The sequence below is a fragment of the Paramacrobiotus metropolitanus genome, unplaced genomic scaffold (genome assembly GCF_019649055.1).
Source record: "Paramacrobiotus metropolitanus isolate TYO unplaced genomic scaffold, Prichtersi_v1.0 Parri_scaffold0000071, whole genome shotgun sequence".
NCBI lineage: Eukaryota > Metazoa > Tardigrada > Eutardigrada > Parachela > Macrobiotidae > Paramacrobiotus > Paramacrobiotus metropolitanus.
Window position 1 is genome coordinate 5,506 of NW_026570291.1, and position 144,179 is coordinate 149,684.

The 144,179-nt window shown below is 45.3% G+C and overlaps 2 protein-coding genes and 1 long non-coding RNA gene across 5 annotated transcripts; 1 reads left to right on the top strand and 2 right to left on the bottom strand.

The window, feature by feature from the left end:
* Nucleotides 1-31,739: 31,739 nt before the first annotated feature.
* On the bottom strand, nt 31,740-74,687 carry LOC129594820 (uncharacterized). Of its 3 annotated transcripts, XM_055491641.1 has the most exons (6): nt 61,290-61,501; nt 61,047-61,164; nt 58,468-59,149; nt 53,117-53,219; nt 52,302-53,060; nt 31,740-31,988 (listed from the first exon to the last, which is right to left on the bottom strand). In XM_055491641.1, the coding sequence occupies exons 3-6, from the start codon at nt 59,084-59,086 to the stop codon at nt 31,865-31,867; spliced, it is 1,605 nt and encodes a 534-aa protein (XP_055347616.1). In that variant the 5' UTR covers nt 59,087-59,149; nt 61,047-61,164; nt 61,290-61,501; the 3' UTR covers nt 31,740-31,864. The 3 variants fall into 3 exon arrangements, with proteins under 3 accessions (XP_055347616.1, XP_055347618.1, XP_055347617.1); XM_055491643.1 differs by lacking the exons at nt 61,047-61,164; nt 61,290-61,501 and adding an exon at nt 74,614-74,687; XM_055491642.1 differs by lacking the exon at nt 61,047-61,164.
* Nucleotides 74,439-76,129, top strand: LOC129594821 (uncharacterized). The gene is made up of 2 exons (XM_055491645.1): nt 74,439-74,695; nt 74,775-76,129. Exons 1-2 carry the CDS (start codon nt 74,568-74,570, stop codon nt 75,880-75,882), a joined length of 1,236 nt encoding a protein of 411 aa, XP_055347620.1. The 5' UTR covers nt 74,439-74,567; the 3' UTR covers nt 75,883-76,129.
* Nucleotides 76,130-77,356: 1,227 nt separating this feature from the next.
* LOC129594822 (uncharacterized) lies at nt 77,357-84,693 on the bottom strand. The gene is made up of 3 exons (XR_008691237.1): nt 84,005-84,693; nt 82,981-83,391; nt 77,357-78,029 (listed from the first exon to the last, which is right to left on the bottom strand). It is a non-coding gene; the product is annotated as an uncharacterized LOC129594822 (long non-coding RNA).
* Between the last annotated feature and the right edge of the window lie 59,486 nt (nt 84,694-144,179).

The window sequence follows — 144,179 nt, forward strand, 5'->3', positions numbered from 1 at the left end:
GGATGGACCGTCGACTACTGGCTGCAGCAATTTGCGGCCCGGTTCATGGACCCAGACAAACAGGTCACGGCAGTCGCGGACATCACTACCAGAAAGTACATGCTGGGGCAAGAGACCCCCGAGCAGTACTATGACGCCATCATAAACCTCAAGCAACGAGGCAACCTCACCGACGAACTGGCAGTCTTCTACCTGCGGACGAATGTCACGGAGCCAATCCTTCGGGCAGCTCTGGACGTCCGGATGCCGAAGACGACGCGTGAGTTCCGGGACTACGCACGGGACTTCACCCGGGGCAAGCCGATGTATCAGGTAGTTAAAGGTGGCAATTCCACCAACTACATCACCGTCAGGACGGCGACTCCCGTTCCTGTGACCCAACCGGCTCCCGGATACATCCAACCTAACTCGCCAGGTTACCAGAATGTGCAACCGGGGCTTCACCGACAGAGCCCTCCGGCGACACCACCTCCTCAGGCCCGTGGTCAGATCGAACAGACTTGGGCGGCAATGGCGGCGATGAACCTGAATGGTGCCCCAACAGGGACCATGGTCACGCCGCCTGCCTATGGGAACAGTGGCCAACCGAGCTAGCCTCGGAGCCCTGGCTACGGCCAACCCCAGGGCCAGGGTTACTTCGGCTATGGCCAGCCCCAACAGGGCTACAGCCAGCCTCGGAGCCCCGGCTACGGCCAGCCCCAACAGGGCTACGGCCAGAACTCCGGCTACGGCCAACCTCAGAACCAGGGGTATGGCTTCGGAAGTGGATATGGACGCGGTGGAGCCCCACAATATGGTGGCTCCGGCGGAAGACGTGGCGGCGGGAATCGCGGCCGCGGAATCTTCGGCAACCGCGCGTTTGGAGGCGGCCAGCCTCAGAACGTGCAACGGCAGCCTCGGACACCACAGCAAGAGGCTTGCCAGCAGGCAACCTACGTTGATCGGATGGAAGCTAAGTTCTTCCAGTGGACCCAGGACGGAATATTTTCCTGCGGTCACTGCCTATGGGGCAACCACAACCAAGCGAGTTGTGGCTATGCCAACCTCCGGCTGGAAGACAACCCGAACCGGAGATGGTACCTGGACTGGAGGTACCGGTACGATAATGGATGGCCATTAGGTTCGGCGAATCAGAACTACCCGAACATCGTACCACCCCCGCGCCCCCGTCAGCAGAATGCCGGCGGATTCGGCGGCCAAGGCAGCCCTAACCGGCAGCCTGGCCAAGGAAATGGAGGGAACCCACAGAATGGTGGTCGACCCCCATTGGCAACCCCGCCATCAGCCCAACCGCCGCAACTGCCGCCGTCCCCGGCCCCCAATAGGGGCTCGGGCGGATACCAACCGGTAGTTGGCGGGCCTGTCCCGGGTACATCCCAGGGAAACGCCTAAGGTCGATGAGTTCCGGTGACTCATTCGACCTTTGTCATCCAAGAGAACCACCGGATAAGGATAACCCCACTAACCGGAACAACCCTTTGGACACAACTCGGAACCTCAACGAGGACTTGGCCTCCGCAACGGTCAGCGAGTCCGCTAGATTCTTAGCGGCGGGGACGGTAGCCCAACTAGGCATCGAACATCCCCGGTTCGGATACTCGGAGAATCGACCCAAACCTCGCCACGCCGATAATGCGGCTCCCGGACCAGAACCGGTACCTGGGAGGATCGGCCAAGGAACTTGGATCCGATCGGCAACCGGGACACAGAACGTGCCCGGACCCCCAGGCCCAGAAGGTGAAGCCGGGGACGTCGGCCGGAGAAACCGGACCCGACCAGCCGGGACGAGAAACGTCACCAGGCTGCCCGGAAGGCTCATTGCCCAACTAGGCATTACGAGCCACGGGCTAAGCGGAGAATCGGGACGCCGACCCGCAACCTCACAGGACGCCAGAATGACGCCTGAACCGTCCTTGGTAGGCCAACCAGGTAGACGGCCGGAGGCTCCGACCGACGAAGTAACGGAGTACTTCGAAGACTGGGAAGCAGTACCTCTGGAGGCACAGGTACCCGCCTACTGTCTGCAGCAGGAAGCGGACCTCTTCCAGCGACAACCGGCACGAACTGTAACCGGATCGCGTACGTTCTTCAACATGCGATATAACCTCTCAACCATATGAGAAGGTCAACCATCCATGGAAGAACGGATAACAAGCCGGATATACCCGGTGGAAACCGCCGAATCGTTGATGGACGGAGTAGCTAACCGGCCAGAGGCGAGTCACTCGGTTATGGAAGTTCCATCCGGGCTACCAGGCTCATTAGCCCCGGCAAAACGACTAAGTCCACACCGACCCTCGGAAGTCAACCCACAAGATGGAGTAGACCTACCGAAGCTGGACAGGACCTCATTACCACCGCGTGTAGACACCAACGGTGTCCCCGGCGGATCAACGACGACCTTAATCCCAGTCGAAGTGACTATTCGGGAAGTAACGATTCAACCGTTACAATCCACCGGACGACCGAAAGTGGTCCGGGAATGGACACATGAAGTTCAAATTGGACCGGTCACAACCGCGGCCATGCTGGACACCGGAGCCGAAACATCCCTAATAGAGGAGCGTTTCTGCCGGACCAACAACCTTAAACTTGAATCCCTGGGGTACTTCACCAAAATACTCGGTGTTGGCGGACAAGTCGCCTTCATGGTAACCCATTGTTGCACCGTACCGGCGACCTTGCAAGGGTCCACCAGTCCCCATACCTTCCACGTCCAACCTAATAACTCGGACGTTCCTGTACTTCTTGGATGCGACTAACTGCATTCCAAGTTTGTCTTCACCCGGGCGCCAACGACCCCCAATGAGGGTCAGCGGAACACATCTTCGGGTGTAGTGCAGCCTATCCCGATACCAGAGGCACCGGGCACGGCAGCGAATGAGGCTCGGATAAATCGGCTTGATCACCTGATGAACCCCGGACCCCCGACCTGCCCGCAATGCTCGAACACCGAACGAAGCCTCGTAACGGAGCTGCAAATTCATAACGCCATCGAACAATACTTGGCGAAAGTACGGGCGACCCGATTGGAACCAGTCCGAGGGATACTAAAGGCTATCCCGATACCAGAGGCATCGGCCTCTGGTATACTCAACCAAAGGTACCGAACCTGGTTTTCCGGCATCCGACACCTCCTTGAAACCCGGACGGTCGGAATAAGACTCGCACTCGACCGAGTCGGCGCAAGGACGGATGATCAGATCCGAGCCGCAAGGGAGGAATGCCAAGAGGTAATCAACCTAACCGAAGCCTTAGAAGAAGAGATTATCGAATGGGAAGAAGAGAGGATTGCACTCCACGCACAATTTGTGGAACACAAGCTTCCCATACCGGCAATACTGGAAATCCAGTCCCATGAATTGGGCCGACGCCTTAAGTGGCACTTTTGGGATCCTTACCACTTCGGTACCCTGGATACTGCCTCATTCTGGAGTCGATACGGCGAAGACACCCGTATAACTAGGGTCGTGCCGGACTCTGAACCTCCGATCGAGCCTTGTAACTGGCACCAGGCCAAGAAAGTAAGGCTAGCCGAGACCGTGCACCCACAAAATGGGGGCCGCCTAGCTAACATACGGGAACATGCCCCGGATCAACAGTACATGGCCTTGGAATGCCCGATCTGCCACGAAAACAACAGAGCGATCGTCCAAGCCCTCAGAACTCGGAATGAAGAAGTCTGGGAGCATGGTAGGCCATTATATCCCGGACCTCCCGAACCGGGAAGGTGGGAAGGACCGACTCAGCAGACCCCAATTAGGGTTACTGACGGTCTACTTTGACCATCCGCCGGAACAGCGGAGGAAGGCGAAGCCGACGAGTTTGGAGATTGAGACTCGGAAGCCTCGGATGTACAGAGCACAAGTGATTCACCGGACACTGACTTCGATAATGAGCCATCTGACCCTCCAGACAACAACTCATCGGATACCTGCGATGACGACGACGATAACGATATCGGCTTCGACCCTTCGGTTCTATGGGTAGGAATTGACACACCCCCGGACGAACCCCCAAAAGGTGGATCGTCCGGCAACGAACCTTCAAAGGAAGCCCAGCAACCCCAGAACGGAGGCTCGGGCCAACGACGGGCTGAGTTAACCGCAATTACGGTTTCTCACCCGGCTGACAGCCCAGCAACCTCGGCTACGTCCAGTGACGCGGCCCTAGAACAGGACCCTAATACCTCCGAAGCTGAATCCTCGGAAGCCAGCCCCACGTACGACGTCCGTGCGGCGGGACCACGGGTATCTCAGACCGACGACGAACAGATTGCCCAACAGGCGACACTCGTCGGAGGTAACCCCGTTGAACCCGATAAAAATACAAGTCCAGACGGAGCCTCGGCTAAACCGAAGGCAGCCTCGGTACGACAGACTAAGTCCGAGAGGACCGTCTATAACCCATGGAAACGGGTACGGAGGCCGAAGCCAATAGCCATAGGCCCAACCGTCAACCGTCTTCAGCTCTATACCGAGGATAAAGACGAAGACCGACCGCCCGTATTCGTTGAGAACAAGTGTACCCTACCACCCTTCTCAACCTGTGCCGTACTGGTGCGGACCCTCAACAGCATGGCCCCTCACCGGGATATCCATTTCGAATCTTTCCGGCGGAAGCATTCCGGAGTTCGGCCGATCGAAGACACTATTGAGATCCGACCAACTTGCGATACCGCATGGATCAAGGTCCAGAACGCGACCGAGTACAATCAGGTACTACGAAGAGGTGCGAAGATCGGATACATGCACTACAGCGACACTTATGGATTTGAACCCGACAATGAAGGGATTGAATGGGAAATCCCAATGGGAGTAGCCCGAGTCTCACAACATGGAGACCGGCCATACAGCTTACCAAGGACGACACAATATGATGCCACTACGGTACGGACTTAACAGAAGGTCCAGCTGCTTCCCAGGGCTATCGTCGAAGTCACGGTAACCCTCGACATAGAAGTTGACCCCGCTAAGAAGAAGTATCTAATGTACCTCGGCTCGGAGGAAGCCTTAGCGGAAGGTATCGAGATGAAGGATGGTCCCGTAGCATTCGCCAGCCGAGTTCTCCACGGAGCCGAGAAAAACTACGGAGTCACCTAATGGGAATGCCTAGCCGTAGTTTGGGCCGTCCAGAAGTTCAAACACTTTATTTATCATGGACCCTTCACCGTCATAACGGACCATCGAGCCTTACAGAACCTGATGCGCTGTGAGTCCACTAGACCCGGCATCAACCCCCGGTTAACTCGGTGGGCTTTGGCTCTGCAAGGCAAGGACATCACCATCGAGTACAAACCTGGAGTCTTCTGCGACAACGCGGATGCTCTGTCTCGGTAGCCCCTTGAACGACCCGACGATAACGACCCTCACAAAGAGTTGGACCAGGTACCCAACTTTGAAGACTTCAAGGATGAGATCCGAATAAGGTCTCTCCGGGTACAAAGACATGAAATCAAGGAGAAGAGCCGAAAACATCCGGACCTCATACTCGAGCCCGGAGGCTGGACGGATGAGGCTAAAATTAAGTCTCTTCGAGTGGCAGCTGAATGGAAGCAGACCACAAATATGCGTCGCCCCGTTCCAAAAGCAACTCCGCTGTCCGGATGCAAGGTCATCTCGGACTGGAATGACCTGTCTACCCCATATGTACGGGTAATCAACGTAGTCGTACCGGACGACCCGGGCTCACAAGGCGAGTCGAGGGTCGGAACCGCAAAGGTACGGACTACCGAGGTTATCGGACCGGAGGCTCCGGGTTCACAAAGCGAACCCGAGGACGAAGAAGAGAAGCCGATGGAGTCCAACAAGGAGTTACGCAGACTGCAACTCCGGGACCCTCACCTCCGGAATTAGATTGATGAACTGGAAAACCAGGACCAGCTCGACCATAAATCCCCACTGTTGGAACATTACCAGATGAGCGGAGGTCTATTGTACCGGTTGACCACCCACAACACTAAGTTGGAACGACGGTTCGTGGTCCCGCTCTTCATGCGAAAAGGCATCATCCGAGCACTTCACGACGGAAAAACCGGTAATCACTTCGGCCGCGTGAAGACGTTGGAGGCAGCGAAGCTTCGGTACTACTGGGACCGGATGCTATCCGACGTCCATGACTATGTGGATAACTGCCCCCGGTGTACCTTGGTGAACAAGCCCCGGACTAAACCACCCGGTAAACTCCAGAAGATGGAAGTAGGTGAGCCATGGTTCCGAGTCTACGCGGACTTTAAAGAACCTTTACCTCGGACTGAGTCGAAAGGCTACCAGTACATCGCGGTCGTCACCGACCAGTTCACCATAGCCCGAGCAACGAAGACTAACTCGGCAAAGGTGTTCGAAAAGTTCTTTGTAGAGGATGTCGTCCTGAAATACGGCATACCGACCCACATTCACACCGACCAAGGATCTCACTTCACGGCTAAGACCTTCGCCAAAGTAGCTAGAATCTTCGGGATCAAGCATACTTTCGGAACGGCCTACCACCCAGAGGGTCAAGGCCAAGTCGAGCGTTCCATGCAGACGATCTGGGACGGAATTCGGAAGGAATGCGACGCCAAGGATGGTCACCGATGGCACCGGAACCTACAGTACGTAGTGTGCGGAATCAACTGAGCGAAACATGCGACCACCGGGTTCTCACCCTACTACATGCTGTACGGACGTGAGATGACCATACCCCAGGACGTCATCACCGGAACCAACGCACCGGAACATTACACCGACAAGGAGCAATACATCAGAAGGATGAAGGAACGGCTCCATAGGGCTCTAGACATTGAGAAGACGAACATCGATGAAGCCTTCGAAAAAGCTGCCGAACTCTACAACAAGAAGAAGTCGACACCGGACTTCCAGAAGAGAGACTTAGTCTTGGTAGAGTATCCCAATAAGGATCCTACCAGGAAGGAACGGTACGACGGAGTATGGACGGTGCTCAACTATAAAGGACCCAACAACCTTTGGCTCCGCAACGTCGAAACCGGAAAGGAAGATGTTGTCGCCGTGGATAGATGTAAACATCATCCAAGCAACAAGCGTCGGCGGATTACCCGATCTTATGGCCAGAAGAAAGCCGAGGTAACCCCGGGTAACAGCCTTGCAACGGTGCCGTACCCCCATGAGGGTCAGCCCGCTCGCAATACCCGGGCCCGAAAGGCTAACTTAGCCGAAGAAGAGCCGAAGGGACCGGCAAAGGAGCCTCAGAAACCGGACTTAACGTCGGTTCAGGACCCCAATAAGGGTCCGTCCGACAAACCAGGTCCGGAGGAACTTCCTAAACCGAAACCAAAACGTGGCCGACCGAGGAAAAAGCCCCCGTCGGACTTCGAGACACCAGCCCTGCAGGAATTGCAGAAGCAGGCTGTGAGAGAGGATGAACCTGAGGCTGTCCCGGAGAAGCCTGTGGACTTAGCCGGATCATCCGAGGCTAACCCGAAGAAGTCAGTGGACTTAGCCGCAAAACCCGAGGCCGACCCAATTAAGCCTAAGGAGCCTAAGGCACCGAAAGAGAAGCCGGCAAAACCGAAGAAACCGGTGAAGAAGCGACCCGACACGCCGGTCCCGGCTGTATCAACCAGTATTGCGGTTGAACCTCCGGCTCCGAAACGGAAGTACGGGACGGTCAAGAAGCCTAAGTTAACGAGGTACTTGAAGAAGCTCAAGTGGCCGAAGATGAAGCACACAAGGATATCCTCGACAGGATCACTGAAGGACGGGCAGAACCGGTCAAATCGACCAAACCCGCAAAGAAGCCCAAAACACCAAAACCCACCACACCACAAACATAGGCCATAGTTAACTTAGAATAAGTTAGGGCTTAGCTAGGACATAGTTCAGAATGGACCTTTGGTGTCGGAATGGGACCTCTTCAGTTGTGCATGGAATCTTCAGTTGAACTTATTTGGCCTTATCAGAATGCTAACGAGCCGTATCTCCTTTATCCCAACAGCCTCTCATAACGATGTCTGACCGACGACGAGACCCTCCATCGAGCGGATTGAACAGCAGCCGACGCGACACCCGACGAACTCAGCCGTACCCGCACGACCGATCGGGCTCCCGAGCTGAAACGCGTTCGGCCACCCAAACCCCCATCCCACAGGTAACGAACCCGCATGCGAACATAGCGGCAGATTCTTTGGCAGGTTTAACGGTCGGGTCACGGATGGTCACTCAACCCCGGACGATCCCCCTCCAGACCTTGCCACCGGGCACTATGCTCGATGAAACCGGACTTTTGGTGAATGTGAGCGCGGCCACCGGTCAGAACGTACCGGCAGTACCGATCGACCCAATAGGTCAGATCCGCCCGCCACTTCTACCGGGACCATTCATCCCCGGACCAGTTATGCCACCGACGCTACCCTACATTCCAAATACGGTAACGAGCATCCAGCCGGCCCCAATAGGGCCGCTGATGACTCAAGCCGGGATGAATCCCATGCCGAACCAAATGTTCGCCATGTTCACCCAATGGTGCAACCAGATGGGTATGAACCAGCCACAAGGCGGCGCGGTCAACCCTCTGATGGGATACCCCATAGTCACTGGACCAATTGGAGCCTCGCAGCAGCCGACTTTACCGGCGGCGCCACGTCAGGACGGCACAAATATGCCTCCGGTGGTATCAGCGACGGCTCAGCCGGAACGTCAACGGACGCCATCCCCGTCCACTCGATACTACGAGGACGGAATGAAGGCTTTTTCAGTCCACATGCTGAAACGACCGAAGCCTCCGACATCATCGGCGGAGGCAGCCCCGGCACAATCAACGTCCGGACCCTCGATGGCCGGACCTTCCACAGCCAGACCTTCGGCAGCCGCAATCACGGTTGAACCGATCTCGGCCACATCCTCGGTCGGATCGCGAAGACAGATCCGACCCTCGGAAGAACTCACACTGGGTCTTATGGAAGCTGAAAGCGAATGGACCCTCGTCCAGCGCAAGATAGAAGCTCTCAAGTTGAGCGACCCTAACATTGCGCAATAATTGACCCGATTGAACTCGGAAATGAAAGTGCTGGAGCAATACATCCAGGATACCCGGGCCGTACTCAAAGCCCGGAAGTCAACCTCCGAGACCCCAGCTTCGGAGAGAGGGCAAGACCCCAACAACCGCAACTACGGGGGCTTCGGCTGGATCGACTAACCCTCCTCCCCACCCTTCACAGACCGAAATAAACGCCCTAATCGGACATACCGAAGCCTTAATCGAACAAATGCAGGATCGGAGACTACTCCAGGTTGAAGCCTCGGGCGATAAACCGAGACGCGACCTAAAGAATTGGACCGATGTTTTGACCATGGGAATTGAAGTACTTCGGAAGTTGGCGGCTCAAACCCCATTAATAGGGGACCAACTCCAGCTACTCCGAGCCTATTACAGGACCTTAGACTCCCAGATGTGGGAGGCCTCCGATTACTATTGGACCTTGAAAGCCCGACAGTTAACCCCCGGGACTTCAGCCTCGGAAAGAGGGCCAGCCTTAGCAACCGCAACTACGGGGGCTTCGGCTGGATCGACCAACCCTCCCCCCAACCCCTCGATGACCGAAGTACATGCGTTGCTCGAACACACCGAAGCTCTCGTGAAACGAATGCGAGAGCAGATACGAGCCGAAGGATTGGAAAACCCGGCGTCCGACCGGACGTGGGTCAGCTCTTTGAACCTCGGAGCCGAAGTACTCCGGAAACGGTTATCACGGACCCCTCTAACAGAAGAGCAACTGGATCTAATCCACGGTCAATACTGGGTCCTCAAAGCTCTGACCGAAGAGGCTCGAAACGAACACCCCCTGGCACCCCCGAGAACGGTGGACAACGTGCCTGGATTGACGAGCCGAGGGACAGAACGGGGATCAGCCGTCGCAACCACAAGTATGGGGGCCTCGGCTGGAACAACAAGAACCCCGGACACCCGAGAAGCAAGCCCAACACGGCTACAGGTTCACGCAACCTTGAGGGAGGCGGACGACTTAGCGGTGCGACTCAACCGTGAGCACCAGGAAACCTTACCGACCGACCCTCGGCACTTGGACCAGGAATTGGCCATCAACCGTATCATCCATGATTCCTACATGCTCCGACGGTCAATCGAAGTTACTAACTTCACCCCGCAGCAGATTCAGCAGTCCCGGCAAGCATTCCGGAACCTGCGTAGGATCATTGATGATAACCAAAACCCGGCATCACCGACCCCACGTGACGTAGCCAAGTCAGATGTGTTCGTGGCTATCCGTAGAACTCGGCAGCAAGGACTTGTGCTTTTAGCGGAACTGCGTCGGCGCCGAGACCGGTACCCTTTCGAGTCTGCACAGTGGGCAGAGGCAGGAGCACTCATCATTGAGACCCAATTGAAGCTCGGAGAAATCGAACGCCCTACCCACGACAGAATCCCAGCAGACGTCCGCGACAGATGGACCCTGGAGGGTGCAGTGGCATACGTGGAGCAACAGATAGCGGCTTTCAACCTAACTGAGGGAGCCGGACCAGAAGGGCAACAACCAAGCCCCGCTACCCGCCAGGCGTACGACCGAGCCGGAGACAGAAGGGCACTCTGGGAAAGAGTCAACCGAGTGACGAGGCTCAGCGACAACGTCATAACGATGTTGATAAGACGCCGTGAACAGGCCTACAGCCTCAACGGACAAGAGGCTGCCCGACGAGTTTCCGACCTAATTACCGAGGTCAACCGGGAGTCTGCGGACATTGCAGGTCTCATCTGGGAAGGGATCCCAACAGGACCCTGGGAAACTCGCGAGCTCCCGAGACTCTTATCCTCCATCGAGCGACGTGCCGACAGCTACGGCATAGTCCTCTCCGACGACTCATCAAACCGGCCTGATGAAGCTGAAGCCAGACTCTGGAAGTGGCAAGAGATCAGAAAGACCTTAGAAAAGGGTCACACGCTCCTCTCCACCTTAGAACAAAGAAACAAGTGGGAGGGCAAGCCCTACCTTGACACGGACCGTGAACAAGCCAAGTTCCTGAACGACGGGAACAATTTGACGTGTAACCTCCGTCAAGTGGCCAGACTCACCGAGGCTGGAATGCCAACAGCACCGGCCGACATCCGTGAGTTGGATGCGCTACTTGGATACCTCGGTAGACGCATCGCCGAAGAAGGCGACCTGGACTCGGATGAATACTCGGAATACAGTCCGAGTCGGAGCCGTAGCCGAGATGGGGAACCAACAGTGACCCCCGGCCCTGGCTCACACCGAAGCGTATCACCAATGTCAGAACCTCCGTCACCGATACCCTCACCGGACATCGAGATGTTCGATGACCCACCGGAAATGGACTTCGGTATCACTATAACTACCGAAGAATTGAGGAGGGACTTAGCTGAAACCGAGCTAACAGCGGACCTTCTGACCCAGCGGATTGCTACGCTGCAACACGGCGATGCGACTCTGCAGACCATCACCGAACAGCGCGACATGGCTCGTGGACATGCCGAGAAACTCCGGAAGAAGTTAGAGGAAAGAAGCCACAAGGAGGCTCAACCTCGGACCCCCGGGCCTCAACAGGCTAAACCATCGGGGCTTCCTCAACCTCGGACCCCCGGACCCTTGAGGGTCAACCCATCTGAGCCACCTCAACTCCAACCAGCCCCGACGGAACAGGAGATCCAAGCTCTCCGCGACGACATAGCCCTTAACGAAGGCTATGTCCGGGACTTAGCCGCTCAGGCTAACCAACTGGAGGATCGGCCCAGAGGAAGCTGAAGGAGCGGATCCAAGACCAACACCGGGTAGCCACAATGGACCTGGAGAGCCTGAAAGCTGACTTAGATGTGGCACTTGCAAAAAGGAAGCATGAGGAAGAGAGCCGCAAAACGGTTCCACCTCAGCCTCCGGCCACCCAGCCGACCCAAGCCTCTGCAACCCAGGCAACTCAGCCTCCGGCTACTCCGCCGACTCAAACCCCCGCAAATCTACCGCAACAACCGGAACGGCCGGTAGCGCCCCAACAGGTCGCACCGACTCAGCGTCTTTCACCCCGCTCAATGGTGAGGGCGATGGAAAACATATCGGACCCGGGAGTCCTGCCGCCCGATGCTCAACCCTACATAGTTGAAGCCGTGACTCGGGCCAATAATATCTTGACTGAGATGCGGACTCGCCGAGGTTTCTGTGACCGTCATAGCGCGGAATTCTTTAAACTGGATGGTGACATCACCGGAGTTGAAAACCATACCCGGGCAACTCGGATACTTCTACACCCGGAAACCCCGAAACACCAGTACAGCCAGGCTCAGCTGCAATCATGCGTGCTCTGGTTATCGGGCTTCATCCGGGATTACGAAGAAGAAAGACGAGCCAGAGAACGGCGAGAGGCAGACCGAGCCTCCAAGGATCAGTCTCGGATTCGGCAGATCGAACCCCCAGAGCAGGGTACATGTGACCAATCAACCCGGAGACCGACCATTAAGCCACCTTCGACGGCTACTACACCGTCAGGAAATTGGCCACTGGCAGTACCCGGAATGAAGGAAACCATTCGGCGAGCACTTCAGCGAGCCGAGGATGCCAGCCACGAGATGCATGCTTAACTGCATGCCATGAACGCCTGGGACCCTAGGGCGGCAAGGCTCGACGTTGACACCAACACTTTGGATACGAGCCGGAAGACCATTGCTACCATACTTACCCTATCGGCAGCGAGATCTTCGGACACTGAGGAGACCCTAATACAGGCGCTGCAAGACATTAAGCGGATCACCGAGGGTTACTATCGTAACAAGCGACGTGAAGCTGCGGAGCGTAAGGCCCAAAAGGCTAAGCCACCTGCTGGACCAGTCACGCCGCCCGGTGAACCCATGGATGTTCCACCCTTAGAAGGCGAAGAACAGAACCTCGAACCCTCCACAGCGGAACGGGAAGCTTATGCTCGGACACGGGACTTAACCCCGGACCCACCGAGTACGAGTAAGGCACCGAGGCCAACGACGTTGCCGGTACCCCCAATAGGCGGTTCGGTTCGGCCAAAACGAACGGAACAGGTGCTCGTCATCCGACGTCCGACAGAACAGTCCGATGACCCGGAGAGAACCCCGGATGGTAGGGCTATTCATCAGCCTGGGGGCCCAGATTCGCCTAAGTTCGCGAGGAAGCCTCGGTCTAAGGACAGGGATGAGGACAGAGGCCCGAAACGGAAGCTGTTCTCATCACCACCGAGACAAGTCCGGACCCTCGAACAGGTCCGAGAGATTGTGATGCGGGAAACAACTTCAGACCCATCGAAGCCCCGTCAAAAGGTACGACCGACGCCGGGTGAGAGCCACAAGACGGCCCCCCAGCCTTATTTAGTACTGCGGGCGATCCAACCGGACTTAACCGCAACGGAACGGGAAGCCTTAGCCTACCACAACCAACTGGTGGACCAGGTGAAGCAGGCTGAATTCTACCGGATCATCCAAGAAGGTGAACTCACCGGTGGACAACTTGAAATGAAAATGTCGTCAAGAGATCGGAACCGCATAACCCAGAAGATCCTAGACTTCGCGGCCGATCGTGACACCATCATACGAAGACTTATGGCCGTCCGGAGCGGCATGCAGGTACTTCGGACACAGAAGTTACCGAGGGTGGTTTTGGACTATGTCCAGCTGTTACGGAACCCGAGGATCAACCCGGCCGTATACATCCCCGAACCACCCCTGGAGGAAGGCCAACCTAGAATCGACCTCATTCCGGAAATCGACCCCGACAACTCGGGAGGTAACGATGATGACCCTAACGTCTACGGCGCGGAGGATAGCGAAGAGGAGCGACAGTGGCAACAAGCCCTGTTAAACGACCTTCGGTCAACATCAAGGCTCTCGACCGAGCCTCGGTCAACTAGTGGAAGAAGCAGGTCTCCGGTGAAGCAGGTGTCTCCAACTAGGGCTCTGTCTCAACCGAACCGGTTACCCAGTATGACCCCTATTCAGCCTCCGCCACCGAGGTTTTCTCCGAAACGGACCCCTCGGCAAGCCTCCCAAGAACGGATGGACACTTCTTCTCCGGCAAAACTGGAGATAGCGGTAAAAGAGCCGGGCATCACAGCATCGATGTCAACCTCGGTGCCAGACATAGCCGCCGAAGTGACGGTCGAAAGTCAGGTACAACCGGCTGTGCAGCCCCAATTAGGGCCCGCGGTTAGTAACCAGACCCACCGTCAGTACCATGACGACCCGGCCATGGACTCCATAAAGGACCTGACCATAACCGAAAGGGACGATTGCATCAATCGGGCCGCGAGCGCGGAGCGTAATTACTATAACGCCCTCAAGAGTCGCCGCGACAACTTGCTCGACAACGACTCTAACGAGACTATTCGTGAGTACCATAACCTGACCGAACGGACGAAGGAAATTGTGCAGCAGATGGGCGATGACTATCGGAAGAAGCGAGCCTCCGGAGAAATTCCGGCACCGCACCCCATCGCACCTTCCCCAATTAGCGGACAAATAGCCTCGAAGGCCACGGTACCCCAAAAGGCGTCCGTGGTCCCGTCAAAGAGGATGGTTGACCCTAAACGGCAGCCATCAGTAGAGATCGAGGACGAGGAGATGCCGGCATTTAGCGGCTCCGTGGTCCATTCGGTCAATTCCACTACTGTACGCAAAAAGCGTGAGGCTAATAAGTCGACTTCAAAGAAGGAATCTCCGAACCGACTGCCTAAGAAACCTCGCGGCGGCGGAGACACCGATGTCTCGGATGTAGAAGTTCGCCGTAACAAGGGCCGAAGAAAGGTCCAACCCGAGCTACCATCCTCGGATAGCGAACCTGACACAACATCGAGCCGACAGGAACCCGACAAGAATCGGGGGCCTAGGCCTGAGTTGAAACCCGGCCAAAGTGTCGAAGGTTGGATCAACGAAATCCGGAACTGGGCCGAAGGGAAGCCTCCAAAAGAGGCACCCAAGGTCAAGAAGGAGAAGAAGGAGTCACAAGGAGACTCCTCGCTTCCACCATTTCTCCAGCGGATGGTTGACAACATCCAGCAAAGGGACCGGGACTCAGAACGCTCAGTATCCCCGGAGATTGAAATGGAAGAAACTCCAATCAAGCGAAAGCTCAATGAATCGGACCAGCTGGAACCAGGCTCGGCCAAACATCTAGCCGAGGGTCCCCATGAAGAAATGTGGGACTACCATGCTGACACCGACGAGTCTGATCTGCCAGCCCCGGATAACATCCGTAACAGGCTGACAGATAGACAACCTGGAGAGCCGGAACCGACCTTCTCCAAGGCGATCTTTAAGGAGGACGTCCGGCGGATTATCACCACAGCTGACACGGAACGCAGAGACGTCTACCAGGCCCTAGTGGAGAAGCTCACCGAAGAATACCGGGTAGAGCGAGGCAATTTCCTGACCGCACAATTCATGCGGAAGATAGTCAGCTGGATCCAGGACGAATGTATGGCTTTCATACTCCACCGATCCTGGGACCGAATGGGCGAACTGGTGCTTCCGAAACCACCATCAAAGCTAAGTCAGAAGGAAACACCGGAACAGCGGATAGTCAGGGCCATCGGTTATTATCGGAACCCAAGAGGTACCACTCGCCTCCAGATTGCCCGGTTCCTTAATAAGATGTACACCTACGGCGATAAACCGAAAGGCGAGGCCGAGATCGAAGACATCATGAGGGAAGTAAACCCCACCCTCGAGGCCATGGTACTACGGAGGGAACTGCAAACTACTAACGCACAGCGCAGAGTCCACCTTCGGTATACCGTACCAAACTTCATCCCCGAAAAGAACCGGAGGGAGCAGAAGCTTCGGATGTCGTACCTCCACACGAAGAAGTACGACCCAGAAGGAGCTGAAGTCCAAGTCAGACCGGACGAAGACCCCGCACCTCAGGCCAAAGTATGGCTGGATCTGGCCAGATCAACGGCAGCCTCCTCAGGCAGCAGATTCCCTATTGAACGACCAAGAGCCCCGGGCGACTTGCAAAGGTCTGCTTCGGCCGACCATGATCTCAGCGAGGAAGACAACCTGCAGATCGTACCTAACCACGACTTTGTTACGACCAAACAACCTGTCTTTCGATCCGAGCAGATTGCTCGATAACTCACCGGACCCTAAAGGCTCCGGGGTATGAGGCCCAATAGGCCTCCACCTGCAGAAGGATCCAAACCTTGTCATCACATAGGAACTTCCGTTCCTATATCTTACATAGCTCCAATCCATTGCCGAACAACGGCAGCTGAAGTAAAGTGGGAACCTTCTTCGATCCGAGCAGATTGTCGGATACCTTACCGGACCCTAAAGGCTCCGGGGTTCGAGGTCCAATAGGCCTCCACCTGCGGCATGAAAAATTCTAAGTTCCGTCCCTCCGACGTGGGGAGCGATATCACCTACATCGCGGGAACGGAAATACCTCGGATCGAAAGACAGAGTCCAAAGAAGTGGACCTGACTGGACTTCACCTCATGAAAGGCTCAACAACTACCTTGCGAACCCAATAGGTTCCGAGGCAAGTGCCCAGTTAGGCCTGAAGAACCTTTAGGCCCTGGCCAGAGTGGGTTTGGCCGACAGGGAACCTGACCACTCTTGCCAGGACCACCAAAAGATGGATCTCACCTCACCCTCCGGAAATGGACGGTTTGAAGCGGAGACGCACATGGCACATGAATCCTCGATAGCTTCCCCGTGAACCCAATAGGTTCCAGGGAAGGTGCCCAATAGGCCGCCAGAAAGTTAGCGGAGCCTGATCCCCCCCCGGACGACTAAGGCAGAACTTAGACCTCGTCGTCAGTAGAGGATAACCGAACCGGCAACCCTCGGACTACCGTAGTTCCGGAAGAGAAGCCTCCTAAACCACGCTAGTCCGGACCTTCGCACGAAAGGCGGTTTCTCCGCGCAGATCAGGATGACCTGCTGCTCTGCACGGATAACCCACCCCGGCAGAAGAGCGTGGAATCGACCCTTAGATGGATCCCTCGGACAGACCCGATAAGTACGAGTTCAATCTGAACCGTACCGGACGTCTCCCCAGGCTTCCCCTGGATGAACACGGACGGAATGTTCCGGTCTCCGGCGACAATGACAGGAGGCGAACCGAGCCAAATACCGAGGGGATGCAACCGAACTAGAGGGTTAGCCGACCCCCGACGGTTAGCTGGCTCCAGCTGGATCAGCGACTCCGCCGACCTGCTATCCCCGGAGCAAAAAGGGAACATCATAGGGCGTGGTAGAATCCCGACCCGCCATCGACTTAGGGAGAAGACCCCAATAGGGATACCCCGACGTCCAACCCTCCAACCCTCTGACCCTCGGACCCGAAGGGTCAAACCTGAAGGAAACCATAGTTCACTGGGATAACTCGCACGAATAGCGGCTGGTTAATGGCGAACTGTGCAAACACTGGTCGTCGGTGATCAGCCCCTCCGGCAGAAGGATCCTGGAGGCTAACCCTGGATGGAATGTGAACCATGGAACGTCATATCGGGACGAATCGTACGAATAGCGACTGGACAGGCACAACTGCGCAAAACACAGTTGTCCCTGTTCAGGTCCCTCCGACAGAGGACTCCCAGCTGATTAGTTCCGTAACTTGGACCGTAGAGCCCAATAGGCTCTTACCCCTGAATCTTACTAGCCCTGACCTCGTGGACATAGGCAGCGAAAACGTCCTATATCAGCAAGGCCCTGGTGACAGCCTCATCATCGGACCCTTCGCACGTAAGAAGGTTATCCAGGGGCTCCCAGCATGACTTGCTGGGCACTCCTGTATAAACCCAGCCGGCTGAAGGACCCGGTGGTTACCCCGGACACGGAGGCTGCCCCGGATAGCGACTTCATCTTATCGGTGAGACCCTCGGTAGAGTTGCCCAATAGGCGATCTACACCGCGAATAAGGGTTTTGCCGAGATGGAGCGACCATCAGACCGAGGCCAACCCACCCTCGGACTTCAACCCTCGAAGTCCGGAACCCACCCTTTCCGAGTTACCCAATGGGTAACCACGAATGGACTTGGGATTTTAACCGGACGGAACACCCAGCAAATCGCAGAATTGCGATTTATCAGCACAGCCGAGGGTTGAACTCCCGACCCCCGGGCTCGGACCCTCGGACCCTTTGAATCCCGGCGATCATCCTCTCCGAGTCACCCAATAGGTGACGGGAGACGAATTTAGGATTTTCAGCCGAGCGGAACGTCATTATACCCACTTAACAGCGCAGCCGAGGGTACGACCCGGAATCTAACTCGAGTACCGAGGCCCGAGTGCCAATGGACTTAGACTCAGCAACCGAGGCTGAGCTTGGACTCTGATTTCGCAACCGGAGCTGACCCTCGGTTACCGAGGCTACCATCGGACTTCAGGATCTTGAAGCCAACCGGATACAGGGTCGGACTCGCGCACAGAGACCATGCCATCGACCATTCAACCCTATGGAAACCAGGCATTAACCGGTCCTTGTTGCCCAATAGGCGACAGGACATAACATAACGGTTTTGCCCGGATCAAACCTCGGATCACTGGACTTCCCGGAGGATCCACCGATCAATGGGCCCAAAAGGTCTTATACTGCACCCAGAGGGGGTACCTTATGGTATTCGCGAATGCGACAGTGCCTCTCCATCCACTTTACCCGATGAACCCCGGCTAGACGTAAGTACGACCCGTCTTACCCGGCTGAGAAGGTTCCGGTTGACCTTTTACCGGAGGATCCCGGTCGGAAAGTGTGTTTCACGCCCGTTTCACACCCGACAATGGAGATCCATACCTTTTACCCGAAGTCAAAAGGGTCGATCCTTTGACCCTCGAGGGTCGAACCCCCGACCCTCGGTGAATCGAACCGGTACCATTGGGTATCCCAAGAACCGATGCCTCGGACCTAGATGACCGGACTTCTAGTTGACTGGAGCCCCCGTGAGCGAACGAGCTCTAGTCGGAATGAGTACCCGGACCAAAGCCCCGGACCAAAGACTTTGAGTTTACTTTTTCTAATCTCGAAATGATGTTCTCAATTTTATTGATCTTTTCATTAACCTGCTCACCAGGAATTGTGATGTTATTTTTACTAGAGAGAGAGAGACAGATGGAATAATACTTTATTTTTTTGCTTTTTCGCCGTTACGGACACGACCAACAGACGCCTACACCGGTCCAACAACACCACCGACCGACCTTCGGATTTCGGCCGTGAGTTGTATCGCCACCACGGATCCGGAGGAGAACGCGGCAGCGAGACACCTTCGTCATCGGACACCACCGAGGCGCAGCCACCGACCCCAATAGGGTCGTGTGCGGAGCGGGCACTGGAGCGGTATGAGGCCGGTCCTTCGCAGGGGCTCGGACCAGAGGCATGTTGGGCCAGTCGCTATGGCAGCCTACGAGCAGGCAGCCAGCGACAGTCCCGCTTCCGGTGTGCTGACTCACACCGAGTCGCACTCGCTGTCGAGCGCTAGATCGGCCTTGACTCAGGCAGCTTTCCGCCCAGCCTTACGTCTCGGCCAATCATCGGCCTCGATGTAGGCGGAGCCACTCCCCACTTCCACATCTCGGCCTACCAGCGTTCGTTCGCTCGTGTTGGATCAGCCCAGTGCCGCATTAGGCTTTTTCCCATGCTTTCGGCTCGATGTGCCGTTCACTTTGTTCACTAGCAGATCATTCAATGTACTTTCACGATCCTGCTCGCACTGAGCCTTTGTGTTTTGGTTCTGTACTTTATTGCTATCCACAATAAAGCCTTCTCTCACTATCGTGAGCCTTTGTTCGCCAGCTGTCACATTGATTGAAACATAACAATATGAAAATAACATAAATACAGAGATAACAAAATTACAAAAATAGCCTTATCAAAACAAATACTTCGAATGCTGCCTTATATGGGCTCCCCTTATATTACTCTCCCTTATCTGGGCTCCCGGCTAGTTGGCAATACCCGTCAAATTAAATTTATCGGATTTATAGCAGAACCCTTTTCTACTTCTTTCAACCGGATTTACAAGTGAGCACACCAAAGAATTCCGAAATTTCACATCCGAATTATATTTATATATGTTATCTGTATAATAATATTTTTCATTAGTTTCAACCGGATTTGCCAATGAACAAACTGAAAAATGCCGAAATTTTATATCACATTATTTTTTCAAGGGGTTTTTAGTGCATTTAAGCGGGCGACGTTTAGAAAGATTTTGACAAATTTTGAATTTTAAAAGATTTTGAATCTGTCGTTGATGCAACCTGATGCACTTTGAAACAAACTAAATGCTACAAAAGTACTGGCAAAATAAGTATTTTTAATAAATCAAAATTTTCAGTCAGGCATAACACTGATAACAGCTGCGAAAGTGTGAGTAATAACGTAACCGCCCATGTAGGGGGTTGCTCATATTGCCCGGGAGCCCAGATAAGGGAAAGTAATATAAGGGGAGCCCATATAAGGCAGCATTCGAAGTATACCTTTTCTCAAAACCACTAACTTCTGTTATTAGTCCAAACTTCCGCCATCTGTTCCTAACTTGAGCAATTTTTATTCCCCCACTAACCAGTAATATCATAATAGTATGATTACTGGAACTTACTATTAAACTATCATTTCCTGACAACCAATACAACTAACAAGATTACTAGCTTTACACGCCTTTAAAACAGCTCCAAACCTCACAATCATATCTCACAACAAGAGATTTTATAAACTAACTTCCAAACAACCAACTCACCAACTAATTTCCAACCGCACTCCAAATTCCTTTATATACCCAAAACACACTATGCTCGACAAAACCACCAATACAAGAAAAATGTCAACCCACTGCATTCTAATTCTCCCAATCAAAAACCATTACGTCAGAAAACCGCAAAAGCGGGCCCATTTATAATAGCGAACCCAACTCGACGATATACCTTACGGTAGTACTATATCTGAGTATATGCTAAGACTAGACAAGAAGTAAAATTACATATTGAGCCAGAGAACCCATGACTCATATAGTACTAACGACTGCATAGCAGTCTTCCGTACACTCGTGCAGCAAGCAGCTCGCCTGGCGGAAAAGATGGAAATGAGCAAAGTGTTGGACTGATTGTACTGGGCTGCAGCTGTGACATCAACAGTACTGTTGATTGTCGTGCTCCATCATACTAATACAAATTGGATGAATTAATCAGGGTCTGATTGACTGAAAAAACGCAGCATTAAGGTAATGTTGTGATTTGTATTCAAAATTAATATACCATGTCATGGCGTATTTATTTTTTCCGTTGACTGTGCTGTGGAAACTGTGCTTGTTTTGTTTTCCGGTAGAACGCACTGGAGGGCAGCTAGGTGAACCAATGAGGCAGTGCAGTTCATTTAGCTAAGGCCTCGTCCCCAATCTGTAGCGTATCTCGTTACGATACAGCACCGTAGCTAATTTCGCTGCAGTACAGAAATGGGACACTCCTTGGTGCGCGCCACCAAGGTACATACAGTAGAGGCTTTGCATATCGAAACTGGGCTCGCTATCGAAACTGGGTTTCCTGTATCGAATCCTCAGCTTTGGCCCCATATCGCTGTATTTGCGTCCCATCGCTCCGATCGCATATCGCACTGTTTACCAGTTTTTATGTGTGGTGAAAAATTCCAAGTTTGTTTGAGGATTTTTGATTCTTGGGTTGATTTCGTATGTGCATTTAACTGAGATTTTAAAATGAAATGAAAATAGAAACGATATGGAGCGTATGCATCTTTAATGTTCATTAAAAATAAATAACTCTCGAGAAAAAAATATCGCCACATTAACATAATATCCAAAAACTCACTCATCTGCAAAAAGATCCCAGGGAAAGCCACTTCTGGAGGTGGCTTCGCGTACTGTATCGTTTTTCTTTGTATTTCAGGGTATGCGTAAAAAACGCGCGTAAAATTTTTGGCTGATATGGGACGCGGGGTTGGTACGGGATTTGAGATACGGTTCGCAGGATACCGTATCAGAGAGTTATGAATACGGGACGCATTAGGATACGGGGCATACCCCGTCCCTTATCTTTTCACGGGTAATGAGGTACGCGAAGCGATTCGCTACAGATTGGGGGCGAGGCCTAAGTGTTTTGACAGTGTGCTAGTGGCAAATTTGTTTTAATTTAAAATTGCAGCAGTGTTGCAATTTGTGCAAGAGATTCAGGAGTCCTGAGTTTCTGAAGATCTGGTGAGCTTGAGTCTGGAAGTTTACACTTGTAGTGGGGGTAAGTTGCCCTGGGAGAATGAATTTGGTGATTGTGCGTGTTGAAGGCATTCAGTTCTGATGCTTTCGTGTGGCCTATCTGGAGTTCTTGGATGGACTGTCTGATGGATGATGCGTGTCGATGACTGTATGACTGGAGGAAGGTTGGATAGATTCGTGGATCGGGACGTACGCTAGGGGACGTGCGGTGGACTGACATTCTCGCTCTGGAACGCACCAACGATGGAGTTCCTCGCGTTGGCGTCTGGATTCTGCTTGGAATGCGTGAAGGATCCACGGAGCGATGATAGTTTTGCTTTTGATTTCGTTTACTTGGTGTTTAGTTTAATTAGTGCTAATTATTGTTTTTTATGCTTTTGATTAACGCTGTCGTTAATTCGTATGCAGGGGGGGGGTGACATAATTGGTATTATGTTGTGCGAGTTACGGTGAGCATGTACGTGTGTTCCATGGTGTACTACAGTACTAGCGATGATGTATTGTATTATTTTGTATCCGTGTTCTTATCGGTAGCCTCCGATCAGAAGCTGCGCTTCGTCGTCGGCTAGCATTCGTCGGCGTCGTTACGGTGTGACTGAGTTGGAGTGAACATCAATAAGATTAAAGTAACTAACATCATTGTGGTCCTGTTGGTGTTTGTGTTGTGAGTGACCTTCGTTGGGGGAAAGGCCACTGCGACATTTCGCCGCGGACAATTAGTCGGAAGACTTTTGGTCGCAGACATTTCACGGCAAGACAATCTCGCCGCGCGACGTTTCGTCGCAGGACATCTCGTCGGTAGGACTTTACGCCGCAAGACTTTTGGTCGTATGGCCGTTTCGATGCAAGGAAATTTCGCCGCAAGGATATCTAGCCGAAGCGACATTTCGCCTGCCAGATAAATGATCTATTAAGCTCTATAAAAGAGTTTAAAAACCTAACAAACCTAAGAAGCCTAAGAAGCCTAAGAAACCTAAGAACAAGTTTAAAAAACCTAAGAAACCTAAGAACAAATTTAAGAAACCTGAGAAACCAGAGAAAATCTAAGAAAGCATAATAAGACCTAAGAAAGTTTAAGAGAGACTAAGAGAACCTAAGAGAAACTGAGAACAAGCCTAAGAAAACTGAAAAGCTATTGAGAATTAAGCGCGGTAAATTTATTTTGCGGCGATTAGTCGCATCGTTCGAAAAGTCCCAAGACGAATTGTCCGCGACCAGACGCCTTGCGTCGAAATGACGCAAAGGTAAAATGTCTCAAAGCATAGTGTCCCAAATCGAAGTGTCCCAGCGTCCGAATGTCCGGCGGCCAAATTTCTTCGCGGCGAGAAGTCGCGCGTCGAGTATGATTGCGGCGAAATGTCACACTCCCAAATGTACGGGTGCGGGGGGAAAGCAGTAGTGTGTACCTAGGCGGAAGTTACTGTGTTGGTATTCCTGTAGTGTCTGTGGTGAGAGAGTGTGTTTGTGACATCTGTTGTCTACGGAAGTAGGCAACAGAACAACACCAATCTCCAGAGTTTCTTCTCTGCTGACTGCGGTCAGGTTGCTCGTAGTACACGCGGTTGGTTCGTGTATTAAGTCAACCGCCTCAGGTGGCTCGATTAACATTACGGGTCAATTGGACTTAGCTCAAGCTACATTTTTGCTAACTAGCGGCTGTGGCTTTGTTTGAACCGCATTAAAAAAATTGTTTAAAGATATTCCAATGAAATTATTGGATGAAATGTACACGAAAAAACTGATATTATGCGAAACAGAAACAGTAACATATAGAAATATCTGTATGCCGAAATGTCCCTATGCCGAAATAGTCGGACACGCACAGGACAAACACAATTGGTCATCGGTGTCTGCTAAACATCATAGCATGGCGTGAAAGTTTAGGTTCCTCACTCCTCAGTAATCCGATTGTTCCGATCTCCTCTCGACATCCATCGTTAAGTTTCAAGATTGAAAACGGCAAGACATGCGCACAATAGTTTAGGCAGAAGGTCATTTAGTTCCCAACATCACAGGCGCTTCAGATAATTACTGGGTTACATCCCATGTTTTTGAAATTTTTATTGTGAAATAGCCCAAACCCAGTATTCGGGACCTTTCGGGTATTAATGTAGTGAATTAAATTTGTGCGTGATTGAGTCGTGCTCTGACTCATACTGACTGCCACCGAGAGCGGCCATTACCTCGGCCATTGCCTACTATTACAGTTATGAATGCTCTATTTTTTAAAAATTTCATATTTTTAGTTTCATAACTTATATGGGAACGACAGAACATTCCTACCAACCCTTCACTTCGCTTTTGAGCAGCTCGAGTACGGATCTAACTTTTCTGATCTTTCATTGCGTGCACAAAACCTATGTTAAACCGCTCATTCAAGGCGGTAGACACCTCTTGTGGCTTGCTCTGTCGCCCGCACGCAGGTGGCTAAGCCACTTGTGCCGCGCTATTACGCTGCTTACTACGTTATTACTACTGCTTACTTCGTTTTGCGCTATTACTACTGCTTACTTCGTTTTGTAGCCAATTATCTCCTCTAAAAATGTAAGTGATTGGATTTTGGCGACCTGTTTCTGGATTTTGTAACAGTGTGATGTTAGGTTGGTGAAGTGAGGAAATTGGTATCGTCGAACGCTTTAAAATTCATTTTAAAATCATCTGTTTGTGGTCGCCGAAATTCGCTGCTTACGTTTGTGGAGGACAGTATGCTACACCAGCTGAGGCCAGTTTTGGCATGATTAGGTATTGTTTGTAACAGAAGTGTATTAAAATGTGTGTTTTTCTACTTTTTTAAATTTTAAAGTTTAAAATGCACCATTACGAATCTCACTATCGTGAATGCGGTAAAGAAAAAATATCCTATTTAATAGCACTTTCACTTATGGCGTTACTATCATTCTACGATCACCAGTTTAACTGAAAGTGAAGAACTTTTACGTATTTATTATAAATCAGTCCCCCTTAAAATTGACTGACTGTATTTAATTTTTAATAACAGTTACAGATTTAGAAGCACATTTGAGTATTTCTAGACTATTACCCGAAGGCGGAGCCGCAGGCGACGCCGAGCTGCAGCGCGAGCGGAGCTAGCGGAGCAGCAAGCGAGACTCCCAGTTTCGGGATATAAAAAGTATGAATAAAACAGTTCCCAGTGTGGCAGTGTCCGAAATGGTTCAAAATTTGCTCCGGATGCGGGTACCTGTAATCTATGTGTGCGCAAAAAAGAAATAAAAATCTGAAAATATGATCTGAATACCACTTAAATTAGTGTTTACCACTTATTATGAATTGAAAACTTAAAATAAATTTTAACTTAATTTGATAGCAGAAAAGTTAGTACACCGATTACCATAATTTTACGTTGTTCGGTAAGTGACCGTCAATAACTGTTACGGAGCGATCAATTTAAAATTCAAACTCTGTGCTCTGTGCGTCTGTGGTAAAGTTATCGAAAAATAGTATTTCTTCTGCGCTTTTATCAAAGGCATTCAAAACGCATGTCCTTTGAGGCCTAACCAAAAAACGTTGCTATACGGGCAGCTTTGAATATAACGTGCAATTTGGCAACGAGAATACAATTTACGGAAAACAGGAATTGATGCTGTTTCCGGTAAGTGCGATTCAAACATCCGTGACAAGAAGTGGGGGAGGTGATGGTTGGACGTTTTGCAACTTTTTGTAACAAGGGATGGGGGTCCGAAGGGTTTTCATACGCTGCAGACCGACAACATAGAAAACAATGAAAAAATTTAAATCATTTTATGTATGATAGATTTGAACATTTAAAATGTAAACATGCAGTTTAAACAAAATATCATTTAATCCGAATTAAGCGTAACATTTATTGTAAAAATCAAGCACGGAAGTATAAGAATACGTTAAGAAATAACCTAAAAATGGTCTTTAAATCACGTCAGTAAGGTAAATTATTTGTACAATAAGTAGTTCATTCATTCTTCCGCGCAATTTGCGCGGGGTCTGCTAGTTATCATAATATTATCATAATATTATACATGGCAAATGCGCCATCCTTGCTCTCGATTCAACGTGGAGCCGTACTGAACTCCGGTCCAGTGGCGGTATTGGCACTGGCTGGTCCGTAGAGACTATGGATAGCCATGATGGTCAGTGGACCGAGATGCATCTCCGGCAATGCCGACTCCATGGCCACATGCGCTTCGTCATTCTCGTCAGCGTCGTCGTCGCCCAACTCCACAGGCAGATGCCATGCAGGATTGCTTGGCTCAGTTCTGCAAGTGCAGTACAGTCGTGCTTGTAAATTAGTAGTCTGCGATTTACGTGTAAGTTGAAAGTATGGACTCTGGAGGCGCAAGTCAATCGAACGCATTGAACTGCGGTTAATGAGAAAAATGCGCAAACGCGATCCGCCACACAGTGGCAGAAAAAACAAATTACCAACCAGTTAGAGGGTATGTGGCGTGCGGTACAGTTACTGATTTTTGACTTCTGCTGCACTTCGATAAGCCTGTCATTCCGGAATCCCTTTGACTTCTGTACTACAAAGTATTATATTCCGGCAGCCAGCTAGTTGAAAATGCAGCATGGGCAACCGCCCGCGTTGGCGACTGCACGATTATCATCTGCTCGCGATTTAACTGATTTTCGAATTTTTATTGGCCGGCGCAGCATCTCTACGTACAGATGCACGCTCCATTATCAACTATGCAGATGCTATGCAGATGCTATACTGCATTATACCCCTGGACCACCCGCACTAGGCGTCGGCTTTATTGATGTCAAAGGAACCTGCTCGCTGTTCAGCGCAGCGCGTGCAATGCCCAGCAGGAATTTGACACTATCGCTGCCTTTTCAAACGCTCATCATGTTATCGGGCTGGAGAGATCTGGAGAAGGCAGATTCTCGGCTTTTTTAAAGCAGCGTATTAGTATGGCAATTATTAACGGCAATGCAGCAGCAGTTTTAGGAACTTTACCGGGAAAGAATAAAACTGTTGATAGTAGTGATTCTGGTTGTCTTTTTTTAATTCTTGATTGTGCAATGCCGGTAGTAGTGATATGACTAATTATGAGTGAGAGTAATTATGAGTAATTATATTCAGATAGTTTTAAAATAAAACGAAAACTAGCAGCCGAGGCACAAACGAAAGAAACTTTAATGGCGAAAGGTCAACATTTGAAAAACCGGGCACCAGATATTGGCCTGATCGACCTCAACTCATAAAAAAATGCAAACTGCTAACGTAATATTATATAATGCCGGCTTGATGCCCGCTTGATGACTAGTCACCAAACTGAATGCATAAACAGGTAAATCTCAACAGACACAAACGCAAGTTGACTGCAGAGGCGATCTATTGTCTTATACTGAAGGCGATCTATTGTCTTATATTCCTATAAAACTAACTCTTTTCAAACAAATTCCTAACTGCTAGTGAAGTACTGCTACCTCAAAATATACAGTCATAACTGCTAACTATGAAATCATAACTACTTCCTCCTTGAATACACTGCAACATCTGAATTTTAAACTAGTCTATTTGCCCAGTCGTAATCCAATATTCATCCGTGCTCAGCTTGTTATATGAATACTATACATCTCTTGCAGGTTTTCTGCCTCTTCTCTTTGTTCGCTATGATCTCAGCTCCCACTCATCCAATTTTCTCGCTTTAAAATGTTCTGGGAACCGCTCGGCCTGGCGGGTGATCTAAGATTAATCGTTGTTTGCTATATGCAGAAGCTCAAGCCCAGTGGTCACTTGAAAGCTTGTTACCATGGATGCCATAGGGCTAACATGGGCTAGTCTGTTACCACGGTCATTACACTCTATGCTCAATTAGCTCAAACATGAAACAGCTTTGGATTCGCCTCTGCGTTTTCTTATACTTGTAGTACAGATACTTCGCTTGATCACTGTCGCACCTTGCGGCACAGTGCACTGAGCTGTATCAACAGTTTGCTCAATCTATCACATACAGCAGCCCAGTTCACTAAACAGTATTACTACGACGTAATTCTACGACTTCTAGTAACAAAAAATCTTTACTCACGTATTTACAGTACCTAGTCGTAAGCCAATATTCATCCGTGCTCAGCTTGTTATCTACATCCGTAACCACGTATACACGATTGATAATGTAACCAATGTTTTGGCGAACGGCTGAACCGATTTCGACGCGGCCAAGTGCGTTAAATTCGTCTCAACGGCGCGAATGTTCTTACGCTATTGCGCCACCGATACGCCCCAAGAGGGAAGGAGTAGCCCCAAAAAACAAATTGTTGCCATGGGCCCCATAGACATACATGGTAAACGCATTGTCTGTTTGCGGACCGTTCGGAAAAACCGAGACAGACCGCGGCCTTCGGCATCGGCACGTTACAAGGGATTGAAAATTTAAGAAACATGTGCGAAAATTAATCGCAGTCAATCCCACCAGCGTGATCGGTATACCTCGTATTCTTTCATATACGATATTTTTTAGGTTTCTTAGGTTTCTTAGCTTTTCTTAGGTATTCTCAGGTTTCTTAGGTATTCTTAGGTGTTCTTAGGTTTCTCAGGTGTTCTTAGGTTTCTTAGGTTTCTTAGGTTTTTTAGATTTCTTTGGTTTCTTAGGCTTTCTTAGATTTTCTCTTTCTTAAATTTCGTAGTTTTCTTAGCGGCTTGGACAAATGCAATCAACCGTTGCGAAGTGTGCATTTCGTAACAAACTTGCACCGCAAAACTTTGTGTACGGATGTAGATCCCGTAAACTGGTTATATGAATACTATACATCTCTTGCAGGTTTTCTGCCTCTCCTCTTTGTTCGCTATGATCTCAGCTCCCACTCATCCGATTTTCTCGCTTTAAAATGTTTTGGGAACCGCTCGATCTGGCGGGTGATCTACGACTAATCGTTGTTTGCTACATGCACAACCTCAAGCCCAGTGGTCACTCGAAAGCTTGTTACCATGGAGGCCATAGGGCTAACATGGGCTAGTCTGTTACCACGGTCACATTACACTGTACTGAGTGTACTTACTCAATTAGCTCAAACATAAAACAGCTTTGGCTGCGGCTCTGCGGTTCCTGTGTTCCATGGCCTGACTGAATGACACTTCGTTGGCTACAGTTGCTATTACAGTTTCGCAAGTTTAGCAGAATATACAGAAAAACAGCAGCCGAGCCACAAAACGACACAAACCCTTTCAACAAAGGTTAACAATCTAAGAACTGAACACTAGTAGATACTGGACTGATAGACTCCGTTTGCAAAAGTAATAACCGACAATGACAGCAAGCGTCCACAGGTTAGCTAATCACTAAGCCAAAAGACAGGAAAAGGAAAAATTCAGCTGATACAACCGCAAGTTGACCGCAGAGCATTCCCTGTCATTCGTTAAATCCGATAAACTGAACAAAATCTGCTTTCTTATACAAAAACCAACTGTTTTCAAACAAAAAAAATAACTGTTACTGCTTGCTCGAATACGCTGCAACGTATGAATTTCAAACTACTTTATTTGCCCAGTCGTAAGCCAATATTCATCCGTGCTCAGCTTGTTAACTACATCCGTAACAACCGTGACAGAGTAAGGTTAAAAAACCTATGTTTGGGAGAACGGGTAGGCCGATTTCAACGCGGTCAAGTGCGCCAGAACCGCTGCAACGACGCGGTGGATGTTACGCTATTACCGAGGCGATGCGCCCCTAGGGGCAAAAAGGGGACCGGAAAGGAAAGTTGTTACCATGAGCCTCCATCGACATACATGGACAAGTTGTTCCCATGTGCGTAAATGACACGACACGCCTCGACCAGCGGCCTCGATGCGAACAAAAACAAAATTTATTAATCACCAAAAGCCGACGCCGATAAATTGGTTACGGATGTAGTCCTCCGTAAACTGGTTATCTACATCCGTAACCACGTATACACGATTGATAATGTAGCCAATGTTTGGGCGAACGGCTGAACCGATTTCGACGCGGCCAAGTGCGTTAAATTCGTCTTAACGGCGCGAATGTTCTTACGCTATTGCGCCATCGATACGCCCCAAAAGGAAGGAGTAGCAACAAAAACAAATTGTTGCCATGGGCCCCATAGACATACATGGTAAATGCATTGTCTGTTCGCGGACCGTTCGGAAAAACGAGACAGACCGCGGCCTTCGGCATCGGCACGTTACAAAGTATCGAAAATTTAAGAAACATGTGCAAAGTTGATCGCAGTCAATCCCACCAGCGTGATCGGTATACCTTGTATTCTTTCCTATGTGATATTTCTTAGATATCTTAGGTTTCTTAGGTTTTCTTAGGTTTCTTAGATTTTCTTAGGTATTCTCAGGTTTCTTAGGTATTCTGAGGTTTCTCAGGTTTCTTAGGTTTCTTAGGTTTCTTGGGTTTCTTATGTAGTTTTCACAAGTAGGATAAGCCCAGTGGTCACTCAATGGCTTGTTGCCATGGATGCCATAGGGCTGACATACGCTTGTCTGTCACCACGGAAAATTAGGGTTTAACAAGAAACAGCTCTGTCCGCCTCTGCGTTTTTGTGGACCAAATACCGAGTGAACGAATGATTCAGTTAGTTTTAGAATAAATGCAAAATAGCAGCCGAGGCACAAACGAAAAAAATTTAATGGCGAAAGGTCAACATTTGAAGAACCGGGCATCAGATATCGGCCTGATCGACCTCAACTCATAAGAAAAAGTGCAGACTGCTAACGTACTCGTAATAATTATGTAATGCCAGTAAGCGTCCGCCTGTTGACTAGTCACCGAACTAAATGCAGGAACACGAAAAATTTGAGCTGATACAAACGCAAGTTGACCACAGATCATTCCCCGTCACCAGTTAAATCTAATAATGCGATCTGTTGTCTTATACTCGTACTAAAATTAACTCGTTTCAAACAAATTCATAACTGCTATTGAATGACTACTGCTTCCTCGAGGCACGAATACAGCCATAACTGCTAACTATGAAATCATAACTACTGTCTTCTCGAACACACTGCAACTTTTGAAATTTAAACTAGTCTATTTGCCCAGTCGTAAGCCAATATTCATCCGTGCTCATCTTGTTAACTACATCCGTAACAACCGTGACAGAGTAAGGTTAAAAAACCTATGTTTGGGAGAACGGGTAGGCCGATTTCAACGCGGTCAAGTGTTAAATTCGTCTCAACGGCGCGAATGTTCTTACGCTATTGCCACCGATACGCCCCAAGAGGGAAGGAGTAAAAAAACAAATTGCCCAAAAAAACAAATTGTTGCCATGGCCCGCGGTCAAGTGTTAAACCGTCTCAACGGCGCGAATGTTCTTACGCTTACGCCACCGATACGCCCCAAGAGGGAAGGAGTAGCCCAAAAAACAAATTGTTGCCATGGTATGATAGATTTGAACATTTAAAATGTAAACATGCAGTTTAAACAAAATATCATTTAATCCGAATTAAGCGTAACATTTATTGTAAAATCAAGCACGGAAGTATAAGAATACGTTAAGAAATAACCTAAAATGGTCTTTAAATCACGTCAATGGGTAAATTATTTGTACAATAAGTAGTTCATTCATTCTTCCGCGCAATTTGCGCGGGTCTGCTAGTTATCATAATATTATCATAATATTATACATGGCAAATGCGCCATCCTTGCTCTCGATTCAACGTGGAGCCGTACTGAACTCCGGTCCAGTGGCGGTATTGGCACTGGCTGGTCCGTAGAGACTATGGATAGCCATGATGGTCAGTGGACCGAGATGCATCTCCGGCAATGCCGACTTATGGCCACATGCGCTTCGTCATTCTCGTCAGCGTCGTCGTCGCCCAACTCCACAGGCAGATGCCATGCAGGATTGCTTGGCTCAGTTCTGCAAGTGCAGTACAGTCGTGCTTGTAAATTAGTAGTCTGCGATTTACGTGTAAGTTGAAAGTATGGACTCTGGAGGCGCAAGTCAATCGAACGCATTGAACTGCGGTTAATGAGAAAAATGCGCAACGCGATCCGCCACAGTGCAGAAAAACAAATTACCAACCAGTTAGAGGGTATGTGGCGTGCGGCAGTTACTGATTTTTGACTTCTGCTGCACTTCGATAAGCCTGTCATTCCGGAATCCCGACTTCTGTACTACAGTATTATATTCCGGCAGCCAGCTAGTTGAAAATGCAGCATGGGCAACCGCCCGCGTTGGCGACTGCACGATTATCATCTGCTCGCGATTTAACTGATTTTCGAATTTTTATTGGCCGGCGCAGCATCTCTACGTACAGATGCACGCTCCATTATCAACTATGCAGATGCTATGCAGATGCTATACTGCATTATACCCTGGACCACCCGCACTAGGCGTCGGCTTTATTGATGTCAGCGAACCTGCTCGCTGTTCATAGCGCGTGCAATACCCAGCAGGAATTTGACACTATCGCTGCCTTTTCAAACGCTCATCATGTTATCGGGCTGAGAGATCTGGAGAAGGCAGATTCTCGGCTTTTAAAGCAGCGTATTAGTATGGCAATTATTAACGGCAATGCAGCAGCAGTTTTAGGAACTTTACCGGGAAAGAATAAAACTGTTGATAGTAGTGATTCTGGTTGTCTTTTAATTAATTTGATTGTGCAATGCCGGTAGTAGTGATATGACTAATTATGAGTGAGAGTAATTATGAGTAATTATATTCAGATAGTTTTAAAATAAAACGAAAACTAGCAGCCGAGGCACAAACGAAAGAAACTTTAATGGCGAAAGGTCAACATTTGAAAAACCGGGCACCAGATATTGGCCTGATCGACCTCAACTCATAAAGAAAAAAATGCAAACTAACGTAATATTATATAATGCCGGCTTGATGCCCGCTTGATGACTAGTCACCAAACTGAATGCATAAACAGGTAAATCTCAACAGACACAAACGCAAGTTGACTGCAGAGGCGATCTATTGTCTTATACTGAAGGCGATCTATTGTCTTATATTCCTATAAAACTAACTCTTTTCAAACAAATTCCTAACTGCTAGTGAAGTACTGCTACCTCAAAATATACAGTCATAACTGCTAACTATGAAATCATAACTACTTCCTCCTTGAATACACTGCAACATCTGAATTTTAAACTAGTCTATTTGCCCAGTCGTAATCCAATATTCATCCGTGCTCAGCTTGTTATCTACATCCGTAACCACGTATACACGATTGATAATGTAACCAATGTTTTGGCGAACGGCTGAACCGATTTCGACGCGGCCAAGTGCGTTAAATTCGTCTCAACGGCGCGAATGTTCTTACGCTATTGCGCCACCGATACGCCCCAAGAGGGAAGGAGTAGCCCCAAAAAACAAATTGTTGCCATGGGCCCCCATAGACATACATGGTAAACGCATTGTCTGTTTGCGGACCGTTCGGAAAAACCGAGACAGACCGCGGCCTTCGGCATCGGCACGTTACAAGGGATTGAAAATTTAAGAAACATGTGCGAAAATTAATCGCAGTCAATCCCACCAGCGTGATCGGTATACCTCGTATTCTTTCATATACGATATTTTTTAGGTTTCTTAGGTTTCTTAGCTTTTCTTAGGTATTCTCAGGTTTCTTAGGTATTCTTAGGTGTTCTTAGGTTTCTCAGGTGTTCTTAGGTTTCTTAGGTTTCTTAGGTTTTTTAGATTTCTTTGGTTTCTTAGGCTTTCTTAGATTTTCTCTTTCTTAAATTTCGTAGTTTTCTTAGCGGCTTGGACAAATGCAATCAACCGTTGCGAAGTGTGCATTTCGTAACAAACTTGCACCGCAAAACTTTGTGTACGGATGTAGATCCCGTAAACTGGTTATATGAATACTATACATCTCTTGCAGGTTTTCTGCCTCTCCTCTTTGTTCGCTATGATCTCAGCTCCCACTCATCCGATTTTCTCGCTTTAAAATGTTTTGGGAACCGCTCGATCTGGCGGGTGATCTACGACTAATCGTTGTTTGCTACATGCACAACCTCAAGCCCAGTGGTCACTGAAAGCTTGTTACCATGGAGGCCATAGGGCTAACATGGGCTAGTCTGTTACCACGGTCACATTACACTGTACTGAGTGTACTTACTCAATTAGCTCAAACATAAAACAGCTTTGGCTGCGGCTCTGCGGTTCCTGTGTTCCATGGCCTGACTGAATGACACTTCGTTGGCTACAGTTGCTATTACAGTTTCGCAAGTTTAGCAGAATATACAGAAAAACAGCAGCCGAGCCACAAAACGACACAAACCCTTTCAACAAAGGTTAACAATCTAAGAACTGAACACTAGTAGATACTGGACTGATAGACTCCGTTTGCAAAAGTAATAACCGACAATGACAGCAAGCGTCCACAGGTTAGCTAATCACTAAGCCAAAAGACAGGAAAAGGAAAATTCAGCTGATACAACCGCAAGTTGACCGCAGAGCATTCCTGTCATTCGTTAAATCCGATAAACTGAACAAAATCTGCTTTCTTATACAAAACCAACTGTTTTCAAACAAAAAAATAACTGTTACTGCTTGCTCGAATACGCTGCAACGTATGAATTTCAAACTACTTTATTTGCCCAGTCGTAAGCCAATATTCATCCGTGCTCAGCTTGTTAACTACATCCGTAACAACCGTGACAGAGTAAGGTTAAAAAACCTATGTTTGGGAGAACGGGTAGGCCGATTTCAACGCGGTCAAGTGCGCCAGAACCGCTGCAACGACGCGGTGGATGTTGCTATTACCGAGGGCGATGCGCCCCTAGGGGCAAAAGGGGACCGGAAAGGAAAGTTGTTACCATGGGCCTCCATCGACATACATGGACAAGTTGTTCCCATGTGCGTAAATGACACGACACGCCTCGACCAGCGGCCTCGATGCGAACAAAAACAAAATTTATTAATCACCAAAAGCCGACGCCGATAAATTGGTTACGGATGTAGTCCTCCGTAAACTGGTTATCTACATCCGTAACCACGTATACACGATTGATAATGTAGCCAATGTTTGGGCGAACGGCTGAACCGATTTCGACGCGGCCAAGTGCGTTAAATTCGTCTTAACGGCGCGAATGTTCTTACGCTATTGCGCCATCGATACGCCCCAAAAGGGAAGGAGTAGCAACAAAAAACAAATTGTTGCCATGGGCCCCCATAGACATACATGGTAAATGCATTGTCTGTTCGCGGACCGTTCGGAAAAACCGAGACAGACCGCGGCCTTCGGCATCGGCACGTTACAAAGTATCGAAAATTTAAGAAACATGTGCAAAAGTTGATCGCAGTCAATCCCACCAGCGTGATCGGTATACCTTGTATTCTTTCCTATACGATATTTCTTAGATATCTTAGGTTTCTTAGGTTTTCTTAGGTTTCTTAGATTTTCTTAGGTATTCTCAGGTTTCTTAGGTATTCTGAGGTTTCTCAGGTTTCTTAGGTTTCTTAGGTTTCTTGGGTTTCTTATGTAGTTTTCACAAGTAGGATAAGCCCAGTGGTCACTCAATGGCTTGTTGCCATGGATGCCATAGGGCTGACATACGCTTGTCTGTCACCACGGGAAAATTAGGGTTTAACAAGAAACAGCTCTGGCTTCGCCTCTGCGTTTTTTGTGGACCAAATACCGAGTGAACGAATGATTCAGTTAGTTTTAGAATAAATGCAAAATAGCAGCCGAGGCACAAACGAAAAAAATTTAATGGCGAAAGGTCAACATTTGAAGAACTGGCATCAGATATCGGCCTGATCGACCTCAACTCATAAGAAAAAGTGCAGACTGCTAACGTACTCGTAATAATTATGTAATGCCAGTAAGCGTCCGCCTGTTGACTAGTCACCGAACTAAATGCAGGAACACGAAAAATTTGAGCTGATACAAACGCAAGTTGACCACAGATCATTCCCCGTCACCAGTTAAATCTAATAATGCGATCTGTTGTCTTATACTCGTACTAAAATTAACTCGTTTCAAACAAATTCATAACTGCTATTGAATGACTACTGCTTCCTCGAGGCTCGAATACAGCCATAACTGCTAACTATGAAATCATAACTACTGTCTTCTCGAACACACTGCAACTTTTGAAATTTAAACTAGTCTATTTGCCCAGTCGTAAGCCAATATTCATCCGTGCTCATCTTGTTAACTACATCCGTAACAACCGTGACAGAGTAAGGTTAAAAAACCTATGTTTGGGAGAACGGGTAGGCCGATTTCAACGCGGTCAAGTGCGCCAGAACCGCTGCAACGACGCGGTGGATGTTACGCTATTACCGAGACGATGCGCCTCGAGGGGAAAAAAGGGGACCGGAAAGGAAAGTTGTTACCATGGGCCTCCATAGACATACATGGACAAGTTGTTCCCATGTGCATAAATGACACGACACCCCTCGGCCAGCGGCCTCGATGCGAACAAAAACAAAATTAATTAATCACCAAAAGCCGACGCCGATAAATTGGTTACGGATGTAGTCCTTCGTAAACTGGTTATCTACATCCGTAACCACGTATACACGATTGATAATGTAGCCAATGTTTGGGCGAACGGCTGGACCGATTTCGACGCGGCCAAGTGCGTTAGATTCATCTCAACAGCGCAAAAGTTCTTACGCTATTGCGCCATCGATACGCCCCAAGGAGAAAGTCGGGGCCCCCAAAAACAAACTGTTGCCATGGGCCCCCATAGACTAACATAAGCTAATGCAGAACGACAGAGACAGACCGCGCTCTTCGCCATCGCTTCACTAATAATTCGTGGAAAACTGTGAAAAACGCTACAAAGTATTATAGGTTTTCTTAGATTTCTATGGATTTTTGGTTTTTTTAGGTTTCTTAGTTTTCTTAGACTAACAATTTATGAAAAATTGTAGAATCGCAACAAAATAAACATAAAAATACGATTTCTTAGCTTTTTTAGACTTCTTAGACTTCTGAGGTTTCTTAGCTTTCTTAGACTGCTTAGTTTTCTTAGGTTTTCTTAGGTTTCTTAGGTTTCTTAGGTTTCTTAGGTTTCCCAGGTTATCTCAGATTTCTTAAATTTACTTATTTTTTTTTGCGGTCGGATCATCTGATCCGAAGTGTGCACTGCGTAAGAATCGTCCGCCACAACTTTATGTACGGATGTAGATTCCGCAAACTGGTTATCTACATCCGTAACCACTTATACACGATTGATAAAGTAGCCAATGTTTGGGCGAACGGCTGAACCGATTTCGACGCGGCCAAGTGCGTTAAATTCGTCTCAACGGCGCGAATGTTCTACGCTATTGCGACATCGATACGCCCTAAAAGGAAGGAGTAGCCCCAAAAACAACCATTATAACCCCATAGACATAAATGGTAAATGCATTGTCTTTTCGCGGACCGTTCGGAAAACCAAGACAGACCGCGGCCTCGGCATTGGCACGTTACAAAGTATTGAAAATTTAAGAAACATGTGCAAAATTAATCGCAGTCAATCCCACCAGCGTGATCGGTATACCTCGTATTCTTTCGTATACGATATTTCTTAGGTTTCTTAGGTTTCTTAGGTTTCTTAGGTTTCTTAGGTTTCTTAGGTTTCTTAGGTTTTCTTAGGTTTCTTAGGTTTCTTAGGTTTTCTTAGGTTTTCTTAGGTATTCTCAGGTTTTCTTAGGTATTCTTAGGTATTCTTAGGTTTCTCAGGTTTCTTAAGTTTCTTAGATTTCTTGGGTTTCTTTGTTTTCTTAGGTTTCTTAGGCTTTCTTAGGGTTTCTCAAGTTTTCTTAGATTTTCTGTTTCATGGTTTTCGTAGTTTTCTTAGCGGCTGGGACCAATGCAATCAACCGTTGCGAAGTGTGCATCGCGTAACAAACTTGCGCCGCAAAAGTTTGTGTACGGATGTAGATCCCGTAAACTGGTTATATGAATACTAAACATCTCTTGCAGGTGTTCGGCCTCTTTTCGTTGTCCCGAGTGATCTCAGCTCCCACTGAACCAATTTTCTTACTTTAAAATATTCTAGAATCTATTCAGGGCGGTGGGTGTTGTGCGGCTAATGACCTTTTGCTGTTGTGAAATTCCTAAGGACAGTGGTCACTCAAAAGCTTGTTACCATGGATGCCATAGGGTTAATATGAGCTGGTCTGTTACCACGGGCATGTTATACTTTACTTCATCGTGCATATTGTACAGATACTTATGTAAGTACTGCAATTGCACAAGAAACAACTTTGGCTTCGCCTCTGCGCTTCTTGTGGTTAACTGACGGAAAACCTGCATTAATAATTATTTCAGTCAGTTCATAATTTGATATAGTGTCCTTTTAGATTTTGATGAGATCTGAAATAAGTCGAAAACACATCACGCTTTTCTAGTATTTCACTTTGTCACTGTCGCACCTTGGGGCCCAGTGCCCTTTGCTGTAGCAACAGTTCGGTAAATCTCTCACCTAAAGCAACCCAGTTCACTAAACAGTGCTGTACTGTTACCCTGCACTTGCCGAAATTTCGTACAGTGTGCGCAGTTAAATGCTCTAAGCCGTCTGTGTGAAACGTGATAGGAATCGTACAATGTACGCCTGGCTGCACTAGTGAAACTTTCGGCAAGTGCAGGGTAACACAGTAATACTACGACCTACCAAAAATCCTAACTCACTTATTTTCAGTACGCAGTACCGAGTCGTAAGCCAATATTCATCCGTGCTCAGCTTGTTATATGAATACTAAACATCTCTTGCAGACCTTCGGGCTCTCATGATTGTAACGCGTGATCTCCGCTTCTACTCAATCGATTTTTCTGCTTTAAATTGCAGAAGAATCCTCCCAGTGCGGGGAGTGTTCTTAGACCCTTGACCTTTCTCCTTCGCGATCGCGGTAGGCCCAGTGGTCACTTAAAAGCTTGTTACCATGGATGCCATAGGGCTAAGATGGGCAGCTCTCTTGCCACGGGCATGATAAATTTGAACAAGAAAAATTTTTGGCTTAGCCTCTGCGTTTCTTGTGCTCCCCTGGCTGAGTGAACACTTAACAAATCGCTTCACCCACTGGCCACTGATAAGCCACTACCGTAGCTTTTCAAATTCAGTAGAATTCAGTAGAAAAAGCAGAAGCTTAGCAGCTAAGCCATGAACCAAAAAACTTTATGGGCAAAAGGTCAATACTCCACGATTCTGACCACAGCCATCTTGAATAAGTAGCTTTCTGGCCTTGCCATTCTGACTTTGCAACACAATCCAACACATGAAGATACGACGTAATTTTAAAATTTAATAGTCGTAAGCCAATATTCATCCATGCTCATCTTGTTATCTACATCCGTAACCACGTATACACGATTGACAATGTAGCCAGTGTTTGGGCGAACGGCTGAACCGATTTGGACGCGGCCAAGTGCGTGAAATTCGTCTCAACGGCGCGAATGTTCTTACGCTATTGCGCCATCGATACGCCCCAAAAGGGAAGGAGTAGCCCCAGAAAACAAATTGTTGCCATGGCCCCCCATAGACATACATGGTAAATACATTGTCTGTTTGCGGACCGTTCGGAAAAACCGAGACAGACCGCGGCCTTCGGCATCGGCACGTTACAAAGTATTGAAAATTTAAGAAACACAAGCAAAAATTAATCGCAGTCAATCCCACCAGCGTGATCGGTATACCTCGTATTCTTTCATTTACGATATTTCTTAGGTTTCTTAGGTTTCTTAGGTTTCTTAGATTTCTTAGGTTTCTTAGGTTTCTTAGGTTTCTTAGGTTTTCTTAGGTTTCTTAGGTTTCTTAGGTTTTCTTAGGTTTTCTTAGGTATTCTCAGGTTTCTTAGGTTTCTTAGGTTTCTTAGATTTCTTGGATTTCTTTGTTTTCTTTGTTTTCTTAGGATTCTTAGGCTTCCTTATGGTTTCTGAAGTTTTCTTAGATTTTCTCTTTCTTAGTTTTCGTAGTTTTCTTGGCGGCTGGGACAAATGCAATCAACCGTTGCGAAGTGTGCATTGCGTAACAAACGTGCGCCGCAAAAGTTGTGTACGGATGTAGATCCCGAAAACTGGTTATATGAATACTAAACATCTCTTGCAGAGGTTCGGCCTCTCTTCATTGTCCCGGGTGATCTCAGCTCCTGATAAACCGATTTTCATGCTTTAACATATTCTAGAATCCTTTCAGGGCGGTGGGTGTTGTGAGACTAATGACCTTTTACTATTTTAAGAATTCTCAGGCCGGTGGTCACTCAAAAGCTTGTTACCATGGTTGCCATAGGGCTAACATGAGCTGACCTGTTACCACGGGCACGTTATACTGCACTTGCACAAGAAACAGTTTGGCTTCGCCTGTTTTTCTTGTGGTTAACCGACGGAAACCGTGCTTATGTCAATCAATTCATAATTTGATATTGGATCTTTTTAGATTTTGATAAGATCTGAAATGAAGTCGAAAAGCACATTACCGTTTTCTAGTATTTCACTTGATTCACTGTCGCACCTTGCGGCCCAATGCACTGAGCTGTATCAACAGCTCGGTCAATCTTTCACATAATTATAGCAGCCCTGTTCACTAAACAGTAATACTACGACGTAATTCTACGACTTCGAGTAACAAAAAATCCTAACTCACTTATTTACGGTACCTAGTCGTAAGCCAATATTCATCCGTGCTCAGCTAGTTATATGAATACTATACATCTCTTGCAGGTTTTCTGCCTCTCCTCTTTGTTCGCTATGATCTCAGCTCCCACTCATCCAATTTTCTCGCTTTAAAATGTTCTGGAAACCGCTCGGTCTGGCGGGTGATCTAAGACTAATCATTGTTTGCTATATGCAAAACCTCAAGCCCAGTGGTCACTCGAAAGCTTGTTACCATGGAGGCCATAGGGCTAACATGGGCTAGTCTGTTACCACGATCACATTACACTGTACTTACTCAATCAGCTAAAACATGAAACAGCTTTGGCTGCGCCTCTGCGTTTCCTATGTTCCGTGGGCTGTCTGAACGACACTTCGTTGGCTACACTTCGTTGGCTACAGTTGCTATTACAGTTTCATGAGTTTAGCAGAATAAACAGAAAAACAGCGGCCGAGCCACAAAACGACACAAACTCTATCAACAAAGGTCATCAATCTAAGAACTGAACATTAGTAGATACTGGACTGATAGACCCCGTTTGCTAAAGTAATAACCGACAATGACAGTAAGCGTCCACAGGTTGGCTAATCACTAAGCCAAACGATAAGAAAAGGAAAAATTTAGCTGATACAACCGCAGACCGCAAAGCATTCCCTGTCATTTGTTAAATCCGATAAACTGAACAAAATCTGTTTTCTTATACAAAAACCAACTGTTTTCAAACAAAAAAAATAATTGTTACTGCTTTCTCGAAAACGCTTCAACGTATGAATTTTAAACTAATTTATTTGCCCAGTCGTAAGCCAATATTCATCCGTGCTCATCTTGTTATCTACATCCGTAACCTCTTATACATGCTTAGCACATGTTCGCGATGATCGGGCAAACGGCTGGGCCGATTTCGACGCGGCCAAGTGCGTTAAATTCGTCTCAACGGCGAGAATGTTCTTACGCTACTGCGTAATCGATATGCCCCAAAAGTGAAGGAGTAGCCCCAAAAAACAAATTGTTGCCATGGGCCCCAATAGACATATGTACATGGTAAATGCATTGTCTGTTCGCGGACAGTTCAGAAAAACCGAGGCAGACCGCGGCCTTCGGCATCGGCACGTTACAAAGTATTGAAAATTTAAGAAACATGTGCAAAAATTAATCGCAGTCAATCCCACCAGCGTGATTGCTATACCTCGTATTCTGTCATTCTGTCATATACGATATTTCTTAGATATCTTAGGTTTCTTAGGTTTCTTAGATTTCTTAGGCTTCTTAGGTTTCTTAGGAAGTCTTAGGTATTCTTAGGTTTCTCAGGCTTCTTAGGTTTTCTTAGGTTATTCTTAGGTTATTCTTTCTTACGTTTCGTAGATTTCTTAAATTTCTTAGATTTCTTAGGTTTCTTAGGTTTCTTTGATTCTTAGGTTTCTTAGGTTATTCTTTCTTACGTTTTTAAGCTTTTTACAATTCTTACGCTTATAAAAGTTTTTGAGTACAGAAGATTGTTATGTTTCTTTAAATAAAAATTTTCGAAACTAATGTACGCCACAACAATTCGTACGGATGTAGATCCCGTAAACTGGTTATATGAATACTAAACATCTCTTGCAGGTGTTCGGCCTCTCCTCATTGTCACGCATGATCTCAGCTCCTGCTGAACCGTTTTTCTTGTTTTAAAATGTTCTAGAATCCTCTCATGGCGGTGGGTGTTTCGAGACTAATGGCTTTTTGCTGTTATAAGAAACCAAAGGACAGTGGTCTCCCAAAAGCTTGTTACCATGGATGACATAGGGCTAACATGAGCTGGTCTGTTGCCAGGGGCACGTTATACTGCACTTGCACAAGAAACAGCTTTGGCCTATGCGTTTCTTGTGGCTAACTGACGGTAAACCTGGACTATTTCAAACAATTTTAATTTAATTTGTTTGATATGATATCTTTTCAGATTTTTATGTGACCGAAATGAAGTCAAAAAGCACATTATCGTTTTCTGGTATTTCACTTGGTCATTGGCGCACCTTGCGGCCAATGCACCGAACTGTAGCAACAGTTCAGTCTCTCACCTCTAGCATCCCAGTTCACTAAACAGTAATGCTACGACTAACCAAAAATCCTAATTCACTTATTTACAGTACGTAGTCGTAAGCCAATATTCATCCGTGCTCAGCTTGTTATATGAATACTAAACATCTCTTGCAGACCTCTCCTGATTGTAACGCGTGATCTCCGCTTCTACTCAGTCGATTTTTCTGCTTCAAATTGCACAAGAATCCCCCCAGTGTGGGGAGTGTTCTTAGACTCTTGACCTTTCGCCATCGCGATCGCGGTAGGCCCACTGGTCACTTAAAAGCTTGTTACCATGGATGCCATAGGGCTAAGATGGGCAGCTCTGTTGCCACGGGCATGACAAATTTGAACAAGAAAAATTTTCGGCTTCGCCTCTGCGTTTCTTGTGCTCCCCTGGCTGAGTAAACACTTAACAAATTATTTCGCCTACTGATAAACCACTACAATAGCTTCTCAGATTCAGTAGAATTCAGCAGAATAAGCAGAAACTTAGCAGCCGAGCCACGAACCAAAACACTTTAGGGCAGAAGGTCAATACTCCACGATTCTCACCGCCGGCAACCATCCTGAATAAGTAGCTGTCTGGCTTTGCCATTCTGACTTTGCAACACAATCCAACACATGAAGATACGACGTAATTTTAATAAATAGTCGTAAGCCAATATTCATCCATGCTCATCTTGTTATATGAATACTATACATCTCTTGCAGGTTTTCTGCCTCTCCTCTTTGTTCGCTATGATCTCAGCTCCCACTCATCCAATTTTCTCGCTTTAAAATGTTCTGGACACCGCTCGGTCTGGCGGGTGATCTAAGACTAATCGTTGTTTGCTATATGCAAAACCTCAAGCCCAGTGGTCACTCGAAAGCTTGTTACCATGGAGGCCATAGAGCTAACATGGGCTAGTCTGTTAGCACGGTCACATTACACTGTACTCAATCAGCTCAAATAGCTCTTACTCAATCAGCTCAAACATGAAACAGCTTTGGCTGCGCCTCTGCGTTTCCTATGTTCCGTGGGCTGACTGAACGACACTTCGTTGGCTACACTTCGTTGGCTACAGTTGCTATTACAGTTTCGCGAGTTTAGCAGAATAAACAGAAAAACAGCAGCCGAGCCACAAAACGACAAACTCTATCAACAAAGGTCAACAATCTAAGAACTGAACATTAGTAGATACTGGACTGATAGACCCCGTTTGCTTAAGTAATACCCGACAATGACAGCAGGCGTCCACAGGTTGGCTAATCACTAAGCCAAACGATAAGAAAAGAAAAAATTCAGCTGATACAACCGCAGCTAGTTGACCGCAAAGCATTCCCTGTCCTTTGTTAAATCCGATAAACTGAACAAAATCTGTTTTCTTATACAAAAACCAACTGTTTTCAAACAAAAAATAATAATTGTTATTGCTTTCTCGAAAACGCTGCAACGTATGAATTTTAAACTAATTTATTTGCCCAGTCGTAAGCCAATATTCATCCGTGCTCATCTTGTTATCTACATCCGTAACCACGTATACACGATTGATAATGTCGCTAATGTTTGGGCGAACGGCTGAACCGATTTCGACGCGGCCAAGTGCGTTAAATTCGTCTCAACGGCGCGAATGTTCTTACGCTATTGCGGCATCGATACGCTCCAAAAGGGAAGGAGTAGCCCCAAAAAACAAATTGTTGCTATGGGCCCCCATAGACATACGTGGTAAATGCATTGTCTGTTCGCGGACCGTTCGGAAAAACCGAGACAGACCGCGGCCTTCGGCATCGGCACGTTACAAAGTATTGAAAATTTAAGAAACATGTGCAAAAATTATTCGCAGTCAATCCCACCAGCGTGATCGGTACATCCTCGTATTCTTTGATATACGATATTTCTTAGATATCTTAGGTTTCTTAGGTTTCTTAGGCTTCTTAGGTTTCTTAAGTTTCTTAGGTTTTCTTAGGTTTCGTAGGTTTCTTAGGTATTCTTAGGTTTCTCAGGTTTCTTAGGCTTTCTTAGGGTTTCTCAAGTTTTCTTAGATTTTCTCTTTCTTAGATTTCGTAGTTTTCTTAACGGCTGGGACCAATGCGATCAACCGTCGCGAAGTGTCCATTCCGTAACGAACGTGCGCCGCAAAAGTTTGTGTACGGATGTAGATCCCGTAAACTGGTTATATGAATACTATACATCTCTTGCAGGTTTTCTGCCTCTCCTCTTTGTTCGCTATGATCTCAGCTCCCACTCATCCGATTTTCTCGCTTTAAAATGTTTTGGGAACCGCTCGATCTGGCGGGTAATCTACGACTAATCGTTGTTTGCTACATGCACAACCTCAAGCCCAGTGGTCACTCGAAAGCTTGTTACCATGGAGGCCATAGGGCTAACATGGGCTAGTCTGTTACCACGGTCACATTACACTGTACTGAGTGTACTTACTCAATTAGCTCAAACATAAAACAGCTTTGGCTGCGGCTCTGCGGTTCCTGTGTTCCATGGCCTGACTGAATGACACTTCGTTGGCTACAGTTGCTATTACAGTTTCGCAAGTTTAGCAGAATATACAGAAAAACAGCAGCCGAGCCACAAAACGACACAAACCCTTTCAACAAAGGTTAACAATCTAAGAACTGAACACTAGTAGATACTGGACTGATAGACTCCGTTTGCAAAAGTAATAACCGACAATGACAGCAAGCGTCCACAGGTTAGCTAATCACTAAGCCAAAAGACAGGAAAAGGAAAAATTCAGCTGATACAACCGCAAGTTGACCGCAGAGCATTCCCTGTCATTCGTTAAATCCGATAAACTGAACAAAATCTGCTTTCTTATACAAAAACCAACTGTTTTCAAACAAAAAAAATAACTGTTACTGCTTGCTCGAATACGCTGCAACGTATGAATTTCAAACTACTTTATTTGCCCAGTCGTAAGCCAATATTCATCCGTGCTCAGCTTGTTAACTACATCCGTAACAGCCATGACGGCCTTTGCTAAGAAAATTATGTTTGGACGAACGGGTAAGCCGATTTTGACGCGGTAAAGTGCGCCAGAATCGTCGCAACGAAGCGGGTGATGTTGCGCTATTGCCGACCCGATGCGCTTCAAGGGGGGAGCACGGCCCTCAAAAAACAATTTGTTGCCATGGGCCTGCAAGTCTCGCCTTCCGACCTCGCTCCAAACCGGTTAACATAAAGTATAGGCACACGGGTTGCATCAGCATTATTTGCACGGCAGATCGGCCCTCTCGGCCTCGGCTCGAAAAATATTAGGAAAAATACCTCAGAACTGTACCGTAACAACCGTGACGTTCAAACCTAAAAAAGCAATGTTTGGCTGAACGGGTAGGCAGATTTTGACGCGGTCAAAAATGGCAGAATCGCCGCAACGACGTTATGTTTGTTATATTTTCTTACGTTTTCTTTCCACAATATTTTCGAAACAAATGCACCCCAAAACTGGGTACGGATGTAGTCCTCCGTAAACTGGTTATCTACATCCGTAACCTCTTATACATGCTAAGCAGACGACCACGATGATCGGGCGAACGGATGGTCCGGTTTTGACGCGGTAACGTGCGCCGGAATCGTCGCAACGTTGCGAGTGACATAGGGACACTGCGAATATTGTGCGCCTCAAGAGGGCAAAACAGCCCCCAAAAAACGACTTGTTGCTATGGGCCACCATAGACATACATGAGCTAACGCAGAGCGACAAAGACAAATCGCGCCTTTCGGCCTCGCTTTGCTAACAATTCATGCAACAATTGTAAATGCGCAACAAAATACCATTATGAGCCTGGCGTTTCAAAATACCTAATCCTCTTAGGTTCTGTTTACTAAGCTTTCTTAGATGTCTTCGAATTCCTTGATTGCTTGGGTTTCTTAGGTTTCTTAGGTTTCTTAGGTTTCTTAGGTTTCTTAGGTTTCTTAGGTTTCTTAGGTTTCTTAGGTTTCTTAGATTTCTTAGGTTTCTTAGGTTTCTTTGGTTCTTAGGCTTATTAGGTCTCTTAGGTTCCTTATGTTTCTGAGGATTCTTAGAGTTTCTTAGGTTTCCTCAGATTTAATATATTTTCAGTTTTCTTGAGCGGCCGGAATTAAGCTGGGGCGAAAGTTCGAAACTAATATGCGGCACGAAAGTCATGTACGGATGTAGATCCCGTAAACTGGTTATATGAATACTATACATCTCTTGCAGGTTTTCTGCCTCTCCTCTTTGTTCGCTATGATCTCAGCTCCCACTTATCCAATTTTCTCGCTTTAAAATGTTCTGGAAACCGCTCGGCCTGGTGGGTGATCTAAGACTAATCGTTGTTTGCTATATGCAGAACCTCAAGCCCAGTGGTCACTTGAAAGCTTGTTACCATGGATGCCATAGGGCTAACATGGGCTAGTCTGTTACCACGGTCACAGTACACAGTATGTAGTATGTACTCAATTAGCACAAACATGAAACAGCTTTGGCTTCGCCTCTGCGTTTCTTGCAGTATTTCACTTGATCACTGTGACACTGTCGCACCTTGCGGCCCAATGCACTGAGCTGTATCAACAGTTCGGTCAATCTCGCAGCCCAGTTCACAATACTACGACCAAGGTGGATAGTAACTATCCGGTCACAGTCGCATCACAATTAACTGTTAATTGCCAGTCGCATCACAATTAACTGTTAATTGTGATGCGACTGGCTAAAACTTGCTGCATGAAAATTCAGTACTTTTCGGCATGTTTGCGTCAAAGGCATCAAGTTGTAATTATTAAGAGCCCAAACGTATGGCACGGCCTACAGCCTCAACCGCTCCGAATTCTTCAAAACGGATTGCACATTCTCTTATTAGTTTTTCATTCTCTCCATGCTCGTTAGCGATTTGATTTGAAAATATGATTTTTGCATAAGTCGATTTATGAATATGAGTGAGCCTCATATAAGTCGTTGCAGCAGTCGGAGTGAGTGAAACTGCAGGGCGCAGACAGACTGCCGCTAGCCCGCTGCCTGCCTGGCCTCTATGTATACATGTCCGATTCAAACCACTTTCATACTACTGTACTCGACTCAGATGTTTTTTGGAATTTCAAAAAACAAATTGCAGATTCAGAATCAGCGAAAAATTTTACTGTGACTTTCAGTGTGCGAAAAGTTTATAGCCCTTATGGATCGTCCGCAAATCACTGCCATACGTTTACAACTTCATGGCCGTTTCGGCCAATTGTATTTCTTTTGTCTTTCAAGAAACTTTAACGAGGTGTGACGGCAAAAAAAGTACTGAATTTTGCCACGTTTAGTCACATCACCAGTACACACCTATTCACTTTGTTCCGACGTAATTCTGCGACAACTAGCAACAACAAATCCTAACTCACTTATTAACAGTACCTAGTCGTAAGCCAATATTCATCCGTGCTCAGCTTGTTATATGAATACTGTACATCTCTTGCAGGTTTTCGGCCTCTCCTCTTTGTTACCTATGTTCTTAGCTTCGATTTAATCTTAAATTAAATCTTAAATTTAAAGCTGAGCCGATTTTGCAGCTTTAAATTTTCACTGAATCCTTTCAAAACGTAGAGTAAAACAGAGCTAGTGGTTTTTTGACTCTCACAAGTAGGGTAAGCCCAGTGGTCACTAAAAGGCTTGTTGCCATGGATGCCATAGGGCTAACATGCGCTTGTCTGTCACCACGGGCAAATTTGGGTTTAACAAGAAACAGCTTCGGCTTCGCCTCTGCGTTTCTTGTGGACTACATACCGAGTGAACGAATGATTCGGTTAGTTATAGAATAAAATGAAAACTAGCAGCCGAGGAAAAAACGAAACAAACTTTAAGGGCGAAAGGTCAACATTTGAAGAACCAGGCATCAGGTATTGGCCTGATCAACCTCAGCTCATAAAAAAGTGCAAACTGCTAACGTAATATATAATGCCAGTAAACGTCCGCTTGTTGACTGGTCACCAATCTAAATGCAGAAACAGGAAAAACTTCAGCTGATACAAACGCTAGTTGACCGCAGAGCATACCCTGTCACCAGTTATACCTAATAAACCGAAGGCGATCTGTTGTCTTATAATCGTAATAAAACTAACTGGCTTCAAACAAATTCATAACTGCTATTAAAAAATTAGCTACTGCTTCCTCGAATACAGGAATAACTGCTAACTATGAAATCATAACTACTGTCTCCTCGAACACAATGCAACTTTTGAATTTTAAACTAGTGTATTTGCCCAGTCGTAAGCCAATATTCATCCGTGCTCATCTTGTTATATGAATACTATACATCTCTTGCAGGTTTTCTGCCTCTCCTCTTTGTTCGCTATGATCTCAGCTCCCACTCATCCAATTTTCTCGCTTTAAAATGTTCTGGAAACCGCTCGGTCTGGCGGGTGATCTAAGACTAATCATTGTTTGCTATATGCAAAACCTCAAGCCCAGTGGTCACTCGAAAGCTTGTTACCATGGAGGCCATAGGGCTAACATGGGCTAGTCTGTTACCACGATCACATTACACTGTACTTACTCAATCAGCTAAAACATGAAACAGCTTTGGCTGCGCCTCTGCGTTTCCTATGTTCCGTGGGCTGTCTGAACGACACTTCGTTGGCTACACTTCGTTGGCTACAGTTGCTATTACAGTTTCGCGAGTTTAGCAGAATAAACAGAAAAACAGCGGCCGAGCCACAAAACGACACAAACTCTATCAACAAAGGTCATCAATCTAAGAACTGAACATTAGTAGATACTGGACTGATAGACCCCGTTTGCTAAAGTAATAACCGACAATGACAGCAAGCGTCCACAGGTTGGCTAATCACTAAGCCAAACGATAAGAAAAGGAAAAATTTAGCTGATACAACCGCAGACCGCAAAGCATTCCCTGTCATTTGTTAAATCCGATAAACTGAACAAAATCTGTTTTCTTATACAAAAACCAACTGTTTTCAAACAAAAAAAATAATTGTTACTGCTTTCTCGAAAACGCTTCAACGTATGAATTTTAAACTAATTTATTTGCCCAGTCGTAAGCCAATATTCATCCGTGCTCATCTTGTTATCTACATCCCTAACCTTTTATACATGCTTAGCACATGTTCGCGATGATCGGGCGAATGGCTGAACCGATTTCGACGCGGCCAAGTGCGTTAAATTCGTCTCAACGGCGCGAATGTTCTTACGCTATTGCGCCATCGATACGCCCCAAAAGGGAAGGAGTAGCCCCAAAAAACAAATTGTTGCCATGGGCCCCCATAGATATACATGGTAAATACATTGTCTGTTTGCGGACCGTTCGGAAAAACCGAGACAGACCGCGGTCTTCGGCATCGGCACGTTACAAAGTATTGAAAATTTAAGAAACATATGCAAAAATTAATCGCAGTCAATCCCACCAGCGTGATCGGTATACCTCGTATTCTTTCATGTACGATATTTCTTAGATATCTTAGGTTTCTTAGGTTTTCTTAGGTATTCTCAGGTTTCTTAGGTGTTTTTAGGTATTCTTAGGGTTTCTCAAGTTTTCTTAGATTTTCTCTTTCCTAAATTTCGTAGTTTTCTTAGCGGCTGAGACCAATGCGATCAACCGTTGCGAAGTGTGCATTTCGTCACAAACTTGTGCCGCAAAAGTTTGTGTACGGATGTAGATCCCGTAAACTGGTTATATGAATACTAAACATCTCTTGCAGACCTTCGGCCTCTCCTGATTGTAACGCATGATCTCACGCTTCTACTCAATCGATTTTTCTGCTTCAAATTGCACAAGAATCCTCCCAGTGCGGGGAGTGTTCTTAGACTACTGACCTTTCGCCATCGCGATAGCGGTAGGCCCAGTGGTCACTGAAGATCTTGTTACCATGGATGCCATAGGGCTAAGATGGGCAGCTCTGTTGCCACGGGCATGATAAATTTGAAGAAGAAAAATTTTTGGCTTCGCCTCTGCGTTTCTTGTGCTCCCCTGGCTGAGTGAACACTTAACTAATCACTTCGCCCACTGATAAGCCACCACAATAAGATTCAGTAGAATTCAGTAGAATAAGCAGAAACTTAGCAGCTGAGCCATGAACCAAAAAAAACTTTAGGGGCAAAATGGCAATACGATCCTTCACGATTCTCACCGCAGGCAACCATCCTGAATAAGTAGCTGTCTGTGTCTGCCATTATGACTTTGCACCGCAATCCAACACATGAAGATACGACGTAATTTTAAATAGTCGTAAGCCACTATTCATCCGTGCTCAGCTTGTTATATGAATACTAAACATCTCTAGCAGGTGTTCGGCCTCTCTTCATTGTCCCGGGTGATCTCAGCTCCTGATAAACCGATTTTCATGCTTTAAAATATTCTAGAATCCTTTCAGGGCGGTGGGTGTTGTGAGACTAACGACCTTTTGCTGTTTTAAGAATTCTCAGGCCGGTGGTCACTCAAAAGCTTGTTACCATGGATGCCATAGGGCTAACATGAGCTGGCCTGTTACCACGGGCACGTCATACCGCACTTGCACAAAAAAAGTTTGGCTTCGCCTCTGTGTTGCTTGTGGTTAACCGACGGAAACCGCTTATTTCAATCAGTCCATAATTTGATATTGAATCTTTTTAGATTTTGGTAAGATCTGAAATGAAGTCGAAAAGCACATTACCGTTTTCTAGTATTTCACTTGATTCACTATCGCACCTTGCGGCCCAGTGCACTGAGCTGCATCAGCAGTTCGGTCAATCTCTCACATAATTTTAGCAGCCCAGTTCACTAAACAGTACGCATTACTACGACGTAATTTTACGACTTCGAGTAACAAAAAATCCTAACTCACTTATTTTACAGTACCTAGTCGTAAGCCAATATTCATCCGTGCTCAGCTTGTTATCTACATCCGTAACCACGTATACACGATTGATAATGTAGCCAAAGTTTGGGCGAACGGCTGAACCGATTTCGACGCGGCAAAGTGCGTCAAGTTCGTCTCAACGGCGCGAATGTTCTTACGCTATTGCGGTTTTTCCGAACGGTCCGCAAACATTGTCTGTTTGCGGACCGTTCGGAAAAACCGAGACAGACCGCGTCCTTCGGCATCGGCACGGTACAAAGTATTGAAAATTTAAGTAACATGTGCAAAAATCAATCGCAGTCAATCCCACCGGCGTGATCGATATATCTCGTATTCATTCATATACAATATTTCGTAGATTTTTTAGGTTTATTAGATTCCTTAGCTTTCTTAGGTTTCTTAGATTTTGTTAGGGTTTCTGAGGTTTTTTTAGGTTTTCTTCTTTCTTAAATTTCGTAATTTCCTTAACGGCTGGGATCGATGCGATCAACCGTTGCGAAGTGTGCATTGCGTAACAAACTGGCGTCCACAAAAGGTTGTGTACGGATGTAGATCCCGTAAACTGGTTATATGAATACTGTACAGCTCTTGCAGGTTTTCGGCCTCTCCTCTTTGTTACCTATGTTCTCAGCTTCCAATGAGCCGATATTGCAGCTTTAAATTTGACAGACTAACTCAGTACTCGGGAAAGGCATTGGCGACGTGACCAGATTGCATTAGGTTGCAGTAGATGACTCCTAGAATCCTAGTTAGTATTGGTCAATGGAATTTGTAAAGTGTCAGACTTACAGGGCTAGTATCATTTTGACCACTGCCCAGTAGCGGTGGGCTTCCCCCATCGGCAACGAGCGCCAGTACTCCAGCATGACCTTTACGTTATCTCCCATGTCGGCGGACACTGCTGGCGCCACGGCAGCTTCCACCGCCTGCATGACCGCGCCTAGGTTAGTGTCAGTGTCACGGGAAGCGTCCAGGCGGACCTCGGGAACCGTGATATCCACTGCACGCGCTCTCTCCAGCCAAGCGTACGTGTGGGGCAAGCGCGGCTCCAGCAGGTTCCTTCCAATGAACCGGCCGAAAACATCCCGCATGACGTAGTCGCGGACAATCAACCGGCGACACATAACCAGCAACGGGCTCAGCCAGTGCAGCGGACTAATTAACGCGATGCCGACGGGGTCGTCAGCGCGCGGATCCAACAAGGGCCTGGCACGCGTGAAGCGCCAGTTGGCGTTAATCTCGCCTTGGACGACACACTGCTGCAGGACGAGGCACAGCCCCGACCTGGCAACGAACATGGGCAGCATGTAGCTCAGAATAATAAGATCCGCGTTAGCGCTGCTAACAGGCACCGGTGCCATACCCGGCATCCAGTGGCGCAGCGCTAGTGTCTGAAGGTCGTCGGTCAAGCAGCGGAAGAGCGCGTTACCCAGGCGGAACATATCATCTGCCAAGCTGGCGCTGGTTGGACGCAGCGAGAAATCATAGGTCACGTGCTGGCGCAGTGCCGGCCGCGTGGTCAACAGAGCGTTCCATGCTGGACAGACCCTACACAAGGTTCGGATGAACTGCAGTGCCAAGTGTGGACTGTACTCGTACTGTACCTTCGTAGTCTGGCCATGGTCAGCATGTCTACGTGCTCCAGAATGGCCTCGATGATGTCCAGCGGCAAGGCGACAAAACCAACATCTTCCTCCGCATTTAAATCTATCAGATCCAGGTCAAATAAGTTATTATACCATTAACACTTCGTTGACTGCCAGTTTTGAGCAAGGTCTACTTTCATGTTCTAAGACACCACAAGCACACGATTGGTCAGCAAGTTTTTCTGCCCAATGGTTCGTTTTGTTTTAATAGTGTTTAAACAATGCCATGAAGTGAGAAAACAAAAGGAACCGAGCAATAAAATGTGCGCGATTTGCTTGTGATGAAAGAGAAGGCACACAGATACAGCCTGGCCACGCCAAATTCGTACAGTTGCATAAATTAAATTCAAATACGAGTAATTTTGTTCGTCATTATGTTTTTCTTTTAACACTTTTCCAGTGCAACTTTTTACTGCGGATCCAGGCTGAGCTCGGGTTGAAATCATGATTTCATGCATTTCATATTTCATGTTTCATTTCATGATCATGCGGACTCTCCCGTGAAATATGAATAGGAAATGAAATGAAACGTGAAATGAAAGAAATCGTGAAATCACCTGAAATACGATGATACCGCATGAAATTAACGTGTTTCATAAAATTTTGTGGTAAAAAATTAAAAAACCTGGCACAGATTTGACTGCTTTTGGTGCAAACGCGATGTATTCAGCGGTATTAGCGAGTATATTTAACTGTTTCTAATGCGATCGTCGGATATCCGCAGATGGCAACACCAGAAGCCCCGATGGTACTTATCGTTAGTGAATCTTACTTCGCTTCCTGCTTATAACAGCTAGGTACCGCAAAATTTTATGCACTTACAGCAAATAGGAAGATAAATCCTTTTGGAACGGTATGTTTAACACAGTTACTGCAGAATCTCTAAAAATAAAATAAAACCAAAAGCGTGATGTTTCAACTCTTACTTACCGCGGCGCCCTATCATTTTGGCCACCATTCATTTTGGCCACCGTTCATTTTGGCCACCGTTCATTTTGGCCACCATTCATTTTGGCCACCGTTCATTTTGTCCACCATTCATTTTGGCCACCGTTCATTTCGGCCACCATTCATTTCGGCTTATTTTTTTCGATATTTAAGTAATTAAGTGCAGTTAGATTGTACATGTATTTAGTACGTATTTAATTGCTTAATAATGGCCGTATTCAATTGTTTAATAATGGTAACAACGAAATATTATAACATTCGTGATAAGTTGTACTCACATTATAATCGCGTACAAATTGTACATAGCATAATTACTAGTGAAAAAGCAACGAGCAAAAGAAACTAACAGAAAGTGGAAATTATAAACGCTACCCAATAACATATACTGGCAACCCCGATATAATCATATACGTATATGCAAATACGCGGGACACTTAACTGTACACAATATGTAATATTAATAGGTCACACAAAACAAATTACAATGGTTCACCCCGTTTTCCTAGCAGTATTTCCAGGTTTGTAGCCACCGATCTCAAGTAGTCCGCACTGTCCATCTGTCCGTAGCTCAAAGCGACTTTCTTAAGGCGCCTGGTGACCTCAACATACTTTTTCTTCTGCTTTGGTTCCGCACCTGCCATTCGCACCGCAACTTCCGTTTGCTGGTGTGAAATTTCCCGTGCCAGAAGGTCATGAAATGCATATATGCCAGGATGATCTTTATTCACAGCATCTGAAAAGGCGCGATGCCACGCTTCGAGGCGGTTGGTAGTGCGATGAACATCGTTTTCCAGTCTATCCCAACAGCTCCAGAATTCCACTGGAAACAGAGGTTTAGTGGCGATGCATTTGTTCGTTGGAATTAAAATTGCGGTATGCCCAATGTATGTCGTTCGTAAATAATCAATGAAAGCATCGCCTTGCTTGAACGGAAATTCTGGTATCTTTAACAGCTCCGCCAGAACGCGCTAAACATCCCTGACCGGAACAAATGCAAGCGCAAACAGCATGCGACAGGACAGGCTAAATTCAGGGTCAGTTGCATAAGCGGGTCCCAGTCCCAGGTTGCCAAGCTTTCGGTAAACACACTGACCAAAATGAAAGTTGCAACCTGCAAAAATATTATGTACTAATTAACTAATACTTTAAATAACAATTTATTACAGCGTTTGCGTGCACGATGGTAAATTTAAAATTATTGATAATTTTCATGGTTTATTTGTGATTTATAGTAATAATCCTATTAATTAGTAAGTACGAGTATATAGTGTAATATAGTTCATGATATTTATTACTATATTTTGCCATCTGTACCTCGTAATTTCGAATCCGGAAAAACCGCCCGAAATGCGATGATCGATGACTGCTCAAAATCCATGATCATATATTCAGGACCAAACGTACCCTGTCCACTTTTTCCCACCAACTTGTCACGAATAATGTTGAAAAAGCGGCGGTATGTGAGCTCGCACTTATTTGGTAGCAATCCGTAGATCAGGGGAACCGTTGATCCGCATACATTGCCGTGGACGGTGTACAGCTGCGTAAAGATAGGCGGGCTCACGCTGAATGTTCCATCGCTGAGCCAGACAGCAGAATTCGCCAGATGATCAAAGCATTTGGGACCACCAAAAACAATAATTCGGTGCTCATCTTCCCGTCCAGTGTCGGCAACAAGTATCGACTCCCCACGCGCATTTTCTTTTAAAAAATAACTTTCATCAATATCAGCCAGGGTGTTTATGCGTGTCCCAGGTACACCTGCAGCTTTCCTCTGGCGTACAATGGTTTGGGCAAGGGCATCATACGATGTCATTTGAACAGCAACAATCAGCGGGATATCAGCGCGAACTTCATCAATTATTTGACGTGGTCTTTCTAGCGTTGTGGCTGCACGGGCTTTCAGCACTTGTCTTGCGGAATTCGCATTGACTTTCACAACGTCGGGAGCGTGGGAATGATGGTCGCGCTCAGTTACTTTGCCATTAACGTAAAACAGCCGGGCCTTACAACGAGTCTTATCTCTGCAACGCCAGGTTTGACAGTCTTCCGTTTTAACATCAGCACGTTTCCACGCTTCGATGTATTCGTACCCGTTATGGATCAAAACCTTCCCTTTACGATTAGTCACAGAAAACGTTACTTCGGCCATTATTTTTGTAAAGACAGATAAATATTACAGTACAAAAAACAGAAAAATCGTAGAATGGTTTTTCTTTTCAGTTGTTCGCATTGCAATTAATATAAACTGAACGGTCGAGTCGGTTCGAATCACTTATCACGGCGATCACGTAGACTGATGTACAGCATCAAAATCGAACTCTACCTGAGTCATTCGGCGCCATAATTGTGTACAGCTAACTTTTTAACCCGTTTTAAATTCGAATCACCTAATAATTATGCAACCCTAATACTGCGGATATTTAAACTGCACTGTACTTAACTGCGTTTATTTGCCATAATTATAGTGCTTACTTAACACAGTGCAGTTATTAAGTGCAGTATTTGCGTAATAATTGCAATTTGCAAGCTACTAGCAAGTGCAGAGACCTACGTATTACGCTATACAATGGTTACAAGTCATAACCCATAATAATATCAATAATTTATAATAACCAATAGAAAAATTATAACGCAGCAACGGCCTCATACTCCTTCTTAAAAGTAAGTACTATATAAATACTGGTTTACTGAATACGTACATAATTACTGGATACGGGTGGCCAAAGTGAATGGTGGCCAAAATGTATGGTGGCCAAAATGTATGGTGGCCAAAATGAATGGACACGCTTACCGCGGTTTTGCGGTTTACCATATTTTGTACTCTCGGACCGTTTTTTTGTGAGTGGTGGCAGTTATATAACTTGATGCCTGAACGATATTATTAAAGTGTGATAATTAATATTATTAAAATAATTAATTTTTTAAATAATTTGATTCACGTTTCATTTCTTTTCATTTCACGTTTCATTTCATTTCCTTTCAAAACTGGGTTTGAACCTCATGAATTGCAACCCTAGTTGAAACACCTTCGCTGAAAACGCGGTTGCCTAGCGCACAGACGTGGAAGATTCGAAGTTGACCGTTTTCATGTTGAAACATGGGTCAAATGACATAATTTTAATGCCAAGCTATCTACCATACAGGCGGGAAGATGCAAATGACGGACAACTGGAAAAAAAATCTTACAGAGCAATGACTGAAAATTGTAATGATTGATATCAAAATTGTGGTGGTGCGAAGCGTATCGGGTTTTTTTGTGGGAATGGAAAACCCGAAGTAGACGCATAGTCATCTGTCAAAAAGATTTGATCAAGATTGGACACCTACGACCGTTCACGGCTGTACGGCGAGCGCCCCAAAAAGGGCGCCTTACAATGACGATGCCCCACTGCCCACAGGTTTGCTGCAAAGGTCACGTAGTCTTGGCAGAAATCGGGTTGTGTTAGACACCACCCGCAAGAGCACTCGTTGGCAAACACCATGAAATTTACTAGTCTAGGCTAGCAGAGGTGTTGAATTTTTAAAAGAACTGTGGAATGGTCGATGGACCCCAAAACAGATGGGTCGAATCGCCTTTCGAAGCTGGTCCGTTCTGGTTTCGATTTCACTGTAATTATTTTGTTTTCAGCGTAAAAACTAAAATGCAAAAGTTGCTGGACACACGCGCTGACCATACAAAAATATAATATGATTTTAATTCTTGACGGGTGACGTGTGGTAATTTTTTGGAAAAAGTGTCTGAACTTGGCGGGGCCAGGCTACTCTGTATATTGTACTTAACCGTATATGGGAGCACCGCTATGCGGTATGCTCACCTGAGCAGCTGCGCTGCGTCTCCTCGGCTGCTCTAGTTGTCTTCGATGTATGCCGTTTTGGCGAAAGGGAATCAATGGGCAACCTTCTCAAACTTCCCTGTGCTTCCGATTTTTTGTTGGTCAACAGCACAACATGCATAGCTAAAAATTTACCAGTAGCAACCGAACATTATTTTAGTACAAAGGCTGATTTTCTCGAAACCGTTCACTCACGCAGCAGGACGGTGAGAACCTACGACTGCGCATGTCCCAAAAGGATGGTGACTTACACCATCTCGATTCTGGACTTCTGGTAGCACCGGGTGGGTCAAAAGCAATGCTATCAAAAACTAGACCCCTTTTCACTCACTTAGCCAACACGTTTTGTCAAAAAATTATTGTTTTCGAAATTTGCTGCTGAATTAATAAAGGTCACTTCTGGTGTGAGTAACCGTGCTAGGAGACGAAATATTAATGTGATGCGCTTTGGTATCATTCGTTGCTTCCCATGGCCACCTATCTAAGGAAATGAGAGAAGAGCCAAAGAATCGCTTAGGGACTCACCTAAAGGCATATCGGCATTGATTTGCGGGCCCTTTGCGCCGGTGCACAGCCAGCCCTTGTTGGACTGGATAGGAGTGCCGCCGCTGCAGCACATGAGCTTGCCCCGATTCGCGAGACTGGCATTGGCGGCAATGAGACCATTATCAGTCCCATCCACCCCAATCTGCCAGATGCTCCTACCAGAATTAACCAAATCCCGCAGCGAACGTCGCGGTACATCGCGGAAAGCCAGGACCAGCTGTAGGGGATGCACGAGATGCCGGGTGCCGTCTGACGGCGTTTCCACTAGGCAGAGAAGATGCACGCCGAAGGCGGTGTAGGAGAGGACGGTGGCCGGCTGTAGTATCAGCGGATCGAGCCGGCGGTCAGCGCGCAGCGCCACCAACACGCGCTGGTTTACTGATGGGAAGCCAAATCCATCCTTGACAGCGCTGTTATGCGGAAAGACCGCGTGCAAGGGGAAACAGCGCGCGGCCAGGTGCTCGCAACGGAAGTCCACGCTCACCTCATCGTCAGATCCGCAAGTGGAGGCAGATGCCGGGGCTGGCTGCAGGAAGCCGAGGCACCACTGCACCGTCGCGCTCTCCGGGTGTCGCACAAACACCGGTATCGGTTCCATTTCGCATAGCGCACTACGGGTCTGGATGGTTAACGTTCTTCACCACTGCAAGCTATGGTGTTTCTATAAAAACAACTGTCTGTTGTAAATCGCGACATTCCTTACTGTTAAATTTTCCGAATTTTCGAAGTATGTCACGAAAGCAGGATTAATACGAGGCCTTGCAATGACCACGCCTCGGTCACGGCCATGAGTACGCCCGATACAGCTGATCATGAGAAAATTCGATTGTCGTAAACTAGTCCCAAGTCTGAATGACTTCGTGATAATCTCATTTCAGAGAGCAAAAATCTTGATCTTAAAAATTAAGTTCTTAATAAAGCATCAGGAATTGATCTAGTTAAAATCGGTTTGTATATAAGGATAAGATCTTGGCTACTTTATCCAATTAAGCCGGCATTTCGTGTTGCCGACTGTCGCGTAGCAGCAAATGGTAACAAAAAGTCAAAAACAGCGAAGAACCAGATAAGAATTATATCTTTTTCGTGAAGTCACAAATTTGCTGATGGTATAACCATGCCAACTAAAATTTTACTGCTGGAAATAGCGGCTGAAACACCCAAAAATTTTCGAATATCACGTAAAGATAGGAGTTGTCACGAGATTCTGGCGCCAGCGAGGTGGGACACAAAAATTATTTCCACTTTTTCAATTGACATAATTTTTACCAAGCACGGTTACCTTTCCTAAAACAAGTTTTACTGTTTTGAGTGGTCATTAAAACTGTACATCGAAAGAGCCTTAGTTCAGTTAGTTCAACAGTTCGCGATGCGATAAGTGGTTCATGAGAAATAAACCGAAATCGTAAGAGGACATTTCGTTCGGCCACCAGGGTACGTACAACTGCAAACCACAAAGGGTATTCCGAAAGAAAGTTCCTTATTTTGGTGCGCTATCATTTGAAGCAATACTTCGAAGTACTCGTACTATAGTGAAATATTTTTTGCTGCATAAACCATCATGTGAGCTATCTACAAAAATAAGAACCAAATGATTCGACGAAAGACTGGGGAAACAAAAAATTAAATAGCCTGAGCTTTTCATGCAGTTTTTTCATGGTCTTCTTCAGATCTTTTTCTTTTTTTTGCCACTTCCGTCCTTGTGCTACAAAGAACGTACCAAAAGTAAGTTTCCCCAATTTGCCTCCCTGCCATCTGAAGTAATACGCAACTGATATATTTTTTGTTACGTAAGAATTATGTAAATTTACCCAGGAAAATTAAAACTCAATGGTTTGATGAGAAAAGGTAGAAAGGAGCAACAGAATGGCTTGTACCACTTTTTCAGCTTCGCCACGAACTTTTCAAAACCCATTCATTCTTGTATCAATTCCGCCCCAGTCCAGTTTCTGGCAGTAAAATAAAAGTTAATTGCAAATAGTGTGCTTAATATTTCTGTGGTGGCAGATGTTCTTGGGAAGTTCAGGGGTTTGAGTAAAAATTTGCTTCCTCACGTCACCAAATTTTGTCTTATTTAGTCTTCTCGTTTGTATGAATTCCAGATGCTTTGCATAATGAAAGAACATTTTATGCGCAGTTATGGGCATCTAAGCTACCAGTGGACTTTAAGCGAGGGAAACAAATTTTTTCATGAAATTTTGATTTTCAAAACCCTAGTCATCGATAGTTTCTATTTTCCCACAAAAACTGTATGCGAAAGTTCTTTTGTTTATTAACTGAGATTAGAAGAGAGAAGAATGCTTAATTTGTAGACGCTTTGATTGTTACAAAAAGTTAAGAGGATGTTTGAGAAAAAATGCAAAAACTATCCTGGTAAAATCCGTGGCAAAGTCGAGAAACTAGAAAGTGGTCGATGGACATTTTGGCAATTTTTCTACATTTGATTGTTCTTAGACAAAGTTATATTTTACTTCTTTTCCTTAGTGAAGGGCATTTATATCTGTCTGGATAATAAAAGCTAAATGCATTTGCGCTGAGAGAGGCAAAATAGGGTAACTTACTTTTGTACGTCCTTTGTATCAATAAAACAAACATTTTATGGCCTGATCCCGTGGGGTCGGAGATCCTTTGCGGGTAACAAAATTTTGTTAAAATCCGAGGTCTGGTAAATCTTTTCTACTGCAGATGGGAAAGAATTGGATCATAGTGTTTAACAACAGCGGGTAATGTTGTAATGCGCCAAAAGCTGATCGAACTTCGATGACAAATGCGATTAACAATTACTTATTACTGCTACTACTTACTTTGTATTTTCGTGGAAAGCAAGGAACTAAGTGCTAACGGAAATAAAAGCAAAGCTTGTAGTTTCAATACTCCTTGATATAAATGCTATGAAACTCGAAAGTTCCCTATACTGCGCACACTGTATAGCCTATACAGTATGAGAATGTCAGAGTCACGACTGTGTAATAAGAAGGAGTTTATGGACAGTGCTACAACTATGTGGCTAAGTGCTTCTCCCTCTCGTTGTATCATTGATGCACATGCAATAGTTGTTCGCATAACCGGTCGCCCTCTTGCTACTTTTCCAGCTGGTAGCAAAAAGAGAAACCGGCCCACAACTGCCGGTATTGGCAGGCACCCGCCATACGAAAATTTTGGGCACTCACTGCATCGTAGACTCTATGGTAAGTACGATATAAGAAGGTTGACTTAGAACCGACCTATACAGACAGCGGTTACCCAATCCTGATCACTACCACCTATCCAATCTCAATTGCGCACAGCTAGTCACTACTCTGGTCTAGACTATTCTCTATATTCTCTTCTCTACTCGTATATATTAAAAGAATAAGGCTTTCAGAAATTCCATTTCCATACAGTTTGCCAGGACTCTACACTGAACCAAACTTCGATAGCTATATACCATTCGATAGCCCTAAGTTTCTATATTTGCCATCAAAAGTCCGTTTTCAAAACAAGAAAACGGTTTGAAAGCAAAGTTTAAAAAACTTAACATGCAAAGTCTATGGTGGAAGTGGAGAACCCACCACTGCAAAACGATCACACCACCACTGCCAGTAGAGCAAGTCACACTTTTGGATAAATCAGCAAAAACGTTACAGTGGATGACAATGGATGAAATTTTAAGGCCTATATAATATAAGTTGAAAGCCCTGAATTTATAGATTTCACCTCCAAAGCATGGCTACCGGGGAATATCAAGATTTGATAAGAAAGTCTCATTGCAAAGCAAAAATCTGGGAAACAGTCGAGGTTCTCATTTCCGAACACAAGTTTTTCAGGTAGCCGCCCTACACAGCGCGGGTGATCAGTTTTAAAGTTGCTGCGCTCTTTTGGGCGGGTACAGTATCTCGCTATGGTACATCAGCTTCACCGCACGAGGTGGCTTTTATAAGCACTTTTTGTTTCCGATATTATTATTGTTTAGTACTGTATGTACTATGTACGTTCGAGGCTTTGAGCAGAATATAATAAAAATGGCAAATACGAGTACTAGCGGTGGTTGCGAACCACATTATTGCACGAGCGCGAGCGTCAATACCCCTGGGAAATGGTATTGGGGTTGTGGAATTGGAAAAGCGTGACGTACGCTCTTCGTGGCGTCAGACAAATTTATGCTCTTGACGAAGACTTATTGCAGCACCTCGCGCTTCGCGCTCGGTGCGAACTAAAATTTTAAATCGTCAAATCCTGTACCAGCCGAATTTGCGCTATTTTCTGCGTTTTGATTTCACGGAAAAAGCAGTTCGAGATTTGAGTAAGTATTTTATGGTGTGCTTACCCAGCAATGGCCAGCATGCCACAGCGAGCATGAAATCCATGAATTACTTAATGTTAGCCACTGCAGCACATTTGATAACAAATGCGGAAACGTGCATATTATGCAAAAAATATCAATGTAAAACCGTCTTTCGTTAAACAGAATAAATGGATTAAATTACGTACTGATTAGCGTGGCCAACGGAGTTGATTGGATAGATGCAGTTAACATGGGCCGAATGTTACATTCACGAGAAGGTTTTGTAAAGTTCCAAGTAATTTATCAGTTTGTAATAATAACGAGCCGCAAAAGGCGCCGAGCTGTGACAAAAGCGAAGCCCGCGAAGTAGCAAGTTTAGCAATCGAGACAATTTCAGTAATACTATACAGCATTTGACTTTGAAGGGCAATTTTTACAAAAATTTGTTAGTTTAATTGGCATCGAAATTTAGCAAATAAATTATTAAGTACTTAGTTGCTTCAGCTCACAGATACTTGGTAGTAATTACACTGTTGTTTTCTTTATGCACAGCAATATAGTGAAAAAATATTATTATGCACCTATTAATAAGCCTATTGATAGGCGTTTCCGTGTGCATATTTAAAACCAATTTTGCAAGAAAAATGTATCTTACATTAGAGCCCTGCAACGGACTGGGAAATCCGATCCGCTCCGAACCCGCTCCGATTTTCGGACCGGATTGGGCGGATTTCAATCTGGAAAATTCGGGGTCGGAGTGGTTTCGGAGTTTATGTGCACCTGATCGGATCGGGTTCGGATGCAATAAAAACTCCGAATAATCCGAAATTAAATAAATATTATTAATTAATTTTTATTGAATTTCCCTCTTCTTCAAAACAAAAAACTTCGTCAGCTTCGCGCTTCGCGCGAGGATTCATTTGCGCTAAATTAGTTTACATCGAAGTATCTGCTTTTGCTTAAATGACTGTTGTTAATTCCCTTTCACTTTTTTTATTAATTCTCCTGACAGTTTTAATACTAGAGTATTTTACGATTGTTATGAAGTCGTTATTTGTTATCGTCTTATCAAATAATGTTAGTATAACTACGTCGGTCAAACGGACTACATGCGCTGTGCGGATCAGTCAGTTTAACTAGGCACCGGCTTCCCATTTTTATTTGCAGCACTAGTAATTGGATTAATATTGGTGATTAAGATAATAGCAATAATAATACATAAGTTTAACTAAACCTAAGGAATACATGGAACTACCATTTATTTTACTGTAGTTGCGGACGTTTAGAAACAACCATCCCATTAATTTTCTCTCCCTATTTTTGACCCTGCCCAATACGTGGGTGATCTGTGTACTGAACCGTATACAACAGAAAGATCTGATATAGATTTCTGACAATGAGGATACTTAACTAGCCTCCCCAATTGCTTCAACACTGCAGTGTTAAGAAACGTTAAATTTTCCTAAAAAATTTTTATTTATGTAAATCCTCTAGCGTAACCTTTATTATGCCCAAGAAAATTGTACTGGTGAATTTTGAAGTCTTTTTGCTGCCGACAACATGGAATTAAAATTTTTTGTTGATATAAAGATGTCCGGATGTGTAATAAAATTAATTTTCTTCTGGAAAATTTTTCGGATCGGATCGGAGTGGGTTCGGATTGGCCAAAAATATTTCGGATCGGATTGGTCGGAGTACGATTTTTAGAATTCGGAGTCGGACTGGGTTCGGATTAAATTTTTTAAGTTTGGATCGGACTGGACGGAGTTTTCTACTCCGTTGCAGGGCACTATCTTACATAGATTCGGGCGCCCCGTTATCAATATAAGGCGGCCTCCATAAATTACGTCACGCAAGTTGGGGGAGGGGGGAGGTCCTGAAAGCGTTACTGTTGTTACAATGGGGGAGGGGGTATTAAAAACTTTGTTACGATCCTGACGTCACCATGCTATATCTATGGAGGGGTTCTAAATTTGTTACGTAGCGCTCAGGGGAGGGGATCTGAGTTTGTTAGCACTGGTGACACAGGGGGAGGGGGGTATCAAAATGTCGTTTTTTTGCGTTACGTAATTTATGGATGCCGCCTAAGCGTCTTTATCGGGCCGCATGTATGTACAGTCTGTATTGCTATGGGCGTCGTTGCGTCGGCAGTTTGCACAGAACGCGCGAACAAGTTCAAGAGAATACCTGAGCCGCGCAAACGAGACAAACAAGGTGTTCGACAATGGCACTGCGGCGATGACACGGAGGTGCGATCTAGTCTGATCCCTATGGAGCCTTTCCTGAGAAGACTCACAACTTTTTTAAATATAGACTGGCACAGTTAACTCAGACGAGGAACCTCTACGCGCAGAGATCTCGTTGTCAAACTGCCGGCGGATTAGCTGATTGGTGTTCGAGCACGTACGTATGTTCTTTCATCATTGTGTCTTTTGTTTGCTTGTGCTTTTTTTATTTTTTCAACTTTTTTAAAGTTGTAGTTCTCGTTTGTTATTCTTGACTGTTTATCTGCCGAACGATGAAGCATGTTTTGAAACTATAGCAGTAGCAGAAGTTTGTTTGACAAGAATATATAGACACATAATACAGTCATAGAATGTCTAGCTTGTATTTACTGCATGAATTACATAGTTTACCAATAAGTGGGTTTTGTATCAATTTGTGATTTCCGTAAAAAATGCATGTTCAGAAATTCCGCCGGCAGTTTGACCAAGAGAATTTTCGCCGGCAAAAAATTCCGCCGTCGTTTTGACATTGGCCTTATAAGGAAGGCTGATGACTGAAAAGCGTACAATGCTTGGAACTAATAAAGTCATAAAATTGCAAAACTTTGGATTAGTTCAAAGCTGCTACTTAACAACTAGAGTAAAGTTCTGTTGATGGATGATCAGGAAAAAATGAATTAGTGCTACCGGTAAAGCTCAAAGCTGAAGAGAAAAGGGCTGTTTCCGGTGAAAAAACTTCGATTTTTGACGTTATCTAAAGCTTTTATAGCTTTTAATCTAAAGCTTCTAAAGCTTTGTATGTAAGTGCTATCGACGGGATGGGAAAAGATTTAAAATAGACACTGTACTGCGAAGGTAATACCAGTATTTCTGATTTCTATGTTAAGAAACAGGTTACATTTCGCACATAAAAGTTATGGAAATACAGATACGTAGATTTAGATATATGGCTATATGTACAGTAACTAATGTAAGTCTTTTTGAGATTTGCATTAAATTATTTATCCATCGCTGCTATATTCCGCGCAGTTTGCGCGGGGTCTACTAGTACTACTTAACAAGATGGGGGCTCGCTTCGCTCGCCCCATCTTGCCGAACTGTAGAATTAAATAGAATTACTACTCACCAGGGCTCGATCACTATCTCCCCCCTCAGAAAAAGCTCATTTTTTGTTTGAAGACACAATAGGTATGGGGAACACTTAAAAAAATTCTTTCATCGGCAATGGTCCAGTGGGCGTGGTCGAACACGAATTTAATGGTTGACAATATTGCATGTATTGCCACTGCCGTATCGCTGTAAGTACATAATTATGGTGTTACAGATGACACTGATAAAATAATTTATTGTGCGAGTTCTGTGTTATCCATTAGCACTGCACTTTCACTCCTCGATTTGATTTTACTTCCTAAACTGTTTTGAAAAATTAAAATTGTTAGAGAAGTCGCCAGTGGCGACTGTATTGAAACCCGATCGAAAAGACCATGTTTCTGCGTTTACAGCTCGATACGTGGCGAGATTCTTTAAAAATGCCAGTTTTTCAAAACAGTGAATTAGGAAGCAAAATCAAATCATGGAGTAAAGCTACAGTGGTAATGGATAACACAGAACTCGCAAAATAAATTTATCAGTGTATGACATGAGTAATCTGTAACACCATATTATGCGCAGCAATACATGCAATAATGTCAACCGTTAAATCGTGTGTGGCCACGCCCACTGGACCATTGCCGATGAAAGTATTTTTTAAGTGTTCCCCATACCTATTGTGTCTTTAAACAAAAGATGAGATCTTTCTGAGAGGGAGGTGGTGACCCAGCCCTGGTCACTGGTCAGTAGTATGAGAATAATAATATTTATATTATCTAGTTGAATCCGTGCAGAATTCCATGGACCCAATTTGAATTTGTGGGGTATACTGTACAATGTACGAGTTCATACAGTAACCCATTCCTTCCTATTGCAGTCAAATTAAAAACCAGGGGCAGGGGGTACCGCACCATTTTTTCTGTACGTTAACGCCGCTCGATAACTTCGATTGATTCATTCTGTTAGTCAGGTAATATGTTGCGGCCCATTTTCGAAACTTGGTCGCACAGCACAAAGCTAACGTGCACTCGCCAGTGGTCATCAAAGTCGGACGATTTTTTGTCTCGGGTGACCTGAGGTCGCTAACGCCTCCTGACCATTCGCGTAATGCGAAAAAATTTGATAAATACGTCAGGTAGTTGACGCTTTCTGTTAATCGACATAACTAAGGCCTCGTCACCAATCTGTAGCGAATCTCCTTACGGTACAGGGTACCACCGTCCCAGAATAGGAGAGAGATACGCGATACCGTATGTCGGTCCTCGCTTCGCATACCTCGTTACCCGTGAAAAGATTAGGGATGGGGGTATGCTCCGTATCCTAATGCGTCCCGTATTCATAACTCTCTAATACGGTATCCTGCGAACCGTATCTCAAATCCCGTACAAACCCTGCGTCTCATATCAGCCAAAAATTTTACGCGCGCTTTTTACGCATACTCTGAATTACAAAAGAAAAACGATACGGTACGCGAAGCCAATTCTAGAGGTGGCTTTCTCTGGTAACTTTTTGCAGATGAGTGACTTTTTGGATATTATGTGTTTTTTTTTCTCGAGAGTTATTTATGTTTAATTAAAATTAAAAATGCAAACGCTCCTATCGTTTCCATTTTCATTTCATTTTATCTCAATTAAATGCATATAATATGAAATGTGCTCTTCTTAGAACGATAAAAATTCCACTTATTCCAGCTCGTCTATATTATGAGATGACAACATCATGCAGAATTAGCTTCAAGGAAGCGGAATGGAGAAGAAAATCATTCATACCGAGTGTGCTTTCAAACACAAAACTGATTTTCCATTCATTACCACATAATAATGATTCGGAAAGAAAAGCGAGGCTGGGAAATGAAGATTTGATTTTGCGAATTTTTATCCGTATGTACCACTATAATAGTGTGCTTGCCGAAGTAAATTGCACAGATGACTTGAAAATGCAACTGACGTCTCACCACTGCATCACTAACTACGAAGTGTGGACTATGATGCGTAACAAAAAAACTTTCAATCCAGAGAACAAACATTTCACAATTCAGACTAGGAACTAATTAGGATGATGGCATAGAAACAATCAACCCAAAAATCGAAATTCTTTAAACAAACTTCGAATTTTTCATCACACATAAAAATACACAGAGCACACATCAAAACTGATAAACAGTGCGATGTGCAATCGGAGCGATGGAACGCAAATACAGCGATACGGGGCCGAAGCTGGGGATTCGATACAGGAAACCGATAGCGAGCCCAGGCACGATCTGCGAAGCCTGTACCTTAGTGGCGCGCACCAAAGAGTGTACCATTTCTGTACTGCAGCGAAACTAGATACGGTGCTGTATCGTAACGAGATACGCTGCAGATTGGGGACGAGGCCTAAGGTTTTAAATTATGTGAAATGGTGGCCACTGGTGATTTCACAGAAACATGGTATCGTTCTTATCGCAACGGGCAATGGGGTACATTACAGCCATTTACAAAATTTTCCAGTAAATTCAGCATATTAACGCAATATTCTGCAAACTGGTATTGTAAGACAACATTTTTATGGGAATTCACCTGGCGTTGCCAGGCTGGCAACTGCTCGCCAAATACTTTCATCGCTAAACTTCCGCTATTTTGCTTCAGCATACGGATGTTAGTGATTTCAACAGCAGAAGCAATGGCGAGAACGCTACAGTCGTAACGACAGCCGTAGCGAGGGGAGCTAAGAACGGGTGGGCGGCGCATCGGCCCTTCCCTGGTTCAGACAATTTTTTGCCATATGCATAACTGACCGGGATGAGTTTACGGGCGCAATTGTTTTTGGGGGTGAGGAGCCATTTTTTTACTGTTGCGCACCCTTCATCGCTCGGACCTCACTACGGCCCTGGTCGTAACCATTTTTTGCTTTTGTACCCGCGGAAACAAATTGTCGATCGACCGGTTAGTTAAATCATGATTCTTCAATCCCTAGAACTAGTTACAAAAATCTATATTGCTTCGCAATTGATTCTTGCATTCAGACCTGAGTATCAACAGTTTATTTATTCCTCGCAATTTTGGTTTAGGTCAGCAAGTTATTTTAAAATACAGCTGCAAAAGTATTGCGCTAGTGCTTACGTAGTGTTACGAACGTAGTGTTACGAACTAATTAATTTTGATTGGCCACGCCCTTTGAGTGTCAGCAGATAAAATTGTTTTTTAATGATACTACGATAGTATTCTTCGTTTCTGCAAATTATGACATTTTTCTGATTTTGGACCCGGAAAATGTGCCCTGGCAAGGTGCGGACTAGTGCAAGTGATACGTAATATGTTTATCTAATGTACCTACGGCTGTGGACGGTTCCTCAGTTCGTTGACAAAAATTACCACAGTTCTGCCACATAGTAAAATGTTTTCTTGAGACGAAAATGTATGCAAACTGCCAAGACAACGCTTTGTTTGCTTCTGTTTTTAGGGCAAAAAGGAACGTACTTGTTCTCCGGCAGTTTACGCACAAATTATCTGCATGATATGTTTGTTATTATTAATTAATAAACGATACATGACAGCAGCGAATTTTTTCTCTCTATGGTTTAAGTACAGAGCTCTGCAGTTATAAGTTGTTTTGTATTTGCTTCGCGCAATTAGTAAATCGATCAGCTTTTTAATTAGACTGTTCGTGCTCTGCACGCCCTAGTTTTACTTTATTGACCATTCACTTCCGAACAGGGCACATGCGTAGTCGGGACTGGGCTCCAAATTTAACAATTTTCGGTTTTGTCGAAGGTATTGTAGTATCTGATCGTCGTACCTCAAAATAAATTTTCGTCAAATGTGGTCACTATAAGGCGAGCCTCAACAAAAATAAAATTGGGTGCGACTATTGTCACCCCCTCGCACCCCCTTTTGGCTATTGTTACCCCCTTGCACTCCCATTTGACTATTGTCACTCCCTTTTTTTAGATAAAGTGAACACCCCTTTAGGCTATAGTCACCACCTTTCTCACCCCCTTTGGCTATTGCCACTCCTTGGCCATTTCTTATAAAAAACACGTTGTTGCAAGCTTGGCCTTTCAGCTAACTTAAGTAAGATTGTAAACTACCGGCAAGGTTCAAAAAAGTGCCAGCGACCACTGAGTGCTGTTAGCGCGGAAAGAGAGGCAGCCATTTGTTTATGACTCTGTACCGCCGACCTTGGCACCAGAGGTCAAGAAAGTATTGAGAACAACCGAAATCGAGGGCACCAAAATTTTCTTTCCGTACGTGAAGCATCAAAAGAGATTATCGTAATTATGGACTTTTTGCGATTGCATTCGCTGCGGATCTCATCAGCTAAAAACCCTCGAAGCTGTTAAGTTTAATATTAAAAAAATGACGCCGCATCTTAGCGATGTATAAAGTGTCAGTAACCTTCGCTTGGCGCCTTTCCCCTAGGCCTGCCGGTGGTGGCAGGAACAGAGCTGAAAAAGAACCGCTGGTGGAAAAATTATAAGAATAAATTGAGAGGTGGTGGCGATAGCCAAAAGGGCGTGTTGTAAGGAGTGACAATAGTCAAAGGGGGTGTTTATTTTAATAAAATAAAGGGGGTGACAATAGTCAAAAGGGGGTGCGAGGGCGTGACAATAGTCAAAAGGGGGTGCAGGGGGGTGAAAATAGCCATTTCCAATAAAATTTTGCATGTCATCATATCACATAACTCGATCAATGCTTTGCTTTTTCTCATATTTCGGTCACTTTGAGTGCATGGTTTCATGTTCCGGTCAACGGTCATCGGCGCGACCGCTCATTTGGCGCACTACATGAATAGCTGCTGATCGTACTCCCTTTAGCTACCCGTCAAAAGTGGCTGAGCAAGCCCAACCCACTCTCAAAATTTTCAGGGGTCCCTTAAATTCCATTTGTCGAAGGAAAGGCGCAGTGTTCTGCGTCTCACCCGATTCAGAGTTTCTGTTATTGGTGTTGTTTTTCATAAAAATTTATTGATGCATACGTTCAAATTTAATGAGAGAAGGCGTTCTTAGAGGAAGAGCAATCTCCCTCTGCTTCCTTTGTCTGTAACGTATCCACACTCTCTCTGCAGTACTGTATGACAAACTCTCTCTTGCTTAGCCTCCAGCTTTTGCGCAGGCTCTCTCTCTCTGCTTTCCTATCACACATTCTGTTTAAAATTGTCTTTTAAACTCTTACTGGATAAAAATGAACGAACAAAATGACCGTCGTTGTGCTGCTGTCTACATTTTAACTCTTAAACCATCAAATTCTGTTGAGCCGTTCAAAAGTTATTGAAGACTAAACGAATGTTGACTACCGTTATCTTTAATCTTTAATATATATAACGGTAGTCAACATTCGTTGAGTCTTCAATAACTTTTGAATGTCTCAACAGAATCGCATGGTTTAAAGGTCAAAATATAGGCACTGAAAAAACGACGGTCGTTTTGTTCGATAATTTTTCTGGAAAAGCAGTTTAAACGATGTTTTTCGACAAAATGTTAAGATGAGAAACCAGAGAGAGTGTTAGGAGCATTTGAAGATGCTACTGCAAGAGAGAGTGAAAAAGATGAAGAGAGGAAACAGAGCGAGTTAGCCACTTATTCTTATTATACCCGGTCGGATAGTGTTTGATGGATGTGCTGCACCCAGATCTTCCGTCCGTTTCCTTTGAAAAAATTTTCAGAGATGTAAGAAAGTTTTGTGCAAGCAAGGCACAAGATACAAACTGAGTACAAAAATGGATGAAGGATGGATGAGAGGCAGAAAATTATGGAAGCATCATGATGACAGGCACAAATGAGACCAAATTAGTACATATATGGAGAATGCTGGGAAAGCGAACAAAGAAGACTAATATTCAAATGAAATGTAAATGGGTCTGAGCGGTGTTCAGCAGAATCTGCATGAAAAACATGGTATGTTGTTGAAAGTATGTGTCGAAACTGTCTGCGTTCAGTTTATTGTTTTGTTGTGCACGAAGTTAGGGAATGGGTAACAACTTCTTTTGTTTGATCGTATACAGCCTTTTATTTCGTTTGTCGATGTCTTGATGTCAGATTGTAATAGAATGGTGTAATTACGGGATTTCGATTTGATAAAGTGATAATGGCGCGCTATAAAAGGAAACTGCTGTCCACAATTTCTGCTAGGAAAAAGGAAGGGAAATAAAACGCCAAACAACGTTCAAAAACCATTGCGTTAAACGCTGTTCGTAAAACAGCACCCGTGGAGTTAGCAAATGAACCTTCAACATCTGCGGTAAAGGGACAAAAGCGAAAGGACGGTGCAAATATGGAGTGCCGTTAGCGGAAGCGGGGAGAGGTAATTCTTAGCCGTAGATTTACCAAAAGTAAAGGTAGAAGTATTGTAATCTTAAGTATTATCGCATACTCTAATCTTTACGACTTAAGGGTACCGACTATTAACAGCTACGGTGAGAAAAATTAGTAACAAATTTGTGGTGTGTATAATACCGGTGTGTGGGTATACTTTAGACTGCGTGAGTAAATTCATTTATAGTGTGCATAATGCTCGTATAAACAAATGTGCCAAAGTAATGTGTAAGAAATGTAGCGTCTGTATATACTGTGTGGGTAAATGTGAATGTAGAAATGTGGTGTTTGTGTGTAAAGTTTAAATAAATTTTGTTACAGATTTATTGGGTCAAGTGTTCGAGATGCGACGCACAGCGGCTAAACCTGGAAAAAGGAGGGTTATGTTGTGGAAGTGGTACGAAAAAGCCTCAGGTGGTTCTGGAAATGCCAGAATTACCTGTTGATTATAAAAAGATCCTAGAATCTAGCGGTGATTCAAGACGGAATTCGCGGGCATATAATAATTATTTCGCAATGTCTGCACTGGGCAGTACCGGTGGAATTGACAGACTGTTTGGTGCCGCAAATCTGGTTTTACATGGCCGTACCTACCATAGAATGCTGTCAAGACAATGTAATACGGGGCCACTTCGTTGGTTTCTTTTGGACAATACGCAGTTGTTTAAAGATCTGGAGCTGGATCAAAATGCGGTTTTTGCTCTACGACACATGCTGGAAACCAATAATCATCTTTTTCGACAGTTCAAATTACTGGCAGAATATCCCAGTGAATCGGCTAAACTCGAACTGAGCTACGGATCATCGCAGGAAATAGCTGCTGTGATTGTTCCGTTCTGTGACGAGCCACAACGACGCCGGACTGTAATATGCTGGAAGAAGTCCGGTGAACCGGCATTTATTGACTGTCGCTCGGGACTATACGTCCCTTTGCAATATCCTTTATTGCTACTACTTGGCCGCCCATTTTATGATACTTCGTATAAAAGCGAAGATCCAAACAGTTCCATGCTGCGGTTTTACAGGCAGCATATACTGCGAAACGAAGCGATGCACGCACTTGGGGGAGTTTTCAACGAATTTTTAGTTGATGGTTTCAGCGCCGTTTTAGAAGAACGAATAGATTACATCAAGAAAAATCAAATGAAGATATGTGCTCGCGGGGTGTTGCCTAAAACGGACGAAAAGGGGAGCGGAAAAACATTCCTACCGCCAAGTTTTCTGGGTTCCAAGGCGCATCAACAACAGATGATTGCGGACGCACTAGCCATCGTTTCGCGTTATGGTAACCCGACATTCTTCGTCACCATTACCTGCAACCCGCGGTGGAACTTAATTGAAGAGCGACTGACCAGTGGCCAATCGGATCGACCCGATGTGACTGTTCAAGTGTTCAAAACAATTTTTCAGAAGTTTACGAATGAACTACCGAAGGTGCTCCATGGCAAGAAGGTGTATCGCGTGCACGTTATTGAATTCCAAAAGCGTGGTTAGTGCAAATGAAGAACAGTTACCCGAGTTTACGTCGATTAAAATATATGCAAGAATATTCTGCCGCACTAGCGATTTCCGTTATGGTCAACAACACACCACACAATTGAAAGTATGATACGCTAAAACGCAACATCTAATGAAATTTTATAACAGGTTTACCACATGCTCATATTGCCATAAAAATCCATCCTGAACCAAAAACAGAGGCAGAAATTGATTACGTAATTAGCGCGGAACTGCCTGTTGAAGATCCTGAGCTGTTGCTTTTAGTAAAAGAGCATCATTTACACAACCATGTTCCTGAACGTTGTTATAAAACGGACTACGAGAAACGTTTCAAGAAGTAAGTTTCGTAAATTCGAATCTTTTTTAGCAGGCACTAATGGATGGTTTGTTTAGGTGTCACTACGGCTATCCTAAACCAGTCCTGATGAATACGGTAGTAGATGAATCTGACGGTTTTGTGCATTACCGCAGGCGACATCCGGACGATGCTAACGTTGTGCCGTATAACCCGCACTTAGTGAGAAAATATAAAGCGCACATCAACGTCGAACTGTCAGCGACAGTTGTACTTATAATGTACCTTTATAAGTACTTTTATAAGGGGTATGATTATGCAACGTTGAAACTGTATAAAGAAGACGAAATAGCGCAATATATTCATGGACGTTATCTCGCCGCATCTGAAGCCTGTTGGAGATTTTTTGAATATGGAATGACCCGACGCGAGCCAACAGTTAAGCGATTTCCGGTTCATTTACCTGATGGAAATATGGTTGTTTTTCGAGAAGGAGAGGAATCATCAATTCAAAACGCTTCTGAGCGGCTATCAGATCTGGAACGGTACGGTGAAAGTAACTTGGACCATTTATTTAAAATTGCGGTTAACTTCAAATGGTTATTTCATTTAAATTTTTTGTAGTTATTTTTCACGGCCCAATGACGAGCTGTTTGACTCTCTGAAGTATCTTGAGTATTATGAACGCTACGAAGTAACAAATCGTAAATTTCCTGCACGAGTGGCGCAACATCTGCGGTTTCGAGACCAATGCGGAGACAAATCACGGAATGTTTTTCAGTTGTTGAAACCTATCGTATGCCGAATGGATGTTAAACTGCTACGGCATGGGGAAGTGTGGTATCTTCGTCTGTTACTACAACATAAAGCCGCCCGTTCTTTCGAGGAATTATTAACCGTAGACGACGTCAAGTCTTCATCTTTTGCGCAAGCTGCGCAGTTAATGGGACTTCTGGAAAATTCCAGCGAAGCCCACATCTGCATGGAGGAAGCAGCGAAGAGGTTATGTTCCCCTTACCAGCTTCGCACACTTTTTTGTTTGCTTACGAATGACGGTGCACCAGCATTAGAATTATTTGAAACACACAAAGACTACATGGTCAAAGATTTCCAGGTTTCGCAAAAGCTTAGCGAAGAAGAAGCTTTGGAAGTTTTGCTACACGAACTGTCAGAGCGCTTTGAAAGTTTTTGTAAATCATTAGGAGATTTCGGGCTGCCGGTTCCGAAGCGGAAGCTGAGTGAAATTACGAAAGAAACTATGCAGTTTGATGCCAAAACGTGTGCTGCTGAAGCAACAGAAAGTATTGAAAAACTGAATGATGGACAACGGGGATTTTTTGTTTCCGTTTTAACCAACGTCGAGAATGGTACAGGAGGAGCGTATTACTTGGATGGTGGGCCCGGGCGCGGAAAATCCTTCCTTCTTAAAACTGTTATCAATTACTTCCGAGGAATGAAGAAAATCGTATTGTGCTGTGCGAGCACAGGTTTTGTTGCGGTTATGTACGATGGAGGTCGCACTGCCCACAATTTGTTCAGACTTGACGTGTACTGGCGTCCCTTAGTACACATCGGTACTACTTTACTACTTCTACCCCTACTACTAAGGCCTAGGCTTTACTACAACTTCTACGCGAGTCATGACCGCGACTCCGAGTATCGACTTCTTAGAAATCCCCAGCAGAGAACTTTGACCGCGACTTGCCATTTCGACGTGACCGCGCTTCGATGACGTAGCTCAACCTATTGTTCTAGTGTATTAGTTGACCTCATGTTCTCATTTGTCCACGTGTAGTGATGCAGCGGTGTGATTAGTCCACGTGTCCTCAGATGTCTCTTATTGGCTAGAGTTTATATCCCTATTGTTCCTCAGACCCGTACCTGCGCGTACGAAGAGCCAGCACTTGCGGTGCCCAGGGCTATATAAGGCGCTCGTCGCCCAGTGAAATGTCAAGAGTTGTAATCCCAACAAAAGTAGAGTCTTGTTACTCGATCTGATTAACTTCAGGCTTTTGCTCTGGTCTTCTCTTTTCAAGTGAGGCTGTTCAAACTGACCACTGGGTGACCTTTCACCTATTGTCAGGGGTCATTCCTCTATCTCGTCGACGTGCATTATCATCTTCGGATAATCTCGTGACGTAACAGGTTATCCATTTGATCCCACTTGATTTGCCGTGACCTTTCGGTCTCATCATCATCTTCATGCCCTGTAGCGCCAGGTTGATGGATATCTCTTATCGCTTCTGCTAACATCTAGCGTCGGACAGGTAACGTATACTTCTCCGTCGTGTGTGTATTTCTCGTGTTTGCAGGACCCGGACCTCTTCTTCTTTTCCTTTCCTACTTCATACCAGATCAACGTAATCTTCTACCATCTTCTGTAACAGTTTGAGACAGAGTCGCTCTATCCGACTGGACGTGGTCGGACAAGTGGATACAGTACCCACTTCACTGTGTTAGGTCTTTAATTCACGTCAGACTGCCGGTTAAAGATGACCCATACGACCTTTCTCCAATTGAGTGTAATGTTCGGAATAATGCCCAGCGCGCAAGTTTATTGAAATCAGCAGATTTGATTACAGTATCTGGGACGAATTTATCATGATGTACCGACAAAATGTAGAGGCTGTAGATGCATTGCTACGACGAATACGCAATGAGCCTGAGAAAGTATTCGGTGGAATACCTTTTATCGGTGCTGGTGACTTCCGACAGATTACGCCGATTATCCCTTTTGCAACTCGAGAAACAATTGTTCAAGCTAGCGTGAAATCGTCATTCCTTTGGAAACATTTTTTGAAGTATACCTTACGAATTCCAGTTCGTCAGCTTGCCGACGTCGAGTATGCTGAGTAAGTGTAACTTTACTAATTATAATTATACGAATACTAATTATCTGTGCCAGGATTTCGGCCCCTCTCATTCGGCGCCGGTGATCTCAGCTTCTGCTCATCCAATTTTCCTACTTCAAAATGCGTTAGAAACCTCTCGATCACACGGGTGTTCTGAGACCAATTATTGCTTGCTGTCTGCAGAACCTCATGACCAGTGGTCACTTCAAAGCTTGTTACCATGGATGCCATAAGGCTGACAAGGGCGGGAAACGCTCTAGGGAAACAGCTTATTTCTAACGATGTTGCAACATACTGCATGATTTGACGGCAACAAAATTCTAAAAATAGTCGCAAGCCAATATTCATCTTTGCTTAGCTTGTAGTAGTATAATTACGCCAATATATTTCAAGCCGCAAGCTTTGATATACACAGAACCAACTACAGTATACATATGTGTAGATTTTGTGACCGCATCGGTAACGGAACAGAAAATGGCGAAGACGGAACGGTTACTCTGCGCAATATCAGTGTCACTACTGATGTCACACAATTTTTAAATTTTGTATTTCCCGACATGGAGCTTGGTCAACTAAGTGCCAAAGATAATGCAGTTTTGTCTGTTAAAAACTCCGATGTAAACCACTTTAATAGTTACCTTCTGCCAAAGTTAACAAGGGAAACGGTGCCGCTCTTTAGTGGTGATACTCTTGACGATAGTTGTGGAGCAAAAGGTAAGCCGGACGCTTTCAACTATTGTATTTTAAATATGAAACAGCGCGTGTTTGATCCACAGATATATTTCAAAATGGCATGGATATTGATTTTTTCCATTCTTTGAATCGCCCGAACATTCCGCCTCACGAAATCAAGTTAAAAGCAGGATGCCACTGTTACCTCGTTAGAAACATCTGTCCAGAAGATGGTCTTTTTAATAATACCCAGGTAGAAGTTGTCTCCATAAACAAATCTTTAGTCCAAGTGAAGCTTTTGGATAATGAGAAAATCTTTTGGATTCCGTCGCTGCTGCATCAATGAGCGTCGCTGCTGAAAAAAATGCATTTTTCCTTATAAGCGTTTGCTCACGATATACAGCAAGCCCATTATTACTGTCAATGGTCAAACTAAAGGATCAACGACTACTACTTTGTTTGCAGTTTCGCAATAATTCATCGCAACATGTCAGATAAAGCATTAGCTAGTGCCCTCGTACATCGCTATTAATATTTTAAATTACGTTTGCGCGTACAAACAATACTTTTCTGGAGTTGTAACTTGACCTGTAGTAAAATCATTTTTAACAGCCCCTGCAGGAAGGGGATGGCGTATACGTTAAATGTACGTAATAAGATAATTACGTACAATGTTTACACAATAGCAACATTCGCGGTGACATTTATTGGAAAAATAAATTGACAATCAGCAGCAGCAGGAAAATAAACTGACAATATCCTCTGCGTCATTACTCAGCTACAGTCTACAAAACAACGCCCTTGACACACCTACCACAGTCTTCACGGTCTTACACCGCGTAAATCTTTCTCAAACATTAAATCTTCTGTCGCTTTCTCGGTTTCTCCAGTTCAGCAAAAAAATTCTCGATCATATCCTCTGGAACGCAAAACTCCAGAACATATGTATTGCACTCGTTCGAGTAACCCAAGTGTTTCACAAGAAAAAACACTTCGTGGCATTTCCTCGCGGAAATAAATCCGTCGGTCGTGGTATATATCGAGAATACATGAGGCTTTCTATAGTCTATACGCCATTATACGGCTTGTTTCTGAACGGTGTACGGGAGTCAGTAATCAAATTGTGACACGCACCTGTTTGCAACAATTTCGGAGGGTAGTTAAGTACTATACAATGTACGATGGGAGCATACTATTTACAAAGCAGTCCATTCTTATTTCTTGAATTTATTGCCGATTTTGTTTGCCATACTGCTGGGCCGCTGGCAAAATTTTGCCAGCTGTCTAACAGCAACGTAGCTGAAGCACGCGTGCGGTGGCCCATGGAGCACGCTGCTGGAATGAAAATCTTCAAAAATTCGTAATTTTGTTAATTTTAGTGTTTAATTCTTTTGTGTAAGCTGAAAAAATACAAAACAACGCATACCGTCAGGCAAAACAATTGATTCTTCGTTTTTCTTTTTGGGATATTCACTCGCAGCCTTCGTTGTTAACATAAGTACCTGTTTATGGAAGACTCATTCGAGATTTCTCACAGGCGGCTATGCTAAGCACGTATGCTCTGAGTGCAAGCCTTAAGACCAAACCAGAAAATCACTTATTCTTCCTAATAGTATATATTTTATATTTTTTAAGCGCATACAAAAAATTCAGCACGGAAAATAACAAAGTTACAAATTTTCGAAGATTTTCATTCCAGCAGCGTGCTGCTGGAACGAGAATGTGCTCATTCTAGCACCCATTTCCTGCCTGAATTAGTGAATTAGCCCCTTAGGCGTGGATTAAGCCAAAATTTAAAAAATTGATATTTTGAAAAAACATGTTAACAGGTGTACTGTAACTGATGCAATCGCAAACACGCGACGGCTTAATACAGTTTCTCACGGCTGGTTGTTTCTCTCGGGCTTGCAAGATAACTCCTGCTCTTGTGGCTCGATCAGTCACTGTTTAAAACAAACCAGCTTCAAAAATTAAGAACATGCTGCTTTTTGTGATAACTTTTGTCGCTGCCAAGAAATTTCAGTACATTCGGGAATCACGCTTATGAAACGTTTAAGTTCATTTTGAGTAAGTGATAAGAATGCAAAATCGATTTTGTACATTTTACTCCACAGCCGCCGCCTTCGGTTTCTGTGGTGCTTGGGAACCGGCAACCAGAATTTTCCCTTGACCGGTTTCAAATGAAAAGGCAAATTCTAAACTAGAAAATTTGCTAAATTTCTGATCCTGTAGCTTTGTGCATGTGTGCGTTAAATGTTTTTGGCTTTTGCGTTAAATGTAATTGCTAATATCCTTACAAAGTCCATGCTTGGGAGATTCAGCGAAATTGAATGAGTCGATAACACTCAAAGCTAGCGTTCAAGTCGATGGAGTCTGGAGCACAACCAGCGGTCAGCGGCTTATTTAAGTAACTAAACCAACAACTGTGGATGGTTGCACAGTTACACTGCCAGCAATGCTAAACTATCCTTTTATAAGGTATTAACTGTTCAAAAGCAGACCGTATATACTTACAGTCTTTGTATTATAACGTATACAGTATGTTTATGTATGCATAACTCACTGCACTCTGCAGGGTTTTGCCTCCGGAAAATACTAAACCACTCCCCTAAAATGGGCGAATCAAAGGCGTGTAACATTTTGGTTACGAATCTCCATAGACAAACCAAAAACAAGGGCCCGTTCAGGCATACACCTATCTATCTTAATTGCTTAGTGGGATTTGAGTTCAACCGGGGACAACCACCTAATTGCATTAGGTCCCAAAATTGCGTTCACGCAGCACACCTATGCTAACGTTAATTACCTAGCTCTTAATTGGTAGATAGCAATGCGCAGCCTGAACAGTGCTTTCCTATCAAAAGGTACCTTTTCGTTGTTCCGTAGACGCAATGGTTAAGACAAATAGGAACCACTCGAGGTTCCTATTTGTCACGGATACACTTGTATTTCTGATTGAAATGCTTTCACCATGATTATGCATGACCTAAAAAAATGTTTGATCCAGGATACGACTGATCTGGCTTTTACGAGTAATAGACAAATGCCGTACTTTAACGTTTACAATCTACTAAATCATAAATGCTAGCACATTTTAAATGGTATCGTGCGTTTGTTGAATAAGCAAGTCTGCATTCAATGCATAGTTCCATTTATATAATTAAAACACGCGATAATATGTTGTTTTATATGTGTGTTGTGAAATTAGAGATCTACCGCTAGCAAAAACAATATAAGCTTTTTACTGGGTGCTAAATTTAACTTGAGAAAGACCATCGGTACTGGTAAGTCTGCACCTGCAGTTAATAAATATACGAGGAGGAGCTACCTTGGCCCGATCAAAGGCATACGCGCAACCATTAACCGATCACTGTGCCCGGGTATTTGCATCCTGCGCCACGTGGGTGTGTAATACGGCTAGCCACCCAGCGGTGGCAGCGCACTAAAGCCCGCACTTAAAATAGCAAAATAGCACAGCAGTTGATCGCTCAGTTGTTTTTTACTTTTTTTAAAACTTTTCCAAACAATATCTTAAAATGTAAAGAATATAGAACTTTTATACAGATATCCCTTTCATTTCAAACCAAGAAAGTTACGCGTGGTGGAGTCTCTCGTAGACATAGCATAGGCTTTCAGCTAACGGTTCCAAGAAAGTATCTCAAGTTATATTTACGAAAAAACAAAAGGTTGTCACTAAGTTGGTTCTCCTGGTAGAAATAAAAATTGCCTACATGTTTCCCATATTTTGGAAAATTATCTAAATTCTTAGAGACACTTAAGAAAGGAATGCTATAAACTGGATTTTTTCTATAAAAAACTATTTACGTGCTGATGCTTGAAAGCTCCCGTCGCGGGGCGGTTAGCCGTGCTGCACACACCTGGAAACAGTGATCGGTTTATGGTCGTGCACATGCCTTTGATCGGGCCAAGGTAGCTCCTCCTCGTATAGCTTAATGTGACCAGCCGTTTGATGAAAATGGAAATTTCAACTGTGCTAACACCGTGGAAATATTTTCTTTTATACTTTAAAGGAACAAAACTCTTTCATATTTATTTATTGCTTTCTGACGTGACAGACTTTCACTGTTCTATACAGCGATCCTCATACGTGCACCAGTCCGTGCTTTTTTATAATTTGTTCTCGATAAACTGTTACAAATAATTGTTTTAGAGCTGTGGTTACACTTTCCGGTTAGTAAACTTTTCACCTCGGCACTAGGCAGTAGGCAACCGCCCGCTGTTTCGGCAACTGGCAACCGCCCACGGTTACTGTATGCAGCGCAATACGCATCCGCCCGCTGTGACGGTAGCAAACAGCCGCCCGAGGCGGTTGAGCGGTGCATTATGGTGAGCCGATATTAGGCGTATGGCAAGCCGAATAATTAACGAACCAACTGTCGGGTAAATATCTGTATGTCGGGCAAATACGACATATGTCGGGTAAATACGAAATTATGAACACTGTATTATCTGGTGTTTTATTGTATTTATGCATTGCCCGCTTTTGAAGCACTGACTTTAAAATGCATTCAGTAATTTATTGTATTTATTGCAACAAATAAATGGCACCCAAAGAATTGAAATACTGAGGTAGCGCAAGCGTGAAATCAGTTTTTAATTCTCTGCAATTGCAATTAAATAATATATGGTGAAGCACACGGAACTGTTACCGTTAATGTTATTACACATATTTATCCTACAATGACGCAGTCACTTAATAATCGATCTTTATAAACAGTAAGAATGTGAAAATAATTTCCATTCTGTGATTCTGCTCGGTTTTAGTTCCGCGTTTTGTTTAAGTATTGAATTACTGTATATTCGCATAAATACAGACAGGTGGCTTGCGTTCACGCAAACCCGACTGACTATCGCAGTCGCCTAAACAACAACTTTTATTGCACCTATCCAAAGGTGTCTGTGTGAACGCAATTCTGCTCCCTATTTAGGTATCTATTTAGCAAAGCGCGCCGCGTTCACGCAAACTGCTAAAAAACTGGCCGTTTTGGGCGGCGCTTCAATAGAAAATGAATAGATAGAAGTCAGCGTGAATCCGGCCCAAGACGTTAACACTATTCCTATGCGAAGACTAGTCTTCTTCTTTTCATAGTGTTAAGTCTGCATCTGTGTGCAGACCGACGTAAAATCGCATGCCACCAAATGCCTTCACGGCAATGATCCTCTCCGGTCCAGTACACGCCCACTCACCAACACATGCGCGCACTTCTGCATTTACAGTATTATTAATTAAATAATAATTCACTAACTTCATCTTTTATAAAAATTTTGCTTGATCATTAGGTTACCTTTGTAATATTTTGTCTGCCATCGAGTCTTAAAAGGCCCAAGCCCACACCCAGTAATAAATTTTCCTAACAATCGCTTTGGCTTTCTCTCATGGCCTTTCTCTTCCGCTTTTTGGATTTCGTTACAAAAGCTTACAAACTTCATTCGCACGTCTTCTGCATAATTGCTCACGTCCAACTCTCCATCAGTCAGATGGAACAAAAACTGCTTAATAAAGTAAAGCATCACTAATCCACAGCCATACTCCATGCATACTCATATACTTTGAACATCCACCTTCACCATCTGTTCCATTCTCAACCACTTTCCCATTTTTGGGTTGCTCAGTACATTATCACCAAATAATACTTTCACAAATTTCACCCACTCATCTTTATGGCAAAGCCCAGAAGAACAAAAATTATGACACCCTAGAACACCAAAAAACCGCATATTAACGGAAGTGGCCCGGTACATGGTACCAAATTCGTTTACATAAACGAAAACCGTCACTTTCGCGCATTCCCAAACACATTTTGTTTCAGTTTATCACATCCTGTAACCACATAATTTGTATACACTGCCGTGAATACCATTCTAGCGCGCAACATCCGGTTCGGAATATTTGGTACTAGCAAACTCCAAGAACTATAATTAGACTCAGGTGCGGCTAAAGTATCATTATGGACAGATCTGCTTCAAAATTATGCAAATAAATGCACAATAACAACGAAGAACGTTATACACCGATCCACACTGTTCAATCAAACTGATTTAAAGAAAATCAAAGAAATCGGGATCGTTGTAAGAACGATCATCATGGCCATTTTTATTTATGTGCAAAACTTGAAGAAGATCGATCCATAATGAGACTTTTAGTACACTACACTGATACAGATTGTGATAAAACAACAACAGAAAGGGATTTCCGAGTGCGTAAAAGTGAAAATTTTTGTGCACGTACTCGAATTTTCTACCATGTACCAAACAACTTCCTTAAACCACCAATATATAACACCAAATAACAACTCGCATTACCCTTACCCTTTTCCCCCACAATAACCAGACTCCCATGTGAACCAAATTGAGTCTTTGTGTAAAACGGCACCAACACACATTCCGCATCACGGATCCACTGAGATGCCTCCAAATCACCCAAACCCGGCACACCAATAATTTCACCAAATTGACCTTTAGCATGACCAAACGTTGTCACCCATCTTAGCGATTCTACTCCAAAATAAACGACTCTTTTCTCCAGTCCTGCTCCTCTCAAAAAACTTCTGACCATATGATCAAAAAAACTGATCGGTTCCGGAATCACCGGCTTGAAGCAATTAAGCAACTTTCTGAAAAAGTTGAATTCTTCCCGTTTCTCCGCGATCTTTTCACCACGTACGGATAACCCTTGCTCAATTTTTCCTCTAATTCCGGGACATAAAGTATCATATTTAGCATCGAACAAATGCCAAAACAATTTCTCACTGTCTTTAAATCGCTCCTTGCACTGATAACCTTTGCTCCCTTCTCCTAACCAATTTAGGCTGCATAAAAACTCTTTTTTCACTCTGCATATCGTGCTTCTTCTGCACTCAACTTCCCCCGACGTACTAAAATACTGACCTTTCTAACTTATCTTAAACAAAATGCTAGACAGGTACACAAATATACCACTGCAAACCATTACACTGATTACAGTACTGTAATCATTTTCTAATTAAAATTGACAGTCAACCTTTACACCACCTCAATCCCGCAACCGTCTCTTTTATTTAGGTACTTATATCCTTATGTATCCGCATCCATTCTTTCGTTACTCGGCAACATAATGGAAGTGCATAAACTTTCGAACTACCTTCTCCCTATAACCCTTACCACATACAGTATTACCACGTCAACTTTATTCTCACATCTCTCCTTCACTTCCACAGTTCGGCAAGATGGGGCGAGCGAAGCGAGCCCTCGTCTTGTAACTATTAAAGATAATCGCGTAAGCCTTAATCTTTGTTGAATTCGCCAGCTCGATGCACTGAATCAAACTGGCATGACTATGTATCATCCAGTAGCCCTCAAAGTATAGATTAGCCATCACAAATCAGTTTTTGAAGGAAAAAAAAGGTTTGAAAAAAAACTTTCAAAAACTTTACCGTACAAAGTCAAGAATCCACCACGGCTACACCGACACCCCATCACTGTCTCAACAGCCATCACGTTTTTTCGACAGTTTCGCTGCCGCTGGATGGAACTTTACAGTACGTTCCATAACAGATAATATTTCATCGCTTTAATGTATATATCTATCTCATCAAAATTTTTGAGTTTTGAGAAAGAAAACAAAGCGAAAGAAAGAAGACAAAGTGACCGCGATGATTCTGCGACTTTCAGACGGTTCTGTCTCATTTTAACACTTCGTTGACTAGCGTGGTTACTCACACCATAGTTGGCCTTATTAATTCAGTAACTAATTTCAAAAAAATATTTTTACAGCAGTTTTTGGGCTGTGTGAGTGAAAAAGCGTCTAGTTTGTTTTGCTGCTGTTTTCGGCACGGTCAATGCAGCCGGAAGTCCAGGACAGAGTTGGTGGAAGTCACCATGTTTTTGGGACATGGACGTTCAAATGGTCACACCGTTCAACTGCGTGAATGTTTGATATCGAAAAAATCAGGCCATGTACTGGATACTATTAGTAGCCAACTGGTCGATTTTGAGCGACATATGAGGTTCCGATCGCTTACAAAAAAATGAGGCGCATTGGGAAGTTTGGGAAGACTGCCCAATGATGCCGCTGTTCGACTGAAAGGTATACATGGAAAACGACCAGAGCAGCTAACAATCAGGCGCGCGCATACCGCTAGGGCAATAAAAGGCACTGTGATTCAAGGTTGAATGCGGGTCAGCTTAGACTAAGCAAAGACAATGGATGCGAGCCTGCGATCAATTAGCAGATAAGCAGAACATCCCATCAAAGCATTCTTTCTTCGCCAGTAAATCTGGCGCACGTGCTAATGAATTTCTTTTGTCTCAGTGGTCAATGTTATTGGCCAAATCTCATAAAAACAAAAAGTACGACTGGTTAGAAGATCTTACTGACCAATGGGATGCTTCTGGTGACTTCCACCAAGAAAGTCAGCCTCGTTGCTCAAAACTGCTAGTCAACGAAGTGTTAAGAATGTGCCTGACCCCCGCAGTGGTTTATTTAGTTTTCGCTTAACTACGCTATAACGCCTATAAGGTGCCTTCCCGGACAGGCGCGATTGCCTTTCTAAATTGCTTTCTTGCAGAACTGCCTGCGATTAAAGGCAAATTTGTTAAGTGCCTTTTCGTTCAATAGATAAAGCCAGGTGGTATTCGAGAATGGCAAACAGCAACTTCAGGGGATTTGTTTCGAAGAACAGCAAGCTGTTTGCTTTGCATGTTACGCGGTCTTTGGATTAAAGAACGTTTGATACATGTTAATGCGAATCCAGCTTCTGTGCAAGCTAAATCATTTTCGCTTTAAAAACTGGTGGGGTGTAATTGGAATTTGGACGTGGCGCGAATTGTACTGTGTAAAGTGGAAGGTTGCATTGTTTAGTAAAAACGCACAAATAAATTTTTCAGTTCGCTGTATAGCATACTGGAAGGCGGAGTCGGATGCGACTCCGAGATGCACGTGAACAGAGCTCGCGGAGCAGCAAGCATGCAAAAATTTCGCGTAATAGTTTCCGCTTTCGAAAAAGAATTAAAAGCTAAGGAAGAAGCACAAAGCAAGAAATGCTTCTGCTCTTATTTAAAAGTGGTTGGATGTGTTCTTTCAATAGTAAGAAAGGAGCAGCGATAGCAAGTAAAGTAATTACTGTTAGCGTACTAATAGTTAAACTGGGATGCAAAGGGCACCAATGGTGTTAATATTCACATTTGGTTTTCGAGTAGTACAACTGTATTGTACAGATAAACTGTTATCGGATAGTAACGACTCTAAAGCTAAAAAGACGCAGAATGATAAGGCTTCTGTTCTTGTGTCCTTCTTACTCTACAGCCTAAAAAAGAGCAGAATGACCAAAAAAGGAAGGGAGAGCAACTTCTAATAAATTCTGAAAATTTTTGACCCTTCATTACTGGCGACCTCCACGTGGCAAGGGTTGGGTATGTATGGCAAACAGTCATACATAGCAAACGGCCAGTAAAAACAAATTTTTACGATAAATCCTAAATTCTGCTAGATCCTGCACATTGCACCGCATCGCCATCATACGATATCAGAATCATAACGTACCGAAACACTTATGTGCTAACCGGAAACAGTTTGTGCATGGCCTTCTAACACGTGCATGCATGGGCTTTTACACTTGTTCTGCGCAGGGCACTTGTGCACGGTTGTGTGTGCACAGTGGTGTCCATTTTTTCCATATTTACATCTTAGCAGGTTTGAATTTTTTCACGTATTTCGAATTTTGATTAAAACAAGATTTATTCGTAATTTCCCATGTCCATTAGATTTTTCTTGCTGTGACTTTCAAGTATTCAAGTACTGCACTTGCAATAAACGTAGTCTTGACTATAAACAACAAAATACGCAGTACGACAACTACTGCGTATTTTGCTTCTTCTAAATTTTATATCGAAACTAAGAGCACACGAACTTTCGCAAATGAAGTGCTACTGGATTGTTTTAATATAAATACATACTAAATTAACTATAATATTTATGACTGTATTATGTAATTCTGTAATACTTCAATATTACTTCAATATTACTGTAATATTAATGAAAATATTACTAGAGTATTTACCGGAAGCCCGGAAGCCAACAGACGCCCCGGCCTAACATAGCAAATCGCGAACCACGACTGCTACTATTGGCGCCAACAGACGCCCCACTCCGCGTTACATGGAGCCGACCGTTAATTACATGGTACAGATCACGCCATTAACCACGATCGGCTGCGAAGATTACTCCGGCCAGCCGACTCCGGAGCATAGACCAAGAGGATTACGCTAACATGGCGTGGAATACGTCGCTGCGTGTTCATCGTCATGTTTGCCAAGCACCCGTGGCCAACTTCGGAACCGGGTAGCCGAGCAGCCTTCACCAGTGTAAACAGCGGACATCCCTCGGCCGAGCCTCCAACAGCGCAGGAAGACTCGGATTTGACTACGTGTACTTGAGCCGACCACAAAGGTCGACTTCGTACTTTACCCATAACTTGGGGACATAATGGATATTCCTGCACTAGCCGACCACAAAGGCCGGTTGTGCAAGCCGATCACAAAGATCGGTTTCGGAAACCGAGAATGAACGGTTCAGAAATCGGGAGTTGGAACTGCAACGATGCAGATTGCCGAACCACGACTTGCTATCGTAGCCGACCACGCAGGTCGACTAGATACATGGTAGCTGACCCACATAAGTCTACTAGGAAGATTGGACGGAAGCCAGAGGTAGTTACTTGGCAACTCAACCGGATTCTCCGTTTGAACCCAGATATACAGGAACTCAACTGGGAACCTGTACCCGGAGTCCAACCGCAGTCTCCCCCGGAGGATATCGTGTAAAAGAGCCGATTCACCGGTGACCACGACTACGCGCGTCGCGAACGTGCTGCCATTCCCTGAAGAGGAACAGCGACGGTGATTTGGCCGCCACTCCAACGACTCCGCCGCGACCTGCATCCCCATGTCTCAAATGGAACATCCTAGGTAGACTGAGTTAGAACACTCGGCCTGCACCCCTTTAACCAATCCCCGATGGCGATGACCACTTGCCCGCAACAGTACCGGCCAATTGGCCAGCGTCACCGGCAAAGAAAATTTCTCCGCGGACGTGAGCTGCCTACCCCCAACAGAAGCGGCTAGGCGTCTCAGGTTCGCGATAAAACAAAATGAAAGAATCGGATCTGACGACCTCTGGGACTTGCATGTGCATGAAGTTTAAAACCAAAGAGTTCGACTCGCCAACCAGGGCCACAAAGACCCTTAGCGTTGTAAGCCGGCACAACTGCATGATGAAACGCCAGTCACTCGGCCAACAGATGACAAGGAAACTCCTACCTCGCAGGACTCGGCGGCCCAAAGGCAAGTCATTCGAACTAACCGACCTCAGACGGAGGTCGGAAGTCAGCCAATGGAGGTCGGAAAATCAATCAGAAGTAAGAAATCGACCTCCTAGTGGAACAACATACCTTTTCGGCGGATAAACACAAAGTCTATCCGACCTGAGGAAGTCGGAAAACAGCCGACCTCGGAACTTCGACATGGATACCCGACCTTAAGACGAGGTCGGAAGTGACCGCACAGAAGTCGGTCACTATAAATTCCGATCTGACCTTCGAGCCAGTTCGACTCGGATTACTCCAAACCAGGCTCGTGGTAGCAGATTGAACGGTTGTAACCGACCACTTTTGGACGGAACTGCTGTACATGACGACCACACAGGCCGCATGACCTACATACAGCTTTTCCCGACCTGAACTTTAAGAATTCGGAACATAGCCGAATTTCCCCCCGGCACCAGTCGACTTACCGGTAGGCCGACCTTGGTCAAACCGACCTTGGCCCTATTCCCCATTCAGAGAGGATGCCCCGGCATTTGCATCTGCAACAGTGCCTCTCTATCCCGAACGGACGGATACAAGTCGGAATTAAGTGTTTAACCGTGCTTATCCGACCTCGGCGAATGCAACCGGTTACGACGGGTAACCCGGGAACCGACGCCTCGGACCCAATTTACCGGATGAAAACGGACAGGAGACCCCGTGGAGACCTAATTGCCCCGTGGACGTCATCCACGCGAGCGTATGAACGCTGAGTCATACTGCGAGAGAGGAACGAGAGAGCAAGTGTGGCTCAGTGTATGCGCTGCGTATATCCGCTTCAGCGGATGAGTGCAGTGCAGCAGCACACGTACGTACAGCGAGAGAGGCGATAACGGCAAGCAATGAGTGGAAGTGCGTCCTGTGTGGACCGTACGCACCAGGCGCAGTCTTGGGCCTCTGACATGCCTCTGGGCGGGAATCCGAGCTCCTGCGAAGGATGCTCCGACTCGGTATCGCACCAGTACCGCACAACTCTCCGGTTGGACCCATGTGGGGTCGCCGGTGCGCGTCCTCTGGCAGTGGGAGTCCGGTGTCTGGCCTGTTAAAGAGATCTGTTAAAATTTACAAAACAGATCTGTTAAAGAGATCGAACTAGAAAAATACAATTCCGTTTGTTAGGAAAAATGCTAAAAAAAATACAAAAATCTGTCCGGGGGTCCTATTCCGACTGGATAGAGTCCAGTCTGCGCAGTGCGCATCATCACACAGCTGATGGCACACAGCACGTGGTTGCCGCCAGTTGCTTTTTTCACGCCATCAGACGCTCAAGAACCTTGTTAGCATCCACTTGCTATTTAGCCATCAGTGCTTTGTTCTTGCTTTCCTGCTATTACGCAGTATTGTTCCCCTTTATTTGTACAATAAAGCTCACTCGTGATCTCCTCGTGCTTATCTGTTAAAAAAGTAAGTACTGCATCTACGAAAAAGGTATCTTCCAAATATCTTTCGTATAAGAATTTCGTAGGACGCACTCAGTAGCCAGTAATACCGCAATGCCTTGGGCTGCAACGTACAAAATACGAGGGTCGCTCAATATGTTGTTGAAATTGTGGTGCGATCTTTCACTGCATTACTCTTTGTTTTTATTCTCATAAATTGTGTCTCGTTAGTCTAACTGCTTTGCAGCGATCTATGCCCTAAGTCTAAAAACAAATCCACACAAAAACTGCACGGCACAGAAGAGATCACCCCATGACAGTTTCCTGGCAGTTCTTCACAATTTTTTCTGCTTTTCGCTACGCGACGATTCTTTAAAGTCAAAAATATTTTGAGCGGGCAACGGATTAAGGTATTTGAATAAAACGGATCTGTAAGGATACTCTAGCTTAAGGCAAAGAGAAACAAAAATGCAAAAATGCAGGTGCGAAACTGCGATTTTCTTGCTGGAGCACCATACGGAGCGATCCCGTGATAAAATCCATTCTCTTCTGCGTTACCAGCGAGGAGCCGCAGCACAGGCTCAGCACTGGTACTTCCAAAAGGTTCAGTCCCTTGGTTAACGCTTCGCGGTCCAAAGCGAATGATTCAGGATCTTTGTTTTTATCACGAAGACTTTTTCGAAAGTGTAGGCCTAATAAATGATCCTCAAGATTCGAACACCGTCACCAAAAGCGAGCGCTCAGTGCGAAAACGCTAGAACCAGCGGAAGTCGTTGGAAGGGAGCGGTGATCCTTCAGGGAAAAGAATATGATATTCTGTATGAAAGAAACTTACACTGTCTTTTGTAAATATTTTTCGAAGATAACTCCTTAAAGCCAGGCCATTTTGAAGTCACCATTTGCAGTCATGACTGCAGGATTAGCTCTACTCAGTCACGATCAGTCCCGTGCCTGCCGCCAACCGTAGGCGGTATAACCACGGCCATTGCCCTATGATTTAGTTATGAATGCTACAGTTTTTAAAAAATTAGTTCATAATTTTATGAATAATCTGTCACCACAATTTCAACAACATATTGAGCGACCCTCGTATAATAACGAAACATTGACGTACTGTATAAGGCACTAATAATGAGTTCAATGATTTATTTCTAGCTTAATTAAATGACAATCTCCAACTCATGCCCTTAAGCTGCCATCCGCGCTGACCACATCCGCTGTACAGGAGTTTGGGAAATTCCGGTTTACGGATTTCCCGTATTAGCCTGGGCATGGGGCCGGGATTGGGATTGGCGCTGCAGTACGCGCAGATGCAGTTCTTACAGACCGGAACCCTGGCGTCGGTCGTACCGAGCTCATCATCCTCCACCATTACGATGCCCGGCAACGCTCCCGGCGGGGCCAATATGAGATACAGATAAAACCGAATACAGATAAAACAGATCAATGAGATCCAACCTCCTAACGACTGAAGACCAGAAAGGTCACTGGGCTATTTGCTGCATTTATTTCATGCTTTCATATTTGGAAATTTTAGAAGAATTTTTGCCATCGGAACTTATCATTATCGGTATTGCTTATTTGTTTTATCTTTGTTAATTTTGGTTTTCGAACATTTAATTTGCATTTTCATTTTTTGTTGGGTTGCTTTCTGGATGTTTGTGCTTGTTTTGTTTTTAAATTTCGAAATAATTTCCGCACATGTAATTTAACTTTTGGCGTACTTTTGGAACTTGTTGCAACGCTTCATACGTGTTGGAAAATAGTTGCCGTTTGATTCCGCTAATTTTTGATGTAATTCTCGTGGGTTTATTTTGATTATTTGAATTAGTTTTCGTGTTAAAATTTGTTGTAAAATTCGGTATCGGATTGTGCTGCATATTTGTTGCTTTTTTAATTTGTTTTTTAAGGTACAATTTCCGCACGAATATTTTAATTTTCGGGATTACTTTTCCAGGTTTTTGGATGTTTATTATCAGATTGGTTTGAACACTTTTTGCTGATTTTTGGTATTTTTTCGAAATAATTTCCGCTTGTTGACCGGGAAATTTTTTCCGTTTTGGCAGATCTCCTCTCGCGCTTCCAGCTCTTCACCGTGGCCAACGAGATCATCAAGTTGTGCAATCTCCCGGCGGTGGGCGAGCTGAACCAGCAGTCAACGACGGTGTACACCAACTGCAACTTGTGCGGCCGGCATCTGCAGCGCGTGGGCTGGTACTGCACCTCCTGCCGCAAACTGACCAACACCTGCAGCAGCTGCCGGTGCTGGGCCTGTACGTATGGTGTCAGGGCTGCTCGCACGGCGGCCATCTGCCGCACATCCAGGAGTGGTTCAAGAAGGCCGCGCACTGCCCCACGGGCTGCGGCCACTACTGTGAATTCCTCTGATCGCGTCAGTGGCGATTAGTTGGCTCAGGAAATGTGCATTTTAAGTTTTAACGTTTGTGGTAATTGCTGTTTTGGATGGGTAAATTTTTTAACAATTATATTGCGTTTAGAAGATATGATTGGTAATGTTGTTTATGTGTTGACCGTTACTGACCTCATTTACCTTGTTGGCCGTGATGTGTAGAAACCGGGGATTTTTAGATTGCTGCTAAGGTCGCTGTTATTAAACTAGTCGTAAGTAAAAGCCGTTTATTAGTGTCTCTGAACGTTTTGCGCTCACACTGGCCATTAACAGTATCACTGGATGTGGCGCGTCAGTCCGTTGTCCTCTACATGCTGGTGATTATACCCAGGGCCGTCACGAGGGGCCCGCCCTCACCCCTCGCGAGAAAAAGTGTTAAATTTCCCATATGAAACGGATCAACTCAGCAAAATCCGTTCCAAATATCCCGAACGTTTTTACTGCCAGCGAATGGAAAAAATAGCCACCAGATTCCGAGCGGAAACCTTGGGTCGGCATGGAATCGTCATACGCAGCACATCCGTATCTGTGGAGTATATCGAAAGGAAATTTGGGAGTGGCTGGACTTCTACCAGCGGTTGGTACTTAACCTGGTTAGGATTGCAATCATTTCATTAACTACCATAATCGAAAGTATGCTACATCGTTTCAGGACGCCCGTGTGAAGCTCGGATTGTTCGTTTCGATGATGTGGGCTTGATCACTCCGCTTGGGTAAGGCCGTCCGTACTTTCTGCAATCCCTATCAATGACCTTTACGGTCTTGTAGTGTGCCCTTAACGAAGATCTCGTATATCGTTTACATAGAAAAATACGATCAGAAATGACTTAGTCCAACTTCTTCTACTCACATCGTTACCCTCACGTCACCTCGCTGGCACGACCATCGACCACTAAAGCATTCGCGGAACAATTAGCATACCTCGATGTATTTCTGTATCAAGGTGTTATTCTTCCCCAAATGTTTCTCCCGGTACAGTCGGCCAGTCAGCTCAGCGCCAGATCTAGAGAACTGCAATACGCTGTGAATAGCACTTTGACTCCGGCTTTGTTACCATACAGTCGTGCTGCGCGGACCAACTCAACCTTCATTGGTCTTCATGTTGATAATGCGCAACCATTTTACACTGGTCTGGACAAAAACGGGTCGCAGTTACGCAGGTAACAAGTAGTGTCAGCGCCTTGTTTCGTGTAATATTATACGCCGGTTTTATTATCTTTAGGACGGTCGTTACTATGGCATATTTTTCCGCGAAAATGAATGGTGCCGTTATGCTGGGGAATATCCAAGACCCTCCCAGATATCCCAACTTCCAAGTATATTCCATGGAGATCCTATCTCGAAGAGGCCCTCTTTCATCCCGTTGCCAGTTCCATGTTTAAGCAAACGCAGGCTGTATTAATACCAACGTTGTACTCCAAGCCGGTGTATAGTAGTGTCCCTATCCGGATCGGACGAGGATTTAACGCAGGTTTTCTACCACCCGCCAAACTTGTGGTCGGTTCCGTTCCTCGTAATTCATGACGTTCATGATATGGTTCGTCCGTTCAGTGGGATGTAGCATGACGACCTCGATTCCTTGTTGTCGAGCGCGGTCATAGCGAGGGTCTTCTCGGATCGGCACTTCCACTTGTGGTAGTTGTGCCATCTGGTCGGCTACATCAACGTCCATTTGCTCTTTTTGAGCTGCTGGTTCAGCTTGGACTTCGGCCGCCGGTTCGGGTGGGATGAAGTTACGTTTCGACTTATTTGTTAAATCGACCGTAAGTCCAATTCCCGTTTCTCCAGATCCAGTCCGTTTTCCTGGTGGAGGTCTGGTCGGCTCTTTTCCGACTTGTCGAATGACGGCTCGTTGCTCTTCGATTCTGTCTCGAAGGTCAACCGGGCCAATTCTATGTCTGAGGTCGTGTCCCGCGAGATTCTTGCTGGGTCGGCGCTGCTGCTGTTGAGCCGCCGGTTGAGTCCGAGTTCCTTGAGTGCCATGTTGGGGAATTTGCTGGGAAACACTTGGACGAGCCTGGGTGACTACTGGCGTTGCCCTATGTGGGATTGCCATCAACTGTTTCTGAGTTGCCGGGACTAGGGTAACCGGCTGTTGGGTTCCGTCCGGCATGTTCATCATCATCGTCACGGATGCGCCCGTCATTGGTCGGTGTGGATCTCCGACGAAGACGTCATGTACGTTGTGCATCAGTTGCTCGGTTTCCGAGCAACTGATGTGTGGGTGCCGGTAACCGAATCTTTATTTCCGGTTCGTAGTCGGTCGGTGGTGGATGGACTCGCATTATGGCGATCTGTTTATCGACCTCCTTGATCCTCTTCTGATCGTCGAGTTGACGCTGCAGATCCTGCATCTGACGATACTCGAACAGTCTATTTTTTAAGACTGGTGGTCGAGTTTCTTCCCATATCGTTTGCATTTGCCGTTCGACTTGTCCTTGTCCTTCCGGATGATGGGCAGTTCCAAGTGTATGTTGGATGCCGAAGATCCGTGCGACCTTAGCGAGCGTCTTCGCTGTGAAGTGTGTCCCTCTGTCCGAGTGGATGAAGGTCGGCATTCCATATTTCAATAGGACATCTTTGACGAAAAACCCTTCGATTTCCCTTGCGGTGTTAGTCTTCGTTGTGCGGGCTACGGTGAATTTCGTGAGCTGGTCTGTTACCACTCCGATGTACTGGTATCCCATTGTCTCCGTCCAAAGAAGAGGACCTTTGAAGTCCGCATAGATGCGATACCAAGCTTCACCGACTTCCGTCTTTTGGAGTTAGCCCGGTGGTGGACATCGTTGCTTGTTTGCCATGATGCACTTTTGGCATTTCTCGATGTAGGCAATGGCGTCGCTATTCATTCTTATCCAGAAGTAGCGCAGCTTTAATGCCTCGATCGTCTTCTCCCTGCCGAAGTGGTTTCCGGTTTTTCCGTCGTGGAGCGATCGAATGATTTGATTACGCCTAAAAAGTTGTACGACGAAGCAACGTTCCAACTTTGTGTTGATCGTCTTCAGTCTGTACAGTACTCCTTACGCCATCTGGTAATGTTCCAGATGTTTCGACTTGTAGTCGAGTTTCTCTGGATTCTCCAGTTCATCAATGATTTTGCGTAGCTGCGGTCTCGCAACTGCGCTTTCCGAAGTTCCAAGTTCGGTTCGGGTGGAGGTTGGAGTGTCTCTTCGACTTCCATCTCATCATCTTCCGCCGTGTTGACGGTCCGAATAGTCGGTTCTGGTGTCTCCGGTGCTGGTATGTTAATATCTCGGACCTCTGCGGTACTCAAGTCATCCCAGTCAGTTATGACGTTGCATCCAGGGAAAACCGGTGGAAGGGGGATCCTCGGTGGGTTTTCCTTATCCTTCTTCCTTTTCTTAGAGGCGTTCGCCTTCAGACGTCTAAGAGTCCGTATTGTGCAGACCTTAATTCCGTCTTTGAAGTCCTCGAAGTTGGGGACTTGGTCCAACTCTTCGTGTGGAACTTTGTCTTCACTCCGCTCGAGTGGCCATCTCGACAGGGCACCTGCGTTGTCGCAGAATACTCCTGGCTTGTACTCGATGGTTGTGTCCCGTCTTTGTAAAGCCAGTGCCCACCTCGTTAGTCGAGGGGTGATACCGGGTCGATTCGACTCGCATCGGAGCAGATTCTGCAATGCTCGATGATCCGTCCTTACGGTGAATGGTCCGTGGTCGATGAAGTGTTTGAATTTCTGCACCGCCCATACCACGGCCAAGCATTCCCATTCGGTAACTCCATAGTTGAGTTCTGGTCCACGTAAGACTCTGCTGGCATAGGCGATTGGATGTTCGTCTTGTGAGATCACCGCGCCTAGTCCGGCTCCGCTTGCGTCACATTCGATGACGGTCTTCTTAGTCGGGTCAAACTTCGCCAGTACGCGTGCTTCTGTTAGCGCCTTCTTGATGTCGTTGAACTCTGCCGTGTGGGCTTCCGTCCAATCGAGCTTGATATTTTTATCCTTCCGAAGGAGCTCGTACATTTTTGATGTCTTCTGAGCGCATCCTCGGATGAACATACGATAATAGTTGGCCAGTCCGAGGAACGACCTGAGTTGCCGTTCATTTCTAGGGCAGCTTTGTTCTGCAATACAGGCCACTTTCTCGTCATCGGTCTGGGCTCCGTCCTTACTGAGCACGTGTCCAAGGAACAGCAGTCTGTCCGTTCCGATCTTACATTTGGAGGGTTTGACCGTAAATCCAGCATTGCGGAGGCATTCGAGAGTTGCTCGGAAAGCCTCTAGGAAGTCTTCGAACGTTTTGCCGAAGAAGATGATGTCGTCGATGTAGGCAAACACACCCTTCTTCCGAGCTGATGCCGTGATTTTATCCATATGCATTTGGAAAGTTGCTGGTCCGTTGCAGACTCCAAACGGCATACGGTTGAATCGCCACATGCCTTCGGGTGTTACGAAGGTCGTTTAGTCTTTGAATTATTCATCCATGGAAATCTGCCAAAAACCGGAATGACAGTCTACATTGCCGTAATACTCCATTCCGGCGCATCGGTCCAGTAGCTCGTTCGGGTTCGGTAGTGGGTAGTTGTTTTTCTTCGTTACGGCATTCAACTTGATATAGTTGATGCAGAAGCGTGTTCCTACCGTGCCGTCTCTGTTCTGTTTCGCGGCTAAGACGACGGGGATGCTCCATTCAGCAGATGACGGTTCGATGACTCCCTGGTCGAGCATCACCTGCACGTGTTTTTGGATAAATTCACGTCCCTTCCAGCTTGTCCTGGTGGGATTCATCGTAATCGGCTGTGCACCTTGGACATCAATGGTATGTGTTACAACTTTAACGTCTCCATAAGGTTTCTTGGAGGTCGGAAATACAGTCCGGTAATCCCATGCAACTGCCTTCAGTTTGGCTAGTTGCTCGTCGGTTAAGTTTTTACCGAAGTTCATAGAGTCGATGATTCTCCGTCGCTCCTCTTGGGATTCGGCGTCTTCCTTTTCTACCTCAGCCGTGTTGACTCGTGCCTCTTCGACCTTCTGATCGTCCGTCATCATCGTAAATGCTTCGGCTCTAGCCATCGGTGCACCTTTGCGTAAGGTTACCTCTCGATGAGTGTGATTGGCTACCATGACGGTGAATCGTTTCCCGTCATGCTTGGTCACGCCGTCCATGAATTCGACTCCGTCTCGTTTGGGGTCGGATTTACCTAGGTACATCAATTTCTGATCCATGGATACCGGTACGTCCAGGACAACTTCTACCATGGTTACGGCTCGAGGAATGAGTTTGACCTTCCGTTGGGATCGAACTCCTGTTGCCTCGAAAACTTCGAATTGGGGTTTTGGCTTCACTTCCTGTGTGTGGGGCCATGTCTTCGCCACTCTGTGTGGGAGTTCCCATTCGACGAATTCGTTGTTGATTTCCGGTTCATAGACATCGGCATATTGCATGTGGCCAAGTCGTACGCCTTTCTTCAGCACCTTCGTTTGGTGAGTCGTATTCTGGATGTTTATCCAGGCCGTGTCGTTATGAGGTCGAATGTCGATCTCGGCTTCGATTGGCCGAATAGGTCGGACTACCCGTTGTAGGGTAGAGAAGTAAATTCGTCTTCTTGGATCCATTGGTTTGGCCGGCCGTACCTTGATCGAACATATTGACGATGGTGGGAGAGAGACTCGTTCGCTGTTAAAGACAACTTGTCGGTCCAGCGCTTTCGTCTCCACGTGAGGATCCAGCTTTAGGTGGTGAACTTCTGCGCATTTGTTGTCCAGGTTCAACTCGTCAATTGTCTGGACTTTGGCGACTCGTGCCTTCCATGTGTTGAGCTCCGACTTCTGTTGGTCGGTTAAGTTAGCCAAGGTCGGTTGTTCTGTCGACAACTGCTGGACGACGATGGTAGAAGGTCGGAAATCGTCTTCTTCCGATTTGCCTCCCCCAAATTCCCACAAAGTTTTGAGTTGGTCGAATTCTTCCTGTTGTTCGGAGTCGACCGGTTTCTCCTGTTCGGGTTGTTCCGGTTGCTCGTCTATAAATTCTGTACGAACTATAGACCGCAGTGTTGTAGTTAATCGGACATCGTAGGTCGGTTCTTCGTCCTCCTATGACGAATCATCCGAGTCGTTTATGCTCGGTTTATCCGTCTTGCAATGTCGGACTGACAGATCGAATTCTTCGTCGTCTTCTTCCTCGGATTCTTCCGAAGGTCGGTTATCGGAGTCTGTGTCCGCCGAGTCACTCGTACTTTGTACGTCCGAGTCGTCCGACTGGTGATCTTCAAATTCTATTTCCGACCCATTTTTAAGGTTGACTTCTGGCATGTTGCCGAATCCGATCTTTGTGGTCGGTTCGAGTTGGTCGACTTGTTCCGTCGGTTGGGTTGGTCGATTTGTTCCGTCTTGATTCTCGAGGTCGGTTGGCTCTGAGTTTATGTTGCTCAGCCATCGGATACTCGCCGGTTGGGGCTTCCGTCGGAGTACGCTCCATGAGTGGTGGTAGCCGATTAGGGATGTGCCGCGTTATGGCGGTATCCTCGCCGTACCGTTGCCAAAATGCAGTTGTTGACGATTCTCCGTGTAACCCTATTCGCTGCATGTAGGCGAAAAGTTGGGAGCCTAGTTTCTGGCAAGGCATTTCCAGCGGGGGTGGTATGGGAAGTCCGTATTCCACGTACTGTCGGTGGATAGGGATACGTTCGTCTTCGCATTCCCATGCTTCGTGCTCTATGTCGTTCGCGAGGGCGATTACCGGTTCGCAAGTTCGTTGTGCTTCCAGTATCTGATCGGAGGTTACCGCTCCGTTCTGTTGCAGGGTGGTCGCCATTTCCGACGTCCGTTGGTCGAGAAAGTGCCGAACTTCCGAGAACCAAGTTCGGTACTTTTGTCGTACTCGTTCTAGGTTCTGGGCATCCGCGTCAGCGGATGCCTTTGGTATCGAGATAGACTTCAGTACGGTCTTCGCCGATCGTAATGTACCAGTGCTTTTCCGTTCTTCGTACGTTTCGAGGGCGTTGTGCAGCTTGAGTTCCTCAAGCAAAGTCCGGTTGTTGTCCCGGCAGTCACGGCAAATGTTGCGCGAAGGTTCCGTCAGCGGGCCCAGTTGATTTACTCTGACTTCGCTTGGCACTTTGCCCGATGCCTCTGGTATCGGGATAGACTGCACTACCGTCGTTCCTCCTGGTTGTTCCGGGGTAGGAATCGGTGTTAAGATGAGGTGAACTTCGAATGCAGGTAGTCGAATCCAAATAGCACTGGAATGTCCGCTTCGGTCGGCTGGACGTGAAATGTATGGTGGCTTGTAAAGCCCTGCATTGTTACAGGTGCTGTACAGCAGTGAGACACCATGAAGGCGGCTTGTCCGCCTACACCAACTATTTTGGTGTAATGTCCGAGGGGTTGTATCGGTTGGTCCGGGAATTTTGCCCGCCCCGGTTGGTGTGGTTTTAAGGAACCGACATGCGGGGAACCACCGGGGCATTTTTCACGAACCCGCCATACAAACAGTATGGTGGGTCCGTGTTTGAGATCCCGGTCCGGGAATTTTGCCCGCCCCGTTTGGTGTGGTTTTGGGGAACCGACATGCGGGGAACCACCGGGGCATTTTTCACGAACCCGCCATACATATAGTATGGTAGGTCCGCTTTTTAGATCCCGGTCCGGGAATTTTGCCCGCCCCGGTTGGTGTGGTTTTGGGGAACCGACATGCGGGGAACCACCGGGGCATTTTTCACGAACCCGCCATATAAACAGTATGGTGGGTCCGTGTTTGAGATCCCGGTCCGGGAATTTTGCCCGCCCCGTTTGGTGTGGTTTTGGGGAACCGACATGCGGGGAACCACCGGGGCATTTTTCACGAACCCGCCATACAAACAGTATGGTGGGTCCGTGTTTTAGATCCCGGTCCGGGAATTTTGCCCGCCCCGTTTGGTGTGGTTTTGGGGAACCGACATGCGGGAAACCACCGGGGCATTTTTCACGAACCCGCCATACATATAGTATGGAGGGCCCGTTTTATAGATCCCGGTCCGGGAATTTTGCCCGCCCCGGTTGGTGCGTTTTTGCGGAACCGACATTCGGGGAACCCCCGGGCTTTTTTCACGAACCCGCCATAAAAGCAGTATGGTGGGTCCGCTTTTTAGAACCCGGTCCGGGAATTTCGCCCGCCCCGGTTGGTGTGGTTTTGGGGAACCGACATGCGGGGAACCACCGGAGCATTTTTCACGAACCCGCCATACAAACAGTATGGTGGGTCCGTGTTTTAGATCCCGGTCCGGGAATTTTGCCCGCCCCGGTTGGTGCGTTTTTGCGGAACCGACATTCGGGGAACCCCCGGGCTTTTTTCACGAACCCGCCATACAAACAGTATGGTGGGTCCGCTTTTTAGAACCCGGTCCGGGAATTTTGCCCACCACGGTTGGTGTGGTTTTGGGGAACCGACATGCGGGGAACCACCGGGGCTTTTTTCACGAACCCGCCATACAAACAGTATGGTGGGTCCGTTTTTTAGATCGCGGACGGGGAATTTTGCCCGCCCCGGTTGGTGTGGTTTTGGGTAACCGACATGCGGGGAACCACCGGGGCATTTTTCACGAACCCGCCATTCAAACAGTATAGTGGGTCCGTTTTTTAGATCCCGGTCCGGGAATTTTGCCCGCCCCGGTTGGCGTGGATTTTGGGAACCGACATGCGGGGAACCATTTACAAAGTAAAGACACGCAGTTTATGCCTACACGCAGCATAAGCCTTATCGATCCAAATTTAAACGTCGAAAAATATTAACATTTAATATCGGTGATCAGCATCAAATTGACTTGGCAGATATGCAAAAATTTGCAAGTGACAATAACAATATAAAGTATTTACTAACGTGCGTAGACTGTTTTTCCCGCTACGGCTGGGCTGAACCGGTCAAGTCTAAGAAACCTGAAGAAATTATCCGCGCCCTTTGCAATATTTATAAGGAATCTGATAGGCCATTGGGATGCCAAAGTGACAACGGTAAAGAATTTGTTAATAAACAGTTGCAGAAATTCTTTGTTGATCACAATATTACATTTTTTAGAACAAAAAATGATGATGTAAAATGTGCTATGGTTGAGCGATTAAATAGAACTATAAAGGAACGCCTATACGTGTACATGACAGAGAACAATACATACAAGTACATTGACATCTTACCTTACATTTTAAAGTCATATAATAATTCCGTTCACTCTAATACGGGATTTGCACCCAGTCAGGTAGATGTGGATGAAGCCCGTGTCATACCCCAGGATATGTTGGAGGAACCACAAGCCAAAAAACCAACTTTTGAGGTTGGCGATCATGTTCGCATTGCCAAGAGTAAGCAAACGTTTGAAAAAGGATACGAAACAAATTACACAGAAGAAATTTTTAAAGTTGTAGAAGTTAAAAAACGGCAAAATCATTATATTTATACATTAGAGGACTTGGGCGGCGAGAAAGTGGACGGTGATTTTTATGCCAGCGAATTGTCAAAATTTATCATGACCAAGCGTCCTTATCATCGAATCTCGCGCATATTAAGGGAGAGAATGTACAAGGGAAAACAGCAATACCTGATACGTTGGTACGGTTACGGCCCCGCATATGACTCCTGGGAAAACAAAGAAGACTTAGAATGAGTTGTTACATGACACTGCCGTCTTCCGCGTCTCACAATATTTACCCCGACAATCGTTGTGGGAAATTTACAACTTTGCTAGCTAAAGGTATTGATAATGATGGAAGCTGGGAAGCGGGTCTGTCCGAAATTATTTTACCACTAATGAGTCTCCGGTTTACTGAAGGTTTGACAGTGTTTGTTAAAACCACAACTTCCCCGAGGCAGAGCCGGTATCTAAACAAAGAATCATACAATGACAAAAATCAACTAATTCGAAAAATAAACCTTCTACTGCGTGAAAAGGACACCATCTTTGGACACATTGACGTGACTGGAAGCTCAACACAGCTGGCGGTAAATCTCGATGTCGAGCTCACGTTTATTGGATCAGAGTATACGCGGGCGTTAGGACTATTGCAAGGATACTCGTATGCTGGTGCCGGCGGGCAGACTTTCCAGTTACGACCGGGCACGCAGAGTCGTATCGTTCATGTTTATTGTGACATTATTGAGCACGGATTTGTCGGCGATGCAATGGTACCGTTGTTACGTACCATCGCCACCGTCGCCAGTTCTTATACTGAGACTACGTTAATTTACGAGAATCCCCATTATGTGCCACTTAACAAACACACTTTTCAGACCATCGCAATAAAACTCGTTGATGATTTAGGGACAGAAGTATCGTTTCACCCCGGTACCACGATAATTAAGTTACATTTTCGCCCCAAGAAACGCTGACAAAATGGTACTTCAAGAGCACAAGTATTTGGCCGACAACATGGGTTTGGTATGCCGGTTACCGTGGCGCCCCCATGACCGGTGCAGGGTTTTGGGGAAGAGTTATTGGTTTTGCCAAAGGAATTTTCAGCAAAGCTGCTCCCCATTTAAGTAATTTGATAACAAAAGCGCAGCCACATATGAAAAATATGGCGCATAAAGCCGTCGAGTCGGCGATTGACAAAGCCGTTGAGCATGTTAGTGACAAGCTGAAACAACTGCAGGGATCGGGTATTAAGGGGCGAAAACGACGCAAAGTAGTCCTTACAAAGCGACAACTTGCAATTGACGCACTTAAAGACAAACTATAATGGCACTTATTGAAAGCGGCTCCGAACCCTCTATGCTCTTAGAGAGCCATTTGTTTTATCTTCCGGCGACTCTTACCGAGAGGTGGAATTCGCGTGATCATGATATCGGGCCAACACAAGCCCCGTCGGACACATCTAACGATTATGTTTTTACTATTGCTTCGTGTCAAACTGAACTTATTAGTTTGGCGGATGTTCGATTTTCTTGCGATTTGTATGTTACCGATTCTGAAGGGGATGCTCCTACGGATGATGCCTGCTTGACAACCGTCAATAATATTTTGGATAGTTTGTTTGAGCAGGGAAAATTGTAACTCTGGGCGGTCGCAATATTCCTGACAGCAGCTCCATGTACCACATGCGGGCGTACATTGAAAATCTTTTAGGCTACACTAAGCAAGCGCAGGCTTTACAATTACAACTGTCTGGGTTTGCCATGGACACATTGATGTGGAAGCAGGATCCATATTACGAAGCCAAAGTTAACAATGAAAAGATCTTTTTTAGCAAAGGAGCAGAGCTAAGACGAATGTGGCTACGCGCCTGCCGTCCATTGCAATTATCTGGAAAACTGCATTGTGATTTGTTTCAACAGGATAAACCGCTGATACCGGGTGTCGAGTTGAGTATTAAGTTAGTACGCAATAAAAATACCTTAGCGTTTATGACGGATAGCGATTTATCAAAACCAAAATCTGTTATTATCAAAAACCCTCGTTTAAAAATTAGAAAGTACGAGCCGTCACCCGATTTTTTAGGGGCTATGACGAAGCAGTTAATTTCTACAAATGCAAAACACCACATTGAACGCGTTGCCATGCGACAAACCACGTTGTTCGCCGGACAGCAGCAACATGTTTGGCCCAATCTTGTTATCGGGCAGTTACCCAAGGTTATGTTCTTTGCCATGGTACCGAGTAGGGCATTCAATGGGGATTATACATCCACACCGTATGCCTTTAACCATTTCAGTTTGGCTTACCTGCACGCAGAAATCGACGGACAAATATTTCCAACACGCGGTTATAATATGGATTTTGAAAACGGTGCAAGTTTAGAGCCGTACGAAGGTCTTTTTGATACCCTGGAGCGGCTTCACGAAGGCTTTGGTGAGTTACCGTTTGATAGATCTGATTATAATTTAGGAGGATTTTGTATTTATGGTTTTGACTTTACAAGAGGGCATACAGGACGTGGTGCTCTGTCGCTTATTCGACAAGGTAATTTGAATATTAGCATGCGTTTTGCCAAACCATTAACAGAAGCAGCTGTATGTATCGCAATGCTTATTTACGACAACATTATTGAAATTAAAAATAATCGACAAGTAATTTTTGACTTTGCACCATGAATAATTTTGAGATTGAAAAGGTATTAAATAATAATCCCAAAATTCAAGACATTTTTGTCGGTGTCTTCGCCAGTGACACTATACCGGAAAAACAATACCACGGGGCATACATAGTAAATACACAAAAATCGGGAAGTCCAGGAGAGCATTGGGTGGCATTTTTTTGTGTCAGTATAAATAAATTGGAAGCTTTTGATTCGTACGGACAAAATCCCGGAACGTACTCTACAGATATTGCTCAGTGGATGGGAACGGATTATGTAATAATGTCGAATACTACCCGCCAAAACAATGATAGTACAGCGTGCGGTCAATATTGTATGTTTTATGTATTACTGCGCTGTTATGGATACTCGTACAGAGATGTAATGTCAGCCTTTACAAGAGATAAAGGTATAAACGACCGGTTCGTTTGCAAATTTATAAACAAGTTTTTCCGCATAAGCACTAAATTACGCGACCATAATTTTATAAAATCACTATTGAAATATGGATAAACCTACACTCAAGCAAATAATCTCGGTTATTTTTGGAATTTTGATGGCAATCATGCTTTTAGTATATAATATTTTGGAAATATGCGGTCATGTGGTCAAACACAACACAACACGAATAAGTGAGTCAGCTAGAATTACTAAGGATGCCATTGACGTAATGATAAGCGATGAGTCATCGCCAACGCCAACTGGCGAAGTCAAACTTGCTAAAGCGCTCGCAGTTTAGAAAACTATTCAGTTTGGCTACAATGGATATGCGTTACGCACACAATCGTGTACTCACGTTTGCCAACTGGCCGTGGCCGTTGATGCCCGCTGCGGAATTGGTTGTTGCTGGTCTGTACTACTGTACTTATCCTGATGAAGTCCGTTGTGCTTTCTGTACATGGGGCGCACGAGACTGGCCTGGAGATGAATTTCTACCCAATCAACATAAACGCGAGGCCCCCAACTGCCCGATAAATAAGGGACAAGACGTGGTCGGCCTTTCCCCTAGTGCTAGCCTACACACACCCCGCATGGCAGATATGGAAAACGTTTCGCCACATTTTCCGGTTTGACAAAGACTCGACACCCACGGGAGATGGCTTTGGCCGGATTTTTCTTCACAGGACCAAAGGACCGTACGGAATGTTTTCAGTGTGGACTGCAAATCGAGGACTGGGTGCCCGACGATACACCTTGGGAAGAGCACGCCCGCCATGCCCCAGACTGTATTTACGTAGAAAAGCACAAAGGCGAGAATTTTATCATCCAAACTGTTCAGAAATTCCATTGCGAATCCGAGCGTCTCTCGAGCGAAGCGTCAAAGAAGTACGAAGAGCAAACAGATGTTAATAAACTGCAATGTAAAGTATGCTATGATGCTGATGTTAGAGTACTGTTTCGACCATGTGGTCATGCTGTGTGTTGTAGACTCTGCTCGAATCGCTTGTATCACTGTCCTGTCTGCCGCAGTAATGTTACTGAACGCTACTCGTTGTTTCTCTGCTAGGCTGTGAACTGTTATCGAATAAAGCATCAAAAATCAATTAATCAAAGAAAGGGGAAATGTGGGCGGGGGTCAAAGTGCACGCGAGGGTGTGTTTGAACATGTTGCCAGCCATCGCCAGTGGCGAGCAGTAATAAAAGGCGAGGCGATCATTATCAGCAGCCAATCAGTCGACAACGCCAGTGCATCCTGGCGCTGAAAGTTTTTAAAAGACCCTGCATCACTGTATTGCACATTTAGTTCAACTTTTCGCAAGTGCGAAAGACTCTTACCATGGATGATTATATTATCACGGATGACGACTGCCTGGATACTGATGCTATATTTGCCGAGGGTCCGTGGCAATCTCCCCCTTACGTACTGACCGATGCCGACAGAGAAGACAGCGAGGCGATTTTTGCTGAAGGGTTTCGGGATGCCGGGGTAAGTGAAAAATTAAAATAATTTATTGCTAAAAATGTAAACATTTAGATAAAAAAATAAATTTTATGCGTGAAGTCTGCATTGTTAACCGTAAATTTATTTTGATAATAATAATGTTATATATATTATATTTAGTCGAAGCAAAAACAACTCAGACGTAAATTAGTTGTGACTGCTCTCTTTCTCTCTCTCTCTCTCTCTCTCTCTCTCTCTAGCTTTTTTTCTTGATCGACATGTCTGATAACACCCAGTTGGAGATTTTTGCAACAATGCTTTACCCTGTCTGCCTAAGCTAAAAATATATAATAGCAAGTACTTGTTTTTCTGATCAGTAAGATAGATATCACATAACAGTCGTTTTATCAAACTTGTCTTACCCTGTCTGGCTAAGCTAAAAATGCAATACCAAGGACTTGTTTTTCTGATCACTAAGATAGATATCACATACCTGCCATTTTATCAAACTTGTCTTACCCTGTCTGTCTGAGCCAGAATACAGTACCGAGGGCTTGCTCCTATGATCACTAAGATAGATATCCCCTAACTGCCATTTTATCAAGGATGTGCACGGTACGTCTACATTGTTTTTCTGACCAGTATGTACTCTAGTTTTGAATGCTCATAGGTGCAAAAAAACTTGTCTAAAATGTTAATCAAAAAAATAAGTTTTATCGTACAATATTCGTACAATATTTGCATGCTTGTACTCGTATACGTATAATTATTTATTTGCGCGTAGAGGCAGTAAAATACATACAGTACCTGACGCTTAGGTGCAGTTTACCATACCTTTGCGGTGCAGTGTAGTGTTGACCCGGTGCGGTGTTAGGCCGTTGCTGTGTGGAGGCCGGTGAAATACGGTGCAGGTATAAAGTACAAGTACTGTTTTTCCAAGTCCTGTCTTAAAAAGTCACTGCTACTCATCGCCACCGCAGCTGCATCATCGAAAGTCTCATGACTGAACAGACTGGGTGCACAGTCACTGACTGATGCCATCTGAATTCACTCAGATAGCATGTAGTTGAAGCGCTCGGACCATATGAGTGCAAAGTACAATACTCGTGCAGTATACGTTTTTTATGAGTAGTGGCAGTACGGAACATGATTGATTCTTCTACCTTACCTGTACGATGCCGCGCGGTTGGATGTGGTGCTGGATCAGATGCGGTGCGATGTTACGACGCTGCTGTGCTGGGGCCCGTGCTGTCCGGGGGCCCGGTGCAATACGGTGCAGTATTTAAGTACAAGTGTTGTTTCTCTTGGCGCTTTCTGAGAAAAGACACATCGCCAGGCGCTGACGGCTGTCGGATTTCAATCACACAGCATGCGGTTACCCCGCTCTGTCTATACGAGTGCAAAGTACAGCACTCGCACAATAATACTTGTTTACGCATAGGCTGCTACCGTACTTTGTCCATACGAGTGCAACGTACAGTACTCGTACAATAATACTTGTTTGCGCATAAGCTGTTACCTCACTCTGTCTATACGAGTGCAAAGTACAGTACTCGAGTATCGATCGTACAATACATACAGTACCTATACGTGGTGGTTCGGTACAGTTTACCATACCTTTGAGTGTCGTGTTGTGCAGCAGCCGGTGATGTGCGGTGCAGTGTATTAGCCGCTTTTTTCTGAGAAAAGTCACATCACTAGGCGCTGTCAGATTCTTTCTGATACCAATCAGAAAGCTTGCTGTTGGCGCGCTCTGCCTATACGAGTACAGTACTCGTACAATATAAATTTGGTTGTACGTAGTGGCTGTGAAGTACATTACATGGCCACCCTACTTGTAAGCTGTGGGGCCCGGTGATGTGCCGGTGCCGGTGCCGGTGCAGTGGGGTGAAGGTACGAGTAGTTTTCTGAGAAAAGTTTATATGACTCATCGCCAGTTACGTCACCACCGACAGCTGCCTTTGGGCAAATAGCTATGAACGCGCTCACTGAAAGCGAACACATAGTTTAGTTACTCATTACAATCTCTGCAAAATGTCTGACAACCGTGTAGAAATTATAGGAACGTTTCGGGGCTATACAATATATAAAATTACACCAAGAATTATAGCGTTTTGGTGTCCAAAATACGAGTACTGTTTTTTAGTACATGACGCTCAACCGGATGCGTATGGACTAGCAGTGGCCAAGGAGTACGGCGTACGGCTACAATCCACACACCTGAATGCATTCATGGAAATGATTTATGGTGGACCGTGGGCGGGGTGTTTGGAACGTGGCTTTAACGGTGATGGCTTGAAAAAGATCGGACTGGCTGGCCCGGGATGTTACGCCTGGCGCTTAGAATTCATAAAAAACGCGGCCGTATGATCCGTTTTTCCCAGTTTGGCCGCATAATAACATTGCCATATACAGAATTTCTTGCTCTGATGGCGGAAATTCACACAACGCACTGGAAGAACAACCGGACTTTCAGTCACCTTTTCTTTGTTCGATAATGGGTCCATTATAATGATTTTATATTTTGGTTTACTTGTTAAACAATGCACCGCTGTGCCTGCATATACGAATGCTGTCTGAATAATGAATAAAAGAGGGTGGGGAAAAATAAACAAAAGAAAGGGGTAAAGTCCGGCTGTGAACGGTTCGGTTCGGTCTCGGGTCGGTCCAGTCTCAGTTCGGTTCGGTCTCGGTCTCGGTCCGGTTCGGTTCTGACCAATCAGAGAAGGGGGCGTGTCTGACCAATCACGTGTCCCTGCTATTCTGCCCCCCATACTACTTTCATAACGTTTCTCACCCGGTCCATGAAGATCCATGTTTTATCCGAAGTCATTCGGTCGGAAGTAAGTTCTGCGGCAGTTTCTTACCCGACCCTCGGTGAAGTGAACCGGTACCATCGGGTATCCCAAGAACCGATGCCTTGGACCCGGATGACCAGACATCCAGTGAACTGGAGCCCCCGTGAGCGGACGAGCTCTAGTCGGAAGGAGCACCCGGACTAAAGTCCCGGTTCAAAGACTTCGAGTTTACTTTTATTAACTCGGAATGATGTTCTCAGTTTTAGATCTGTAGCAGATCTCTTTTATTAATTTGCTCACCAGGAATTGTGATATTTTCTTACTTTAACTAAAGAGAGAGAGAGAGAGAGAGAGAGAATAACACTATTTTTTTACTTTTTCGCCGTTGCGGACACCATCAGTAGAAGCCTACACCGGTCCAACAACAACATCGACCGACCTTCGGATTTCTGCCAAGAGTTGTTTCGCCGCCACGGGTCCGGAGTAGAGCGTGGGACCGGAGGTACCCACACCGGACACTCTAGAGGCGTTGCCACCGACCCCAATAAGGTTGTGTGCGGAGCAATCACTGGGACGGTAGGTGGCCGGTCCTTCGTTGGGGCTCGGACTCCCGCCCAGAGGCATGTTTGGCCAGTCGCTATAGCAGCCTACGAGTATTGCAGCTAGCGACAGTCCCGCTTCCGGCGCACGGTTGCAGTGGTGCGACCGATCGCACTCACTCCCGTACGCACGCACTCTCATAGCTGACGCCGTATCATTGGCTTCGACTCCGCCTTGCCACACCTACGGCTTTAAGTCTCGGCTAATCAGTCGGTCAGTGTTGGTGGTCCTGTTGGTGTTTGTGTTGTGAGTGACCTTTAGGGAAAGCAGTAGTGTGTACCTAGGCGGAAGTTACTGTATTGGTATTCCTGTAGTGTGTGTGGTGAGATTGTGCGTTTTTGTACACTGTTGTCTACGGAAGTAGGCAATAGAACAACACCAATCTCGAGAGTTCCTTCCCTGCTGACTGCGGTCAGGTTGGTTGTAGTACACGCGGTGCGTGTATTATGTCATGGCGCCCACCGGTATGAGCAACCCCAAGGACGTGGGAGATTGGTCAGTGGTTTGTGATTTTGGTGACTGTGTTGGTTTTGGTTGTGCTGACCGTATTTTCCTCAGGGGAATTTAAGTGGTACTGGTTCCTAACTGGAACTGGGAGGCATAGCCTGAAGCCGCACTTGACAATTCCGCTACAATCCTGTCACGGAGTGGCAATCCACAGGTTCCTTAGAGGGACGCTGTGTGGTACCGTTCTTAAGTGGATACGAAAGGCAGCAGCCTGTAAGACTTACCTTTGTGATCCGTAAATTATTTTAAAACAAAAACTTGTAGCTGTGTGTGTTTGGGCGCAATACAGTGGGTCTCTGTATTTGTAATTGTGTTACTGTAGAAATGCACTGAAAGGCGGCTTTATCGATGTTCTAAGAAATATCCGGATTGAAGCGAGCGCTGATCGCTATCGGTGCTTTGGTGGAATCTGCTGAGGTATTGGATTGTGAGCTGGTTCATCCAGTCACTGTCTGTGCAAGCGGTAAACAATGGACGGTTCAACGACTGAGCCATCAGCTGTTACTGCTGAAGAAATCAAGTGTGCCCTGGAACAACCGTCCAGTGGTAATAGTACTGTGAAAATTCGTCGAAAAGGTTTGTTGAATGCAGCTAATTTTGCGGTGATGTTGCAGAAAGCACATTACGTTAATCCGCCTGTTATTCAGTGGCATGGGCCACACCGGGTTCTTTTGCCGGAACAATGAGCCTCTGAGCTGGAGTTCGATTCTAGCCCCTGCTGGATTGGTCGGAGGCTCATTCTGGCCAGTTCACACCGTGGGATTCCCCACGGGAGGTCCATTCTGGATTCTATCCGGGAAATCCAGCAGGTTCGGCTGGTAATGACGTTGACGGGGGGCCTATAGGGCCCCTTCCGCTTTTTTGCTACGGAGTTTCTTCGTCGAAGTGGCCTGCGAGCGGAACGTTGTGGGGTCACTACACCGAACCGTTGGCACGCCACTTTACATTCGATCCATTCCGGGAGTCAGTAATGGGTGGTTCATCGGCATGAGGCCTATTAGGCCTATTTGCCGTAGTTATTGAAGTTCTTTCCATAGCCTCCGTCGGGCTTGCAGTCATGCTGGACACGCGTATCATTACTCGATCTTCGTTGAAGTCGGGCAAGGATACGAGTGTCCCCTACTGTCCTGGTACGTTCCGTCAGGTGACCGTGGTCTGGTTCGCAGGTGAACGGTCATGCCGGTGATCGATACCGTGACTCCGATCTCCTGGACCGGAGCAATGGTACCGGTGTGCTCTGATGTCCCAATCCATCCGTTCCGAAGGGGATTCTCCGGGCTAGAGGCCTATTGGGCCTCGTGGTACCACTGTCCGTGTAGATAGAGGTCCTGGTTTACCGCGGGTTGCTAAGCTACGCTAGAGGTCTATTGGCCTCTGCAAGCAGCGTCGGGGTAGAGATCGTCGTTATCGCAGTCCGCGAAGTGATCGTAATCCGATGTCCTGAGTTCTGCTGGCGGAGGGACGAGCCACTGGAGCGGAGCGGGTTAACCTACTCCACAATGGTTCGTCGCTTTTCGTACGAGGGATCCCAGATGGAGTCAACGTCATTCACAGAGGCATATTGGGCCCGTCGCTGGTCCATGGTGCAGCCAGCTGTTGTTCCTATTCCCGGGTTATCCATGGGTGCATTGGCAAGCACGGTGTGAAACACGGCAGCGACGTATTTCGCACCATGTTCGCGGAATCCTCTTTGGTTTAAAGTCCGGGGATAAGTCGTGCGGATCGAGTGGTTAGGAGGTGTCGCTTAAAGCGCTTTCCTCGGAACCTATTGAAGCGTGTAATCACCGGAAGTGTGTAAACCACCGTCGGGTGAAAGTTTGTAGTGCTTACCTGTTAATCACTGATTAACAGGCTGTTTGATGCGGCGGTGTTGAAAGGAAAATTCTAATGAATTTTAATGGAGTTCCGCCCGTCTTACGTGACGGCAATTGATTTGCTAACTTGTGTCTGTTGAATTGAATAAAGTTGTGAGCCAGTGGCAGTGTGATTTAGTTTGTTTGGCATTTCCTTATTCCGTGCACACCACCAGCATAGAACAGTCGTTTTGGCTTCGAGGGCCGCTTACAAGCAAACCTCGTTGAGAGACTTAGGAGCCTCGTTTTATGGCGCTCCTGGGTCTCCTTTCCTGAATTTCCCGAGTCCATGGGTCCCGGAAAATCCCGTAAGCGATCTCCCTCTCCTTCCTCTGAATCGTCTGGTTCTTCGGATCCTCATCCTGCACCACGTCCGCCTGTAAAGAAAGCAGTGGCTTCTACCGTGAAAGTTCAGTCGACTCGCAAACCTGAACTTCAGAAAGGAACCACCGCGAAACCTGTTGCTAGCAATCTCAGCGTGGTGAAGCCTGCTCTCTGGAGTCTGTCCTCAACCAGAAACCTGTGGAGAAGCCGTACAGGATTCCTAAGCTGTCTGCCAAGGAATCCGAGAAGCGCTCTGCCTCAGTTGTACCTGTGGAGACGAAGAAGACGGAAAAGAAGAAGACCGACGAGTCCACAACCAGTTCTTCGTCATCGTCAGCCCGCAAATCAACTGGTACAGCGATTGTACAGTAAATCCCTGCATGTTCCCGTCTATCGTTTGCATATTGAAATTAACAACCGGGTCATCATTCTACAATTTATCAACGCGATTATTTGCTACATTACCGTGGTGAATTATTGTTTTGTGCGAATAAAAATTTGGCTGATTTGTGAATTTTCGTGTTTAATTTCTGCATGACTTTAAATTTTCGAATCGTAAAAGCGGCTTATTGCTTGTGGAGATAAGCACTTCAAAAGGTCATTTCAGTGTTTGTCGGATATTTCCTGGCTGCGTACCTGGATCGTGTCTGGGTCGTAGTCTGAGCACCATAACCTGTCACGTACAGGAAATTACCGTCTCGCGTCATTTGATTGCCGCAAGTCATCACAAGGAAATCCGCAAATTTTCGCGCTATTTTCCGCAAGAAAAACAATTTTTTTTGGTCGGCCAAAAAGTTTATCTGGTCGAATTTTTAATTTTCTGTTCGTCAGAAATAGGTTTTAAGAATTTTTAAATTTTTCTGGCGGTTGAAACGCCGTTAAAAATGAAAACGAGGAGAATTTCGACCTGTTGTCGGTTAGCCTTTGTTAGCTTAGTACGTTGACCTAAAGGGTCGCTTTCTGACAAAGTAAAGTTTTTAGGGCGGTTTCCCCGACAAAATTTACTTTTTATCCGTTAGAAAGTTAAAATCAGTAGTTAGAAATTAAATTCAACCGTTGAAAAGTTGAGAATCGACCTATTTTCGACCAAAGTCGACCTAAAAACACGACTTTACCGGCGTCGGTGTCGGTTACAGTCGGCTGTCCGCTGTTGCGGGTCGGAAATCCGTTTTTTGCTTGTCGAAATCCGCGAGGACGAGGACAATTGGGTGCTGTGAATATACCCTTCACGATGAGGGTGCAATGGACATCCGACTAGTCTGCACCTCGCAGCACTACTAGCATCACGGTCGGAATTTTGAAATTAAATCCAAGTTAAAACGGACAGCATCCAGTACGCGCACATATTTGTTTGTTTCCAGTATTTTGTTATATTCTATTCTAAATTTGTTGTAGTGATGTTTGTTTTACTTTTTTTACTTATTAATCTAATTTGCTACGTGTACTAAATCCAACTTTCCAGAAATATCAACTGTGTTGTGGATCTAGTCGCTAGAGCTTGTCATAATGCTGCTTTGGACGCAGCAGTCAAGTGACTCAAGTCATATCAGTAGGGACTAGGGACTTTTATCGCAGGATTTCGCCGCAAAGGTCTACACTCTACAGTGTTAACCGCACGACATTAGGAAGGCGGCTGAAGGGAATTGTGCCTTAACAGAACGGGCAATGGCAGTGGATATTTAGTATTTACTGATCCTGAGGAGAACTTCATTTCAGACACCAGGCTGCACTGTGCAAGACATGCCTCTGAATCAACCGATGTCAAAACGGATTATTCCTCCACTGTACGACAATTTTTTTGTTGACCGTAGTTTGTCGAAGTAGACGGTGAAAACACTTTGAGGATAACATTTTTATCAAAATAAAGTTTTCTATGAAGTTTATTCCCGGGTGTTCATTGCACCCTAATCGTGAAGGGTATGTTCACAGCACCCCATTGTCCTCGTATAGTTGCGGTTCGCTGTTCAAAGCGAAGGTCCCCGTATTATGGGAATAATCCTTTCGCGCTGCAGGCTCTCGGTCGAGCCTGGTGTCCGTCGGTTGGGAGAGAAAGTCGTTGCGTTCGGAAATGCTGCTCTGAATGACATCGACCAGCGAGAAACGACATACCCGATTACCTGGGGTTCACAAAAGTTCCCCCCAAGTAGTGTCGTTCAGGGCTCCTTAAACATCGCAGAGACTCCAAACATTCCACGTTTTGTTAAAATAGATCGCAGAGAAATAGATCACAAAAATAATGGCAGTGGCAAATTAATGTGAATACTTCGCTTCAAATTAAGTTTTAGTAATACTGGAATTACTTGTATCCCGTCAAAGCGAAGAATAAATTTCAAAATGGAAAAATTATCACATGGTTGTGATAAACGGAATGTTGTGTCGTAAGCGCTCAGTGAATGGTATTGACAAAATTGTTGTGCCTAAACAATGGCAAGAATTACTAATTAATTCAGTGCATGAGCGATGTAAGAATCATGAATTATTACCGCGCGGCGTGTCAGTTCACGAGTATCTGATTACCAGGTATTATTGGTTTAACTCGTTGACGGGCATTGGCGTTCAAGAGGCGACAAGGTGTATGGGATTTTTCCCCTGCGATCGGCAACAGTTAATCGTTATCCTTTAATGTAGTAAGCAACATGGGACTTTAGAGCAACAGTAAAAACATAATTGAAACTTTTGTCCCAAGGTAATTACGAACGACAGGTCCGCAAAAATCGCTAATTTTGGACTTTCCTAGCTGCCGTAGGTCTTGCTAATTAAATAATTAGTGAATGATTAATTAAACCGGAAATAAATCAACAAAGTACAATTGAGAAAGCTGAATCTTAAAACGGTCAACACTGGTTCTGTAGGTTGAACCATAGATGACCACAGTCCGTCAAAAACGTGTCGTCTGCTAAACGCCATTGCCCATGAAGGGTTGTGAATACACGGGCGGGTGTACTTTCGACAGATCCTTTTCATAATTAAAGAGAATTTATACGATGGTAGCAAGACTGAAAATGAGATTTCCGAAATTCTACAGTGTAATAAGAATAGTTTGATCTGTTACTGGGCGAAAGTTCAGTACATTCAGGTAGCAACGAAAAAACTTATTCAAGTTTTTTCGTTGCCGACCAGGAGCGATTTGGCGGGCTAGCGTATCTTTCTACAGTACTGCAACCTGTGATCAAAATTAGCGAAAGAAAGATTGCACCGAGATATGCTTTCTTTCAATCTGGGAATATGCCTTGTGGCTATTATATTCCGTGCCAGATTGCAAGTGCAATAGGACCAGACAAGGCTCATGTTTACACAGTGAGGACGAATACAGCATAACAAAGGCGCTAGACAATGGAAACACGTAGCGCTATCCCGTGAGTGCACACGAAAGAGTGGCCAAAGTCTACTCTTCGCTGTGCACACATTCAGTGTGGCGGCACTGCAAGCGCAGAATCGGTAAGACCAAAGGAAAGCGCAGAACAAAAGAAGGTTCTTTGCCACTTTCTGAAAAATTTTCCAAAATTGACTTCTAAACTCAATAACAATTTTGGAAGATGTCAGAAAATTCTGACATTTGATCAGATTCAATAAAAATCATTTTCAAAAAGAACTGCGGAGCGTTTTTGTGAAAAATGATTGCGTATTCTGTAAAAAATAAAATAAAGTAACTTTGAGTGTTTGTTTTTTTCAAGAATGGTTGAGTTTTTTGGAAAAAACGCTCCACAGAACTTTAGTCATTTTAGCGGAACACATCGCTACGCTTGAAAGAAAAATTTCAAAAATCAGCTTGAATTTTTATTGCTTCTGGAACATAACGGCTTTTGATAAGTGACTTTTACATCTTGAAATTGTCTAACCAATTTCAGATTTTCAATGTGTGTAGCGAAAATATCGTAGTATTAGGTCAGATGAGTAGTTATGATGCAGCACAAGCGCACGCATTGCGCCAGCGAGAATAGTCAAAAGAAGTCGAAATCGGTACAATCTCTTCTTAACGGAATAAGTTACTGTCAGTTCGGACGCAGAACATGCGCCATGTGGTTTTGGTTGTTGAAAGCTAGCAGAAAATGGGGATCCGGAACGGCACCCCGGGCGGTCGGCATGGCAGTCTTGATGCGTTAGTTCTAATTGTAATTCTACCACCAGTGTACGTAGCACTGTGAAATGGCACCACAACCCTGCACTCTGCTGCTCTCTACCTTCGATACCGAATACCGCTGAGGCAGGCAGAGCTATGGAGACGCGCAGCTTTAAAGAAACCTGCGAATTTGGAGTTTTGACCAGTCTCGAGCGATTGCAAACTGTAATGACCAAATTGGTGATGTTGACCTATGCGACAGCTTTATGTTGGTTACATCCGGCCGATAATGTGTTAAAAAAAGTGCGAGTGACCACTGATATTTGGTTCGGCGCAAATCGCTTTGGCACCTGGATCATCTTTCCCATACCCACCGCTCCCGCCACACCAGGAAACGTGCAAGTCCGAATGATGCACGCAGTGTAAAGACGGCTCGGCGTGGTCATCAAAGAGCAAGTTCAATGTTAAACTGCAGAAAGGCTGCGTCGTGAAACGCCATATGAGAGTCATGAAAATTTGCGAAGGAATATTGTCAGCATCGCTTGTTTTCTATGTTTTATATATGTAGTAGTAGTCAAAATGCCAGGAAAAGGGCTTTTGCAGTTTTTAATTGTTTGCTGACCAGTGGTCAATTTGTTTACCACTTCTGTATTACTGTTTTGAAGTACTTTTTTTGGGGTATTTAGAGAAGTAATTCCTTTTACATATTTCCTGTTCTCCTAATTATTACAAAATTAAACGTTTTTATGCAGTAGACCGTCCATGGGCATTGTTGTCAGAACTGTCTGCGGCATTGAACAATACACTAATGTTCTGCTCTCGATAAGTCTCCAGCCTTTCAGGCTACGCCCATTTCTGCCGATTTCCATAGACTTTTATTTACACAGTGTTCCAGCCTTTTCGGCTTTTCGCCGAGTGTGTCAGCCCTGGCATAAACGCTGAGTCAGACGGCGATAGAGGAACGAGAGAGCAATTATGCTCAGCGTGTGCGCACGCGGTATATCCGCTTTAGTGGATGAGTGCAGTGCAGCAGCACACGTACGTACAAGAGAGAGGCGAATACGGCATGTGAGTGAGTGCTAGTACGCCACATGTGGGCGGAGCACCACGCGCAGGCTCGTACGCCCGATACAAATTTAGAATTTAGAATTTTTTTTTAGAATTTTGGTCACAACACGCTAGTCTTATGTTCACCTTAGTTGAGAAGCTGATTCCGTAAAAACCTTTCAGTAGTAGGGTAGCGTATCACCGTCACTCATGTTGCTTTTAACAGTTAGTGATTGTGAGCAACCCCAAGTTTACTATAGGCGACACTGTCCGGGCGACATCGACACTGTCTGGGCGATGTCAGCTGAAGTGGGACTGCAACTCAACGAGGAAAAATGTGAGTTTTACATCTCTGGAGGAAACCCGGAACAGCGCGCGCAGACTGAAGCAGCTTTCGTTCAGCGATACCCAAGCATGAAGCGCCTCACCGAGCAAGACGTCATCCTCCTTGGTGCAGGGATCACACGTAAATCGGTCGGCCCACTTTTGGAAGAGAAAGTCGATATGGGGAACAAGATGATATCTCGTTTGCCACTTTTGCCATCCCATCAGGCACTCTTTCTCTTGAAGAATTGCCTGTCTGTCCCTAAACTGATGCACATTTTACGAACTAGCGAAGCCTTCAGTTTTCCGGAAATCCTAACGAAGTTCGACTTTACTGTGCGCAAGAGTCTGGAAAGAATTGCCAACGTGAGCATTACTGACGAAATCTGGGAACAAGCATCCTTGCCTGTCCGGTTGGGTGGTTTGGGCATCAGACGCAACGAGCGACTAGCAGCTTCGGCATTCCTTGCCTGGATCATTTGGTACGCTCGCTGGTGCCACATATGACAGACCTGTACAGCGAAGCATATGCGACATGTGCGGAAAAAGCTTGGAAATCAAAGGGGCCCGCGGAACACCCTGATGAAAATTTGCGTGCTTCGCAGCGTGCTTGGGACATCCCGGTCGTCCTTTACCAGAAAGAAGCAGTATTACGTCAAACAAAATTCGTTAACCAGAAAGCCCGGCTGCTAGCTGTGTCTCAGCCTGAGTCTGGGTTGTGGCTACATGCAGTCCCAGTGGCGAGCCTCGGCACTATGTTGTCGAATACCGAAGTAAGGATATCCATTGCGCAGCGCATCGGCGCCCCAGTATGCGTTGAACACCGGTGCAAATGCGGCAGCACTGTTGACAAATGGAGATATCACGGGTTAGGATGCAAGCACCTGAAAGCGAAAAGTTCCCGTCATAACTAAATCAGAGATGTGATCCACCGCTCCTGTGGTCAGCCAGTATCCCTTCCGTTCTCGAGCCACCAGGCCTTTACCGCGATACCCAGAAAAGGCCAGATGGCATGACCTCGGTTCCCTTCAGTCAAGGAAAATCCTGGATGTGGGATGTCACCTGCACGGATACCATGGCCACCAGTTACATCGCCAAGACATCCCAGGAAGCCGGCGCTGCCGCCACCATGGCGGAGGCGAAGAAAAACCACAAGCACGGATAGTTACGCGATAATTTCAATTTCTCTGCTTTGGTTATTGAAACAATGGGTGTGTGGGGTAAAGAATCGAAATGTAAGATGTCTATACTCGGTAAGATGTTTTTTGAGAGGACACAGGAGAAACGGTCCACTCAGTTTCTGAAGCAGAGAATCAGTGTTGCTTTAATGCGAGGTAATGCTGCTTGTGTTCAGGAAACGTTTTGTATCGGTAAGAGACTGGACGAAGTGTATTACGTGTTGAAATGATGAACTGCGTAACTTTGCTTTTAATCTATGTAAACGTGAATAACCTATTAAAGTTTTCTATACGCGGTTTCAAAATGCCAGTGCAGCTATTATTACCTGCACCGACGCGCACCAAATACGGGCATTTTCAGAAACTGTAAGTGACTGTTCACTGTTGTATGAAAAAAATACAACCTTTATTGCGATTTCGTCCCTATAGACACATACGACAACATCAGGCTACGGTGGGCTCCTATTAGTCCTATACTTGCCGCGGTGGAAGGTCGAGTAGTTTTTGTAAATTTAACCTTATAACTTCTTAGGTTTTTATAGATATGCTCTGTTTTGTGATTACGTCAATACAAATCACTGAGATTTCAAATCTCCCCGGCTGACCAAAAACGCGCTACCTATCTACAACTATTCACAGGTCATCGGAATTGTTTAAGAAAGTTTTCTTTTAAAATAAACAAAGCAATTTCGGGAAAAAAGGAAAGTCGGGGAAATTTAACTGTCGAGTGACTACCGACCTGTCTAAACCGAGGCTGCCCGTCCATTACAGATACAAAAACACAATCGCAATAAGGTAAATTGTAACAGAACATCAACAATGCATCATCTGAATATTTCTGAATATTTTTGGATATTTTGATATATCATGAAACCACCGAGTTTTAAGTTCGATTTTAACGCTTCTGTAACGTGGAAAACTTTTCTACCTGAGTTTAAAAAAGTTATTGAATTTCTAAGTGATCTGGAGTTCGAAGTCAGATCGTTGGGAGAAAAGAAGAAGTTGCTAGAACAGCAGCTACAGATACTCCAAGCATCCTAAGCCAAAACAGAGGACGCAACAACATCTGTCCCTACCGTGACTGAGACTACCGTGACGCTAGCTCCTGAAAATGTGGACATTCTTAACGAAGCCATGAAGAACCTGTAGGAGCGTGTTTATCTAACAGAATGTGGAATCGTGAGTGTAGCTGGTGGATATGAGATGGATGAAGAACTCAGCAGTTCTCTTCGCGATAATTTTGGAATCACAATTGATGAGCAGGAAGCGCTGAAACAATCAGGTAAGCTATGAAAACCACGGAAAATACCAGTTCCTCGATTGGTTAAAGGAAATTCGTCAGCGAACCCACCCAAGAACCCCGCTGCCCGCACGAGTGGTACCGCACATGCCTCTGTTTCTTCACCAGCAAGGAAGACAGCAGCAGATTCTTACGCTGCAGCTGCGAAACGTCAACCCCGTATGATTCGTGGTACGATGGCGACCGATACGACGACCGAAAAACCTCGAAGTGAACTGGTCAAGACGCTGCAGTGCAATCGCAAGCCCCATGCGGATTTCTGTGTGCGTGGCATCCCACGTCTTGGAAACTCTCAGTTTAAAACCGCGAAAGAATACAATGAATTTCTCGCCGCCCAGCTGAACGAAAATGGATTCCAATCACGATTTGTAAGTGTTTTTATACCGCCGGATGGATACAAGCGAACATCCACTTTTGCACGCATTGGGACATTTAAAGACATGTCTGAAAGAATTCTGGACCCTGAAATCTGGCCGTCCAATGTTTTTGTTAGGGAATGGATATACTGAATCCTGTTTCTGTCTCTGATGCGCAATCCTGAATTGTATGTTATTTTATTGACAGTATTTGCCCAATGTGTAGTTTTTCTGACGAGTGAATGCTTGCTGTGCTTTACTTTGTACTTGCATTATTGTGGAGGGATTCTTTTTCCGCTGAAGTTTTTAATTGACAGTGTCTGCAAATCTCGATAAGGAGTGATTCCTTGTATTTGCAGACGTTAAGCATTAAAAACCAAAACCATCGAAGTCACAGCAACAATCATCATACACCATGAGAGTCGTTATCAGCAGCAATATTTTCGGCCGTGCTGAGGACGACCGGCAAGGAAGAGAAAAATAACGGCTAACGAACGCATGACGTGAACAGCTTATTCGGACCTGGAACAGCCCAGTCCTTATTAGACTTATTGAGAAAAATAATATAGCTACAGTTAACCGCAATAATTGCCAGATCTTTCAATAATGATTTAGTCTGGCAGACTTTCAAACTGTGGCGGATGGTATTGGCAGTTCGTTCAATGTTGGACATAGCAGTGCGGGCGACCATTCCCCTTGATCCAACAGCGAGATGGTGGTAGTCGGTCTGCCAGCCGGCACTAGTTTGCTCAGCGACCAAGGAAGCATACCGGGCGTGCTTCCTGGCTTCAGCATTCGCAAATCCGTTCACGGTTTCAAAGGGAATGGTCAGTTCTGCTAACACAATGCGCTTTTTGGCGCGGTTACTGCAACATAAATCAGGACAGAGAGAGGTAGGTAGAACATTAACAGGAACAGTATTAACAGGATTTTCATATTTATCAGAGCCTAAATCATTTATAACTTCCCATTTACTATTATCAACCACACCGGTCACGAAATTGAAAACAGATGACAAGACACTGTTATGACGCCAAGTATAGCGGTGGCTGTTTAAAGACACTGGGCAGTAGTTGACAATGTCACCGAGAGTTCCCTTGTCACCCCCATAATTCGCACTTCGCTGAGGCAGTTTTGCCCCACTTAAGCAAATTAGTAAAGGAGGGAGAGATATTAAGTGCCGCTTCAACCATAAAAATAACAACTTTTTCTGGTAGATCGTACAAGACAGATTTCCAGAAAGTATCAGCTATCTGTGCTTTTGTTTCTTCGTGCCAAGCTCCCTGCTGAACTAACGAATCTAGCCTGTTTTCTTTCGCTGTCGACATGTGCTGCTTAACGTTCTTGTTAACAAGCTTCCTAATAGCCGCTTTATTTGCTCCTCGCTCCATACCTGTTGCAACCGAAGTTTGAACGATGTCCACAACTGCGGTATCGTTTGCACAGGCCATCATTCAGGCAATCATTCGCTACTTGCGCCACAACAACATCGTTCGAAGAAAGTGCATCCTTGATGAATGCGGCATGCCCTTGTACGTAAACTGATTTTATCGATTTCAGGTTAATTCCATCCGGTATGTAAAAAATATCACAATTAGAAGACCCCGGTAAATTAAGCAACTTTTTCAAAAATTTATTCGCAATAGCTTCGAGCTCGTTCACAGTTGGGGGCGAAAGGTCATGTACAGTTAAAGCAAAGCGCATACATGCAACAACATACAGTAATCATTGTAGGTACGAACTTTATAGGTAGCACGTAAATTAAGCCGGTCGACCTTTTCCATTAAAGAATTGAACGCAGACTTGATTAAGATACCACTAGACGACGACTGGTTCTTTTCAAAAATACGGACCCGAAGGAACTTCATGGGATCTTTTGAAATATTAGTAACACTTTGCCCGTCACTTTTAAACGTAGTTTCACATGAAATACCTTTAGAAAGTGAAAAGCATCGGCAGTTTTCAGCATTTAAATAAAGGCCAATTGAATTCATTCGGACGCTAATTTCCCGAAGCAGCCGACTCATGCTCGACTTGTTATTCGTAATAATAGTTAAATCATCAGCAAAAGCAAGGCCAATAATTTTTTCTTCCGGTAAGGCATCGAACGCAACCCCGCACTTTTTATTTTCCTCTAAAAATTCGAGAATACAATTAAAAACTATAAGGAACAGCGCACAGCTCATAGTATCCCCTTGAAACAGGCCTACGTTAAATGGGATATTTTTAGAAAAGTTATCGTTATAGTTACGTAATTTTTATTGATAACCCGTAACATAATTGGGATTATGTTGTATGACTTTACTGTGCTTTTGTACGAGTGTTCCCTGTTGTACTAGCGATGACGTAGGATTCGTGTTCTTATCGGTAGCCTCCGATCAGAAGCTGCGCTTCGTCGTCGGCTAGCATTCGGCAGTCTGTGTGTGGTAGAGCACACCTTTGTCCATGTGATAATGTTCAGGTAGTTTGGACCGTTTGTCAATTTCGGTCTGATGTTCCAAATCGTGGATTCTCTTGGTCAAGGTTGGATCTCGGCGTTGCATCCGTCGTACTTCTTGCGCGGTGCGTTCCGTGGCTTTTTCGAACATGGCGGGACCACAAGGTCCGGTTCGTCCGTTTTGGGCGCCGGTACATTGATGACACGTATGTCCGCCGTGCTGAATTCATTCCAATCACTGATTGCGTTACAATCAGGAAGAAGAGGCTTTTCCCAATCGTCTGATGGGTCCCCATCGGTGATTTGCAGCCTTCGCACCTTAATCATGCGTGCTGGGATTTCGCCTTTGTAACCCTTGGAGTTGGGGACTTGGTCCAACTCTTTATGTGGGCTGGAAGTTTTCTGGGCGTAACCGCAAGAGCACTTCATGGAAGTTTTCTGGGCGTAATCCTGATGGAACTTCGGGTAGTAGTTAGCGAGTCCAAGAAACGAGCAAAGTTGACGCTCGGTCTTGGGCGGTAGTTTTTCGGCGATGGCCGCTACCTTCTCTGGGTCATAATGGACACCGTTCTTGCTGAGTATGTGTCCAAGGAATTGGGGCTTTTCCATCCCGATTTTGCATTTCGACAGATTTATCGAGAACCCGGCGTCGCGGAGTCAGATAAGCGTACCTCTGATCGCTTGCCTGAATTCTTCGAAGGTTTTGCCGAAGAATAACACGTGGTCGATATAAGCGAAGACACCGCCTTTCTGGCGGCCTGGTGCCATAATCTTGTCCATAGTCAATTTTGGAATGTGGCTGGCCCGTTGCAGACGCCAAGCGGCTTTCGTTTGAACCGATATATCCCTTCTCGTTTAACAAAGGTAGTGTAGTCCATAGACGCTGGGTCCATTGGGATTTGCCAGAATCCGTACTAACAATCTGCCTTGCCGTAGTAGGCATTGCCTGCACATTGGTCCAAAAGTTCGTCTGGATTGGGCAATGGATAGTCGTTCTTTTTGGTCACCGAGTTCAGCCTAATGTAGTCGATGCAGAACCGGGTGCCCATGGTTCCGTCGCCGTTTCTCTTTGAAACAAAGACCACAGGGAAACTCCACGCTGCCATAAACGGTTTAATGACGCCTTAGTTTAGCATCTCCTGGACGTGTTTATTATTGAATTCCCGTCTCTTCCAACTCGTTCGGGTTGGGTTCATCTTAACCCAGGAAAACCGGATACTAGAAGGGATGTGACTACAGTTTTGAAAATTGGCAGTCCGGTATAGAAAAATTCAATTAAGAGAAAAATATTTTTTCCAGAATTTTAGAGGCAATAGGTCAAGTAGGAGATGACCATGTCGGCCTAATACGCATGGTAACCATGTTGCACCGACATGACTGGTCATCTTGATGACCATCGCAGTGCTGCTGTATATAAGTACTCGTTGAGATCTATCGTTTGACATATTGGCATACTCTGTGCGATTTTTTTATCAGCTGTTATAAACGGTAATAAGTAACATGTCGGTGCAACATGTTACTTATTACCGTTTATAGGTCAAGGAAAATGTAAAAACAAAGAAAGCACTAATATGCCCCAGTACATTAGTGCTACTTGATATTTCTTAACAGTTGACATAATTGGGAATATGTTGTACGAGTTTACGGTGCGCATGTACGTGTGTTCCCTGTTGTACTAGCGATGACGTATGATCTGTGTTCTTATTGGTAGCCTCCGATCAGAAGCTGCGCTTCGTCGTCGGCTAGCATTTCAGTAGTTACGGTGTGACTGAGTTGGAGTAAACATCAATAAGACAAAAACGAGTAACATCATCTTACTCCTGTTGGTGTTTGTGCTGTGAGTGACCTTCGTTTAGGGAAAGCAGTAGTGTGTACCTAGGCGGAAGTTACTGTGTGGTATTCCTGTAGTGTGGTAGTGAGTGTGGTGAGAGTGTGTTTGTGGTACCTGTTGTCTGCGGAAGTAGGCAACAGAACCAACACCAATCTCCAGAGTTCCTTCTCTGCTGACTGCGGTCAGGTTGGTAGTACTGCACGCGGTGCGTGTAGTATGTCACAGTTGGTCACCTCTGCTCTTCGTTTTGGACATCTGGTCATCGGCCTCAACGTGAATCACTGTTTGAATTACGTGTACAGTGGTAGAGATACTATATCCGGTTGTGCAACCGAAAGGGATAGGCGAGATGAAGAACAGGAAACATGGCTGACATAATGACCATAGACCGGTGGTCAGTTCTGCAGTGTTCTACAACTGACCAGTTGTTCAGATTCATATGGAAGTAGGTGTAGGAAGGTCAGCAAAGCTCTGCCAAAAACCTATTACGTATGTCTTTACTAGGCAGCAAAATTTAGTATTTAGAAAGGAAGACACAACGTCTACCCGTTATATTTACCGTTTTGCATAGATTCATTTTAAAAGTTACGAGCGTTCATGAACCGGAAGATCCAAATAGCTCGCTTGATGCAAAGGTAGAGGTTGAACAAGCAGAGTATTAACGCAAGATTAATAACTTGTGCAGGGATATCTCACTCATAACTACAGAATCTGCAGTCTAATCCACATAAAATTTGCAAAGAATGTCCGACATTTCCCAGGAAGAACGGAGTAGCCAGGGGTCCAGGTTGCGGTATAAAGTATGGCAGTAATGGCGTTCCGCATACAAGCACATGCACTTCTGTGTGTTATATGTATTGTACAATGGACTGCCGAAAGTGACTTAACGCGGCAAATATAATCGATACAGCCGACGTTGAGTCACTTCTGCAGTCCAATGGAGGTAATCAGGGTAGCATGGGAAATAATTGTTTCAGGGCCACCGAAAACAGTCATTGCATAATTTTTTTCATTTTATTCACACGAGGTCGTCTTAACGAGTTAAAGTGGATAGAGCGCGCTGGGTTTATGGTTCTGTATGTACGGACCTTAACCCAGCAAATTGAGTAGGCTGGTATGGTGTACCGCTTATGCACGAAGACAACTTCCTTTACTTCTTTAAGGCCTTCCATCTGCCGTTGCAGTCTGGTCCGGCGGATGGTGGGTGCCGCCCGGAGTTGGCGTATAGTAAGGTCGTCTTCGTCATCACTGGACTCCTCCGATGATTGGTTGTCGAAGTCAGTTCATGTGTGTCGCTTGAACTCTGGACGTCTTAATCGGTAGACTCCAGTTGGCCGTCCTGCTCTGCACTTGGCTCGCCCTTGGCCTCGGTAGAGGCTGGCTCGCCCTTGGCCTCGGTAGAGGCTGGCGCGCCGCCGGTCACCGTTGGTGCCGGTTTAATCATGGGATCTGCTTCTCAGTTCCCTGGCGTTTCGGTTTCGATTTCCTGCCTCTCAGGTTCGTCCGGTTCGGCCAACGTGGTTGGACGGTCCCTGTTAGGGAAAGGTGAGGCTGATTGGCCTCCTGTCCACCGTTAGGCGGCACAGGTCTGTATGGCCCGTACTACTGCTTCAACACCGTCTCCACATAGAGGACAGGTCAGTTGGACTTCCTCCGTTGAAGGGTCCTGCGTTTGGTTGCTGGTGTCCTTGCTATGGTCTCCCTGTTCTGGGTGTGGACCATCAGTAGTGTACATGCAGGGGTGGCCGCTTTTGGGGCAAATTTATAGGCCGATCTGGCAGCCTACCGTGATTGGTTTACTCCGTCCTCTAATACCGATATTGAGCCGAGACCAAACGGAGCCGAGACCGAACCCGAGACCGAGACCAAAATTAAAAGGTGCTCTGACTGACTGACTCCGCTTCTTGAGTTTACACTGAATCATGTTCAACCCTTTTTTGTTTACGTTTTCCTTCATCTTCTCATTTTGTTTTCAACAACAACAATGAACAGCAAAAAAATACTAGTATAAAGGTCGTAACCGCCCTTAGGGCGAGCGGGCGGCGGTATTTAATTTTGAATATGTAAGGCAGCGAATGTATTAGTATTACCAGGTAAACAATGGAGCTCCAGAACTGAACTTTGCGATTAATCGACCGGAGCGTAGCGGAGGTCCAAGAGGCTCACATTCACAAGAATACACACCGCTGCACTTGTACGTACGTGTACTTACATGTACTATACACTACACTACTCTAGCTTTTCCGCTCTTCCATCGATCCGCAATCCCCTTATGCAAATAAAATAACCCCAGGGTTTAATGCTGCTGTATTAACTACAAAATTATTTTCACAAAATACACTTTCATAACTCTAAATGCGCTCTACCGCGAATTTGATTCTCTCCCATTTTTCGCACATCTCTCGAAACGATACTTCTTAGTGAAATGTAATTTGCAACAAATTTTGAAGTTATGTTTTTAAGAGAACGAGCCCTGTAATACAATAACTTTGGAGCATGTCTTTATAAGACGTGCTTTTCCGTGATTCCATTTTGTGTTATTGTGCATCTTGTTGGGTTCAAACACAGCCACCGCCGCACCGCAGCGGAAATTTATTTTAAGCCTCGCTCCGGTCTGCCAATGCACGCGAACGTGCATTTTTCTAGTATAAAGGTCGTAACCGCCCTTAGGGCGAGCGGGCGGCGGTATTTAATTTTGAATATGTAAGGCAGCGAAAGTATTAGTATTACCAGGTAAACAATGGAGCTCCAGAACTGAACTTTGCGATTAATCGACCGGAGCGTAGCGGAGGTCCTCTATATTCAAGACTAATGCACTGGTTGATTTCTGTCCGTTACGGAAACCCGTTACAGATGTTCGTTACAGAAGTTTGTTACGGAAGAGCGTTACGGAAGTTCGTTAGGGAAGAAACATTCTCCAGTCTCGCTGCTGACCGCTATGACATCGTTTTTGGCTTTTGTGCCATAGCGGGCTTTTAAAGCGGTACTTCAGCGATTGATCAACTTACGTAGACAGCACACACACACTTTTATGTACAAATACATCCTACGCATCCTGCGTAATGCACCCGAGCAGGCCCGTGTTATGCTTTTTGAGAGGGGGGGTCTCTCCGAGGGCGAACAATGGGCGCCAGTTCCAAAGCTGCTGCAACCCGCTACGAATTACCCTTTAAGGGTGAAATCCCATAACTGTACTTTACTTGCGTCCCTGTTAGTTACTATAGACTCTTTAACATTTTTTCGTAACTGTAAGGTTAACTTGGAAGTGTTTAGAACTTTAAAGGTTGCATGTCATCATTAATCATCATTCCTTAAATTTGCGGCATTTCTTAAAACCTGGCAGAACAGCAGGAAAACTAGCTCTCCACAGGTGTCTTATGCAAACGGAATAACCCATGGAATTTTACTTATTAATTATGTTCTTCTTGACCATTTCTTTCAAGGTGTAACTTCTTAATTAAGTGCAGTTTCCAACAAATTTAAGTTAGCATTACGAGTAAAAAGCAGCCCTGCAACAAATATTTACATATTTTTTTACGATATGCTTATTTCACTATGTACTGCATCGTGTGCTGACCTATAGAAGTACCGAAAACGTACTGTAGTGGAAATTCCGCTTAAGCCTCGCTTCGGTCTGCCAGTGCATGACAGCGTGCATCTTTCTAGTATTATGGCAGTTTTAATGGAAGTGCCCGGTATATACGCACGCCACATGTTACTTGTGGTGTCCCTACGTCGGTCACCGCCACTAAATGCACATATGCACGGTGGTGTATGTAACCGGATGCACGCATGCCCGGTGGCCGTATATACTCCCGCCACATGTAACTCGTGGTGTCTGTGCGTCGGTCACCGCCACCAAATGCACCTAGGCACGGTGATGTTTGTAACCGGATGCGCACATATGCACGGTAACTGTATACAATGGCCGTTGGTCATCTCCTCGATACGATCAAAAGATTATTGATTTTGGTGAAAATGACAAAATTGCGCTACAGGTACGTCCGCGGGGGCGTTTTTGCGAGTTACAGGCGATAGGTTTCGTTTCCAATATTGGAATCGTTAGCGGATAGCGACAGTATCAATACACTGGTTTCTGCTAAACATTTTGAATCAATATCCCAGCTGGGTGTTGCAAACACTGTCCAGTGCCATAATACGGCTACCTGACACTCCTCTCATGACCTTTACTTCGGCCTAAAACTAAGATACCGATTTATTCTTTTATTCTAGAGACAGCGGCAATCGTGCATTTCCCGGCAAATATGTCCCCACAGACATTTTTGTTGTACCCCAAAATAGTAAACACAAACAAACCCGTAACAAACCAAAACCACTTAAAATATCGGTTATTAAGTTTCTTCTAGAAAATTGCCTAATCAGAATCATGATTGGTCAGCATTGCTAGGCGCAATCTCGTGAAAATGGTAAAGCTCTGGCTAGGTTGGTGTCACCAGTTCTTTGACATGATGGACCTATACGGGAATGCTGCTTTTTAGGTCAACTTATGACCTTTTACAAACCGTCACCAGCGTTACCAAATCCAACACCTCAGACCGTATTCAGCAGATAAACCCCCGCCATTTACTACTTGTGTATTCGTGGCGGTGACTTCCAAAATCGGCGTAATTTGTATTTGTATGAATCGGCGTAATTTGTTCCAGAATTGCCAAATAATTTATGAGTTTTTTTACAGTTTCGAAACATGTATTCAAAACATTTTCTTATTTGCGTCAGAGGCCGAGATTTCACTTGTCATTGTACTTAAATTCTACCAACCGGGATGAGAGCTTTAAAGAATCGAAGATAATTGCCTACAGTAAAAAGCTGTGCCACTCACTCTGTACCTAGTCCTGCTACGCTTCGGTTATGCAGTGCCCGCAAAAAGCGAGTGCACTTTCCTAATTGTATTAACGCTACACAATAGCAAACAAGTAGAATGCAATGGGGGGTAGGTTTTATTGCATAACCATACTGGCATCCACAGATGCCGGGTGTACAGCACATCATGGTCAATACAAACACACAAACTGGCCAAAGGTCATCCTCCAAACCCCCAAAACGCTAGCTATGCTTTGCCGATCCTTCAGCTGATTGGATGGCTTCGCAAAATCCTCGGCGTAGGTCCTCGGTGCGAGATATGTATTCCTGGAAGCAATCGCTCCGCCAGTTGCCTTGCGCTTTAATGAAGTCTTCGCCCAGTCCAGATGCGGAAGCAAACGTTGTTCCTCCCCGTCGTAACGAATGCGTCGACCAGTTAAGTGGATCCTAGCCGTTGTGCTCCATAATTGTCTTTAACGATTGGTTAAAGACTGCAGCTGTTAGCGGCTTTATGGGGTTGGCAATTCGGTAGCAAAATAGCGGGTGCGAAGGTGATGGTTTGCTTTTATGCATCATGGCTTAGATTGCTTGAACAGGGCAGAAAATTGTCCCTTGAATCTGTGGTATTGGGATTTTGATTGTCGCAGCTTGAAAGCGGTTAGTTTTTAGCACTGATACTGAGAGGATAGCATGATTGTTTAGCAGAGACAAATCTTTTACTTGTAAACTCTTCTTTCTGTTATTAGCGGCAGGGAACATATTTGCACTACGCAGTAAGGCAAAGAATCCCGTGAGACAAGCAGCCCAAAAGGCTTTGCGGATGCGTTTGTTTATAAGTAGCAGGGAGCGGTCTATAATAGCTAAAATATCGAGTGTGATCGCTTTTCGTTTGTTCGGACGTTCGAGGCGAGATCGCTGAACACCCGCTAGCGCCTGCTTAATGAGGAAGTGGTGTAGATTGGGAGCATCGACGTTATGATAATTGTGTAAGGCGGTAATACTAGCGACATAGTTTAAAATTGTTGTATATTCTAGCCGGCGAGCTAAATAGGCAATGAACAAAGCGACTGTTGTCTCGGAAGCGGGAACAGCTTGCAATCTGTAGCGAGAACAGAAGCTACGGTACTGTTTCCACTGGTTCATTTGGGTTCGCAGGGATGAACTTGAGTATGAGTTTATCCTAAACTGGTTGAGCTCGGTGATCAATTTTCCTGTATTGAAAAATTAGCATTACGCATACGATTTTCGAAATCTTTGATAGCCGTAACGCCGGCAACCGGGTAGAGCACGTCATATGAATGTGCCGGGCAGTGGGCCCGGTTAGCTAGCAAAAGCTCGCTGTATGACGGCTCAGTCATTATGCGGCTGAGTGCATCGGCAGTTATATTATCCACGTCAGGATAATGTCGAGCAGAACAGCGGAAGTTATACTTTAGCGACGCGTAAAAAATTAATTTTAGCCATTTTAGCACTGTTGCACTTTTTGTGGTCCCTCTGTTTATAAAGAAAACAGTGGCTGTGTTATCGGAAAGAACTATTATGTGTTTCCCAATGTTAATATGGCAATGCAAGCTGATATTAGCTCAAGGTAATTTATATTAGCAGAACAAGTTTTATCAACATCCGGGGGGCGGTAGCCATATCGTTTCAAATTTGCTTGGTGGTTGGCATTCAAACCACGTGCCCGCTAGCCAGTAATTGCCCATGGCGGCACCAAAACCTAAAAAGCTAGCGTCAGATTGTATGTTTATGACTTCCCGGATTTCTCCTAATCTGCAGGGAACTTGCCCGTTTGTTGAACTAGCAAAATATATCCACCAAGAGAGTTCTTCTCGTAGCAACTTAGAAATTCGCAGTTTATGGCACTGCCGGTTTAGAGAATTTATAGCGTCAAAAAATATGCGCGATAAAGGCCATATATTGCTTTAGATGCGAATGACATATAGCCGGCAAGCGTTTGGAGTTCTCGCTTGCTTATTTTTTGTTTGCTAGCATGATACAAACATAGCATGGTACAAACATTTTTGTTTGATAGTATAGTACAAATTGTCAACAAAAAATTGTTCTTTCTCATTCAATCGCCATCTAAAACCTTGTAGCGTTCTGTGTGCTGGGAAAATTGGGACAGACCTATAGGCTGCTTCGATGTCAACAATAGCGAAGTAATTATCTTTAGCGCTTAGCTGCACGACATCGTCAATTGTTTCAGACTTGAATGGTTCAGGAGAAACAAACGAATTAATTGAGTTAGGAAATGGTCTGCTACAATCGGTAATGGGATGCGGAACAGTCGAACCGGATTTAGGTACTGCGCCAATAGCGTTTACGCGTAAGGGTTTGCTTTCAACAACAGAAATTCGTCCTATTTTTAATTCTTCTCTGAACAGTAGGTCTAGAAGCGGTTTTGTTTGGTTATTTGTAGCACTGTGATAGTTCCTGCAGTCTGCTCCGGGGATAATAGATACCTCATTTACTAGCTGAAAGCCGTAACAGATTCCATTTATTAGAAATTCCTTGTCAGTATCATTATTCAGTTTCGTTAACCAGCTATCTAGATGTCTTGTTAATCTACAGCGAGAGAGCAGATCCGGGTCAGGTATTAAAGAGAACAATGGGTTAGCAGAAATGAGAAAGTCAGACAAGTGGGTAACAGAATGTGAGACAAAACTGCTATCAAACAAATCAGCGTTAGTGGAAGTAGCCATGTCATGTGAAGTAGCCATGGTAGCAGTGGCATGGTTTCCGTTACTGGCGTCCTCCGCCGGCAGGCCTCCCGCCGGCATTGCGCTGCTTCCATTCTGGACATTGTGGCGCTCTGTGTGGTCCCTCACAATGGCCACAAAAGTGCTGGTAGCTGCACTCGTTTCCCCGGTTACATCCTTTCCGGTTGTAGTCCCGACAGGCATCCTGGGAACGAAAGGCCGGCTCCCAGTTATTTTTATTACCGTAGCTGTTAGCGTAGCCGTTAGCGTAGCCGTTGACGTTGTGCAAAGTGCGGGCGGTCCCGGGTTTGCTTGAGTACTTGGGGCGCCGGTATTCTGAATTCACGAAATGCGCAGCGATAGCGTTTCTGTACTGATAGTCATTTAGCTTATAGCCTTCATCTTCAGCTAGGGAGCGAAATTCGTCATCAAATAGTAGAATACCTCTACCGGAGTAAGACGGTCGCATACTAGCAAGATATTCTTGATATTCCAAAAATTCAACTAATGTTTTAGCAAACCGGCCTGAAAGAGTGCGTGCTAATCTGACTGAGATTCTTAAATTCCCTGTGAAAAGGTCATTGCAGCTGATATCAGTAGCCTGCCGTTTTTTCTTGTTCGCATTGGATTTGTCTCTACTACGCATAAACGTATGTGGTCTCTGCAATTCCCTAGCCTCTTCTTTTAGCTTCTGGTATAGCTTTTCGAAATGTTTGACACGCTCTGCTTCTGATTCATTGTCGCTGTCACTGCTAGTATAGCCCTTACCTTCATCGTCTTCCCAGCGGCCTGCCGGTGTGGGCAGTAAGATGCGCCGCTTGTGCAAGTCATCACTGGTCCGGCCGTCGACAAGTAGCGGACACACACATTAGCGTCATGCTTCTTCCGTTCTGCGCATCCACGTGAGAGCTCAAGCCGGCTTCGCATGTCACCAGAGTCCGGGTGTAACGTGGGCTTCCTTTGGTTTTCGTCGGGGAACAGCTGGTCACGGATTTCAAAGCGGTCACGCAGTAGGGTTACCGTTACGTTCAGGTCACTGATGCGTAGGTTTCCCAGGTCACCTACATATAGGAAGCCGTGTTCGGTTAACTCAGCAACTGTCTTTTGAGAAAGGCGTAATTCGCGGCACCAGTCCAGCATACGGTGGCTCATTTCAGGTTCAGCAGTAGCAGCGTCGGTAGCGGTTGAAGTGTTTCCGGTCAGAGTGACAGAGTGCGCAGACACTTGTTGTTGTCCAGTGGACTGGTTCTTATCCAGATCCGCCCGTTCCTTCTGCGCGTTGTGCAATTTGGTGGCCATTGCGTCGTGGTCATCAGTGATCTCCACTTCTCCTAACTGCCGTAATTCCTGCTGGATGGTGTCCAAGCGATAGCGTTTGATAGCATCAAGCGGGGTGACTGACATGGTTGATAACGATTACTTAAAAATCGCAGAAGAAAATCGCAACAGTTGGCGCCCAACGAGGGGCCAAAGTGTTGTATCGTTATCAAGAAAAACCGCAGCAGTAAGAAACTTCTAATGACCACTGGCTGCGTGCGCATCGCTTATATATGCGTCGTCGATAACAGGTGCACTGCAGCCATTGGTCAGCCGTACACTGCGAGTGGCCAGCTCCGCGCTTTGCAATAAACAGATTCCAATGCTTGGAATCTTCTACGTTTAGTTGCCTTGCAGAGACGTATGCAGTGACTGTAAGTCTAAAAACAAATCCACACAAAAAATGCACGGTAAAAAAAAGATCACCCCACGACAATTTCCTGGCAGTTTGTCATAATTTTTTCTGCTTTCCGCCATGCGACGATTCTTTAAAATCAAAAACATTTTGAGCGGACAACGGATTAAGGTATTTGAATGAAACGGATCTGTGAGGATATTCTAGCTTGAGGGAAAAAGAAAAAAGGATGCCGAAATGCAGGTGCGAAATTGTGATCTTCTTGCTGGAGCACCATACGTGACGATTCCGTGACAAAATCCATTTTTTTCAGCGTTAACAGCGAGGAGTCGCAGCACAGGCTCTGCACTGGTACTTCCATAAGGTTTGGTCCCTTGGTTAACGCTTCATGGTCCGATGCGAATGATTCACGATCAATGTTTTTATCACGAGGACTTTCTCGAAAGTGTAAGCTTAAAAAATGATCGTCAAGATACGCGCACCTTCATGAAAACGGAGCGCTCAGTGCGAAATCGCTGGAACCAGCGGAAACGGTTGTAAGGGAGTAGTGATCCTTTAGGGAAAAGAATGTGCTAATCTTGAAAAAAACTAATACTGTCTTTTGCAAATAATTTTCGAAAATAAATCCTGAAAGTTACTCTTTGCAGCCATATTGAAGTTACTCTTTGCAGCGATGGCTGCAGAAATAGCTCTACCTAGTCACAATCATTCCTGTGCCTGCCGCCAACCGTAGGCGGTATGACCACGGCCACTGCCCTATGATCCAGTTATAAATGCTACATTTTTTAAAAAAATAGTTCATAAATCTATGAATATTTTGTCACCACGATTTCAACAACATATTGAGCGACCCTCTTAGAACCATTATTTCAGGTTAATAAAGTCATGCGGGAACCATTAGAGAAACGCTTTAGAAGTGGATTTCAAATTTATCTATATACCAGCATTAGGAAAATCATTTATGAAAATTACAACATTTGCAGTATTTTGCAAACCTAAGATATATATCTCCAGATTTATTCGGAAAATAATTCTGGGTTATGAAACTTTGAAAACGGATATATAGCTTACAAACAGATCTTAAGCTGGAAGAATAATATACAAATCGGATTTTGAACTGAACTTAATTTGCATGCACACTTTGCACAGCAAATTAGTTGAAAAGATTGTCATAAGTGATTTAAAACGTAAAAGTATAATTTTAAAAACAATTTTAAAAAAACTAAAATATGCAATTAATTATTTCGAAAATTTTCAGTTCAAAAAATTTCAAATTATTCTGAAAATTTCAAGTAAGACCATTTAAGAAATGATTATGAATTCATTAGAAAATTCATAAAATTAATTGATTATCTATTGCAGAAATTTGTAAGAACATATTGTCAACTCAGATGATTTCCGTTACGGGTTCGCAGGTCCCTGTTATAACATGGTCGCGGCCAGGATACTACGGTAAATGGCTTTGTAAATACAATTTACCAAGCCATCTCGCGTGGTGGGGCTGCCGTACGGTATCGAGATACGGTTTGAATTTTAGCCTGGGCTAAACAGTGCTTCGAGATCATCACCAAACAAGCACTCCGTACCATATGCATTGGGACTAGAAGGTCTCCACAAACTACCCAACAGTATTTCTTAGTTCCCGATTTGAAGTAGCAATCACAAAACTTGAGCATCTGCGTTTTCAGAAGAATAATTGACAACTCTGAAATGTTTATTGTGAATATGACAGCAAAATCAATAAAAATTGACAACTATATAGCTAATTTCAAAAGTGAGATAGATAAACTAAAATACAATTTTAAGTGCATACACGATCCGGTAAAGAACGGACCTAGCAGAATAATGTTAACACATAATTCGGAATCTCGTGAAGTTGCGAGAATCCTCTTCACTTGAGCAGAAGAGTTTTATTGAATTGTTTTCGGATGACAGAACTTGCTGCAATATATCGATCTTTTATCTGGAATATATTGTCATATATACGCTGCATACTGAAATGATACAAAACGCCGCCAGGTGACATGTTTTCGGCTGAGCATAGGACTGATGTTAACTTTTACATGCCAAGCGTAAAACTAACCATTCAGACCAGGAGAACGAAAACTTTAGTAGTTGTTGTTATTTTGGCAAGTATAATCAGTAATCGAGAAACCGTTGGCTTCACGTACTTATACCTTTCAGCCAGCCCATTTTTGTCATCGTAATTAGAGACCTGAAAAATAATTCAACAGCTACACAGCAAACCTTGAATACATAAATGGCAAAGTTTGTAAATATTACAATATTAAAATCGCTTATTACTGAAATATTCCAATGCTTGTATAGCAATTGCAAATCACCTTTATGATTTCTTCTATGTTAGTGGACTTAATTCCTTTCGAAAAAGGCTTAATCCCCAAGGAGCAGAAAGGCCCAAAATCTTGGATACCCGAATATCGAAAAAATGAGTCTTAATCCTAATAATTAATCTTTTTCAAAATCGTCAATACTGATGCTTTATTGGTCAGAAGTGTTGCTTCCATAAGCTCGACCTCAAAATCTACCGAAATCATTTTGCATAGTAGCGAAAGCAGGGCCAGTTCGTCGTTTCATCGTTATCGTGCCTATCTCCGCAGTAGGTTTATTTAAAGGATATGATTAGATTTATGAGATATAGTTATTTGATTTTAAAGTTCAAAAATGTTTAAAAATATTTAGGACGATAAAGTTTGTTTTAAACATTTGAGGATACAATTAAGATGTTTAAACATATTTAAGAAAATTAGGACATATCTGTAAATATTTAGTCGTAACATTTAAAAACGTCATATATATGTTAAAACGTATTCCAAGATGTTTTCAAAGATAATTTAAATTTTTTAGACAGTTGAGAATAGTTTAGAATTATTCAAAATTCTTTTGAAATACTTAAAAATTTTACTTGGGAATTCAGGATGGGGCTAAGTTTTTGAACTGTTTGTAAGTCCTGTAAATAAAAAAGAGATCAATACTTAAAATTAAATAGCAACCCTAAGTTTACGATCGCTGAGTCTTAGAAAAGTTTTATGTGCGGGAATCTAAAGTTAAAAGGTCAATAAAGGTTACACTGCTACCTAAAGGTTAGGGTCTCCGTGCCTTAGAACCTCAGTTTCAGGCTGTCGAAAACCAAAAGGTCACAAAGGTCGCTAGAAGTCACATGGCGACCTAAAGGTCAGGGTCGCCGTGTCTTAGAACCGCAGTTTCGGGGTGGCGGGAACCAAAAGGTCACAGGGGTAACTAAAGGTCACACGGCGACCTAAAGGACAGGGTCGCCGTGTCTTAGAACCGCAGTTCCGGAGCGTCGGGAACCTAAAGGTCACAAAAGATCACACGGCGACCTAAAGGTCAGCGTCGCCGTGTCTTAGAACCGCAGTTTCGGGGTGTCTTAAGAACCTCGTGTGCTTATCTAAGACAAAACGCGGGCTCGCTTCGCTCGCCAGCTCGATTAGCACGACAAAAAAGTTTAAGCTGCATTAACATTTAGAGTAATATCAGTACACCCTTTATAAAAAATACATTCTGGAGCATATCTGATGGTCGACATTTGGTCAACTGCCGATGACCGGTTGGGCATTTCAAACCCGCAAATACGACATTGAGCTATTGACGGGCTTAGTAAGGTGTAGCATAGTCCGCGAGGCCCTTCAGTTGAGAACAAGTACTAAGAGGTCTGACAACTTAATTGCAAAACGGCAGTTATATCGTAGTTACTTGCTCAAAAATTTTCGTTTTGCTATACCTGGTTGGGTCGCATCCGTCATCAGTAGTTTCGTCAGCTTGGATACAGAGTTTCAGGCTAACAAATTACCAGTAATGGGCTCTGAGCCTCTCTTTTATTAAGAAAATTACAAAAGTAATTGCAATGGTTCAATTACAAAGTTCAAATCTCAACATGTTTTGACAAGTAAGAGAATGCTGCAGTGGGTTATTCCTGCCTGGGACCCAGTCAAATGGACTGGCGATGGGCAAAGCTCAGATCTCAACATGTTTGACAAGTAAGAGCATGCTGCAATGGTGTATTGCTGTCTGATCTCAGGCAACCTGTCTGCCAATGACCCCCGTTATCCCCTAGTCTCTCTCACTGGACCAGCAAAGCCCGCTGCTTGTTCCATTGGCAAGGTGCCGGTTGTGGGTTCCTCTGCTTTTGGGTAAACAAGTTTGAAAGCGTAAGTTTGTTTTATCCCCTCCCATTTTTATTAGTTGTCAATAACTCTCTCCCTTGGTAATTAGAGTATTACGAGCTACGCCTTTCCCTCTATTTGCACAATATAAAAAAGTTTTTAAAAAATATGTAAACTATTTATAAAGAATATTAATACAGACTTTGTCTATAAAATTCGCTAAACTGTAGATGCAATTGGATTTTTGTCGATTTCGGGTTGCCAGTTTTAGATTTGCGTAATTTTATAAGCAAAACATAGAGAACAACAGATAATTAAACGTTTTCTTCATACAAATTCACGTTTACTATTGCAGCTCTTAAGAAAAAACTTACAGGATGTACTGACACGTATTCTGTACGGAGATTTTGATTTAAATTTATTGTTTTCGCCTATCTTTATTTCTTTGCGTCACGGAAAGTTGTCTTTAGTACTCGTACTTCAGCTTATACAACAGAAGCATCTTCCTGCGTTTTTGTATATCCCCCGAAAAATACAAGTTCTTTTTGAATTTCATTGAAAAAGTCTTAAAAATACAAAGCAACAATTCCAAAAGCAGACCAAAAACTGGATCTTTTTAAAATCAAAAAACGCAGTTTTTTCAAAAAATTCTGCCATAGGGTAACCATACAAAGCAATAAAAAACGGGAGATTCTTAAAACAGAAAAATTGAGTTTTAAGTTTTGTTTTCAAACTCTTATTTCACAAAACTGATTCGTCTATTTTTCGCAAAACAATTGCCATTTATCGCAGTTTTTTGAAATTCCTATATAGAAGTATCTGTTAAAAGGTTGTACAATAGCGCAACCAGCTTGTGCAGATATTAGTGGCCACGTGTATCTTTACATAGTAAGGGTATATTTGGCGTTAGTACCCACACTTTAGCGAATTTTATAGACAAAGTCTGTATTAATATTCTTTATAAATAGTTTACAAATTTTTTAAAAACTTTTTTATATTGTGCAAATAGAGGGAAAGGCGTAGCTCGTAATACTCTAATTACCAAGGGAGAGAGTTATTGACAACTAATAAAAATGGGAGGGGATAAAACAAACTTACGCTTTCAAACTTGTTTACCCAAAAGCAGAGGAACCCACAACCGGCACCTTGCCAATGGAACAAGCAGCGGGCTTTGCTGGTCCAGTGAGAGAGACTAGGGGATAACGGGGGTCATTGGCAGACAGGTTGCCTGAGATCAGACAGCAATACACCATTGCAGCATGCTCTTACTTGTCAAACATGTTGAGATCTGAGCTTTGCCAATCGCCAGTCCATTTGACTGGGTCCCAGGCAGGAATAACCCACTGCAGCATTCTCTTACTTGTCAAAACATGTTGAGATTTGAAGTTTGCAATTGAACCATTGCAATTACTTTTGTAATTTTCTTAATAAAAGAGAGGCTCAGAGCCCATTACTGGTAATTTGTTAGCCTGAAACTCTGTATCCAAGCTGACGAAACTACTGATGACGGATGCGACCCAACCAGGTATAGCAAAAACGAAAATTTTTCAGCAAGTAACTACGATATAACTGCTGTTTTGCAATTAAGTTGTCAGACCTCTTAGTACTTGTTCTCAACTGAAGGGCCTCGCGGACTATGCTACACCTTACTAAGCCCGTCAATAGCTCAATGTCGTATTTGCGGGTTTGAAATGCCCAACCGGTCATCGGCAGTTGACCCAATGTCGACCATCAGATATGCTTCAGAATTTATTTTTGATAAAGGGTGTACTGATATTACTGTAAATGTTAATGCAGCTTAAACTTTTTTTCGTGCTAATATTTTTTTCTGTTCATTGTTGTCGTTGAAAACAAAATGAAAAGAAGAAGGAAAACGTAAACAAAAAAGGGTTGATCATGATTCAGTGTAAACTCAAGAAGCGGAGTCAGACTTCAGTCAGAGCACTTTTTAATTTTGATCTCGGTCTCGGGTTCGGTCTCGGCTCGGTTTGGTCTCGGCTCAATATCGGTATTAGAGGACGGAGTAAACCAATCACGGTAGGCTGCCAGATCGCCCCATAAATTTGCCCCAAAAGCGGCCACCCCTGCATGTACACTACTACCATCATTGAAACGCACTCTGGTAGCTATATGTGGTGTTTGTAACAGTGCTTCCTGTATGGTCCTGACGTTAAGCAAGTTTTGGTCGTACTTTGTCCATATGGTTGTGGTTGCGCCAGGATGCTTTGCCATAAACCGATTAAGTTGAAATGTGGCATCGAAAAGGTCCGTGTACATTTTGGTGAGTGCTGGGGGGATTTCCTTGTGGTATTCTTTATATTCGCACCAAAGGGCTAGACGTTCGTCCTCCCAGAGTTTCCCTTCCTCTTCGTGCTTTTCTATGGAATCCACAAATGGTGCAGATTCTGTGGCCAGTTTGGCCCATTGTGCTGGTTCGCTTGCCACTTCTTGGTAGGACAGTTCCATAGCCAGGAGTCGGTCAGCGCGGTATTCGAGGAAATGTCGTACCCCAGTTAACCAAGTTTTGTATCGCTGGACCAGTTTTTCCTTGATTTCTTCATCGGGCACTGGGCGTTGGCCCAATGCCTCTGATATCGGGATAGTCTTTACTATCCTGTGCGTTGGTCTGAGTAAGCCAGCGCGAAATTGGGTCATGTGCCGTTCAATGGTGTTATGGACGCGCAGCTCCCAGACAGACCCTTAATAGTGTCCAGGCAGTCCGAACATATAAACGCTTTTGTGGTCGGGTGATCAGTCCGAATTATCCTTGCTTCATTGTCGGGCCCCGGTGCCTATGGTATCGGGATAGACTTTCCCGCTGCCCAAACGAATTCTTCGTTTGGCTTAAGAATAAAATTAAAGTCGGAGTGAAGGTAGCCACACCCAAGTAGGACTTGCACGTCCGTTGTCGTCGGTTGGACGAAGAACGTGCGGTGGCTTTTGTATCCCTGCAGGGTCACCGGTACGGTGCAGCAATGGAAAACCACAAAGGCTGTTTTTCCGCCGACACCAAAAATTTGGTGCTCCGTTTTAATGGCTCAGTTTTGATAACATTGGCCGTGCAGAATTGCTGGCTGATGAGGTAAGCTGCTGCTCCCGTGCTCTGACGGTTTTGGGCTTCCGATTTTCGTCGAGCCCAACTGTCACTTCCCGCATCACCGGTATAATGGGGATTAGCGACACTGGTCCTGGGTCATTGGAAGCATCCTTGGGTTCCAAGGGCTTCTGTTGGACGGACTCTTGCTGTGGTAATGTGTCCGGTCTCCATAAGGTCGAAAACATGCACTTTGGATTTGCGAAGATCCGTGAGCACACTTCATGTATCGTTCACGCCAGTTCAGGTACCGAATCCGGTTAGGGTTGTCTTTGTAGTCCCTGCCGGCGTAACCGCATCCATCAGTCTTGTGGTTTCCCCTGAGACAATGGTTGCATGTTATAGTCTTGTCCCGGGACCACCTTTCGAACATGCGCCCGATTCGATCGATATTCATGTCCTCTGCTTTACGGGCCTCCTCGGAGTTTGGTGCTTGGCGTTGGCCACTCTGGCCTCCGCTGCCTCATTGGCTCTGGTTGTTGCGTCTGGGCCCGCTGTTACCGCCGCTTCGCCTTCCGCGGAAGCTGGCGTTCTGACCTTCGCCGCCCTACCTTGATTCTGGGCCTGTCCATAGTTGAGGTTCACCAGCGGCTGAGCCGGGTATTGTATGGCTCCGTTGGACGCCATCCATCCATATGTTCCATTGGGTAGCTGGTCCAGCTACCCAATGGAACATCATCAGCATAGGCGCGTTCTGGCCCAGGTTTGGCTGAGCAGCAGGTCCAGGCGGCGTCGCCGCTTTTGGCGGGGCGCCGGGTGGGTGGGGCCCATTCTAGCCCTGGAGCTGGCCCTTGGGCGCGTTCTGACCCGGGGGCACACTTTGGTCCTGTTGTGGTTGGGCTTGGCCCGTTTGGGCTGCCGATAAGATAGGTGGGCCAGTTAGGCTGAGTTGGCCTATGAGTGGCAGTTGTACCGTTGGTGTGCCACTTTGGCCTCCTATGTGTCCCTGTTGTACTGGTGGTACGAATTGGAGCACTGGGCTCGGCGAGTTGGACCGGTTCGGATCCGCGCCACTGGTTGGAGCCTGCCCCGAGGCAAAGTATGGACTCGGGTTTGGAAACAAGGTTGCGCACAGTGTACTTGACCGGAAGGATCCCTGGCTCGGCGTCTGGTTCTGAGACGTCGGCTGGCCCGGGCCAAAGTTGAATAGCCCGCTTAACACGCACAGTTGATTCTGTTTTGCGGGCGTCACTGTGGTCGATTGACCCATACTGGCTGAAGTTGTGACCGGGACTGGTAGTGGCGGTATGGTTGGTGTCGCTGCTGATGATCCCTGGTTCACGGGACTCGAGGGCGCCGGTATGGTTGGCCCTAGAGGCGGTTGTCCCGTTGATGGCTCCGTTTGGAGTGTATTAACGTGATAACGTTGTTGGTGAAACACTGGCTGGCGGTAAAACTGTTGGCCCTGCCGCAAGGCCTCGTCGACTTTTGCTTGTCGGCGCTGTGTATCTGAGTCCCGAAAGGTGTGGTAGGACGGTGGTTCCGCGGACATCTCGGAATATAGATTCTCGAGATGCGATTTCTCCGCATCTAAGCAGGCGTTCTCCGTGCTTAGCCTTTCCAGGTCCTCATTGAGTATGGTGATACGTTGGGTGGCCGCCTGGTAGTCTTTGACCAGACTGGAGTTATAGGCTTCCAGTTTGATAACCCCGTCATGCTCCATCTGGAGGACCTGTTTGGCTTGGATCAGGTTCTGCTCCAGTAGGACAAAATTCTGTTGTCCCACAAAGTTGTTCTGCTCGAGCTGGAACCGAGCCGTTGACTCGGTCCTGAGCTGGTCCTGAAAGGAAATGTTCTGAAAGGCAAGGCTCCTAAGTGTTCTGATTAGTCGAAATTTTTACGGAAATAAACCACGCTGACATCACGCGACTTTTTGCAAAAATTCCGGCGGGACAAAATGACGGTTGTTTTTCGCCAAAAAATTAAGATAAATTCAGGAAATAAATTTAAGAAAGTAAAAGTACTCAATTCTAGAGTAGCTTTTTACGATCTTTCCAAAAAACTACTTTTAAGCGGATCGGATCAATGGTTTAAAAAATATGAATTTTTAAAATTTAAGGTTCTACGGAAAACCCCGAATTCTACGGAAAATTCTCTACGACGCCACAGCAGGTTTTTTTTGTCTTTGATCGTTCAGGCAGTGCTGCTCCGTCGTTGCATTTCACCCTCTCTTTTACCGTGAGGACCGCAGCGTTCCCGATAGGGCGCTATTGGGTCTGGATAATCCCTGCTTAGTTTTTGAGTCAGGGAGCCAAGACGCGGGGCCGGCGTACTTATAGACGCGCACGCCCGTATGATTAGGACCCGTCGCGTAGCAGGTCTCCAATAATGACCTGTATGATCACGAAATGAGTGGCGACCACTTCTAGGGCGCAGGCGTTGAACCACTTATGGTCGCAGCGAGCTAGTCTACTTTTACACGCA

Excerpts from the sequence above, each read along its gene's own strand:
- LOC129594820 (XM_055491643.1), bottom strand. The coding sequence starts at position 59,086 with ATGGAACCGATACCGGTGTTTGTGCGACACCCGGAGAGCGCGACGGTG. Across the intron at positions 53,220-58,467 it reads CAATGCCGATATGCCTTTAG|ATTTAAATGCGGAGGAAGAT; the intron begins GTGAGTCCCTAA and ends TGGATCTGATAG. Across the intron at positions 31,989-52,301 it reads GTCAAAATGATACTAGCCCT|AACTGAGCCAAGCAATCCTG; the intron begins GTAAGTCTGACA and ends CTGCACTTGCAG.
- LOC129594821 (XM_055491645.1), top strand. The coding sequence starts at position 74,568 with ATGACCCGACGCGAGCCAACAGTTAAGCGATTTCCGGTTCATTTACCT. Across the intron at positions 74,696-74,774 it reads CGGCTATCAGATCTGGAACG|TTATTTTTCACGGCCCAATG; the intron begins GTACGGTGAAAG and ends AATTTTTTGTAG.